Source organism: Apodemus sylvaticus, chromosome 20 (genome assembly GCF_947179515.1).
Source record: "Apodemus sylvaticus chromosome 20, mApoSyl1.1, whole genome shotgun sequence".
NCBI classification, from domain to species: domain Eukaryota; kingdom Metazoa; phylum Chordata; class Mammalia; order Rodentia; family Muridae; genus Apodemus; species Apodemus sylvaticus.
This window is the reverse complement of record NC_067491.1, coordinates 57,707,561-57,851,739: the sequence shown is the minus strand read 5'-3', so window position 1 is coordinate 57,851,739 and position 144,179 is coordinate 57,707,561. Positions and strand designations below refer to the sequence as shown.

At 38.7% G+C, this 144,179-nt stretch overlaps 2 protein-coding genes across 2 annotated transcripts; both read right to left on the bottom strand.

The window, feature by feature from the left end:
* Positions 1-25,661: 25,661 nt before the first annotated feature.
* Positions 25,662-67,641, bottom strand: LOC127671005 (vomeronasal type-2 receptor 116-like). The gene is made up of 6 exons (XM_052165647.1): positions 67,427-67,641; positions 53,145-53,436; positions 51,976-52,782; positions 49,903-50,130; positions 46,005-46,128; positions 25,662-26,590 (listed from the first exon to the last, which is right to left on the bottom strand). The coding sequence occupies exons 1-6, from the start codon at positions 67,639-67,641 to the stop codon at positions 25,662-25,664; spliced, it is 2,595 nt and encodes an 864-aa protein (XP_052021607.1).
* An 18,402-nt stretch (positions 67,642-86,043) lies between these two features.
* LOC127671022 (vomeronasal type-2 receptor 116-like) lies at positions 86,044-128,051 on the bottom strand. Its single transcript, XM_052165688.1, has 6 exons — positions 127,837-128,051; positions 113,539-113,830; positions 112,370-113,176; positions 110,297-110,524; positions 106,399-106,522; positions 86,044-86,972 (listed from the first exon to the last, which is right to left on the bottom strand). Exons 1-6 carry the CDS (start codon positions 128,049-128,051, stop codon positions 86,044-86,046), a joined length of 2,595 nt encoding a protein of 864 aa, XP_052021648.1.
* Between the last annotated feature and the right edge of the window lie 16,128 nt (positions 128,052-144,179).

Genomic DNA, 144,179 nt, shown 5'->3' with positions numbered 1-144,179 from the left:
AAAACCATCCAGGATCTAAAATCAGAAGTAGAAACAACTAAGAATACTCAAAGGGAGACAACTTTGGAGATAGAAAGCCTTGGGAAGAAATCAGGGGACAGAGATACAAATATCAACAACAGAATACAAGAAATAGAAGAAAGAATCTCAGATGCTGAAGATTCTATAGAAACCATGGACTCAACAGTTAAAGAAAATGCAAAATGCAAAAAGCTTGTAACCCAAAATATCCAGGAAATCCAGGACACAATGAGAATACCAAACCTAAGGATTATAGGTATAGATGAGAGTGAAGATTTACAACTTAAAGGGCCAGCAAATATCATCAATAAAATTATGGAAGAAAACTTCCCTAACCTAAAGAGAGAGATGCCCATGAATATACAAGAAGCCTACAGAACTCCAAACAGACTGGACCAGAACAGAAATACTTCCCGTCACATAATAATCAAAACACCAAATGTTCTAAACAAAGAAAGAATATTAAAGGCAGTAAGAGAAAAAGGCCAAGTAACATATAAAGGAAGACCTATCAGAATCACAGCAAACTTTTCACCTGAGACTATGAAGGCTAGAAGGTCCTGGGCAGATCTCATGCAGACTCTAAGAGAACACAAATGCCAACCGAAACTACTATATCCAGAAAAACTCTCAATCACCATAGATGGAGAAACTAAGATATTTCACGACAAAACCAAGTTTACCCAATATCTATCCACAAACCCAGCCCTAAAAAGGATAATAGGAGGAAAACACCAATACAAGGAGGGAAACTTCACCCTGGAAAAAGCAAGATAGTAACCTTTCATCAAACCCAAAAGAAGTTAAGCAATCAAATTTAAAAAATAACGTCAAAAATGATAGGAAGTAACAATCACTATTCCTTAATATCTCTTAACATCAATGGACTTAATGCCCCAATAAAAAGACACAGACTAACTGACTGGATACGTAAACAGGACCCTACATTTTGCTGCTTACAGGAAACACACCTCAGGGTCAAAGACAAAAACTACCTTAGAGTAAAAGGCTGGAAGACAATTTTACAAGCAAATGGTCTCAGGAAACAAGCTGGAGTAGCCATTTTAATATCAGATAAAATTGACTTTCAACCCAAAGTCATCAAAAGAGACTCTGAGGGACACTTCTTGCTGGTCAAAGGAAAAATACAATAAGAAGAACTCTCAATCCTGAACATCTATGTTCCAAATGCAAGGGCACCCTCTTTCATAAAAGAAACTTTATTAAAACTCAATGCACACATTGCACCTAACACAATAATTGTAGGTGACTTCAACACTGCACTTTCCTCAATGGACCGATCAGGAAAACAAAAACAAAACAAGGACACAATGAAACTAATTGAAGCTTTGGACCAATTAGATTTAACAGATATATATAGAACATTCTATCCTAAAACAAAAGAATATACCTTTTTTTCAGCACCTCATGGTACCTTCTCCAAAATCGACCACATAATAGGTCACAAGACAGACCTCAACAAATATAAGAAGATCGAACTAATCCCATGCCTCCTATCTGATCACTATGGAGTAAAAGTGGTCTTCAATAGCAACAGAAACAATAGAAAACCCACATACACATGGAAATTGAACAATACTCTACTCAACGATACCTTGGTCAAGGAAGAAATAAAGAAAGAAATTAAAGACTTTTTAGAACACAATGAAAATGAAAACACAACATACCCAAATCTATGGGACACAAAGAAAGCAGTGCTAAGAGGAAAACTCATAGCCCTGAGTGCCTCCAAAAAGAAAACGGAGAGAGCATACATTACCAGCTTAATCACATACCTGAAAGCCCTAGAACAAAAAGAAGCTATTTCACCCAGGAGGAGTAGAAGGCAGGAAATCATCAAACTCACGGCCGAAATCAATCAAGTAGAAACAAAGAGAACCATACAAAAAATCAACAAAACCAGGAGCTGGTTCTTTGAGAAAATCAACAAGATAGATAAACCCTTAGCCAGACTGACCAAAGGGCACAGAGAAAGTATCCAAATTAACAAACTTAGAAATGAAAAGGGAGATATAACAACGGAAACTGAGGAAATCCAAAAAATCATCAGATCCTACTACAAGAGCCTGTACTCAACACAACAGGAGAATCTGGAGGAAATGGACAATTTCCTTGACAGATACCAAATACCAAAATTAAATCAGGACCAACTAGACCATCTAAACAGTCCCATAAAGCCTAAAGAAATAGAAGGAGGCATAGAAAGTCTTCCAACCAAAAAAAGCACAGGACCAGATGGCTTCAGTGCAGAATTCTACCAGACCTTCAAGGAAGAGTTAACACCAATACTCCTCAAACTATTCCACAAAATAGAAACAGAAGGAACACTACCCAATTCCTTCTACGAAGCCACAATTACGCTGATACCAAAGCCACACAAAGATCCAACAAAGAAAGAGAACTTCAGACCAATTTCCCTTATAAACATCGATGCAAAATTAATCAATAAAATTCTTGCCAACCGAATCCAAGAACACATTAAAACGATCATCCACCATGATCAAGTAGGCTTTATCCCAGGAATGCAGGGTTGGTTTAATAAATGGAAATCCATCAATACAATCCACTACATAAACAAACTCTAAGAACAAAACCACATGGTCATTTCATTGGGTGCTGAAAAAGCATTTGACAAAATTCAGCATCCTTTCATGCTTAAAGTCTTGGAGAGAACAGGAATTCAAGGCCCATACCTAAACATAGTAAAAGCAATATACAGCAAACCGGTAGCCAGCATCAAACTAAATGGAGAGAAACTTGAAGCAATCCCACTGAAATCAGGGACCAGACAAGGCAGCCCCCTTTCTCCTTATCTTTTCAATATTGTAGTTGAGGTACTAGCTCGGGTAATTCGACAACATAAGGAGGTCAAAGGGATACAAATTGGAAAGGAGGAAGTCAAATTATCATTATTTGCAGACGACATGATAGTCTACTTAAGTGACCCAAAAAACTCCACTAGAGAGCTCCTACAGCTGATAAACAACTTCAGCAAAGTGGCAGGTTATAAAATCAACTCAAGCAAATCAGTGGCCTTCCTATACTCAAAGGATAAGCAGGCTGAGAAAGAAATTGGGGAAATGACCCCCTTAACAATAGCAACAAACAATATAAAGTATCTTGGGGTGACTCTTACCAAACATATGAAAGATCTGTATGACAAGAACTTCAAGACTCTGAAGAAGGAAATGGAAGAAGACCTCAAAAAATGGGAAAACCTCCCATGTTCATGGATCGGTAGAATCTGTATAGTTAAAATGGCCATTTTGCCAAAAGCAATATACAGATTCAATGCAATACCCATCAAAATCCCAACTCAATTCTTCACAGAGTTAGAAAGAGCAATTATCAAATTCATCTGGAACAACAAAAAACCCAGGATAGCTAAAACTATTCTCAGCAATAAAAGAAAATCTGGGGGAATCAGTATCCCTGACCTCAAGCAATACTACAGAGCAATAGTGTTAAAAACTGCATGGTATTGGTACAGTGACAGGCAGGAGGATCAATGGTACAGGATTGAAGATCCAGAAATGAACCCACACACCTATGGCCACTTGATCCTCGACAAAGAGGCTGAAACATCCAATGGAGAAAAGATAGCCTTTTTAACAAATGGTGCTGGTTCAACTGGAGGTCAGCATGCAGAAGAATGGGAATTGATCCATCCTTGTCTCCTTGTACTAAGCTCAACTCCAAATGGATCGAGGACCTCCACATAGAGCCAGACACTCTGAAGCTAATAGAAAAGAAACTGGGGAAGACACTTGAGGACATCGGTACAGGGAGAAAGTTTCTGAACAGAACACCAATATCGTATGCTCTAAGAGCAAGAATTGACAAATGGGACCTCATAAGGTTACAGAGTTTCTGTAAGGCAAAGGAAACCATCAAGAGGACAGATCGGCAACCAACAAATTGGGAAAAGATCTTCACCAATCCTACATCAGATAGAGGGCTAATATCCAATATATATAAAGAACTCAAGAAGTTAGACTCCAGAAAACCAAACAACCCTATTAAAAAATGGGGTACAGAGTTAAACAAAGAATTCTCACCTGAAGAACTTCGGATGGCGGAGAAGCATCTTAAAAAATGCTCAACTTCATTAGTCATTAGGGAAATGCAAATCAAAACAACACTAAGATTTCATCTTACTCCAGTCAGAATGGCTAAGATTAAAAATTCAGGAGACAGCAGGTGTTGGAGAGGGTGTGGAGAAAGAGGAACACTCCTCCACTGCTGGTGGGGTTGCAAATTGTTACAACCACTCTGGAAATCAGTCTGGCGTTTCCTCCAAAAACTGGGCACTTCACTTCCAGGAGATCCTGCTATACCACTCCTGGGCATATACCCAGAGGATTCCCCACCATGTAATAAGGATACATGCTCTACTATGTTCATAGCAGCCCTATTTATAATCGCCAGATGCTGGAAAGAACCCAGGTATCCCTCAACAGAAGAGTGGATGCAAAAAAATATGGTATATCTACACAATGGAATACTATTCAGCCATTAGAAACAACGAATTCATGAAATTCTTAGGCAAATCATGGAGCTAGAGAACATCATACTAAGTGAGGTAACCCAGACTCAAAAGGTGAATCATGGTATGCACTCACTAATAAGTGGTTATTAACCTAGAAAACTGGAATACCCAAAACATAATCCACACATCAAATGAGATACAAGAAGAAAGGAGGAGCAGTCCCTGGTTCTGGAAAGACTCAGTGAAACAGTATTCGGCAAAACCAGAACAGGGAACTGGGAAGGAGTGGGAGGGAGGACAGGGGAAGGGAAGGGGGCTTACGGGACTTTCGGGGAGTGGAGGGGGGGCTAGAAAAGGGGAAATCATTTAAATGTAAATAAATTATATCGAATAAAAAAATTAAAAAAAAAGAAATGTTCAACATCATTAGTCATTAGGGAAATGAAAATCAAAACAACCCTGAGATTTCACCTCACAACAGTCAGCATGGCTAAGGTTAAAAACTCAGGAGACAGGAGGTGTTGGAGAGGATGTTGAGAAAGAACAACACTCCTTCACTGCTGGTGGGCTTGTAAGATGGTACAACCACTATGAAAATCACTCTGCCGGTTCCTAAGAAAACTGGACATGACACTTCTGGAGGACCCTGCTATACCTCTCCTGGGCATATACCCAGAGAATTCCCCAGCATGCAATAAGGACACATGCTCCACTATGTTCATAGCAGCCTTATTTATAATAGCCAGAAGCTGGAAAGAACCCAGATATCCCTCAATGGAGGAATGGATACAGAAAATGTGGTATATATACACAGTGGAGTACTATTCAGCAATTAAAAACAATGAATTCAAGAAATTTTTTAGGCAAATGGATGGAACCGGTAAATATCATCCTAAGTGAGGTAACACAATCAGAAAAGAATATACATGGAATGCAATCATTGATAAGTGGATATTAATTAGCCCTGAAGCTCTGAATACTGAAGATAGAATTAGCATATCAAATGATTCCCATGAAGAAGGAAAAAGAGGGCCCTAATCCTGGAAAGGCTTGATCCAGCATTGAAGGGGAGTACCAGGACAGACAAAAGGGAGGGGGAAAGATAGGAGAATGGATGGAGAGAAAAGGACTTATGTGACATATGGGGAGGGGAGAACTGGGAAAGGGGAAAGTTTTTGGAATGTAAACAAAGAAGATAGAAAAAATATATATATATATAAAAGTCCAGCATTAACAAGGCTGTGATAAAATCTGATCACTGCCATGGTAAGCCATTAATGTGTCATTTTTATGTATGGCAGGCATTAAATAAATCTAAACTTTATATTCCGAACTCCTCACCAAATTTCTAAACTTTCCTGTAGGAGTATGCCAAAGTAAATTACTTAAAACAGTAAATGAGGAATCACTGTAGCTATCTGTATTAGTGCTTTCAAAAATAAACAATGTAATCATATATTTAAAAAATAGAAAAGTCAGGACTTCATATTTTATAAATATTTCTATGTACTATCATGAGCAGAATAATTTGATTTAATTCTAATCAGCAATTAAATAATTATTTCTAACTATATAATGATCCTGATCCTAAGAACCTTAATGACTGTTGTATAACATACCTGTACTAATTAGGCCTACATGTTTATATTATGAGCCTTGCATTATTCTTGTCTCAGAAGGCAGGTTATAGCAGAAAATATTGAATAGTGACCTAAGAACTCCTTTATAGAGTAGGTAGGAATTTAGTTTAAAATTAAATGAGTAACATGTAGCTTTTTGTAACATGTAGCTTTTGTCTTCAAAGGGTAAGTGTATATATATATATATATATATATATATATATATATATATATATATATATATATATATACTTACCCTTAAATACAATGGATTCTTGAGAAAAAAAATAAATTGAAGAAAAATGAAGAAAAAAAAAAAAAAGAATTGCCATACTGGGGAAGCAGAGGATGGAAAGGTCTCCCATTCTCATGGATTGATAGGTTTAATACAGTAAAAATGGGCATCTTACTAAAAGAAATCTACTGATTCAATGCAATCCCTATCGAAATAGCAACACAATAATTTACTGACATGGAAAGAGCAATTCTCAGTTTCACATGGAAAAACAAAAAACCAGGATGAATGAAACAATTTTGAACAAGTAAAGACTTCTGAAAGAATCACCATCCCTGACATCAAGCTGTACTACAGAGCAATAGGGATATAGATTGCATGATAGCGGACACGGACAGTCAGGTTAATCAACTGAATAGAATCAAAGACCCAGAATTAAACCCACACACCTGTGGACACATCTTTTGTTAAAGAAGCCAAAACCATACAACCAAAATTATAGCATCTTCAAATCAGACTGGCACTTAGCACCTTATTTTAAAACAGCGGTGCATTAAGTAAGGGATTGCTTGCTAGAACCCTTCCCCTAATGTCCAGATGCCTCTTGCTTGTTTGGCTACTGCGAGATTTGGAGCAATAAACTTCTATTGAACCAGAAGAAGAGAGTCAAATTTGCAGAAGAATCTTTTACATAAGTAAACATGGATAAACTCAAATAAAATTATGTATGGATTTGTGCTTACACATTCATATATCTCCATTAAAACCAGTTGGGCCAAACTGCATCCTTATCTCATAATTACTTACACACACACACACACACACACACACATCTATACTTACAAATGCATTTGGAGCAAAAGATCAAGCACCAGCACAGAATGAACTCATTCATTCTGGATGAAAAATGAGCTCCAATCTTTATTGCATAGAGAAAGAAAAGCTTCTTCAAGTTTGTGGCTAAATGAATTTAACCCAAGTCCATAGCAGAATGCTTTGTCCTCTTTAGTAAGACTAAGCTTGCCTTGCTATTAAGAAAATACCTCTGCCATCCGAAGTTCTTCAGGTGAGAATTCCTTGTTTAACTCTGTACCCCATTTTTTAATAGGGTTGTTTGATTTTCTGGAGTCTAACTTCTTGAGTTCTTTATATATATTGGATATTAGCCCTCTATCTGATGTAGGATTGGTGAAGATCTTTTCCCAATTTGTTGGTTGCCCATTTGTCCTTTTGATGGTGTCCTTTTCCGACTCCAGAAAACAAAGTTAAACAAAGAATTCTCACCTGAAGAACTTCGGATGGCAGAGAAGCATCTTAAAAAATGCTCAACTTCATTAGTCATTAGGGAAATGCAAATCAAAACAACCATGAGATTTCACCTTACACCAGTCAGAATGGCTAAGATTAAAAATTCAGGAGACAGCAGGTGTTGGAGAGGGTATGGAGAAAAAGGAACACTCCTCCACTGCTGGTGCGGTTGCAAATTGGTACAACCACTCTGGAAAGCAGTCTGGCGGTTCCTCAGAAAACTGGGCACCTCACTTCCAGAAGATCCTGGTATACCACTCCTGGGCATATACCCAGAGGATTCCCCACCATGTAATAAGGATACATGCACTACTATGTTCATAGCAGACCTATTTATAATCGCCAGATGTTGGAAAGAACCCAGGTATCCCTCAACAGAAGAGTGGATGCAAAAAATGTGGTATATCTACACAATGGAGTACTATTCAGCCATTAGAAACAATGAATTCATGAAATTCTTAGGCAAATGGATGGAGCTAGAAAACATCATACTAAGTGAGGTAACCCAGACTCAAAAGGTGAATCATGGTATGCACTCACTAATAAGTGGATATTAACCTAGAAAACTGGAATACCCAAAACATAATCCATACATCAAATGAGGTACAAGAAGAAAGGAGGAGTGACCCCTTGTTCTGGAAAGACTCAGTGAAACAGTACAGGGCAAAACCAGAATGGGGAAGTGGGAAGGGGTGGGTGGGAGGACAGCGGGAGAGAAGGGGGCTTATGGGACTTTCGGGGAGTGGGGGGCTAGAAAAGGGGAAATCATTTGAAAAGTAAATAAAAAATAAATCGAATAAAAAATATCAAAAAAAGGAGAGAAAAACATAAAAAAAAAGAAAGAAAATATCTGTTCTATCCTGTGGTAAGGAGGGTCCTATCTGCTCCTTCAACTCTCTCTGTAGTTTCTTCTTTTTGCCTCTTTCTCTCTGCATTGTGCATATTGCTCTTATTTTACAAAGTTGCCTTATATTTAAGATATTAAACTCTGCATTCTCCTTCTAATCTTGCTCCCTCCTCCTGCTTGGATGTAACAATGCTCTTACTTTCAATGTGTTTGTTACTTTTTATTTCACTCAGTTTTTATTAGATATTTCCTTTATTCACATTTCAAATGTTATCCCCTCTCCTCATTTCCCCTCCAAAATCCCGTATCCCATTCCTCCTCCACCTGCTTACTACCCCACCCACACCCGCTTCCCTATCCTGGCATTTCCCGTCACTGGGGCGTGGAGCCTTCATAGGACCCAGGGCCTCTCCTCTCACTGAGGTCTGACAGGGCCATTCCCTTCAACATATGTGGCTGGAGCCATGGGACCCTCCATGTGTACTCTTTGATTGGTGGTTTAGTCCCTGGGAGTTCTGGGGTGCTGGTTGGTTCATATTTTTGTTCCTCCTACCATGCTGCAAGATCCTTCAGCTCCCTGGGTCATTTTTCTAGCTCCTCCATTAGGGACCCTGTGCTTAGTTCATTAGTTGGCTGTGAGTATCCACTTCTGTATTTGTCAGGCACCTACAGAGCTTCTCAGGAGACAGCCATATCATCTTCCTTTCAGGAAGCACTTGCTGACATCCACAATAGTGACTGTATGAGGGATGGATCCCCAGGTGGGGCAGTCTCTGGATGGCCTTCCCTTCAGTCTCTGCTCCACATTTTGTCTCTGTATCTCCACCTGTGGGTATTTAGTTCCCCCTTCTAGGAAGTACTGAAGTCTTCCTTCTTCTTGAGCTTCATTTGGTCTATGAGTTCTGTCTTGGGTATTCCAAGCTTCTGGGTTAATATCCACTTTTTAGTGAGTGCATGCCATGTGTGTTCTTTTGTGACTGGGTTACCTCACTCAGGATGATATTTTCTAGTTCCATCCATTTGCCTAAGAATTCAATGAATTTGTTGTTTTTAATAACTGAGTAGTATTCCCTTAGGCAAATATCATCTACAAATAGTGATATTTTGATTTCTTCCATTCCAATTTGTTTGCCTTTTACCTTCATTTATTGTATAATTGCTTTTGCTAGGTCTTTGAGAACTATATTGAACAGGTAGGGAGAGAGTGGACAGCCTTGTCTAGTTCTTGATTTTAGATGGATTGCTTCAAGTTTCTCTCCATTTAGTTAGATGTTGGCTACTGCTTTGCTGTGTATTGCTTTTCTATTATCAGATATGGTCCTTGAATTTCTGATCTTTCCAAGACTTTTATCTTAAAGGGTATTGGATTTTGTCAAATACTTTCTCTGCATCTAATGAAAAGGTCATGTGATTTTTTTTCTTTGAGTATTTTTATATAGTGGATTATGTGTATCATGAAGGGGTGATGGATTTTGTCAAATACTTTCTCAGCATCTAATGAAGTGATAATGTGTTTTTTTCCTTTGAGTTCCTTCATATAGTGGATTACATTGATAGATTTCTGTATATTGAACCATCCCTGCATCCCTGTGATGAAGCCTACTTGATCATGGTGGATGATTGCTTTGATGTTTACTTGGATTCTAAAAGGAAAACTCCAAAACAAGGAAGGTACCTTCACCAATTAGAAAAAAAGATAAGAGTTATCTCAGAACAAAATAATCAAAAGGAGAGAATCACATGCATATAATGCTACCTACAACAACAAACATAACAGGAACTAAAATATTCCATCCTTAGTATTTCTCAATATCAACAGGCTCAATTCCCCAATAAACAGACATATGCTAACAGACTGGATATGCAAACAGGATCTAGCATTTTGCTGCATATAAGAAACACACCCCCAATGACAAAGGTAAACATTACCTCAAAGTTGAAGGCCTGAAGCAATTCTTCCAAGCAAACAGTCACAAAAACAAGCAGGAGTTATTATTCTAATAGCTAATAAAATAGACTTTCAACCAAAAATTTTCAAGGGAGATGGCAAACGACACTTCATATTAGTCAAAGGAAAATTCAACCAAGTCTCAGTTCTGAACATCTGTGCCACAAATGTTAAGGGTATCCACATTCATAAAAGCTGACTTTAATGAAGCTGAAAACACACCTTGAATCATACACAATAATAGAGGAAGACCTCAACACCCCGCTCTCACCAAAGGACAGATCATTGAAACAGAAACTAAACAGAGACACAGTGACACTAATAGAGGTTATGACTCAAATGCATCTAACAAATATATATAGAACATTTTACACTAAAACAAAAGAATATACTTTCTTCTCCATACCTTATATTACCTTTTCTAAAATTAGTCATATACTCAGTTACAAAACAAGCTTCAACAGGTACAAGAAGATTGAAATAATCCCGTGCATTTTATGAGATTACCACAGATTAAGGCAAGATTTCAAAAAGAACACAAAACCCCCCAGAAAACCCATGTACATCTGGAAATTGAACAACTCTCTATTCAATGATAACTTCGTCAGGGAAGAAGTAAAGAAAGAAATGAATAACATTTTAGATTTCAATGAAAATGAAGGCACAACAATTCAAACTTATGAGTCAGTGAAAGCAGGGCAAAGAGGAAAATTCATAGCACTTAAGGCCCTAGTAAAGAAACTGGGGAGATCCTACACTAACACACTAGCAGCATACTTGAAAGCCCTAGAACATAAAGAAACAAACACACCCAAGAGGAGCAGAGGGTAGGAAATTGTCAAGCTCCGAACCAAAATCAAAAAAATAGAAACAAAGAGAATAATACATATAAAGAAACCAAAAGCTGTTCCTTTATCAACATTATAGATAAACCCCCTAGCCAAACTAACTAAAGGGCCCAGAGACAGAATCTAAATGAACAAAATAAATTAAAAAGGGCACATAACAACAGAAGCCGAAAAATTAAAAAAAAATTCATATCTTTGTACAAAAGCCTATACTCAACAAAACTGGAAAATCTAAATGAAATGGATGATTTCCTAGACAGATACCATGTACCAAAATAAAATTGGGATCAGGCACACCATCAAATCACATATCATCTAAGGAAATTGAAAAATTAAACTTCCCGAGTCTGGAGGCCTCTGGCAGTAGCCCTCAGATCTCTCTGCTTCCGGATCCAGATCAGCCTGGGCGGCAACACCTCATCTCCAGGTCCTGTAAGAGGCAAAAGGGGCTTCCGGGCGGCCAGCGGGGAGAAGTCAGTGTGCTCCAGTGAATCCAGCAGGCCCCAGCTGGAGCCTTCAGGTGTCTGCTTCGGGATCTGAACAGCCTGGGCATCAGCACCCTGTCTCCAGGCAGTGCAGGAGGTAACCCGTTCACCAGAGGCAACCTGGGAAGGGGCAGCTTGCACTGGTGAGTCCAGCATTGACAATACCAACTAACACCAGTGAGAACTAGATGGCAAAAGGCAAACGCAGGAACGCCACTAACAGAAATCAAGGCAATATGGCAACATCTGAACCAAATTCTCCTTTACCAGCATGGCCTGGATACCCCATCACACCAGTAAAACAAGATTTGGATTTAAAATTACTGGTCATGATGCTGGTACAGGAACACATGAAGGACATACTTAAAGAAATTCAGGAGAAAATGGATCAAAAGTTAGAAGCCCTTGCAAGGGAAACAAAAAAATCATTGAAAGAAATCCAGGAGAATATAAAAGCCAACAATGAGGAAACACAAAAAACACTTAAAGAAATACAGGAGAACGTTGGTCATCAGGCTGAGGTCATGAAAGAGGAAACACAAAACTCTCTTAAAGAATTACAGGAAAGCACAAACAAGCAAGTGAAGGAGCTAAGCAAAACCATCCAGGATCTAAAATCAGAAGTAGAAACAATTAAGAAAACTCAAAGGGAGACAATATTGGTGATAGAAAGCCTTGGGAAGAAATCAGTGGACATAGATGCAAATATCAACAACAGAATACAAGAGATAGAGGAAAGAATCTCAGATGCTGAAGATACCATAGAAACCATGGACTCAACAGTTAAAGAAAATGCAAAATGCAAAAAGCTTGTAACCCAAAATATCCAGGAAATCCAGGACACAATGAGAAGACCAAACCTAAGGATTATAGACATAGATGAGAGTGAAGATTTACAACTTAAAGGGCCAGCAAATATCTTCAATAAAATTATGGAAGAAAACTTCCCTAACCTAAAGAGAGAGATGCCCATGAATATACAAGAAGCCTACAGAACTCCAAACAGACTGGACCATAACAGAAATACTTCCTGTCACAAAATAATCAAAACATCATATGTACTAAACAAAGAAAGATTATTAAAGGCAGGAAGAGAAAAAGGCCAAGTAACATATAAAGGAAGACCTATCAGAATCACAGCAGACTTTTCACCTGAGACTATGAAGGCTAGAAGATCCTGGGCAGATCTCATGCAGACCCTAAGAGAACACAAATGCCAGCCAAAACTACTATATCCAGCAAAATTCTCAATCACCGTAGATGGAAAACTAAGATATTCGATGACAAAACCAAGTTTACTCAATATCTATCCAAAAACCCAGCCCTTCAAAGGATAATAGGAGGAAAACACCAATACAAGGAGGGAAACTTCACCCTGGAAAAAGCAAGATAGTAACCTTTCATCAAACCCAAAAGATGTTAACCAATCAAATTTAAAAAATAACGTCAAAAATGATAGGAAGTAACAATCACTATTCCTTAATATCTCTTAACATCAGCGGACTCAATGCCCCAATAAAAAGACATAGACTAACTGACTGGATACGTAAACAGGACCCTACATTTTGCTGCTTACAGGAAACACACCTAAGGGTCAAAGACAAGCACTACCTTAGAGTAAAAGGCTGAAAGACAATTTTACAAGCAAATGATCTCAGGAAACAAGCTGGAGTAGCCATTTTAATATCAGATAAAATTGACTTTCAACCCAAAGTCTTCAAAAGAGACTCTGAGGGACTCTTCTTGCTGGTCAAAGGAAAAATACAACAAGAAGAACTCTCAATCCTGAACATCTATGCTCCAAATGCAAGGACACCCTCTTTCATAAAAGAAACTTTATTAAAGCTCAAAGCACACATTGCACCTAACACAGTAATTGTGGGCGACTTCAACACTGCACTTTCCTCAATGGACCGATCAGGAAAGCAGAAACTAAACAGGGACACAATGAAACTAATTGAAGCTTTGGACCAACTAGATTTAACAGATATATAGAGAACATTCTATCCTAAAGCAAAAGAATATACCTTTTTCTCAGCACCTCATGGTACCTTCTCCAAAATTGACCATATAATTGGTCACAAGACAGACCTCAACAAATATAAGAAGATAGAACTAATCCCATGCCTCCTATCAGATCACTATGGAGTAAAAGTGGTCTTCAATAGCAATAAAAACAACAGAAAACCCACATACACATGGAAACTGAACAATATTCTACTCAGTGATACCTTGGTCAAGGAAGAAATAAAGAAAGAAATTAAAGAATTTTTAGAACACAATGAAAATGAAAACACAACATACCCAAATCTATGGGACACAATGAAAGCAGTGCTAAGAGGAAAACTCATAGCCCTGAGTGCCTCCAAAAAGAAAATGGAGAGAGCATACATTACCAGCTTAATGACACACCTGAAAGCCCTGGAACAAAAAGAAGCTATTTCACCCAGGAGGAGTAGAAGGCAGGAAATCATCAAACTCAGGGCCGAAATCAATCAAGTAGAAACAAAGAGAACCATACAAAGAATCAACAAAACCAGGAGCTGGTTCTTTTAGAAAATCAACAAGATACTTAAACCCTTAGCCAGACTGACCAAAGGGCACAGAGAAAGTATCCAAATTAACAAACTAAGAAATGAAAAGGGAAATATAACAAAGGAAACTGAGGAAATCCAAAAAATCATCAGATCCTACTACAAGAGCCTGTACTCAACACAACTGGAGAATCTGGAGGAAATGGACAATTTCCTTGACAGATACCAAATACCAAAATTAAATCAGGACCAAATAGATCATCTAAACAGTCCCATAATGCCTAAAGAAATAGAAGGAGTCATAGAAAGTCTTCCAACCAAAAAAAGCACAGGACCAGATGGTTTCAATGCAGAAATCTATCAGACCTTCAAAGAAGACTTAACACCAATACTCTTCAAACTATTCCAAAAAATAGAAACAGAAGGAAAACTATCCATTTCCTTCTACGAAGCCACAATTACGCTGATACCAAAACCACACAAAGATCCAACAAAGAAAGAGAACTTCAGACCATTTTCCCTTATGAACATCGATGCAAAAAATACTCAATAAAATTCTTGCCAACCGAATCCAAGAACACATCAAAATGATCATCCACCATGATCAAGTAGGCTTTATCCCGGGAATACAGGGTTGGTTCAATATACGGAAATCCATCAATGCAATCCACTACATAAACAAACTCAAAGAAAAAAAGCACATGGTCATTTCATTGGATGCTGAAAAAGCATTTGACAAAATTCAGCATCCTTTCATGCTTAAAGTCTTGGAAAGAACAGGAATTCAAGGCCCATACTTAAACATAGTAAAAGCAATATACAGCAAACCGGTAGCCGGCATCAAACTAAATGGAGAGAAACTTGAAGCAATCCCACTAAAATCAGGGACTTGACAGGGCTGACACCTTTCTCCTTATCTTTTCAATATTGTACTTGAGGTTCTAGCTCGGGCAATTCGACAACATAAGGAGGTCAAAGGGATACAAATTGGAAAGGAAGAAGTCAAACTATCATTATTTGCAGATGACATGATAGTCTGCCTAAATGACTGAAAAAACTCCACTAGAGAACTCCTACAGCTGAAAAACAACTTCAGCAAAGTGGCAGGTTATAAAATCAACTCAAGAAAATCAGTGGTCTTCCTATACTCAAAGGATAAACAGGCTGAGAAAGAAATTAGGGAAATGACCCCCTTCACAATAGCCAAATAGTATAAAGTATCTTGGGGTGAATCTTACCAAACATATGAAAGATTTGTATGACAAGAACTTCAAGACTCTGAAGAAGGAAATGGAAGAAGACCTCAAAAATGGGAAAACCTCCCATGCTCATTGATCAGTAGGATCAATATAGTTAAAATGGCCATTTTGCCAAAAGCAATATACAGATTCAATGCAATACCCATCAAAATCCAAACACAATTCTTCACAGAGTTAGAAACAGCAATTATCAAATTCATCTGGAATAACAAAAAACCCAGGATAGCTAAAACTATTCTCAGCAACAAAAGAAAATCTGGGGGAATCAGTATCCCTGACCTCAAGCAATACTACAGAGCAATAGTGTTAAAAACTGCATGGTATTGGTACAGTGACAGGCAGGCGTATAAATGGAACAGGATTGAAGATCCAGAAATGAACCCACACACCTATGGCCACTTGATCCTCGACAAAGAGGCTGAAAACATCCAATGGAAAAAAGATAGCCTTTTCAACAAATAGTGCTGGTTCAACGGGAGGTCAGCATGCAGAAGAATGCGAATTGATCCATCCTTGTCTCCTTGTACTAAGCTCAAATCCAAATGGATCAAGGACCTCCACATAAAGCCAGACACTCTGAAGCTAATAGAAAAGAAACTGGGGAAGACCCTAGAGGACATCGGTACAGTGAGAAAGTTTCTGAACACAATACCAATAGCGTATGCTCTAAGAGCAAGAATTGACAATTGGGACCTCATAAAATTACAAAGTTTCTGTAAGGCAAAGAACACCATCAAGAGGACAAATCGGTAACCAACAAATTGGGAAAAGATCTTCACCAATCCTACATCAGATAGAGGGCTAATATCCAATATATATAAAGAACTCAAGAAGTTAGACTCCAGAAAACCAAACAACCCTATTAAAAAATGGGGTACAGAGTTAAACAAGGAATTCTCACCTGAAGAACTTCGGGTGGCGGAGAAGCATCTTAAAAAATGCTCAACTTCATTAGTCATTAGGGAAATGCAAATCAAAACAACCCTGAAATTCCACCTTACACCAGTCAGAATGGCAAAGGTTAAAAATTCAGGAGACAGCAGGTGTTGGAGAGGGTGTGGAGAAAGAGAAACACTCCTCCACTGCTGATGGGGTTGCAAATTGGTACAACCACTCTGGAAATCAGTCTGGCGGTTCCTCTGAAAATTGGCACCTCACTTCCAGAAGATACCACTCCTAGGCATATACCCAGAGGATTCCCCACCATGTAATAAGGATACATGCTCTATTATGTTCATAGCAGCCCTATTTATAATTGCCAGATGCTGGAAAGAACCCAGATATCCCTCAACAGAAGAGTGGATGCAAAAGATATGGTATATCTACACAATGGAGAACTATTCAGCCATTAGAAACAATGAATTCATGAAATTTTTAGGCAAATGGATGGCGCTAGAGAACATCATACTAAGTGAGGTAACCCAGACTCAAAAGGTGAATCATGGTATGCACTCACTAATAAGTGGATATTAACCTAGAAAACTGGAATACCCAAAACATAATCCACATATCAAATGAGGTACAAGAAGAAAGGAAGAGTGGCCCCCTGTTCTGGAAAGACTCAGTAAAGCAGTATTGGGCAAAACCAGAACAGGGAAGTGGGAAGGGATTGGTGGGAGGACAGGGGGAGAGAAGGGGGCTTGCAGGACTTTCGGGAGTGGGGGGCTAGAAAAGGGGAAATCACTTGAAATGTAAATAAATTATATCAAATAAAAAAATTTAAAAAAAGAAAAGGGGAAATCATTTGAAATGTAAATAAAAATATATCAAATAAAAAAAAAACTTAAAAAAAATTAAATTTCCCAACCAAAAACCGCTCAGGGCCCAGATGGCTTTAGTGTAGAATTCTACCACACTTTCAAAGAAGAGATAAAAATAATACTCCTGAAATTATTTCTTCAGGCAAACGCAGAAAAAAACACAACCTTGTTCATTTTATGATTCCATAATTACTCTGATACCAAACCACACAGAGACCCAACAAAGAAAGACAACTTCAGTCCAATTTCCCTTATGCATGTCAATGAAAAAATACTCAATATAATTCTAGTAAACTGAATACAAGAACACAGGGATGAAAGGTTGATTCAATATGTGAAAATACATTAACCTAATCAAGTATATAAACAATCTAAATGAAAAAAATCACATGATCATCTCATTAGATGCTGAAAAAGCATTTGACAAAATCAACACAACCTCATGTTAAAATAATGGAGAGAACCGGAATTCAAGGCACATACCTAAACAAAATAAATGTAACATATAGCAAACCAACAGCCAATATCAAATTAATGGAGAGAAATTTGAAGCAATTCCACCATAATCAGGAAAAGGACAATGATGCCAACTCTCCCCATATCTATTTAATATAGTAATTGAAGGTGTAGTCCGAGAACTACAACAACAAAAGGAAATCAAAGGGATACAAATTGGCACGAATTCAAGGTATCACTATTTGCAAATGATATGATAGTATATGTAAACATCCACAAAACTTCTACCTGAGAACTAGTACAACTTATAACCAACTTTAGCAAAGTGTCCAGATACAAAATTAACTCCAAAAAATCAGTATCCTTCCTTTAGACAAATGATCAATGGGATGAAAAAGAAATAATCAAAATAATGCCCTTCAAAATCGTCACAAATTATATAAAATATCTTCATGTAACTCTAACCAAACAAGTGAAAGATCTGTATGTCCAGAACTTCTAGTCTTTCATGAAGGAAATCTAAAAAGACCTCAGAAAATGGAGTCATCCCCCATGCTCATGGATTGATAGTTTAAACATAGTAAAAATGGCCATCCTACCAAAAGTATTGTAAAGGTTCATTTCAATCCACATCAAAATTCAAACAAAATTCATCAAAGACATGGAAATAGCAATTCTAAATTTCATATGGAAAAACAAACCTGCCAGGATAGCAAAAACAATTCTTAACAATAAAAGAATGTGTGGGGCAATCACTACCCATGATCTAAAACTATACTACAGATCAATAGTGATAAAAACTGCATGGTATTGGTACATCACAGACAGGTTGATCATTGAAACAGAATGGAAAACTAAGAAATATAACTGCACACTTATGCACACTTCATCTTTGACAAAGAAGTAAAAAATATACAATGGATAAAGGAAAGCATCTTTAATAAATTGAGCTGGTCTAACTGGAAGTTGGTATGTAGAAAGATGAACGTACATACATATTTGTCACATTACACAAAGCTCAACTACAAGTGGATCAAGGACCTCAACATAAAACTAGATACACAGAATCTAATAGAAGAGAAAGTGGAAAAGATCCTCAAACACATTGGCACAGAACAAAATTTCCTAAACAGAACTCCAATGGTTCAGGTTCTAAGATCAAGAATTGATAAATGGGACCTAATGAAAGTGAAAAACCTCTGCAAGTCAAAGTACATAGTCAATAGGAAAAATCAGAAACCTACAAATTGGGGGAAAAAATCTTCACTAACTCCAAATCTGATAGAGGGCTAATATCCAAAATATATAAAGAACTCAAGAAGCTAACTTCCAACAAAACCAAACAACTCAATAAAAAAATTCGGGTATAGAACTAAAGAGAATTTACAACAGAGGAATCTTGAATGACAGATAAGCACTTAAACAAAAGTTCAAATTCCTTAGTGATCAGGGAAATTCAAATCTTAATGGCCTTGCAATTCTACCTTACACCATTCACAAAGGCTAGGAAAAAACTCAGTGGACAGTACCTGTTGGTGAGGATTTGGAGAGAGAGGAACACTCCTGGTTGCTGGTGGGCTTGCAAACTGAAAGAACTACTCTGGAAATCAATCTGGAGGTTCCTCAGAAAATTGGAAATAGATGCACCTGAAGACACAGTTATCCTACTCCTGGGCATACACCCTAAAGGAACCTGACTATTCCACAGGGCACGGGCGTCACTGTGTTCATAGTGCCCTTATTTCTGATAGCCAGAAGCTTGAGCCAACACAGATATCCTACACCGACAGAATAGAAACAGAAAATACGGTTCATTTACACAATGGAATTCTCTTCAGCTATTAAGAATGAGGGCATCATCCCTTTCTCCTTATCTTTTGAATATTGTACTTGAGGTACTAGCTCGGGCAATTCGACAATATAAGGAGGTCAAAGGGATACAAATTGGAAAGGAGGAAGTCAAACTATCACTATTTGCAGACGACATGATAGTCTACCTAAGTGACCCAAAAAACTCCACTAGAGAGCTCCTACAGCTGATAAACAACTTCAGCAAAGTGGCAGGTTATAAAATCAACTCAAGCAAATCAGTGGCCTTCCTATATTCAAAGGATAAGCAGGCTGAGAAAGAAATTAGGGAAATGACCCCCTTCACAATAGCCACATACAATATAAAGTATCTTGGGGTGACTCTTACCAAATATGTGAAAGATCTGTATGACAAGAACTTCAAGACTCTGAAGAAGGAAATGGAAGAAGACCTCAAAAAATGGGAAAACCTCCCATGCTCATGGATCGGTAGAATCAATACAGTTAAAATGGCCATTTTGCCAAAAGCAATATACAAATTCAATGCAATACCCATCAAAATCCCAACTCAATTCTTCACAGAGTTAGAAAGAACAATTATCAAATTCATCTGGAACAACAAAAAACCCAGGATAGCTAAAACTATTCTCAGCAACAAAAGAAAATCTGGGGGAATCAGTATCCCTGACCTCAAGCAATACTACAAAGCAATAGTGTTAAAAACTGCATGGTATTGGTACAGTGACAGGCAGGAGGATCAATGGAACAGGATTGAAGATCCAGAAATGAACCCACACACCTATGGCCACTTGATCCTCGACAAAGAGGCTGAAAACATCCAATGGTAAAAAGATAGCCTTTTTAACAAATGGTGCTGGTTCAACTGGAGGTCAGCATGCAGAAGAATGGGAATTGATCCATCCTTGTCTCCTTGTACTAAGCTCAACTCCAAATGGATCAAGGACCTCCACATAAAGCCAGACACTCGGAAGCTAATAGAAAAGAAACTGGGGAAGACCCTTGAGGACATCGGTACAGGGAGAAAGTTTCTGAACAAAACACCAATACCGTATGCTCTAAGAGCAAGAATTGACAAATGGGACCTCATAAGGTTACAGAGTTTCTGTAAGGCAAAGGACACCATTAAGAGGACAGATCGGCAACCAACAAATTGGGAAAAGATCTTCACCAATCCTACATAAGATAGAAGGCTAATATCCAATATATATAAAGAACTCATGAAGTTAGACTCCAGAAAACCAAACAACCCTATTAAAAAATGGGGGTACTGAGTTAAACAAAGAATTCTCACCTGAAGAACTTCGGATGGCGGAGAAGCATCTTAAAAAATGCTCAACTTCATTAGCCATTAGGGAAATGCAAATCAAAACAACCCTAAGATTTCATCTTACACCAGTCAGAATGGCTAAGATTAAAAATTCAGGAGACAGCAGGTGTTGGAGAGGGTGTGGAGAAAGAGGAACACTCCTCCACTGCTGGTGGGCTTGCAAATTGGTACAACCACTCTGGAAATCAGTCTGGCGGTTTCTCCGAAAACTGGGCACCTCACTTCCAGAAGATCCTGCTATACCACTCCTGGGCATATACCCAGAGGATTCCCCACCATGTAATAAGGATACATGCTCTACTATGTTCATAGCAGCCCTATTTATAATTGCCAGATGCTGGAAAGAACCCAGGTATCCCTCAACAGAAGAGTGGATGCAAAAAATGTGGTATATCTACACAATGGAGTACTATTCAGCCATTAGAAACAATGAATTCATGAAATTCTTAGGCAAATGGATGGAGCTAGAGAACATCATACTAAGTGAGGTAACCCAGACTCAAAAGGTGAATCATGGTATGCACTCACTAATAAGTGGTTATTAACCTAGAAAACTGGAATACCCAAAACATAATCCACACATCAAATGAGATACAAGAAGAAAGGAGGAGCGGTCCCTGGTTCTGGAAAGACTCAGTGAAACAATATTCGGCAAAACCAGAACGGGGAACTGGGAAGGGGTGGGAGGGAGGACAGGGGAAGAGAAGGGGGCTTACGGGACTTTCGGGGAGTGTGGGGGGGGCTAGAAAAGGGGAAATCATTTGAAATGTAAATAAAGTATATCGAATAAAAAAAAAAGAATGAGGGCATCATGAGTTTTGCAAGCAAATGAATGGAACAGGGAAATATCATGTTGAGTGAGGTATCTCATACCCCAAAGGATATGAATGGCATGTACTCACTAATAAGCAGATATTAGCCAAAAATATACAGAATTCCCAGGATACAATCCAGAGAACTCAAGTTTAAGAAGCCAAAGGGCCCAAGTGAAGGTGCTTCATTTTCATTTTCTTTTTATTTATTTATTTATTTATTTATTTATTTATTTATTTATTTATTTATTTTTGAGACAGGGTTTCTCTGTGTAGCCCTGGCTGTCCTGGAACTCACTCTATAGACCAGGCTTGCCTCAAACTAAGAAATCTGCCTGCCTCTGCCTCTGCCTCTGCCTCCCAAGTGCTGGGATTACAGGCGTGCGCCACCACCGCCTGACTTAAGATGCTTCATTTTCACTCAGGAGGGAGAAGAAACAGAGGACAGAGGGACAAAGTAAACTGGGTGGAAGAGATGGGGGGTTGGTCAGGGAAAATGGAAACATGATCAGATATTGTGGGGGTGAGAGGAGTGGTAGTGAAGCCCAGAGGGCCAGCATAATAAATGGAAATATGCAATCTCAGGAGCTAGGAGGTTGGGAGACCCTCTAGAACATACCAGAGACGTGGTATGAGCGAATCTCAAGACACAAAGGAAAGGACCTTAGATGAAATGTCCAAAAGTGGGGAGAGGGAAGTTGTAGATTCTACCTCTGGGGGGCTGGAGAGATGGCTCAGTGGTTAAGAGCACTGACTGTTCGTCTGACAGTCCTGAGTTCAAATCCCAGCAACCACATGGTGGCTCACAACCATCCATAATGAGATCCAGCGTCCTCTTCTGGTGTGTCTGAAGACAGTTATAGTGTACTTACATATAATAAATAAGTAAATCTTTTAGAAAAAGACTCTACCTCTGGTAGAAATACAGGGATCAAGTGGAGGCATAGGGTTGCTGTCCCACAGTGAAAAATGCTGACCCAGGATTGTTCCTGTCTGAAAGAACTGCAGGCACAACAATGGAGAAGAGATTGAGAGAAAGAAGGTCCCGTGACAAGTCCAAATTGGACCCTATCTGAAGGGGAGGCTCCAAGCCTGACACTATTATTGATCCTAAGATGCAGCTGAATTAGGGAAAGGCTGGAATAATTGAAGAGGAGTGCGACCCATAGGAAGACCAGTCGTCTCAATAAACCCGGATCCTCCAGATCTCTCAGACAATGAACTGCCAAGCAGGCAGCATACACTAGCTGGCCCAAAGCCCCTCATACACACACAGACACATAGACACAGACAAACACACACACACACACACACACACACACACACACACACATGAGGACTCACTGAAATGGCCTCACTGAGAGTAGACGCACCTATCACTTGAGAGACTTGAGGTCCCAGGAAATGTGTAGGCCTGATGGTGTGTGGTAGGGGTGGGGGAGTTGGAGGTTGGGCCATTCCCTTGGAGACTGTGGTGGAGGAATGGGGTGAGGAAAGGTCAGAGGGCAGAGTGGGAAAGGGATAGAGACTGAACTGTAAAAATAAATTGGGGACTAGTAATAATACTGATAATAATAAATAAAAAATATGAAGTACCATTGGTAGCTTTACCACTAGAACAAATAATCACAAAGAGACTTGCTAAGTACAATTTCTAATTATATCATAAAACAGATATGAGACTGAGTCTCAACCTTTCTAGGACATCTGTTAAATATCATGAAACTCTACATTCCATAAAGACCCTTAACTGTAAATATCTGTGTTTACAATTAAAATAATTAATATAAAAAAGAATTGTTTTAGTCTCCTTTCCTTAGGTTGATTTGCCTTGTCCTAGTCCAATGAGATGGACTTTTTTTCTTAATATGATTTGCTACTATGTTTTGTATTTATCTTGTAGAATCCTATTCTTTTCTAATGAGAAAAAGAAATGGACTAGATCCAGAAGGGATGAGAATAGAGAGAAACCGGGAAGATTAGAGTGGGATAAAACTGTAATCAGGATATTTTGTTTAAGAAAAGAATCAATTTTTAACAAAAGGGATAAGTTGCCAATGGTTGGTGAATATGTGAGTTGGTAATAAATGTTTAAACTGAATTAAAGTACAGTAAATAAATGAGTCCATTATAGCTATTAATAGCAGTCTTTGGTTCAGAGAGAATAAAAAATATTCCCCTAAAAGATTTAGACTGCCAAAGCGCCTGATGGTTATCTAGACAAGTAGCTTTTAGTTGAAGACAGATAATTTTGGCTTCAAGGAAGATTTTATCAGTAGAAAAGGAAAAACATAGGAGAGGAAGCAGAGAGGAAGGAGTGAAGGAAGGAAAGAAGGAAGAAGGAGGGAAGAAAACGAGAGTATAATGGAGTTAGTTTATTTTCCTTTGAAAGTAAAGAAAGATGCCTTTGAAGTTCTGAAATTACTATAAATTCAGTGAGAGCAGTGATTCTCAACCTTTGAGTCATGTCCCCTCTGTGTTCACAGGACTCTTCACAAGAGTCACCAAATACCTTTGAATCAGGAGATAATTATCTAATGATTCATAATGGTAGCAGAATTATTGTGATGAATTATCCATGAAAATAATTTTATTATTGGAGTAACCAGAATATTTGGGAATATATTAAAGGTTCACAGAGTTATAGAGCTCGTGAACCACAAGTTTAAGATGGTCAAGCAAATTTTAATTCATGTTAGGAGCAAACCATTACATTTGTGAGTTTTGGGTAAGTGGTCTGCTAACTTAGTATGAAAAATGTGGGTTACATGCCCACATTTTGAATAGATTTTAAAAGTAAAGAATTCTATGTGCTAAAAAATTATGCATAATTTTTAGAGCACATTGTTTGTTTGCAAAGACTCAGCATTTAATCCACTGTTATCCTCATATGGTGTCAAGAAATAATTTTAGATTTTGAGATACACAAAATTTTCAAAATGTGGTGGGAAGAGTTTAAAGGACACTTTTCATAATTTTGGATAAGAAGGTAGAGAATAATGGTTAGAGTGATGTCACAATTAACTTATGGTTCTAGAGGAACAAGAATTTTATTGGTCAATATAATCATGTTACACATTGTACATAATGTAAAGCAGTGTCAGGTATTCGCCCACATGATGCTGACCTCAGACTCAGAGAACTAATTGGTTATTTAGCAGGACAGACATCAAGATGAGTCACATTTAGCTATGCCATGGTTTCTGCTGATTGCTGTTTCAGGACTTCAGTTGAAATAAGAACAGTACTGAAAGATTTGAAAATATGAAAATTTATGAGGAATGTTTTGGTATGAAGTTTTATGTGGCAGTCAAACAGTGTGAAATTCCTGACATGTGAAACTGTTAGAAATCAATGCCACCAGAAAGACATTGCATAGTCAGCACTGGGAGAAATGAAAAGGTCCTTAAAGGAAAAAACCCCACTGGTTGAAGTAATTAATATGATTTAGAAATAAGAACTTAAAGAAAAAGTCCCAGGACCATCACATGATTTGGTGAATAGAGTGTCCTTACTGCAAAATGTGAGAGATTTCAATAGGAAAAATTAATTATTTAAGTCAGTGGAAACAATAAGAGCTCATGCAATCATATCTCAATGTTATGATTGTTTTCAAAAGGGTTTTCTAAAGTTATATTACATATGTTTACTTATTTTGGGGACTGGAAATGCACTAGTCCAACTTCAGAAAATCAATTCCTTACTTCACCATGGGGTTCCAGGGAATTAAGCTCAGAATATAATATCTGGTGAGAAGAGGCCATACCCACAAAGCCATCACAGGAAAACATGTGACCTAATATGTGATGGTCAGAACGGTAGAGATCCAGTGAAATTCAGTTTAGATGAAGAATCATGTGAACTATGTTTTAAGTAAATATTTGCCCCTGTGGTGTCTTTCATCCCTGTTACGAGGAAGTGTGTTTAATTCTGGCCTAAACAAAACAATGTAGCACTTAGGGACAAAGATTACAATTAGAATGCTTGCACTGGAAGCCAGGATAGAGAACATTTCCATAGCTACCCTGACCTTCCCAGTGGTGCTGTGGTAGACAGGGAGGAACGTGACCCATACACTGCAGAACACAAGCATGCTGAAAGCCATGGACTTGGATTCATTAAATGTGTCAGGAAGGTTCCTGGACAAGAAAGCCATGAGATAACTACTCAAGTCCATGACTCCCAGGTAGGCCAGAGCACAGTGGAAGGCAACAGCTGAACCCTTGTTGCAAAGAATGATGATGTGTCCCTGTTCAGAGTGAGCATCCATGTCAATAAATGGAGGGGATGTTCCCAGCCATATGCCAGAGAGAAGTACTTGTATCAGAGTGCAAGCTGGAATGACACATTTAGAGACCTGTGATATCTGCAACCATCTGATCTTTCTTCCTGGAGCTGTAATCTTGAAGGCCATAACTACAGTGAGAGTTTTGGCCAACACAGTGGATAGAGTCACAGTGAACAGAAGTCCAAACACGTTCTGTTGCAGGATACATGTGGCTGTGTGTGGAAGACCAAGGAAGAGCAATGGACAGAGGAAACAGAGTGTCAGAGTGATGAGCAGGATGTAACTGAGAGATCTGTTATTGGCCTTGACTACTGGAGTGTCTCTGTAGTTTACAAAGACTCCAATAGTAAGAGCTGTGAGAGTAGAAAATCCAAAGGACATGAATGTGAGTCCCTTCCCCAAGGGATCATCATAGGCCAGAAAGGTGACAGTTTTCTCCAGGCAGTGTGTCTTCTCTGCATTTGTATAATGAGTTTCTGGACAGTGCACACACTGATCCATACCTGGTGGAAATGAAGTTGATCATGAATGCATGGTCAAGTTTCCCTTTACCCTACTACATTTTATGCTTCAAATTCATTGGATTGTTATTACAACCATGTTCCCTTGTCACTTTTGGTATAGAGATATGAGTATTCTAAAGTGAATAATCACACAAGGTAAGGTTTATACTCCTTTCGAAAAACCCCATGAAGAGTATCCTTTTCTGGAGAAAAGGGTATTTTTCACATTATACATTATAAATATATCACTGAGGAAAACATGCAGGAACTGAAGGTAGAATAAGGAGGTAAGAACTGAAGCTGAGTCCACTGGGGTGTGGGGCTGCCTGCCCTGCCTCTACTATTTTCCTTGACCTGATTTGTTATGTAGCTTATGATCACCTCCTCAGAGCTGCACCAACCCAGTGAGGCAGCGCAGCCCACAGCAACCACTAAACATGAGGATGTATAAAACTTTTTGCTACAGTCCAGCTCTTCAAAGGATTTTCAATTGTGGTTTTCTTTTATTACATAAATCTTGATTGTGTCAAATTGACAATGAAAACACCCATAAAATCTCATACCTAGAGCCGATTTATTTTAGTTGTATATTGAAGTATTCTTATTTTTTGCTTTTTACCTCTCTTTTATTTATATTTTATAATACAGTTGAAGCATATATTTTCAAACTAGAAAATACCAAATTACATGGCAATAACTAATTCAATGTTTATGCCAGTTCTCAAAAATATTTCTAAATTTCCAATAGAAGATGCGAATTCAATTTTGAAATAGACATTTTTCATTGAATTTCTTAGTAAAATGATTTTTTAGTCTGGGATATATGACACAAATTCATTTTTATTTATAAATTTTTTTCAGTTTGAAAATATTTTCTTCTCATGTGATCTTGGTTGGAAACTACTAAATATGTGTTCAAAGCATTCCTTATCTTTCCCCAGCCCCTTTCATTTTTGATGGAAGGAAGTTCTCACAGGTGTTATAGTGAATATATGGATGTTTGAGAAAAGTTAGTAGGCCTTTTCTCTTTTAACTTCTTCTGGATTCTGTGATGAAATTAAGGGTAGAGTAGGGGATGTAAGTTCCTTTTCATATTGAGATAATTTCGTGGCTCTTAGTTTACTGTTTTGAAAAACTTTTTGAAAGATTTTCAGGAAAACAACTACTTAAATAGTTAAATTTATGTTTTCTTTGTTTCTCCAGAATAGATTTTAAGAACTAAATCTTTGTGAATAAAACTCAGAGGCGAAAAACAAATGCTCCTAATATTATTTAATCACATATTTCTTGTCACAAATAACTTTCCGTATTTTTGTAAAAAGGCTTCATTTCAAAAACTATTTTAGTTTCACTTTTCCTTAAAAGATACAGAAACACTACATTTACTTCTTTTTACACTCAGCTCTACATTTGTGTATCTTTCTTATGCTTTCTTAAACTCTCCTGTCAAATAGTTAACATTTTCTCAATGTGACTATTCATGCTAATGTAACACTTTTAAAAATATCTGTTCTGCTCTGTTGTTAGATTATTTTTGTTGCTTTGTTATGCTAGCTTTTAATATTGTATCTTAGAAACAATATTCATTAATTTATGGCAACTGATCTATAAGACAAAATTTATTTTGTATAAAGCTTATTGTTTGTCTTGAAATATATGTTTATTATATTTCCCTGTATTCAAATTCCTTTGATCAGGAATTTCTTTAACTTTTGACTGTTCAACATATATGTAGCTGTATTTTTAATCAATACAATCTGATACTGTGATGTAGGTCAAAACCTTTATTCTATGCCATCCCTCCAAATGTACATATCTCTAAAGTGTCTGAACTTCAGTGTGTAATAAAGGAAGCATTTTGGGGAGACAGTTGAAGTGGTCCTTCCACAACCACATTAAATTCGTAAGTGAAATTTATATGTCTTCAATCTGCATACAGGAACTATAACCGAATTAACAGGCAATTAGGTAGTCTATATGTAGCAGAGAAATACCTTATATAAAATATTTTACTGTCAAATAATAGAAATTAATACATGAGGAAATATAATTATCCAGAAATCTGCACCAGACTTCTATTCTCCCACTACATCTCTGCCCAGGTTCATCAAGCCTGTTGATCCAGAACCAAAACATTTAGATTTCTTTCCTTCTCTAAACATCCCTGCCCAAAGAACTTTGTCAGGCATGGCTCTGAGGAGATCGTCCCTGCCAGATATAAAATTTTCTGCCAAGTCTCCTGCCATTTTTTAAGACCTGCTATTCCAGAACCATATAGCCCAAAAATATACACCAGGGGTCTGTCACACCAAGATCACAGTGGTTAGCCAAAATCTCAATATATATCATAACTGGAACATGCAGTGACTAAAGCATCTAGATGGCTGTAGGAGTTCTCTAGTAGAGTTTTTTGGGTCACTTAGGTAGACTATCATGTCATCTGCAAATAATGATAGTTTGACTTCTTCCTTTCCAATTTGTATCCCTTTGACCTCCTTATGTTGCCAAATGATTTATTGTTTTATTATTTAAAAAAAATCTAGATGGCTAAAGGCATGAAACTAACTCAAACAACAAAATTCAAGAATATTATGACACCAACAGGGCAAACTTACTCTACAACAGCAAGCCCTGCAAATCTTAACACAACTGAACCACGGTGCCCTTAAATCCAGTCTTATGAAGATGATAGATGCCATTAAAGAGGAAAGAATAAAATGCTTAAAAAAGAAAAGGAAAACACAATCAGACAAATATAGGGCTTTACAGAGGAAACAAATAAATCTCTTAAAGTAATAGCAGAAACTACAGTTAACCAGGGAAGTAAGTAAAGCTGTTCAGGAAATGAAAGTGGAAATAGAAGCCAGAATGAAAATACAAACTGAGGGTAAACTGCAGATGGAAAACCTAAAGAAGCTTACAGAACAACAAATGCAAGTATCACCAATAAGATAAAAGGATATAGGAGAGAATCTCAGGCATACAAAAATAGAAACTGGCACATCAGTAAAAGAAAATGTTAATGCTAAAATATCCCTGAAACAAAACAGCCAAGAAATCTGGAATACAAAGAAAACATGTAACCTTAGAATGATAGGAATATTAGAAGGTAAAGAATCCCAGATCCCAGGGTGAGAAAGTATTTTCAACAAAATTATATTAGAAAAAATCACAATGTAAAGAGAGAAATACCTATAAACATAAAAGATGCTTGTGAAACACAAAATAGAGTGGGCCAGAAAAGTCCTCTCTCAACAAAATAATGAAAATACAGAATGTAGAGAACTAAGAAAGAATAAGCACTGAGGGAAAAGACCAGGTATCATTCCATGGCAGACCTGTTAGAATTGTGCCTTTTCAATAGATTCTCTAAAAACTGAAGGGCCTGGACAGATATCTTAAAACCTATCTGCCTTCACTCAGGAACTGAGCACCTGGGCAGCTTTTGTCTGCCAGCCCTCTGGGCTCTGGAAGGTGTGGAAGGAGAGAAGCCCCGCAGCCATATTTGCTGTCTGCAGAGACACAAAAAGATCACTAGGTACTGTAACACCCTGAGCCTTAGAATTCTGGTGGTGCAAACCGCCAGGGGTCTGCCTGCACTCAGGAACTGAGCACCTAGGCGGCTTTTGTCTGCCAGCCCTCTGGGCTCAGGGCCTGTGTCCTGCCCAGGAAGCTGTAGAAGGAGAGAAGCCCCACGGCCAAACTCACGGTCTGCAGGGACACAAAAGGATCTCTAGGTACTGTAACACCCTGAGCTTTAGATTTCTGGTGGTGTAAACCGCCAGGGGTCTGCCTGCACTCAGGAACTGAGCACCTAGGCGGCTTTTGTCTGCCAGCCCGCCAGGCTCTGGAAGCTGTGGAAGGAGAGAAGCCCCGCAGCCATATTTGCTGTCTGCAGGGACACAGAGGGATCGCTAGGTACTGTGGCACTCTGAGTCTTAGATTTCTGGTGGTGCAAACTGCCAGGGGTCTGCCTGCACTCAGGAACTGAGCACCTTGGCGGCTTTTGTCTGCCAGCCCGCCGGGCTCGTGAAGCTGTGGAAGGAGAGAAGCCCCGCAGCCATATTTGCTGTCTGCAGGGACACAAAGGGATCACTAGGTGCCATAACACCCTGAGCCTTAGATCTCCGGTGGTACAAACCACCAGGGGTCTGCCTGCACTCAGGAACTGAGCACATATGCGGTTCATCTGCAAGCCTGTCAATTGTAGGACATGCGTCCTATGTGAGAATCAACAGAGGGAGTGACCCCCACCACGACTTCTTCCCTTCATAATAGAGCAGACAGAGAACACTTGGTTGACCTTGACAACCTAAGTATAGCATTGCTTGAGGCAAAATTGAGAAGGGCTCCAAAGGCACAAAAGAGGAAGCCAGCATATCAATAATCTGTGCCAGAAGAAACCCAGTCATCCAGTGTTGCAGAAATAACCTTAAAGATCCACAGTAGGTTGAAGCTCCAGCCAGTGACAATAAGATAATCTAACTCCTGGGAGAACCAGATGGCTAAAGGCAAACATAGGAACGTTACTAACAGAAACCAAGGCATTATGGCAACATCTGAACCCAATTCTCCAACATTAGCAAGTCCTGGATACCCCAACACACCAGAAAAACAAGATTTGGATTTAAAATCACTGGTCATGATGCTAGTACAGGAACACATGAAGGACATACTTAAAGAAATTCAGGAGAAAATAGATCAAAAATTAGAAGCCCTTACAAGGGAAACACAAAAATCATTGAAAGAAATTCAGGAGAATACAAAAGCCAATAAGGAGGAAACGCAAAAATCACTTAAAGAAATACAGGAGAACCTTGATCAACAGGCAGAAGTCATGAAAGAGGAAACACAAAAATCGCTTAAAGAATTAGAGGAACAAACAAACAAGCAAATAACAGAACTGAGCAAAAATTTTCAGGATCTAAAAACAGAAGTAGAAACAACTAAGAAAGCACAAAGGGAGACAACTTTGGAGATAGAAAACCTTGGGAAGAAATCAGGGACCATAGATGCAAATATCAACAACATAGTACAAGAGATAGAAGAAAGAATCTCAGATGCCGAAGATACCATAGAAACCATGGACTCAACAGTTAAAGAAAATGCAAAATGCAAAAAGCTTGTAACCCAAAATATCCAGGAAATCCAGGACACAATGAGAAAGCCAAATCTAAGGATCATAGGTATTGATGAGAGTGAAGATTTACAACTTAAAGGGCCAGCAAATATCTTCAACAAAATTATGGAAGAAAACTTCCCTAACCTAAAAAGAGAGATACCCATGAATATACAAGAAGCCTACAGAACTCCAAACAGACTGGACCAGAACAGAAGTACCTCCTGTCACATAATAATCAAAACCCCAAATGTACTAAACAAAGAAAGAATACTTAGGTCAGTAAGAGAAAAAGGGCAAATAACATATAAAGGAAGACCTATCAGAATTACACCAGATTTCTCACCAGAGACCATGAAAGCTAGAAGATCCTGGGCGGAGCTCATGCAGAATCTAAGAGAACACAAATGCCAGCCGAGACTACTATACCCAGCGAAACTCTCAATTACTATAGATGGAGAAACCAAGATATTCCACGACAAAACCAAATTTACACAATATCTTTCTACAAACCCAGCCCTACAAAGGTTAATAGGGGGAAAGCACCAGTACAATGAGGGAAACTATACCCTGGCAAGAGCAGGATATTAAGCTTCTTTCATCAAACCCAAAGAGGATAACCACACACATATAAAATTAAAATAAAAAATGTTAGGAAGCAATAACCACTACTCATTGATATCTCTTAACATCAATGGACTCAATTCCCCCAAAAAAGACATAGACTAACAGACTGGTTACATAAACAGGACCCTACATTTTGCTGCTTACAGGAAACACACCTCAATGTCAAAGACAAAAACTACCTTAGAGTAAAAGGCTGGAAGACAATTCTACAAGCAAACGGTCCCAGGAAACAATCCGGAGTTGCCATTCTAATTTCAGTTAAAATTGACTTTCAACCTAAAGTCATCAAAAGAGACATGGAAGGTCACTACTTGGTGGTCAAAGGAAAAATCCAACAAGAAGAACTCTCAATCCTGAACATCTATGCCCCAAATACAAGGGCGCCCTCATTCATAAAAGAAACTTTACTAAAGCTCAAAGTACACATTGCACCTAACACAATAATTGTGGGTGACTTCAACACTCCAATTTCACAAATGGACCGATCAGGAAAACAGAAACTAAACAGGGAGACAATGAAACTAATTGAAGCTTTGAACCAATTGGAGTTAACAGATATATATAGAACTTTTTATCCCAAAGCAAAAGAATATACCTTTTTCTCAGCACCTCATGGTACATTCTCCAAAATAGATCATATAGTTGGTCACAAGACAGACCTCAACAAATATAAGAAGATTGACATAATCCCATGCCTCCTATCAGATCACTATGGAGTAAAAGTGGTCTTTAGTAACAGTAAAAACAACAGAAAGCCCACATACACATGGAAACTGAATAATACTCTACTCAATGATACCTTGGTCAAGGAAGAAATAAAGAAAGAAATCAAAGATTTCTTAGAATTTAATGAAAATGAAGGCACAACATACACAAATCTATGGGACACATTGAAAGCAGTGCTAAGAGGAAAACTCATAGCTTTGAGTGCCTTCAAAAAGAAATTCGAGAGAGCTTACACTAGAAGATTAAAGGAACAACTGAAAACCCTGGAACAAGAAGAAGCTAATTCACCCAGGAGGAGGAGAAGACAGGAAATCATCAAACTCAGGGCTGAAATCAATCAAGTAGAAGCCAAAAGAACCATACAAAGAATCAACAAGACCAAAAGCTGGTTCTTTGAAAAAATCAACAAGATAGATAAACCCTTAGCCATACTAACCAAAGGGCACAGAGAAAGTATCTAAATTAACAAAATTAGGAATGAAAACGGAGATATCACAACAGAAACCGAGGAAATTCAAAAAATCATCAGATCCTACTACAAAAACCTGTACTCAACACAACTGGAGAATCTGGAGGAAATGGTCATTTTCTTAGACAGATACCAATTACCAAAATTAAACCAGGATCAAATAGACCATCTAAACAGACCCATAACCCCTAAAGAAATAGAAGGGGTCATAGATAGGCTTCCAACCAAAAAAAGCACAGGACCAGATGGTTTCAGTGCAGAATTCTATCAGACCTTCAAAGAAGACTTAACACCAATACTCTTCAAACTCTTCCACCAAATAGAAACAGAGGGAACACTAACCAACTCCTTCTTCGAAGCCACTATTACACTGATACCAAAACCACACAAAGACCCAACTAAGAAAGAGAATTTCAGGCCAATTTCCCTTATGAATATCGATGCAAAAATACTAAATAAAATTCTTGTCCACAGAATCCAAGAACACATCAAAACGATCATCCACCATGATCAAGTAGGCTTCATCCCAGGGATGCAGGGATGGTTCAATATATGGAAATCCATAAATGCTAACCACTACATAAACTCAAAGAAAAAAACCCACATGATCATTTCATTAGATGCTGAAAAAGCATTTGACAAAATTCAGCATCCTTTCATGCTAAAAGTCTTGGAAAGGACAGGAATTCAAGGCCCATATCTAAACATAGTAAAAGCAATATACAGCAAACCGGTAGCCAACATCAAACTAAATGGAGAGAAACTTGAAGCAATCCCACTAAAATCAGGGACTAGACAAGGCTGCCCCCTCTCTCCATATCTTTTCAATATAGTTCTTGAAGTCCTAGCTAGAGCAATTAGACAACAGAAGGAAGTCAAAGGGATACAAATTGGAAAGGAAGAAGTCAAATTATCACTATTTGCAGATGATATGATCGTATAGTTAAGCGACCCTAAAAACTCTACTAGAGAACTACTACAGCTGATAAACAACTTCAGCAAAGTGGCTGGCTACAAAATCAACGCAAGCAAATCAGTAGTCTTTATATATTCAAAGGATAAGCAGACTGAGAAAGAAATTAGGGAAATGACCCCCTTCACCATAGCTACAAACAGCATAAAGTATCTTGGGGTGACTCTAACCAAACAAGTGAAAGACCTATATGACAAGAACTTCAGATCTCTGAAGAAGGAAATCGAAGATCTCAGAAAATGGAAAAACCTTCCATGCTCGTGGATTGGCAGGATTAATATAGTTAAAATGGCCATCTTGCCAAAGGCAATCTACAGATTCAATGCTATTCCCATAAAAATCCCAACACAGTTCTTCATAGAGCTAGAAAGAGCAATTCTCAAATTCATCTGGAATAACAAAAAAACCAGGTTAGCTAAAACTATTCTCAAAAGTAAAAGAACTTCAGGGGGATTCAATATCCCAGACTTTAAACTCTACTACAGAGCAATAGTGATAAAAACTGTATGGTATTGGTACAATATCAGGCAAGCGGAACAATGGAATAGGATTGAAGACCCAGAAATGAACCAATACACCTATGGTCACTTGGTCTTCGACAAAGGGGCTGAAAGCATCCAGTGGAAAAAAGATAGTCTTTTCAACAAATGGTGCTGGTTCAATTGGAGGTCAGCATGCAGAAGAATGTGCATTGATCCATTCTTATCTCCTTGTACCAAGCTCAACACCAAATGGATCAAGGACCTCTACATAAAACCTGACACACTGAAACTAATTGGAAAAAAACTGGGGAAGACGCTGGAGGACATGGGAACAGGGGAAAAGTTCCTGAATAGAACACCAATAGCTTATGCTCTAAGATCAAGAATTGACAAATGGGACCTCATAAAACTACAAAGTTTCTGTAAGGCAAAGGACACCGTCAAAAGGACAAAAGGTCAACCAACAGACTGGGAAAGAATCTACACCAACCCTAAATCCAACAGAGGGCTAATATCTAATATATACAAAGAACTCAAGAAAGTAGAACCCAAAGATCCAAATAACCCCATTAAAAAGTGGGGTACGGAGCTAAACAAAGAATTTTCACATGAAGAACTTCGGAGAGCTGAGAAACACCTTAAGAAACGTTCAACATCATTAATCATTAGGGAAATGCAAATCAAAACAACCCTGAGATTTCACCTTACACCAGTCAGAATGGCTAAGGTCAAAAACTCAGGAGACAGCAGGTGTTGGCGAGGATGTGGAGAAAGAGGAACACTCCTCCACTGCTGGTGGGATTGCATGATGGTGCAACCACTTTGGAAATCAGTCTGGCGGTTCCTCAGAAAACTGGGCATGTCACTTCCTGAGGACCCTGTTATACCACTACTGGGCATATATCCAGAGGATTTTTCAGCATGCAATAAGGACACATGCTCCACTATGTTCATAGCAGCCCTATTTGTAGTAGCCAGAAGCTGGAAAGAACCTAGATGTCCTTCAACGGAGGAATGGATACAAAAAATGTGGTATATTTATACAATGGAGTACTATTCAGCCATTAGAAACAATGAATTCATGAAATTCTTAGACAAATGGATGGAGCTGGAGAACATCATACTAAGTGAGGTAACCAAGTGTCAAAAGATCAATCATGGTATGCACTCACTGATAAGTGGATATTAGCCTAGAAACTTTGAATACCCAGGACATAATCCACAAATTAAATGATGTCCAAAAAGAATGGAGGAATGGGCCCTGCTTCTGGAAAGACTCAGTGCAAGAGTATAGGGGAATTCCAGAACAGGGAAGTGGGAAGGGGTAGATGGAAGAATAGGGGGACGGAAGAGGGCTTATGGGACTTGCGGGGAGTGGGGACCCAGAAAAGGGGAAATCATTTGCAATGTAAATAAAAATAAATTAAAAAAAAACTATGAAAAATCACACATGCCAACCTAGAGTCCTATACCCAGAAAAACTGTCAATCAAAACACATGGAGTAAACAACCATAATTCAAGACAAGTCTGGATTTAAACAATATCTATCCAAAAATCCATTCCTACGACAAAATGCTAGAAGGAAAACTCCAACAGAAAGATGATAGCTAATTTTAAGGAAATACAAGAAATAAGTAATTCCATACAAGGAAAATCAATTTAAACACACACACAAACCCATATACACACAACACCAACATCAAATAATAGGGATAAACAAACACTGATCATTAATATTTCTCACCATCTATGGATTCAATTTCTCAATAAATGACACAGACTAACAGAACGAGTACAAAAACAGCAACTATCTGTACTGGCTGGTTTTGTGTGTCAACCTGACACAGGTTGGACTTACCACAGAGACAGTTGCTTCATTTGAGAAAATGGCTCCATGAGATCCAGCTGTGGGGCATTTTCTCAATTAGTGATTACAGGGAAGGGCCCCTTGTCAGTGTTGCCATCCCTGGTCTGGTAGTCTTGCTTTCCATAAGAAAGCAGGCCAAGAAAGCCAGGGATGCTAGCCCAAAAGTAACATCCCTCCATGGCCTCTGCATCAGCTCCTGCTTCCTGACCTGCTTGAGTTCCAGCCCTGACATCCTTTAGTGATGAACAGCAGTGTGGAAGTGTAAGCTGAATAAACCCTTTCCTCCCCAACTTTCTTCATGGTCATCATGTTTGTGCAGGAATAGAAACCCTGACTAAGATGCTTTCACTTTGCTGTATAAAACAAACATCTCAGCAATACCAATAGACATTACCTTAGAGTAAGTTCTGAAAAAAAATTCCAGGACAAAAAACCCTAGAAGTAAGCTGAAATAATCATTCTTATACTTATTAAAATAAACTTCCAACTAAAATTAATAAAAGGAGATGGGAATGGATAATTCATACTCAGCAAAGGAAAAATCTACTAAGATGATATTTCAATTCTCAACATGCATACCTCCAGTTCAAAGGCCTGAACATTTGTAAATGAAACATTGATAAAGCTTGAACCACATGTCAAACTCTGAACATTACTAGTGGTTAATTTCAAAACCCTGTTTTCACCAACTGACATGTTATTTAGTCAGAAACTAAACAGAGAAATAACAAAACTTACAAACATTATGAATCAAATGAACTTAAAAGGCATCTAGAGAATATTTCACACAAACACAAAAGAATATACTGTCTTCTCAGCACCTGATGGATTCTTCCCCCCAAAATTTACCAGATAATCAGTCACAAAGCATCCTTCATGGATACAAGAAAATTGAAACATCATTTTTTCTGTTATGAGAGAACCTTGGAGGAAATTTGGACTTCAACAACAGAAATACCATGAAACCTAAACACTCATGAAAACTGAAGAACTCATTACTCAATGATCTCTGGATTAGGGGAGAAATAAAGAAATTTTTAGATTTCAATAAAAACAAATCACAGCAAACCCAAATTCTTGGGAAACAGTAAAAATATTGCTAAGAGGAAGGATCATTGCACTGAGTGTCTTTATAAAGAATTTAATTTGAAAATTCTCAAAAGAGTAATTTAAACATATATGTGAGAGCTCTAGAAAAAGGAAATACCAGGAAGAGGAGGTAAGAAGAGGAAATAATCAAATCAGGGCTGAAATCAATCAGTTAGAGCAAAAGGAATAAAATTAATCAATGAAGACAAGAACTAGTTCATCGAGAAAATCAATAAGATAGACAAAACCTCACCATATTAACTACATAGCAATCATATCAAAATAAATAAAACCCACACTTGAGAATTCTTTGTTTAGCTCTGTACACCATTGTTAATAGGTTTCTTTTGTTCTCTGGAATCTAACTTCTTAAATTCTTTGTGTATATTGGATATTAGCCCTCTACCGGATATCCGGTTGGTAAAGATCTTTTCTCACTTTGTTGGTTGCCATTGTGTTTGTTCTATTGACAGTGTCCTTTGTCTTACAGAAACTTTGTAGTTTTGTGAGGTGCCATTTGTCAATTCTTTATCTTAGAGCATAAGTCACTGGTGCTCTGTTCAGTAAATTTTCCCCTGTGCCCATGTGCTCGAGGCTCTTCCCCACTTACTCTTCTATTAGTTTCAGTGTATCTGGTTTTATGTGGAGGTCCTTGATCCAATTGAACTTGAGCTTTGTACAAGGAGATAATAAATGATCAATTTGCATTCTTCTGCATGCTGACTACCAGTTAAACCATAACCATTTGATGAAACGGCTATCTTTTTCTCACTGGATGGTTTTAGCTACTTTGTCAAACATCAAGTGACCATAGGTGTGTTGTTTCATTTCTGGGTCTTCAATACCATTGCACTGATCTACCAGCATGTCACAGTACCAGATTACCATTCACTTTTTAAACACTATTGCTCTGTAGTACAGTTTGAGGTCCAGGATGCTGGATTCCCACAGAAGTTCTTTTATTTTTGAGAATAGTTTTTACTATCCTGGGTTTTTTTGTTATGCCAGATGAATTTGAGAATTGCTCTTTCTAACTCTGAAAAATTGAGTTGGAATTTGGATGGGGATGGCATTTAATCTGTATATTGCTTTTGGCAAGATGGTCATTTTTACTATGTTAATCCTGCCAATCCACAAGCATGGGAGATCTTTCCATCTTCTGAGGTCTTCTTCAATTTCTTTCCTCAGTGACTTGAAGTTCTTGTCATACAGATCTTTGACTTGCTTGGTTAGAGTCACACCAAGATACTTTATATTGTTGGTGACTACTGTGAAGGATGTTATTTTTGTAATTTCTTTCTCTTGCTGAGAAACACCTAAAGAAATGTTCAACATCCTTAGTCATCAGTGAAATGCACATCAAAATAACCCTGAATTTCCACCTCACCCCAGTCAGAATGGCTAAGATCAAAAACTCAAGTGACAGCAGGTGCTGGAAATGATGTGGAGAAAGAGAAACACCCCTCCCCTCCACTGCTGGTGGGACTGCACGCTGGTACAACCACTCTGAAGGCAGTTTGGTGTTTCCTCAGAAAACCATATGGACACAGTATTATTGTCTATATTGGACATAGTATTACCTGATGATCCAGCGCTACCACTGCTGGGCATATACCCAGATGATTCTCCAACATGTAATAAGGACACATGCTGCACTATGTTCATAGCAGCCAGAAGCTGGGTAGAACCTATATGTTCCTCAACATTGGAATGGATACAGAAAATATGGTACATTTACACAATGGAATACACTATTAAGGTATTAAAAGCAATAAATTTATTAATTTTGAAATTCTTAGGGAAATGAATGGAAGTAGAAGATATCATCCCAAGTGAGGTAACCCAATCACAAAAGAACCCATATTGTATATGCTCACTGGTAAGTGGATATTAGCCTAGAAGCTCAGAATACCTAAGATACAATTCCCAGACCAAACAAAGCTCAAGAAGAAGGAAGACCAAAGTATGGATACTTTGGTCCTTCTTAGAAGGGGTCACAAAATGCCCATGGGAGGACATAAAGAGACCAAGTGTGAGCAGAGCCTGAATAAAAGACCAACCAGAGACTGCCCCACAGAGAGATTAATCCCATATACAGTCACCAAACCCAATCACTATTGTGGATGCCAATAAGCACTTGCTGACAGTAGTCCGAAATAGCTGTCTCTTGAGAGGCTCTGCCAGTAGCAGACAAGTGCAGAGGTGGATGATCTTAGAAAACCACTGAACTGGTCATAAGGTCCCCAATGGAGGACCTAGATAAAGGACCCAATGAGCTGAAGGAACTTGTAGTCCCATAGGAGAAACAACAATATGAACCAACCAGAATCCCCAGAGCTCCCAGGGACTAAACCACCAACCAAAGAGAACACATGGAGGAACCCATGGTTCCCGCTTCGTATGTAGCAGAGGATGGCCTTGTTGGGCATCAAAGGGAGGAGAGTCCCTTGGTCCTGAGAAGATTCGATGCCTCAGTATAGGGGAATGCCAGGACAAGGAAGCATGAGTAGGTAGGTTGGTGAGCTGGGGGAGGGGTGATGGAATAGGGCGTTTTCAGAGGGGAAACGAGGAAAGGGGATAACATTTGAAATGTAAGTAAAGAAAATATCTAAGCAAACATAAATAAATATAAATGAATAAATAAAATCATAAATGAAAAAGGAGGCAAAAAATCAGACAAGAAAAAAAAGTGTTAACATACTGCAAAGCTTATACTCCACAAAACTGGAAAAGCTTAATGAACTGGCTAAATTTCTAAACAAATTCCACACTTACTAAAGTTAAATCAAGATCAGGTATCCTATATAAATATCTCTAAAACCCTAAAAAAAAAAAAAGAGAAGCAGTCATGAAATGTCTCTTGTCTATTAAAAATACCCTAGAAAATTGGAATACCCAAAACATAATCCACACAACAAATGATGTGCAAGAAGAATGTAGGAGTGGCCCCTAGTTCTGAAAACAGTCAGTGTAGCAGTATAGGGCAAAACCAGAACAGGGAAGTGGGAAGGGGTGGATGGGAGAACGGGGGGTCGGGGGCGGGGGGAAAGGGGAAATCATTTGAAATGTAAATAAAAAATATATCAAATAAAAAAAAATACCCAGGGCCAGGTGGTTTTATTTCAGAATTCTCCCAGACTTTTAAAGGAGAGCTAAAACCAATGCTTCACGGATCATTCCCCCAAATAGAAGCAGGAGCACCGCCAAACTCATTTTATGAATCCACCGTCAAACTGATACACAAATTTCACAGACTCAACAAAGAAAGATAATTTCAGACCTATTTCACTTTTGCATATTGATGCAGAAATACTAAAAAAGAATCTATAAAAATCAAAACTCACAAACCAATTGCAAGAACACATCAAAAACATCATACACCATAACTCCGTAGGATTCATCCCTGAGATCCAAAGATTGTTCAATGCATGAAAATCCTTCTGCCTGATTCACCATATAAAAAAACTGAAGAAAAAAAACATAATGATCATCTCATTAAATGCTGAAAGAAACATTATGAGAATGTGATACCAATTCATTCACGAAAAGGAACCTTCTAGCTTGACAGAGCACTGGAAATCCCAACAAGCAGGAGAAAGAGTCAGATGCAGATATTTGCACCCAACCAATAGACAGAAACAGCTGACCCCTTTTGTTGAACTAGTGAAGGTTGAAAGAAGCTGAGGAGAAGAGCGATCCTGTAGGAGGACCAGCAGTCTCAAGTAATCTGGACCTATGTGATCCTTCGATCACTGGACCACCAAACAGGCAGCATATACCAGCTCCCAATACACATACAGTAGAGGACTGATGGGTCAGTGTTATGAGATGATGCACCTAATCATCAAGAGACTGGAGACCTCAGAGAGTTTAGAGGTCAGGCAGGGTGCGGGTCTGGACCTCCATGTGGAGACAGAGGGCATGAAGGAAGTATGAGATGTTGAACAGTTGGTGAGTAGATGGTGGTGAATAAAATATGGAGTGTAAAAAATTAATTAAAATAAAGAAAATATGACATCAATTTATTTTTAAAGTATTTGAAAAATCAGGGATATATGTCAAATATCTAAATTTTACACACCAACATACAGAAAGCCTGTAGCTAATATCAAATTAAATGGACAGAAACTTAGCTAATTCCACTAAGATCAGGGACAAGACAATGTTGCCCACTCTCACTAATCTACTCAATACAGATGCTGAAGTTGTAGCTGGAACAGTCAGAGAACTAAAACAGATCAAGTGGATACAAATTGGAAAGAAAGAAGTCAAAGTATTGCTTTTGACAAATGATATGATAATAAACATAAATAATTCCAAAAATTCTACCAGAGAACACCTACAACTGATGAACACTCGGGGAGTAGGGGACCAGAAAAGGGGAAATCATTGAAATGTAAATAAAAAATATATCGAATAAAATAAAAAAATTAATAAATAAAGAAAAAAGAAAAAATAATAAAAGAAATATTAAAAATCACAAAAAAGTGACTGAATACAAAATTAAGATTAAAAATGCCACATTCCTTCTTTACACAAATGATAAATGAGTTGAGAAAGAAATTAGGGAAACAGATTACTGTATAATATTTACAAATAATATAAATATCTTCATGAAATTGTAGTCATGCAACTGAAAACCTATAAGAAATTATCTTGAAATCACTGAAGAAAACATTGAGAAAGATAACAGAATATCGAAAGATCTCTCATGCCCTTGAAATCAAAATTAACATAATGCAAATGATTACCATACCAAAAGTAATCTACGCATTCAATCCGATTCCCATCAAAATTACAATACAATTCTTTACAGACTTTGAAATAGTAATCTTAAATTTATATGGAAAAACAAAATCCCAGCATCACTAAGGGAATCTGAACTATAATAGAACTTTTGGAGGTAACCCCATCCTTGACTTTAAGTAATAGTAATAAAATCTGCATGATACTAGTCTAGGAACAAACAGATTGATCAATGGATTCAATCCTCAAAGCCACATGCGTACAGACACTTAAATTTCTGACAAAAAACCAAAATCATACAATGGGGAAAAAGGAAAGCATCTAAATAATAGTGGTGAGCTAATGGGATGTCTGGTGTAGAGGAATGAAAATAGATGTATATCTATCACCCTGAACAAAACTTCAAGTGAAGTGGATCAAAGACGTTAGCATAGACTCCAGAGAACCAGGTAATGCTATTAAAAATGGAATACAGAGCTAATAAAAGACTTTCCAAATAAGGAATCTCAAGTGGCTTAGAAGCTCCTAATGAGGAAATGCAAATCAAAACAACAATGAGATTTCATCTTATACCAGTCAGAATGGCTAAGATTAAAATTCAGGAGACAGCAGGTGTTGGAGAGGGTGTGGAGAAAGAGGAACACTCCTCCACTGCTGGTGGGCTTGCAAATTGGTATGACCACTCTGGAAATCAGTCCGGCAGTTCCTCTGAAAACTGGGCACCTCACTTCCAGAAGATCCTGCTATACCATTCCTGGGCATATACCCAGAGGACTCCCCACCATGTAATAAGGATACATGCTCTACTATGTTCATAGCAGCCCTATTTATAATTGCCAGATGCTGGAAAGAACCCAGGTATCCCTCAACAGAAGAGTGGATGCAAAAAATGTGGTATATCTACAGAATAGAGTACTATACAGCCATTAGAAACAATGAATTCATGAAATTCTTAGGCAAATGGATGGAGCTAGAGAACATCATACTAAGTGAGGTAACCCAGACTCAAAAGGTGAATCATGGTATGCACTCACTAATAAGTGGATATTAACCTAGAAAACTGGAATACCTCAAACATAATCCACACATCAAATGAGGTACAAGAAGAAAGGAGGAGTGGCCCCTTGTTCTGGAAAGACTCAGTGAAGCAGTATTCGGCAAAACCAGAACGGGGAAGTGGGAAGGGGTGGGTGCTAGGACAGGGGGAGAGAAGGGGGCTTACGGGACTTTCAGGGAGTGGGGGGCTAGAAAAGGGGAAATCATTTGAAATGTAAATAAAAAATTATATTGAATAAAAAAGAAAAAAAAGAAAAAAAAAAGCTCCTAATGAATTGTTCAACATTCTTAGTCATCAGGGAAATGTAAATCAAAATGACCCTCAGATTCCACCACACACCCTTTAGAATAACTAAAATCAAACTCTCAGGTGACAGCAAATGCTGGTAAGGATGTGGAGAAAGAGGCAAACTCTTCTATTGCTGGTGGGAATGGAATCTGGTACAACCACTCTTGAAATAAGTCTGATAGTTTCTCAGAAAATTGTAAATAGTACTACCTGAGGATCCAGTTACACCACTCCTGGGCATATATCCAAAAGATGCTCCAATATGATCATATCAGCCTTTTTTGTAATAGCCAGAACTTGAAACAACCCAGATGACCATCAATGAAAGAATGGATACAATACTTATCTTACAAATACACAATGGAGTGATATTTAGCTATTAGAAATGGCAACTTTGAGTTTTGCATTCAAATGGATGGAAATAGAAATTACCATCCTTACTGCGGATGTCGAGCAGCAAAAGAACACAGAAACATATGTGCTACTCTCTCATAGTGATCTGGCTATTAGGCAAAAGGCTTGTAATACCCATGATACAATGGACAAACTATGAAGATCAAGCTGAAAGAAGACCAAATTGTGGTTCCTTCAGTCCTACTTAGAGGGTGGAAGAAAATAATAATGGGAGCTAAAGGGAGAAAATTGGTTGACAGAGCGGAGGATGAGGGGAAAAGAGTGTCAGGATACAATTCACAGACTAAATGAAGCTCAAGAAGAAGGAAGAACAAAGTATGGATACTCTAGTCCTTCTTAGAAGGGGGAACTAAATACCCACAGGAGGAGATACAAAGTGTAGATCAGAGACTGCGGGAGAGATAATCCAGAGACTGCCCCACCTAGGGATCCATCTCATATACAGTTACAAAACCTGGAGACTATTGTGGATGCCAACAAGTGCTTGCTGACAGGAGCCTGATATAGCTGTCACCTGGGAGGCTCTGCCAGTGATTGACAAATATAGAGGTGGATGCTCTCAGCCAACCATTGAACTGAGCACAATGGACAAACTAGAGAAGAGACCCAAGGAGCTGAAGGGGTTGCAGCGCCATAGGAAGAACAACAATATGAACCACCCAGCTCCCCCAGAGCTCCCAGGGACTAAACCATCAACCATAGAGTACACAGGGATGGACCCATAGCTCCAGATACATATGAAGCAGAGGATGGCCTTGTTGGACATCAAAGGGAGGAGAGGCCCTTGGTTATGAGAAAGCTAGATGCCCCAGTATAGGGGAACCCCAAGACAGGGAAGTGAGAGTCCGTGGAATGGTGAGCAGGGGGAGGGGGATGAGTTAGGGGATTTTCGGGGTGAAACCAGGAAAGGGGATGACATTTGAAATGTAAATAAAGAATATAACTAATAAAAATAAAAGTGCTTGCTCAGAGGAGCCAGATACAGGTGTCTACTGACAGAGCCTGAGAAATACAGATGGGGATGCTCACAGCCAATCATTGGACTGAGCTCAAGAATCCCAATGGAGGAGTTAGACGAAGGCCTGCAGGAGCTGAAGGGGTTGCAACTCCATAGGAAGAACAGTATCAACCAACCAGAACACATGGAGGGACCCATGGGTACAGCTGCATATGCACCCGAAGATTACCTTATCTGGCATCAGTGGGAGGGGAGCCCTTTAGTCCTGTGGAGGGTGGATGACCCAGTGGTGGAGAATGCTAGGGCTCTGAAGTAGGAAGGTGTTGTGTGGGTGGGGGTGGCATCATCATAGAAGCAGGAGGGATAGGATTGGGTGTTTGCTGATGGCAAAACAGGAAGGGAGATAATATTTGAAATGTAAACAAATAAAACAAACAATAAAAAATTTTAAAGAAAGAGCATAGACTTAAAGATTTAGTTGCGAATCTGAAGTAATGTAATTTCCACGTAGTTCTCTTGTCTAATTTTTTTCCTTTACTTAGTTTTGTCAGTGCGCCTTAGAGAGGATGTAAAACCCTCTGAGAGACTTGTCCTTCACCTGTCTCATTGGAAATCTCATTGTCTGGGCAAGGACTGCAGTCAAAGCAACAGGTAGGCCTTCCCTCCAGGACAACTTTCCTGAATCCAGGGCTGCAGCTCTCACTGCAGACAGACCGAGGAATCTGAAAAATATTTAATAAAAGATACAAAATGCTTAGCTCTTAATCAATGCCCAAGTACATATTTTATAATAAAAGGTATATTAATTAAAATTTATATTTAAAAATGTACAAACTTGCTGTTTAACCCCACTTGGCTATTGAATGAAAAGTGGAAATGAAGTTTGGCCAACAACAGCCATCGCTTTCCTCCTCCTGAATGTGGACAGAATCTGCCCAGTTTCCTCAAATCACTGCTGTCCTGATTCCCTGCTTTGATGAACTTCACCCCCCAACTGTGATGTATTGAAGAGAATCCTACTTTCCTCGCATTGGTTTTGTTGCCATTTTTCCAAGATGAGACTTAAAAATTAAAGGACATCCTCTCAGTTTGTTGTGTGTCTGCAAAAGGCTTAAAAGCAAAGGCCCCCTGAAAACTGACTGTGACTGCCTTTCTAGTTGTCTTAGTTCCGGTTTCTATTGTGATCAAACAGCATACCAAAAGCAAACTGAGGACAGACATGTTTCTCATCAAAGGAAATAAGGACAGGAGTTAAAGCAGGAAACTGGAAAATTAATAGAAATGGAGAACGCGCAGTATTTCTGTTTACTATCCTGCTAATCATGGGTTTCTCACCCATGATTCTTAAACAACTAAGGACCACCTGACACCACTCCATTTTATGTGTCATTGTGAGGTTATTTTTTCACTAATTGTTTTATTAAGTTCACATACAGGATGCTGCCTCTCCTGGTCCACACCCTAACAGTCCTCCCCCTGCCCTGCTGTGCTGAGACGGTGTGGGTCCCCTGGATTTACTGCCACTCTGCCACATCATGTCTCTACAGGATTAGCTTCATACTCTCCCACTCTGGCCAAGGAAGGCAGCTAAGTTGTGGAGTGATTCCCACAGATAGCTTAAGGACAGCCCCCACTTCAGCTTTTTGGAACAAACATGGAGTTTGAGCTGCACATCTACTACATATTTTGAGGGTGTTGAGACTATGTCTATCTCATGTATGGCCTTTGATTGGTGGATTATTTTGTCAGAGCCCCCAAGGTTTGAGGTTACTAGACTCTTGGTCTTCCTGTGCAGTTCCTAAACTATCCTCAATCCTTCCATAAGAGACCATTAGCTCTGTCCAGTGTTAGGCTGTGGATCTCTTCATCTGTGTCTGTCTAATGTTGGGTGAAGCATCTTGGAGGACACTTGTGCTAGGTCTTTTTCTGCAAGCATAACAAAATATCATTAACTGTTTCAGGGATTGAGTATTGCCCCAGGATGGATCTCAAATTGGGCCAATTATTGGATGGCCATTTTATCAATCTCTCTTCCATCCTTGCATTTCTTTTAAATAGGAGAAATTTTGGGTCAAAATTTTTGTGTCTGTGTTGTTGTCCTTATCCCCCCAAGGCAGGACCAGCATGGCTATAGAAGTTGTTTGTCCTCTTCATGTTACACATCTCCACTGCTATTTTCTCAGCTATGGTCACATGAATTTTCTACTGGTACCCTTCCTGAAGCCATGTTTCTGACACTTCCATGTGATTCCCTCAAACCCTCCACTGATGGCAACTACAGATTGCCTTTCATTTTTCTAACTCTCCCAACACCTGATACTGAGACCACCATTCCCTACCACCTTCCCTCTCACACCCAGTTCCTCCATCACTCTACCCATTATGACTGATTCAAACCACTTCTAAATGAGATTCAAGTATCCTAGCTTCAGTATCCTGCTTTGTTTAGCTTCATTGGGTCTGTGGATTGAATCAGGGCTATCATGTACTTTATGACTAATGTCCTCTCAAGAGTGAGCAAATTCAGTGCATGCCTTTTGGGTCTGGGTTACCTCATTGAGGAGGATATTTTCTAGTTCCATCCATTTTCCTTGAAAATTTATAATGGCCGAGTGTTTTAATAGCTGAATAGTAGACCACTATGTGAATGAAAGACATTTTCTGAATCTATTTTTCCATTGAGGCCTAACTGGGTTGTTTCCAGTTTCTGGCTATTATGTAAGGATGCTATAAAGATAGGAGAGCAAGGCCTTTCTGATATGGTACAGCAGTTTTGGGTATATGCCCAGAAGCAGTATATATATATCTATCTTCATGTAGTACTACTTTCAGTTTTCTGAGAAAATGACAGTTTGTTTTCCTGTGTGATTGTACAAGTTTGCAATCCCACCAGAAACAGAGGAGTGCTGCCCTTTCTCTATATCCTTACTACCATATGCTATCTCTTGAGCATTTCTTTTTATCTTAGCCATTTTGATTGGTGTAAGATGATTTCTCAGGGTCATTTTCACTTGCATTTCCCTGATGACTATGGTTGTTGAACATTTCTTTAACTGCTTCTAAGACATTCAAGGCTCCTCTTTTGAGAATTCTCTATTTAGTTCTTTACCACATTTTAAAAATTTTGTTATTAGCTTTTCAAATTAAGGAATCTAATTTCTTGAGTTACTTATTATTTAGAATATTAGGCTTCTACTGAAAGTAAAGTTAATGAAGATCTTTTCACAGTCTATCACCTGCCATTTTTGTCCTATTGATAATGTTCTTTGCCTATGGAAGCGTTTCAGGTTCAGTTATCAATGGTTTCATGATCCGTCCAGGAAATTGTCTTCTCTGCCAATGGGTTCAAAGCTATTTCCCACTTTCTCTTCTATTAGACTCTGTGTATCTTGATAATATGTTAAGGCTTTTAATGCGCTTGGTCTTGGGTGTCTTCAGAGTGATAATATTGGTCTATTTGCATTCTTCTACAAGCATATATTCAGTAGGAGAGACATCATTTGTTGAAGATGCTTTCTTTTTTTCCATTGTAAGGTTCAGCTTCTGTCAAAATCAAGTGTCCATGATGTACTACAGGGAACTGATTTCATTCCACCGATCAACTACTTTCATTTTATAAGAAACCATAAAGGTTTTATACCATTGCTCAGTATTACATTTTGAGGGCAAGGATGGTGATTTCTCCAGAAGTTCTTTTTTTGTTCAGGTTCATTTAGCTATCCTTGGTTTTTGTTTTTCCATATGAAATTGAGAATTGCTCTTTGAAGGTCTGTAAATAATTGTGTGAGAATTTTCATAGGAATTACACTGTATCTGTAGATTCCTTTATTAAATTTGTAAAATTTAGGTAACACTCTAAATTTCCAATTTTCACTAGGTTAATCAAATTCATCCATGAGGATGAAAGAGGTTTCCATCATCTCACATCCTCTTCAATTTATTTCTTCAAGGACTTGAATTTGTTTTCATACATGTCTTTGATTTCCTTGGTTAGAGTTACACCAAAATAGTTTACATTATTTGTGGTTATTATTGGTAAGGGTGTTTTTTTCACTAATTTCTTTCTAATCCCATTTTTTAATAAATTAGGGAAATATCTCCTATATTAATGGTCCCTCATACTACCATGTTTTATGATAATACTTGACAGGTTTTCCTTGATGAAAGAAGTTCAGAAATACTATCTATACTAAGATTCCTCTTCTCAGAGAAGTTCAATTTATGTTATTTTGAAAAAACTTTACCTTGGACTCTAGAAGTTAATGTAAACAGCCTGATATCTCTTTTGTTACAATGATGTCAGAAAGTAGTAATTGATAACCTTTCTTTAAAGGCCAAAATGATTAGATAATTTAAAAATGTTTAAAACACTTCCACAAGAATGAGCGATCAGTAAAACTCTTAATAATAATAGTCATGAGTGTATTGATGGGGTAATTATTAACAACCAAGATTTACTACGTCAAGAAGCATATAAAATTTACTTAGAAACACACCTCTGTAAATCCTATGGGCCAGTTAATCATGTAGTCAGATATCATCAGCTGTTTCCCCTTGGAAGCACTAGGAACAAATGTTCCTACTTTCACCAATAGTGAAAGACCTGATGGAAAGTCCCAAATGTTGTTAATATCATACTCTGGATCAGCCTTCCTTTTCCAGTCCAGAACCACAGGGTCACCAACAGAGTTTTTGACTTGAATATTCTTCAGAAAAGGGTGAAGCTAAAAGATATGAGAAATCATATGATGAAGTTGAAGTTATGAATTTATAATTTAATTATGAATAAGGAGTTATTTCCTGACAATAGTGTATGATGTTAACACTATTTTAATTAATTTTCTATGGGATTGAACACAACAAAAGAAAGCTTAGGAGAAAATAAATATATTTTTTTTTCTTAAATGTCAGTTTGCATAGAATATGCCAGGCCAAGAAGAGCCAAATGATCAAAGATAATACAGCAAACAAGTCACAACTTTTTATCCCTTTTCAAAAGATTGAAACTACTTCATTTCTATCACTATTATCTAATAGAATACCATATAATTCCAAGAATCTATAAAATGCTACAAAAGACCCTATTACTTTGCCATGGTTTAAAGAAACTATCTTATTACTATTCCAAGTACTACCAAATGTTCAAGGACTATGGAGTGAACAGATGTCAACTTCTTTGAAAAACTAGGTATATCCTTATATTTCCTGACATTTTCACAGCCTCAATGTTTAAGATGAGGTTACTTGAGTTTGGTGGATAATCAGGAGTGGGCTGATTTAGAGCACATACTTATTCTAATGGCATACAGGAATTTTGTATATATTTTGTGTAAAATGAACTTGAAAACCTGGATTTTTTCTTTTTTCTTTTTTCTTTTTGTTCTGGTTTATTTGCAAGACTCAGAACATACATTTCAAACAATCAAATGTTTTATAAACTTAGCAACATAGAATGCAATGTCATTTTTCAAACTAGAAAGCATAGCCTAACATGAATTGATAGCCATGATTTACATGTATGTTGACTTCTATGAAACCCAGAAGTACACAGTTGTCCTGTATGCTTCACTGACTTAGAGAGTGCTTATTGTTCCTATAAATAAAAAGTCACACAAAATTTCCCTAGATTCAAAGACCGAACACCCCAAAGTCGCCTGACACAAGCCTCTCGAGAAAGCTTAACAGGGTAACTCCAGCATAACCACCAGCTTGACCCTTGGATTTGGATTGCAGACGCAGTCACATTGATAACTATGACTACCCATCACAACTAACTGTATGTCATGCTATGAAACAATAAATTATTCTTATTTATCTAAAGTGGGGTGTCCTCTAAACAACATTTTCATTGCCTTTACCCTCTAATCACCTTTTCTTGGCAATTCCCTTTCTACTTTCTAAATCTACTCTAGAATTTGGATCTATATTTCCTTTTTTATAGTTTTTGTATGCTTTACAATGTAATTATTCAGTTCCATCCTGATTGCAGTTCCTCTTTTTAGACTAATCCATCTCACCACCCAACCCCCATCAACTTCTCTGAGATGGTGTAGCATCCCCTGGGTATTCACAACTCTAAGACATGAAGATTCTTTAGGGATCGGCACATTAATGAAAATCTTGGTTTTTCTACTGAGAAATTAGCAAGACAAATATCTCTGCTATTTCTTTTTTTGTTTGCTTGAGAGGGGGGATTGGTACTTTTTTAAGACAGGGTTTCTCTGTGTAGTCCTGGCTGTCCTGGAACTCACTCTGTACACCAGCCTGGACTCGAACTCAGAAATCTGCCTACTTCTGCCTCCCAAGTGCTGGGATTACAGGCATGTGCCACCATGCCCAGCTATCTCTGCTATTTCTACAAAAAGAAGAATTAGTCTGTTGAACAGAATCTTCTACAGGCCACTCATCATATACATAGACATTGAACTATATTGATATCTAAGCACTGAAATATGCACTATGTCTTATAGGTTATTGAATGGAAAAATAATATAGCATTACCAGTTTGAGAGCTTTTCAGGCATCTGTGTCATGTTGGTGAATTTAAAATACAAAGAAAGGCACATTACCTGCCAGGGGGATAACAGAGTCCTATCAATATTTGCCTGTGGTTGAACTTGTATTTGATTGAGATTCTTCTCATGGAGACTGTGGGCCACTGCATACACAGCATTGTACACATTGTAACTCTCTTCAGTCATGACCATTTCAAAAAGACTCCTTGGCAACAATCCCAAAGAGGCATTGGGCAGACAGTTTTCAATGATTTTACGTTCAGAATGCAATCTTGAGCAATTGAAAAAAATCATCCACAAGCTATGAAGAAGAGTATCTTCTGGGTATTTAACAGGATTGGTTTCCTGCAGAAATTTTGTGAAACCAACAATCTCCCCATGATGGGGTGAAAAAGTGAGAGCCCCATGGGATAAATGTAACATTGTATATGGTTGAATCGTTGGGACAATCCATTTTTTATTCATAACCCAGATTTTATTCATCGTGTACTTTCTATAGATATTTATTATTACAGTTAATAGGAAATCAGTGGGTCCATAAATTACAATCACATCTGCTGATGACTCTAGAGTATGCATCTGATCATATGTTAGAGGATGAAATATTGATTCTCCCACATATGATGCTGTTTCCACAAAAGCTATGCAGGCTTTGTTCTTTTCCATCTCCATTCTAAAATCTGATGCAAACTTAGAACCTTTGTGGTCATCTGTGATGAGCAGTCCCACCCAGGTCCAGCTGAAATGAAGCATCAAAGAGGCAATACCACAGAACAGAGCTGTGTCTTTGGGGGCTACCTGGTACAGAGATGTAAACTGATTTGTGTCAATCTCTGCATGATCAAGACGCCCAACAGTAAGCTGAAAGGAAATCAGTATTTTAAAAATGAGAACAATAAATGCCATTTAAATAGTCTTAGTCTTAAAAACCCGATTTAAGTTATAAAGTTGATACTCTGCTCAATAGTTCTTAATGTCACATCTCATCTCCTGAGTGTTTCCAGAAAAATTATTGAAAACTATTAAAGTTTTAAATTGCCTTGTGTACTGTTCACCCTCCTTACTCTACATCAAAGTAAAAAAAAATAACAGACTGTGAACGTACTTGTCTTTCTATTTGCTCTTTAATGCCAATTAATCAAAATCTCTCCTTTTCATTTTGCAAACAGCTAATTCTGAGAAAAGAAAGCTGGCTTCCCACCACTCACATCATGTGCACTCACCTGAGGAAATTTGTAAAGACCCAACAATGTCCAAATGATTTCAGATGATTTCCATGATATTCCAGTAAGTGTAGCAGCCGATTTCCACTTTTTTCTACAATTGTAATTAGGGATAAATATGCTCAAACCTGTGAGCCAATAGAATACACTCTTCAGAATGTTCCTTTCAGTATCTGGGAGATCATATATCTCAAGTCCCAGAGACGTGTTTGGTAAAACATGAGGGTTCAAGTTGATTTCATTGATGGCAAATAACATGGCCAAAACAAGTTGGTAGTTTCGTAAATCCATCCTGCATAGAAGTATCACAGCATTCATATTAGGAACTCATAACTATTATACCTATAACTTTAGAGCAATGGCTTTTATATTCTGAAAGCTTGTGTTTGCTTAGAACACACAGTCCTTCAACAAATTCTTCATTTCAAATGATATGCTGAAGAGCAAAACTTATTAATTATATATCCAAGAGAGTTTGCTTTCTCTGACTTCCAGATGTGGAAATATAACATAATTCCGTCATAGAATGAAATATATTTCTTTACAAATTATCCACTCTTCTTATCTTCCAGTATGCCAAACTATGAAAAATAGTTTATTTTTCATGAAGCCACCAGATTCATGTGATATACTATTATGAAAGAGCTCACTTTGTGAATTCAGTCTATCTGTGGCAAGATTTGGCTTTTGAAAAACCTGTTCATTTTTGGTTTACCCTGGAAAATAGATGGATGCAACCTTCTCTGTGTGGGCCAGAGATTAAATAACTTTTGCAAGATGGAATGGCTAGAAAGGGAATCATATTGTGTAAACCCTCAGAGCCACTAGGTACCACATTTGCATGGAAAACTATGTTTTGTGGTATGTGATCACATGTCTTATGTCCTTATGTGGAAAATATGGCAAATATCCAATTCAGGAATGTAGTAGGGAGTTAGGAGATGCCTACAATCTCTGGTGGGTGCCTGGGTACCAGAGTGCCAGGGTCTCAGACATACTCAAGCTTACTAGGTTTCTGGCTTTTTCTTCTATCCCAGACTCATCTCCTTAAGAAAACTAGGAGCTGGGTGGCAGTGGCACACGCCTGTAATCCCAGCACTCTGGGAGGCAGAGGCAGGCAGATTTCTGAGTTCATGGCCAGCCTGGTCTACAGGGTGAGTTCCAGGACAGCCAAGGAACTCTGTCTCAGGGAACAGAGAAACCCGGTCTCAAAAAAAACCAAATCCAAAAAAAAAAAGAAAGAAAGAAAGAAAGAAAGAAAGAAAGAAAGAAAGAAAGAAAGAAAGAAAGATGGAAAGAAAAAAGAAAGAAAGAAAGAAAGAAAGAAAGAAAGAAAGAAAGAAAGAAAGAAAGAAAGAAAGAAAGAAAGAAAACTAGGAAAAGTATCAAGATTGGTGGCAAGTTTCTATGTTGGCGCACATTGTGTGATGTTTTGTCACTATTATTGGATTGCTGAATTCTAATCTTTCAGGGAGTAAAGCACTGGCTTAGTTGTCAGTTCTTGGTTTTGCTATTTCTACAGACCATGACTGGCTTGATATTTTGTGAACATACATCCTTCCTCACTTGCCTTTAGGACGTAACATATATCTGACTACCAATAGCTGGGAAGAAAGTGAATAGCAAAACTTCCAGGAGATATAGGGATACTTCAAAGCAGAAATCAAAGGTGGGAGTCTTGCTAGCAGGACACTGTGGTTTCTGGATGGACCAGAAGATGAGCAGAAAAGTAAAGTGGACCACATCCAGGACATAGTGGCAGGTATTACAGTGGAGAATTTCAAAATTTTCTGGTAATCTGCCCACCTAAAACTCCTATGCCTTAAAATATTGAAAAGCATCTGTCATTATCTATACCACTGGTGGGTGCATGAGTCTACTACATACAACCTTATCATTAAACATGCAGAAGCAGGCCTATCTGTAAATTACAAATGAGTCTGTCTATATCTTGCTTCCAGACAACCCTGGATATACATTAACCCTATCTCAAAGAAAATGAAAAAGTAGAAAAATTCCACTGTGAAGTCACAAATATTGTTAAAAGTACCTAAGTTATCGCTTCTTGACCTTTTGGCTAATTTAGATGCTCTCCACTAAATAATTCTAAAATACAGGAGAAAGAAAGGAGTCAACATAGTAGGACTTCACTGCTAAAGAGGACAGTCAGGTCTGGAGGTCAGAATAACATATGAACGCCTAGCCTCAAGTGATTCGGTGATTTCTGCTTTTCCTCACTGATGAGCACTCATAGAAGCCCACATAAGCTCTGAAGCTGCAACATTGACAGGATATATTCCCTGCACACAAACAACATCTACTTTCACTTCTGGTTTCAATCCCAGAGCTGAACCTGTGCACCAGCTCTCTATACCAAAATACTGCCAATAGAGAGTTAGTCTCCAAGTAGTGATGACAAACCTATGAGCAGTTATAAGACTACCAATCTGCTCTGAGGGACCTGACTAGAGTCCTCAGATCGCAGGAATCAAGGAGAAGTGTGAGATAGAATCGCTTGGGTTTCAGTCTCTGCCCAGAGTTAACCATGGGCCACAGAGAGAATTCCTCCCAGAGAGAACTGATATCAAAGGAGTGCTGACACGCAGACTTGCAGAAGGGACAAGCCACAATCAGGGACAAGAATACCAACTAACACCAGAGATAACTAGATGGCAAGAGCCAAGGGGAAGAACATAAACAACAGAAACCAAGGCTACTTGTCATCAGCATAACCCACATCTCCCACCACAGCAAGCCCTGGATACACCAACAAACCAGAAATCAAGGCTCTCATTTAAAATCAAATCTCATGATAATGATAGAGGACTGTAAGTACATAAATAACTCCCTTAAAGAAATACAGGAAAATGCAGGAAAACAGGTAGAAAGTGTTAAAGAGGAAACACAAAAATACCTTAAAGAATTATAGGAAAACACAACCAAATAGGTTAAGGAACTGAACAAAACCATCCATGATTAAAAATGGAAATAGAAACAACAAAGGAAACAAAAGGAGACAACACTGAAGATAGAAAAACTAGGAGAGAGATCAGGACTCATAGATGCAAGCACCTCCAACAGAATACAAAAGATAGAAGAGAGAATCTAAGGTGCAGAAGACACCATAGAAAATATTGACACAACAATCATAGAAACCACAAAATGAAAAAAGTTCCTAACTCAAAACATCCTGGGAATCCAAGACACAATGAAAAGACAAAACCTGAGGATAATAGGTATAGAATAGAACAAAGATTCCCGACAGAGAGGGCAAGTAAATATCTTCAATAAAATTATAGAAGAAAACTTCCATAACCTAAAGAAAGAGATGCCCATGAATATATAAGAAGCCTACAGAACTCCAAACAGACTGAACCAGAACAGAAATTCCTCCCATTACATAATAGTCAAAACACAAAATGCACAAAACAAATAAAGAATATTAAAAGCGGTAAGTTTAAAAGGTCAGGTAACATATAAAGGCAGACCTATCAGGATTACACCAGACTTCTAAACAGAAACTATGAGAGCTAGAAGATCCTCAGCAGATATCATACAAACCCTAAGAGAAGACAAATGCCAGCCCAGGCTACTATCTTTCTACAAATTCAGCCCTGCAAAGGGTAACAAATGGAAAATTCCAACAGGAGGAGGGAAACTACACCCTAGAAACAGAAGAAACTAATCTTCTTTCAAGGAACCCCAAAGAAGATACCCAAAAGAAAAGAACATAATTTCATCTCTAACAACAAAAATAACAGGAAACAACAATCACTATTTCCTAACATCTCTTAATATCAATAGACTCAATTCCCCAATAAAAAGATATAGACTAACAGACTGGATATGTGAACAGGGTACAGCATTTTGCTGCATACAGGAAGCATAGCTCACAGACAAAAACAGAAACTACCTCAGGGTAAAGGGCTGGAAAACAATTTTCAAAGCAAATGATCTCAGGAAGGAAGCTGGAGTTGCGATTTCAATAATGAATAAAATCTACTTACAACCAAAAGTTTTCAAAAAAGATAAGGAAGGACACTTCATACTCAACATATGAAAAATATTCCAAGGAGAGCTCTCAATTCTGAACATCTGTGCTACAATTGCAAGGGCACCCACATTCATAATAGAAATTTTATTAAAGTTCAAAGCACACAATGAACCTCACAATAACAGTGGGGCACTTTAATATTTCAATCTAACCAATGGTCAGATCATGGATACAGAAACTAAAGAGAGAGACACAGTGAAACTAACAGAATTTATGAAACAAATGGATTTAACTGCTAATTACAGATGATTTAACCCTAAAGCAAAATAATAAACCTTCTTCTCACCATGGTACCTTCTCAAATTATCTACCATATAATTTGGACACAAAATAAACATCAACAGATCCAAGAATTTTGAGTTAATCCCATGTATTCTATCAGACCACCACAGAATGAGGCTGATCTTCGATAACTACAAAAACAGGAAGCCCATGTACACATGGAAGTTGAACATCTATCTCCTCAATGTTAACTTGGTCAGGAAAGAAATAAAGAAGGAAATGAAAGACTTTTAGAATTCAATGAAGATGAAAGACACAACAAACCCAAACTTATGGGGCACAGTGAAAGCAGTGCTAAGAGGAAAGCTCATAGCTCTGAGTGCCTCCAAAAAGTAACTAGAGGGAGCATACACTAGCAGTTTAACAGCACACCTGAAATCTCTCTTACAGAAATAAGCAAATACACCAAAGAGGAGTAGACAGCTGGAAATAATCAAACTCGAGGATGAAATCAACCAAGTAGAAACAAAAAGAACTATATAAAGAATCAGCAAAAGCAGTTGCTGTTTCTTTATCAACAAGATAGTGGAAATACTTAGCCAAACTAACAAGACAACACAGAGACAGTATCCAAATTAACAATGTCATAAATGAAAAGGGAGACATAGCAACAGATATGGAGGAAATTTAAAGAAATTATCAGGTCCTAATACCATAGACTATACTCAACAAAACTGGAAGTCCCTTTCTCAGAGGAACCATAGCACCCTCACTTAAGTCCTCCTTCTTCGTGAGCTTCCTGTTCTGGGTGAATTGCAAATTGTTTATTTTGAGCTTTTGGACTAGCATCCGCTTATTAGTGAGTGCATACCATGTGCATTCATTTGTGACTAGGTTACCTCACTCAGGATGACACTTTCCAGTTCCATCCATTTGCCTAAGAATTTCATGAATTCATTGTTTTTAATAGCTGAATAGTATTCCATTGTGTATATATACCACAGTTTCTGTATCCATAATACTCACAGGAGCAATAAGGGAGGCAATGTGTGGAGCAGAGTCTGAAGTAAAGGCCACCCAGTGACTGCCCTACGTGGAGATTCATCCTATAAACAGTCAACAAACCCTGATACTACGACAAGAAGCATGTACCAAAAGGAGCATGCCATGGCTGTCTCCAGAGGGGCCCTGCAGAGCCTTACAAATACAGAGGCAGAAACTAGCAACCAATTATTAGACTGGGCTTGTGGTCCCCAACGGAGGATATGGAGGGTGGTCCGGAGGACTGAAGGAGTATATAGACCCCTTGGGAAGAACAATGACTTCAGACACCCAGACACCCCAAGACTCCCAGGGACTGAACTATCAACAAAGGGGTACACATGGTTCCAGCCAAAAATGTGTCAGAGGAAGGCCTTGTTAGGCATCAGTGAGAGGAGTGGTCTTTGGTCATATAAAGGCTCAATAGAGGCCCCCAACAAAGGGAAACGAACAGGGGGAATGTGGGGGGGGAAGGTGGGACTGTGTCGGGTAGAGGGCCATATATGTGGAGGCAGGGGGTGGGAGGAGGTGTAGGGAATCTTTGGGGAGGGGGGCTTTTGGGAGTTGGTAAATTGGGAAAGGTTTTACCATTGGCAATCTAAATGAAGAAGATACTCAATAAAAAAATAGTAAAAATAAATTAATAAATAAATGCACAGGGCCAGAAGATTTGAGGGTAGATTTCTATCAGAATCAAAGACGTCTTAATACCAATAAACCCAAACTCTTTCACAAAATAAAAACAGAAGGAACACTACCCAATACATTTTACAAAGTCTCATTTATGCTTTGTAAAGCCTCATTTATGCTAAACCACACAAAGACCCAACAAAGAAAGAGAATTTCAGAACAGTTAACAATTTCCCTTATGAATATTGCTGTAAAAATATTCAATAGAATTCTAGCAAAATGAATCCAAGAGCACATCAAAATGATTATTCACCATGATCAATTGTGTTTCATCTCAGGGTTGCAGAGATGGTTCAATATATGGAAATCCATCAACTTAATCCATTATATAAACAATGTCAAACAAACAAAAACCCACATGATCTTCTCATTGGATCCTGAAAAACTTTTGACAAAATAAAACACCCCCTCATGCTAAAAGTATAGGAGAGATCCGGAATTCAATTCCATACCTAAACATAATTAAAGAACTATAAAGCAAACCAGCAGAGTTAGAGAACAGGAGCAACCGGAGAGGGATAGAGGAGCAGGAGGGCAAAAAGGAGGGGCATGAACAGGTAATAGAAGAGACAGGGGAGAAGACAGAAAATAAAACAGAAACAAGTAGCAGTGGAGATGTCAAAATTGGGGCAACCAGAAGACAGTCCCAGACTCCAGAAAAGTGAGAGGCTCCCAGGATGCAATGGGGATGGCTTTAGTAGTAATATCCAAGAAAGAGATACAAAACCTCTACACACAACCTCCAGTAGATCGTCATGACCCCCAGTTGAATCATGATGCCACCCATGTAATTCAAAACTTTAAACCCAGAAATATTCCTGTCCAAAGGAAAGAGAGAGACAAAAATGGAAGAGAGACTGAAGTAAAAGCCATCTAGAGGCCACCACGTGAGCTGTGGAAGCAAACACCCACAATATTGTTGATGTCAAGGGCTTGCTGGAAGGAGCCTGGTATGACTATTCTCTAAGAGGTTATGCCAGCAACTGATTATTACTAATGGAGAAACTAACAGGCAACTACTGGACTGAACGCAGGGACCCCAATAGAAGAGAAGGGGAAGAACTGTAGGAGCTGAAGGGGATTGCAACCCCATATGAAGAGCAGCATCAAGTAACTGGACCATCCAGGCCTCCCAGGGACTAAACAAGCAACCAAAGATTGTACATGAACCAAGACATGATTCCAGATACATATGGAGAAGAGGATGGCCTTCTCTGACATCAAGGGAGGGTAAGGAGGCATGATTCTCTGTGTAAAGGGATGCTAGACTGGTGAGGCAGTACGGGGTGAGTGGGTGGAGGAGCACACTCATAGAGGTAAAGAGTAGGGGGGTGAGGGGCAATGTGATTGGGAGCTTTGTGGAAGTGGAACTGGGAAGGGAATTCTCATTATAAATATAAACAAAAAATGATAAATAATGTATTTGTATAAGAAAAAAGAAGACAGCGTAGATAAAATAGATATATCATTCAAATAAAATGTTAAATTTTAAAAAATTCCAGACCCAAAACATCCAGAAAAATTTTGGACAATATAAAAAACAAAGTTTACACACATAGAAATAGGAGAAGTAGAGAATCCCCATGTCAGAAATCCAGGATATTTTAACAAAGCCTTAGAATAAAAATGTCATATCCTATAGAAAGAGTTGCCTATAATATGCAAGAAGCTTACAAATTACCAAAAAGACAAGCTAAGTAAACATTCCTGCTACATAATAATCAAAACACTAAGTACACAAAAGAAAAGAAAAGAAGAAATACAAAAAAGGATTAAAACTAAAAGAGAAAATGGAAAGTAATATATAAAGGCATACCAAATAGAATTACATCAGAATTCTTAAGAGACACTCTAAAAGCCATGTGGGCCCAGGAAGATTTCATATAGACTCCAAGAGACCACAGATATCCATGGATAGTATTTTACCCAGTGAAAACTTCACTAACAATAGATGAAGAAAACGAGATAGACCATGAGAAAGACAAAGTACAGAATGTACTTGTAGGAAAATTCAAACTAAAGGATGTCAAATGTAGCCCTGAAAATTCAGGCAATAAATAATCTCATACCAGCATAACAAAAGCAGCAAAGCAAACATACACTCCACCCTACCACCAACATCAATACCTAAAATAAAATAACAAGAGTTAATAATCATTAATCATTGTCTCTCATTACCAATGGACATAATTCCCTGAAAAACAACACAACCAAATAAAATGACTACAAAATCAAGATGTTACTGTGCTGCATAATACAAACACTACTCAACATCAAAGATAAAAAAAATTATCTCAGAATTAAGGCCTGGCAGGGGTTTCCAAACCAATATCCAAGAAGATCAGTAAGGTCACGTGTAACAAGATAGACTTCCAGCTAAAATTGCCAAAAGGAGATGGGGAAGTGGACTTCATACTTACCAAGGAAACATCTACCAATAGTATACTTCAATTCTCAACAACTATGCCTCAAATTCAAGGGCACCAATATTTGAAAAGAAACATTACTAAAGTTCAAATCCCATCATCCTTCACACCCTTGTAGTGCAAGATTTCAATATTCCACGCTCACCAATAGTCTGGACATACCAGACAAAAACTAAACATAGAAATTGTAGATGTAATAGACAATATGAATCAAATGGACATAGCAGATAACTAAAAAGTATTTCGCCCAAACACAAAAGAAAATACCTTCTTCTGAGCACCTCCTCTAACACTCTTAGAAAATTACCACATAATTATTCACAAAGTATATTTAAACTCATAAAAACATTGAAATAAACCTTTATATTTGATCAGGAAAATAATAATTAACAAGCTATCAACAATGACATCACTTGTAATCTATCATCAATGACAGAACAACAAATAGCATAGTAACTCATGGACACTGAAGCTATCTCTTCAGAATAACTACTGGATCAAGGTATAAATAAAGGAAGAAATTAAAAACTTCATTGCTATTCAATGAAAATGAATACAGATCATAATCAAAGTTGTGGACTCAATGACATTGTGCTAATAGGAAATGTTAAAGCAGTATGTACTTTCATAAAGAAATTGGAGAGATCTTCTACATTCAACTTAACAGCACACCAGAATATTCTACAATAAAAAGAAGCAAACACAGGCAAGATAATTGCATGGTAGGAAACAATCAAACACATGGCTGAAATTATTAAAACTGAAACAGAAAGAACAAAACAATCAGTTAAACAAGAGTTGATTCTCTAAAACAAACAGGATGAAAAAATGTTTATCCGAACTGCCTAAAAGACACGAAAGCTGTACCCAAATTACCAAATTCAGAAAGAAAAAGAAGCAAACAACCAAAGATAAAAAAGAAATTCAAATAATCATTAGTTCCTCCTTTAAAGACCCTTCTTCCACATAATTGGTGAAAGAAAGGGACAGTTTTCTTCATAAATACTACTTACCACAGTTAAATGAAAATCAGATAAGCAGTGCAAATTGTCCTGTAGCCCCAAAGGATATAGAAGAAGTCATTAAAATCATTCAGTTAAAGCAAAGCAACAACAACAACAAAAAAAAAACTGAAGGTCAGATGGTTTTAGAGGAGAATTCAACAAGACTCTCAAAGAAAGACTAATGCTAATCTTCCTAGAAATATATTCAAAAGGAACATTGCCCAATTCATTTTATGATGCCACTGACACTCTAATGACCAAACACCACAGAGTATAAGAAAGCCTGTTGTAGAAAAATTTCTACTGAAAGTAGGTGAAACTACTCAATAAAAGACTTGCAAAGAACTGAAAGGGCATTGACAACATCATCTACTATGATCAACCGGGTCTCATCTCTGAGATGAAGAAATGGTTAAATATATACAAATCTTTCAATGTAATCCACAGTATGAAAAACCTGAAAAAAGTGCATAATCATGTCATTAAATGCTGAAACAGCATTTGAAAACATGGAGAAACCTTTAAAGATAAATAGTTTTCTACTGATCTGTGGTATAAGGGACATACACTTAAGAAAGCCAGTTTACACCAAGCCTAAATCCAAGAAAGCAATTCTTCAAACATCAGGAAGAAGACAAAGCTGTCCACTATCTCCAGAACTATTTAATATAGTACTTGAAGTTGTAGATTGAACAATAAAACAGAAGAGGAGTTTATGGGAATTCAAATTGAAAAGGAAGCTATCAAAATATCACTATTCACAGATGATATGATAATATAAATAAGTGAGTCCAAAGTCACATATACTAAACTAACCAAATATTATCAATAACCATCATATATGGAATCAATAAGGAGACCAAGGAAGAAATTGCTAGTGAACCACTCTATACAACAGCCGCAAATTATATAAAAATATTGTGGTAACAAACACCAAGCAAGTTAAAAACATGTATAATAAAAATGTTCAGTCATTGAAAATAAATTGAAGATGTCAGAAGACAGAAAGATCTCAAGAGCTGATGCAATAGTAGGATCAACATAATGAGAATGGCCTTCTAATCAAAAGAAATCTCCTGTTTCAACTTAATCATTATCAAAATTACAACAGAATACTTTTCAAAACTTAAAAGAATATGTAACTTCATATGTAGAAATAAAATCCCACTGTAGATAAAACAATTATGTACAATAAAGAAAATCCCAAGGTATTACTTTCCCTGATTTCAAACTGTACTACACAGCAATAGTAATAAAACCATCATTATTTTAGCTTAAAACAAACAGGTTTATTAATAGAATTAAACGAAAAAACCCTTATTGGAATCCATACACCTATGGACAATTGATCTCAGATAAAAATCCAAAAATTATACAACTGTAAATAAGAAAATATTTTCCATGAATTGTTGTGGTCTCACTAGATGTCAATGATTATAGAATGCAATTAGTTGCACATCCAGGTTTTGCACAAACCTAAATTCCAAATAGATCAAAGATATTAACATTAGACCAGAAATACTGAATCTAATCCTAGAGAAATTAGGGCAAACCGTTGCACGCATTGAAGAGGAAAGATTTTCTGAACAGAACACCAATCATGCAGTTGCTGTACATTATCACAGCTAATAAAATGATAACAAAAAAGGTTTGGTAAGGCCAAGGAAAGACCAGTTGTTCAAAACAGCAGTCTTCAGAATGCAGAAAGATTTTCACCAATTCCACTTCTTGCAGATAGCTATTATCCAAAATATTTAGAGTACTCAAGAGACTAGAAAACAACAAATCAAATATTTCAATTAAAATGCAGTACAGATCTAAACAGAATTTTCAACAGAAAAATCTTAAGTGTCTGGGAAACATTTAAATAAATGTTCAAAATTCAACAGAAAAATGTAAATCAAAATGATTCCGTGATTTCATCTTACACATGTCTGCTTGGCTAAGATCAGAAACAAAAGTGACAGTTGACACTGGTGAGGACCTCAAGGAAAGGGTGTGCTTGCTCCTCCATTCATGGCAAACTTCTACAGTGACCTTGTCCATCAGCAACTCAATAGCCAGCCATACCTCTTCTGAGCATACATCAAAATATTCTACAGTTGTGCCCAAGGACATTTGCTCAACCATGTTCTTTGCAACTTACTGCATAACAGCCAGAAACCAGAAGCAATCTAGATATCCCTCAGTCAAAGAATAGACAAAATGTGTTAAGTTTACATACTGCCATAGTACACAACTCTTTAATAGAGCATCATGGAATTTGGAAGTAGAATTATTTATCCAGAGCAAGCTTATCCAGACCCAGGAAGATGAACATGGCATGTTCTCACTGACAAGTGGATTAGTTCTGAGGTACAGATTTGGAGAGAGCAAGTAAGAAATAGGGATTAAGGGACAATGCAAGAATATTCACAATGTAACAAATATTAGTGTCGTGTGTGTATAAAGAACTTGTTCTTTGCCAGGCGGTGGTTACACACACATGTAATCCCAGCACTCTGGGAGACAAGAGGCAGGCAGATTTCTGAGTTCGACGCCAGCCTGGTCTACTGAGTGAGTTCCAGGACAGCCAGGGCTATACAGAGAAGCCCTGTCTCCAAAAAACAAAAACAACAAACAAAAAATAAAAACAAAACAAAAAAAACCAAAAGAACTTGTTCTTTTGTTTATTACTCTGTACTTTCACTTCCACAGTACTATTGTCATGTTATTTTGTTAATTTAAATCACCTTACACCAAAAATACTACGGTTTAATGATTAGGATATTTTGGGTAATTTGAAATCCACCAAATATCCTTGTAACTGAAGGCATCACTAGCAATATTTTTGCTGAAAAAAGTTATAGTTTTATAAACACCAGTATATAAAATGGGTCAAACATGCAGACTGCATTTTATTGGGAAACACTTCAGCTTGGGGTTTTCATGCTTGCCTGCTGTTTTTGATTCCAAAATATTTTTTGATTAAAAAAATACCTTCCACTAAACTATTGCAAAATGGATTAATAATAAAAAAATCAGAAAATGGGTTCAATTACACACACGTAAATTGAAACTCCAGTGTTAAGGCTCATAATTCTAGCCACTCTAAAGCACATGATCATTGTGTTCATTGTGACCATGACGCTTGCACTTGTGCACATAGAAACAGAAAAAGGAAGAATGTCAGAAAGATCCTTTTTCAAAATGACTGTGCACCACATCACTCTATTATAAAAGATTTAATCAGAAGCATGAATGAAATTTAATAGATCTTACTCTATATTTACTTTATATGAATACTTTATATTCAGATACCCTTTCTTGTAGAAAACTAGATAATTTTAAATTACATTAAATAAGGCGAATATAAATATATTTAATATATTTATACTTTATACATATATTTATCATACATGAAAAAAGAAATCACTTCCCAAATTCTGTTGTCTTATTTCATATCCTGTTAAATCATCTGACAAGTCATTTTCCACTTGCTAGTATTTGATGAGCTGTTCTACTGCAAATGTGCTTTTGCAGTGAGACTGCTCCCACTACACTGTCTGGACAGACATGGGGCATAGTGCAAAGTGGTTCCTGACGTGGTGCAACTGCACAACAGTGTAAAAGATTTATCAAATGCATCCATGGTTCTTGCAAAGTTAAAAAAAGATATATACCTGGGGCATTTAGAGAGCCACATGAAATATTTCAGCTAGTTGTGAATTTTTGGATCATTCTGATCATCTTTAATATTAAAATTTATTTCAAACTATGAAAAGATGTCTTCTTCACCTAATGATGTTTTATTTCTGAATCATTTCCCTTCTACACTGCCTTGACCTAACAATTTATCACCATACCAATTTGCTAGCAAAGTGTTAGCAATGTTTCTACTTAGACTAAATCCACTTAGACATTCAGCAATTTTCCAGCAACTAACCAGAAGCAGGACATTCATTGCACAGTTTTCCTTCCCCAGGTTGAATTCAGAGTTGAGTGTGTACTTTGTTTCTCTATTTCAGTTCTTTAGTTTATATATACCCTGATAGAAATTTCAGCATGCTACAATATACACTTTATTTCCTTGAAAAATTATTGTACATTGCTATTTATGTCTGAGATTACCAAGGAAGTTGAAGCAAACTTTATCTAGATCTGCTGTTCCTGCAGATATTAGACTGTCTAGGAAAGAGCCTTCAGTGACATAATCTCAGAATATTCCTGTATGAATAAATTCATGAAATCAAGTATTGCATAGTGGAAATTTTAAATTAAATAGGTTGTAATGGATAAAAATCTGAAATCATATAAATTAAAAAACATTAGCTTTCAATACTCTGCAAAATGTTAAGGATAGAAAATAAAAGTGAAGAGAGATAAATTTCTAATTCTGCCATCACTGCATTCAAATCTGTGTCAGCTGACACAAACAACACTGATCACTCTAGAACCTGAGGAGGTATTACAATGTCACAGATTTCAAAGGTATTACCTGCTCTAATACAATCACAAATGAAACTCCCTGATTCTCTGAAGTGTTGTGTTAGGCTACTGACAACATCCCTTGTAGTACAGGACTGGCATGAAATGTGCTCACAGTCTGAGGAATTACAGACAGCATGGTGAAAGGTGATCAAACTGCAATGACCAAATATGAAACACAAAACTCTGTAATGACATATTTCTCTTCTCACTTGAGAGGACATAAGGAGTCATCAAGAAAAGAAAATTAAACAGAGGATCTTGGAATGGAATATATGAAGGAAACCTCATGAGGAGAAATTTTTGGAATAAGGTTCAAATCCACACTTAAAGTAGGACAAACGAATATTTAAAAATGAGTTGATACAAATCACTTACCATAAATCATTAGATGTGCCCAAAGGTAATGTTTTCCAATCAATTTTTAAACTTGAAGCAGAGTCACCTATGAGAGGAAAAAATGCACCAATGACCACAGACCCATCATGTTGCAGTACATGTTCTGATTCTGTTAGTCCAAAAGGGGCTGCAATGATCCAGATGGGTGTTCGCATCTGTAAAAACCAGAAGATAAAAAGCCAAGAGAAGAGCATATGAAGAGATGTTTCTGCCAAGATCTAAGTCGTGGGATGGTACAACCTATGGTGTGCTACATATATATATTCAGTGCTCATATGTGTTTGCATGTGCGTGCCTGTGAGTGTGTGAGTGTGTTTGCACTGTTGTTGTTGACATGATGACAGAATATTACACTCTAATCAGCCAGAGATATGTGCAAGGATCCTTCCATTCACCCTTTGAGAGTTCTATGGCACTTTATCCTTCAGGCTATCCATATGAGTCACCTCACTCAGTGACAAACAGGTTACAGCATCAAAGGACATGCTTTCATTTCCACTAGGAATCACAATAATTACTCCAAGACTGAAACACCCCAGTGTTGCTTTCTGCCTCTGTGTTTATGGCCTAAAATGTTTACCAAGAAAGAATTTATTCGAGAGCCTTTCAAGATAATGCCCACATATCACATCAAAGGAAATCATTGTTGGAAAAATATAAATACACATTAAAGACCCATACCAAGAACTGATGAACTTAATTAAAGGTGCACCATGCTCCAAAAAACTTAATAGTATTGGTCTTAAGTTCACTTTTTACTCTCGTATGGTTCTTAGGGTTCTGAGACAATTCTATCTTTCATACATGCATGTCTATATACCAATACTTGGCCAGTTTACTCCTGCATACCCTTTGTGTCACATTTGTGTCACATTGTTGTGTAACCTACTACCAAGGTGAAGTTATTACTTCAGATGCATAACTTAATTTCAAGGTAGAAATCAGGTTAATAATTTGTTCTTTATCCATCCTGGAACAATGAATATATATATATATATATATATATATATATATATATATATATATATATATATATATATAATTCATTGCCCTCTTAACAACTCATTCCTTTTTTTCTTTTTCTGACATGAGGGTATTAGAGAAATTCCCCCCATTTCTCCAAAGAACATATCATATGCTGAGGGGGTCTCTATGTTTCTTTCATGGAGTCACTCAACAAATGTATCATAAGCAGGGACTATTTTCAATCAATAAAACAATTTAAGGCACAATAAATACATTGTTCTGTAGTGTAGACGTGCTTGCATTTTCCTGTTAGTTTGATTGCCATGAAGGTTGTACAACATAATAACTAAAAGAATGTATAGGCACGTGTAGGTGAATGATACAGGTAAGCAAAAACTTCTGTAAATTAAAAAAAAAACCCTATCCCACCCTACCTCCCCCTGCATCTATGAGGATTCTCCCCCACTCACCACTCATTCCTGCCTCTATGCCCTACCATTCTCCTATACTGGGGCATCAAACCTTCATAGGACCAAGTTCCTCCCTTCCCACTGTTGCCAGATAATCCCATCCTCTGCTACCAATACAGCTGGAGCCATGGTCCCTCCATGTGTATTCTTTGGTTGGTGGTTTAATTCCTCAGAGCTCTGGGGGGGTCTGGTTTGTGGATATTGTTGTACTTCCAATGGGGTTACAAACCTCATCATCTTATTCATCCTTCCCCTAACTCCTCCACTGGGGTCCCCATGTTCAGTCTGATGGTTGGCTGCAAGCATCCTTGCCTGTATCAGTAAGGGTCTGGCAGAGCCTCTCAGGAGAGAGCCTTATCAGGCTCTCATCAGCAAGTACTTGTTGGCATCAACAATAGAGAATGAGTTTGGTGGCTGCATATGGGATGGATTCCCTGGTGGGGCAGTCTATGGATGGCCTCTCCTTCAGTCTCTGTACCATTCTTTGTCCCTGTATTTCCTTTAGACAGGAGTAATTGTACATTAAAATTTTAAGAAGGGTGAGTGACCCCATCCCTCAACCAGGGGCTGTGCCTAACCTCTGGATATGGTCTCTATAGTTTCTCTCTCCATATTTTGTTAGATATTTCCGCTAAAGTCATCCCCATTGGGTCCTGGGAGCCTCTTGCTTTCCTTGCTCTGGGACTTCCTGTTGACTACCCCCAGTTCCCATCTGCCATTGGTACAGACCTCCGTTCAATTTCCTGACCCTCTTTACACACCCCCAGTCTCCTCCCACACCTGATCCTGCTCCATCTTTTTTTCTCTCCCTCCTCTCTTCCTTCAAAGTCCCTCCCACCCTCTACCTCTTGTGATTATTTTGTTCTCTTTTCTAAATAGAAGTGAAGCATCCAGAGATTGATATTCCTTCTTCATGACCTTCCTGTTATCTGTAAGGCAAAGGACACTGTCAATAGGACAAAGCAACAACCTTCAGAATGGGAAAAGATCTTTACCAACCCTACATCTGATAAAAGGATAATAAGTGCCACGGCTGCCTGTCATTTCTACTGGGGCAGACTCTTTCCAGGTCTGCTATAGTGAAAACACCATTTTCGATACATTCTAGAGAATCAGCTGCACTCAGAGCATTTGAGAACCAGAACCACTCAGGGACTTTGGGTCTGCTATAGTGAAGACAACGTCTCCTGATACATCATAAAGAGCCCACTGCACTGAGGACATTTGGTCCCTCTGCAGGAGTGTGGAGAGGCCTGGGAGCATGGTGATGATCCTGGACCACAGAGCTACATCCACAAACACCACCACAGGAGAGCTGGTCTCCCAGGAGTGCCTACATACCAGTGTGCACAGAGAGAACAGGAATCCCAGGAGTACAGATACACAGGCTTGCAGGACAGAGAAGCCACAGTCAGAGACAGCAAGACCAGCTAACACCAGAGATAACCAGATGGCAAAAGGCAAACAGGAGAACATTACCAACAGAAACCAAGGCAACATGGCACCATCCAAATCTAGATCTCCCATAACAGCCAATCCTGGATACACCTAACACAACACAAAGGCAAGATCTAGATTGAAAATCACATCTCATGATGCTGACAGAGGACTTCAAGAAGGACATAAATAATTCCCTTAAAGAAATACAGGAGAACATGAGTCAACAAGAAGTCCTTTAAAAAGGAAACACAAAAATCCCTTAAAGAAATAAAAGCAAACATGGGTCAACAGGTAGAAGCCCTTAAAGAGGAATCACAAAAACTCCTTAAAGAATTATAGGAAAACACAAACAAGCAAAGGAACTGAACAAAACCCTCCAGAGTCTAAATATGGAAGTAGAAACAACAAAGAAATCACAAAGGGAGACAACTCTGGAGATAGAAAACATTGTAAAGAAATCAGGAGTCATAGATGCAAACATCAGCAACAGAATACAGGAGAAAGAAGAATCTCAGGGGCTGAAGATACCAGAGAAAGCATGGACTCAACAATCACAGAAAATGCAAAATACAAAAAGTTTGTAACTCAAATCATGCAGGAAATCCAGGACAGAATGAGAAGATTATATACCTAAGGGTTATAGGTATACAAGAGAGAAAAGATTTACAATTTAAAGAGCCAGTAAATATCTTCAACAAAATTATAGAAGAAAACTTCCCTAACCTAAAGAGAGAAATGCCCATGAACATACAAGAAGCCTACAGAACTCCAAATAGACTGGACCAAAACAGAAACCCCTCCCATCACATAATTTAAACACCAAATGCACTAAACAAAGAAAAAATATTAAAAGCAGTAAGGGAAAAAGGTCAAGAAACATATAAAAGCAGTCCTATCAGAATTACACCAGACTTCTCACCAGAAACTATGAAAGCTAGAAGATCCTGGACAGATGTCATACAAATCCTAAGAGAACATAAATGTCAGTCCATGCTACTATACCCAACAAAACTCTCAATTACCATAGACAAAGAAAACAAGACATTCCATGACAAAACCGAATTTACACAATATCTTTCCATAAACCCAGCCCTACAAAGGATAATGAGTAGAAAATACCAACACAAGGAGGGAAACTACACCGTAGAAAAAGCAAGAAAGTAATCTTCTTTCAACAAACCCAAAAGAAGATAGCCACACAATCAGTATTCCACTTTTAACAATGTAAATAACAGAAAGTAGCAATCGCTTTTCCTTAATATCTCTTAACATCAATGGTCTCAATTCCCCAATAAAAAGCCATAGACTAACAGACTGGATATGTTAACAGGACCCAACAATTTTCTTCACACGAGAAACCTACCTCAGTAACAAAGACAGTCACTACCTCACAGTCGAAAGTTGGAAAACAATTTTCCAAGCAAATGGTCCCAAGAAACAAGCTGGAGTCGCCATTCTTATATCAAATAAAATCAACTTTCAACAAAAAGTTGTCAAAAAAAGATAAGGAAGGACACTTCATAGTGGTCAAAGGAAAAATCTACCAAGATGAACTCTCAGTTGTGAACATCTATGCTCCAAATGCAGGGATACCCACATTAATAAAAGAAACTTTATTAAAGCTCAAAGCATACATTGGACCCCACACAATAACAGTGGGAGACTTCAACACCCCACACTCAGCAATGGACAAATCATGGAAACACAAGCTAAACAGAGAAACAGTAAAACTAACTGAAGTTATGGACTAAATGGATCTAACAGATATTAATAGAACATTCCACCCTAAACAAAAAGAATATACTTTCTTCTCAGCACCTCATGGTACCTTCTCCAAAATTGACCATATAATTAATTGGTCACAAAAGAGGTCTCAACAGATACAGGAATATTGAAATAATTCCATGCACCCTATCAGATCACTACGGCCTAAGGCTGGACTTTAGTTCAAACAAAAACAGCAAAAAATATACATAATCAGGGACGCTGAACAATGTTCTACTCGATGATAGCTTGCTCAAGCGAGAAATAAAGAAAGAAATTAAAGACTTTATAGAAATTAATGAACAGGAGGACACATCATCATGCCAAAACTTATGGGACACAATGAAAGCAGTGCTAAGAGGAAAACTCAGAGCTCTAAGTGTCTCCAAAAAAAATGGAGCTTATGCTAGCAGCTTGACAACACACCTAAAAGTTAAAGAACAAAAGAAAGCAAATACACCCAAGAGGAGTAAACTTCAGGAAATAACCAAACTCAGGACTGAAATCAACCAAATAGAAACAAAAAGAACTATACAAAGAATCAACGAAACCAGGAGATGGTTCTTTGAGAAAATCAACCAGAGAGATAAACCCTTAGCCAGACTAACCAGAGGGCACAGAGGCTCTCCCCAAATTAATAAAATCAGAAATGAAAAGGGAGATATAACAATAGAAACTAGCCAGGCGGTAGTGTCACATGCCTTTAATTCCCAGCACTTGGGAGGCAGAGGCAGGCAGATTCCAGAGTTCAAAGCCAGCCTAGTCTACAGAGTGAGTTCCAGGACAGCCAGGGATATACAGAGAAACCCTGTCTCATGGAAAAAAAAATAGAAACTGTGGAAATTAAGAAATCACCAGATACTACTACAAGAGCTAATACTCAACAAAATTGGAAAATCTGAACAAAATGGACAATTTTCTAGACACATACCAGGTGACAGCGTTAAAACGGGATCAGATAAACCATCTAAATAACATCTAAATAGTTACATTAATCCTGTTGAAATAGAAGCAGTTGTTAAGAGTCTCCCAAGGGGGAAAAAAAGCCCAGGACCAGATGGGTTTAGTGGGGAATTCTATCAGATCGTCAAAGAAGAGTTAATACCAATACTCTTCAAACTATTCCACAAAATAGAAACACAAGGAACACCAGCCAATTCATTCTATGAAGCCACAATAATACTTATACCTAAACCAAACAAAGACCAAACAAGGAAAGAAAAGTTAAGACCAATTTCCTTTATGAACATTGATGCAAAAATACTCAACAAAACTCTGGCCAGCCGAATCAAAGAATGCATCAAAACAATAATTCACCATCATCAAGTAGGCTTCATCCCAGGGATGCAGAGATGGTACAATATATGCAAATCCATCAATGTAATCCACTACATAAACAAAATAAAAAAAAAAACCGGCATGGTCATTTTATTAGATGCTGAAATCGCTTTTGACAAAATTCAGCATCCCTTCATGATAAAATCTTGGAGAGATCAGGAGTTCAAGGCCCATACCCAAACACAGTGAAAGCAATTTACTGTAAAGCGGTAGCCACTACCTTATTAGGACTACACACTATAAATCCACCTGTGACAAGAGATCTCTTCCCCCAAAGGGTAGTAGGCAAATTTGGCATAAGGCTGAATTTGTCCTGAATTGCCTTCTTCATCTTTGCAGGTTAGAAGTTTAGCACTTTGCTTTGGGTTATTGGCATAACCAATCCCTCAGAGGTGAGTGAGCATGTCTGACAAGGGACAAGTTGAAGGCCAGTCTTGTCCTCTAATAATTGTCACATCAGCTCCAGCATCTACTAATCCTTCAAAGGTTTTTCCCTCAATTGTTAATTTAAGGTTAGATCTCTTACTAGTAATAGATTGAACCCAGTACACAACAGAGGAACCAAAGCCACTCTGTCCTCTCTTACTGGAATCTGGAAGGTAGTTAGTTGATACAAGGGAACTAAGTTGAGCAATTCTTTGGTTAGCAGGTATAGCTATAATACCATGAAGGGAAGCAGCCATAATTTTAATTTCTCCCTCATAATCATTGTCTATGAACCTGGATAACCCTCCAGTTCTTTTACAATAGTACTGCTTTGTCCTAGAAGCAATCCACAAGTTTCTGCAGGCAAAGATCCGAAAACTCCTGTAGGCAGGGTCTGAACTCCCATTTCTGGGGTTAATACAACATGGGAGGTGGAATAAATGTCCAATCCTGAGCTGCCTGGTGTTGCCCTGAAAATTCAAAAACAGATGTCCCTGGCCTGGCAGCGGCCTCATGGCCCCACAAAATGCTTGCTGTGGGCATCTGGGGGGAGGCTGGCCCCTCTGCCTGAGGCTGGCCCTCTGCCTGAGGTTGGCCCCTCTCCCTGAGGCTGGCCCCTCTGCCTGGTTCCCGACACAGAACAGCCCTGAATATATTTTAGATTTACAGTGCCTGGCCCAGTGATTACCTTTCCTGCATCTAGGACAAACTCCTGGGGATAACTTGATTGCCCACTTACAGCGCCTCTGTTCCTAGGGCAATCACTTCTAAAATGACCCAAACCTCCACATTTAAAACACATTTTATTCTCTCCTCTCTGTGAGAGTATCACTTGCATGGTGGTTCCTTGCAAAGCTGTAGCCATAGCTAGACTTTGATTGTATGAAGGCCCAATCTCTGCACAAAGGCAAATAAATATACCCAGCTAAGTCTATCCGTCCCTTGTAAGGTGTAATGGTGGTATGACAAGCTGCATTAGCATTCTCATAAGACAATTGTGAGACAAAGATTCTGCTTGAGAAGTTCCAAAAATTCTGTTAGCTGATTTCAGTAGCCTATCCACAAAATCCTGAAAAAGTTCATCAAGTGCCTGTCTAATGCTTGCTAAACTTCCACTGAGATCCCCTTTAGTTGGTAATTGATTCCACGAGTGGTGGGAAGCCATTGCAACCTGTGCATACACTCCAACAGGGAACCCAATCTGATTAGCATTGCCTCCATATTGACCTTCTCCTAGTTGCATGTTAGTGTCCCAATCTGGATTACCTGATTCATCCCGGTAGTTCTCTTACTAGCTTCACGCCATTCAGAATTCCAAAGCAAGATATCTCCTCCTGACAAAGTAGGCTTACATAAAATCTTCCAATCTTGTGGGGTTAAGCTTGACTGCATCACAGTATTCAATAAAGCTTGTGGAAAAGGAGCTATGGCTATGATGTGCCACAGCTGTCTTTAATTCCTTTATCACTTTGAACTCCAAGGTCTGATATTGTCTAACTATATTCTGCTGGCCTATGATCTCAACGACAAAGTTAGATGTGTCCTGCCTTTCCCTGTGAGCCTGACTTACAGCTCTTTCTAGTGGTGATTGGTGTGTCTCAGGATCACTGCTCCTTCCTGCACTTGATTCCCTTTCTGCAATTTAATTTCAAACTCCAATTTATGTAATTGCATCTCCATCTTAGTATCATCTCGTACAGTAGAGGCCACAGGCAGAGCAGAAGGTGCACTAGGAGGCCAATCCTCACCATAATATTAGGCAGCTCCTTCATCTGAATGAGCTTCCTCCTCTAATGTTAGCTCATCAGTAGTGTCTCTATATCATTCTAAGTTAGGGTTGAGAAGACTCTTTTCTGAGGAAGTCCTCTCTGGCAGGCTTCCTTCTTGAGATTCCTCAAGTGTGGTATCTGGTGCCTGTGAGATCTCTTCATCAGTAGCATCTTTTATAAGCATCCGGAGGCAGAGGGTAGTATTATCTGCCTTGGTGGCTCTTAGTGCTTTTCCAATTTTTTCCCAGGTTCTCTTATATAAAGTTCTTTTTTTCACGGAACCATGGGCAACAAGAATCTATCTGATCTAAAAAAACCTTCTAACCATTGTTTTTCAAACCCTACTCCTTTCTCCTGAAGCAGCTCTTGAAGGCTGCGAACAAACACCTGGTTTGAAATTCCTATCCCATTTCCCACTGTCACCTCCTAAGCAAGCTCAGTGTTGGGTCTACGCTGTCCCACTTAGCCCCTATCCTTCTGCACTGACAACAACAGCTTCAAAAAGATGAAATTTTAGACTAGTGTTAGTATTTAGCTCCTGTATTTGCTCCCCATGCAGGATACTGTCTTTTTCTATTTTCTGCAAAGGTTCGCCGAGACAGGGTCGCCTCAAGACACCTTCCTGTGTCTGGATATTGGTCAGGTGCCAATCTGTAATTGCCAGCAGTTATGTCGAACAGGTTCCCTGGAAGGGAAGCTGGGGATGTATGGGAAGGTGGGGAAAAGAGAAGGAGACCAAGACAACAGCACCTGCTCAAAGCCTCAAGGTTTAATGGAGGACTCAGAATTTTAAGGTTTCAGGTAAGACTCTTCCCCCAAATTCCAGGGTGTGTTCTGGGAACTGGTCTGGCTGTTCCCTTGGCATTGGCTCCACTGCTCAGGCAGCTGGGTGGGTCACCTGCTTAATTCAGGAATTTGTAAATCTGGAGGAACAAAGAACTTCACCTTGGTCTGAGTGCTCTACCCTAGGTGGAGAGGATTATGGCTAACAGAGGAATTTCCACTCAGAGGCTGGGAGAAGAACTTCATCTTGGTCAATGTCAAGTTCCTGCCAGGTGGCATGGCACCCCAATAAGGCTCTCTACACTGGATGTTTTCAGTCAGGAGCTTTTTGCATTTTGTGTTTCTTTGACTGCTGTGTCAATGTTTTCTATCTTCTGCACCCGAGATTCTCTCTTCTTTCTCTTGTATTCTGTTGGTGATGCTTGCATCTATTACTCCTGATTTCTTTCCTAGGTTTTCTATCTCCAGTGTTGTCTCTCTTTGTGATTTCTTAAATTTTCAACTTCCATTTTTAGATCCTGGATGGTTTTGTTCAGTTCCTTCACCTGTTTGAGTGCGGTTTTTCTGTAATTCTTTAAGGGCTTCTATCTGTTTACCTGTGTTCTCCTGTATTTCTTTAAGGAAGTTACTAATGTTATTCTTAAAGTCCTCTATTAGCATCATGAGATGTGATTTTAAATCCAGCTCTTGCTTTTCTGGTGTGTTGGGGTATCCAGGATTGCTATGGCGGGAGAACTGGTTTCTGATGTTGCCAAGTAGCGTTGGTTTCTGGTGCTTATGTTCTTGCGCTTGCCTTTGCCATCTGGTTATCTCTGGTGTTCATTGTTCTTCCTTTCTTTGGCTGGAGCTTGTCCCTCCTGTGGGCCTGTAAGCCTGTGTCAGCACTCTTAGGAGACCAACACTCTTCTGACAGGATCTGTGTGCAGATGGCTGTGGAGCCTCTTGGCTCCAGGGTGCAGATGGTGACTGGACTGCTCCTGTCCCAGCTGCTCCACTGGATGCCGTGTGCATTCCTAACCTTTCCCCTCCAGACAGTTATTGGAGACAAAGTGTGGATCTCACCTCCAGAAGTGAAGGCTCTGCTGGGAGATCCCACTCTCCTGGTGGGCAGTGCACAGAGAGAAGTGGAGCTGCCGGGCTCCCTGGTACAAATGGTGAGAGGAGGGCTCCTGTCCCAGCTGCTCCACTGATCATATGATGGTGAACATTTCTTTAGGTGCTTCTCGGCCATTTGATATTCCTCAGTTGAGATTTATTTGTTTACCTCTGTACACTGCTTTTACTAGGGCTACAGGTTTCTCTGGAGTCTAACCTTTTGAGTTGTTTGTATTTATTGGGTATTAGCCCTCTGTTGTATGGAGGGTTGGTAAAGATCTTTTCCCAATCTGTTGACGGCAGTTTCGCCCTCTTGACAGTGTCCTTTGCCTTACAGAAGCTTTGCAATTATATGAGGTCCCATTTGTCAATTATTGATTTTAGAGCACAAGTCATTGGTGTTCTGTTCAGGAAATTTTCCACTGTGCCCATGTGCTCAAGGCTCTTCCCCAATTTCTCTTCTATTGGTTTCAGTGTATCTGGTTTTATGTGGAGGTCCTTGATCCACTTGGACTAGAGCTTTGTATGAGAAGATAAGAGTGGATCCATTGGCATTCTTCTACATGCTGACCTCCAGTTGAACCAGCACCACTTGTTGAAAATGTTCTTTTCCACTGGGTGGTTTAAGCTCCTCTGTCACAGATCAAGTGACCATAGGTGTGTGGGTTCATTTCTGTGTCTTCAGTTCTATTCCACTGATCTACCTGCCTGTCTTTGTTCCACTACCATGTAGTTTTTATGACTATTGCTCTGTAACACAGCCTGGGGTCAGGGATGGAGATGATTCCCAGAGAAGTTCTTTTATTGCTGAGAACAGTTTTTGCTATCCTGAAGCTTTGGTTATTCTAAATAAATTTGTGTATTGCCCTTTCGAACTCTATGAAGAACTGAGTTGCAGTTTTGATGGGGATTGCATTTAATCTGCAGATTGCTTTTGGCAAGATGGCCATTTTTACTATATCAATCCTCCCAATCAGTGAGGATGGGAGATCTTTCCATCTTCTGAAATCATCTTCAATTTCTTTCTTCAGGAACTTGAAGTTCTTGTTATACAGATCTTTCACTTGCTTGGTTAGAGTCATAAGGTTTTTATATTATTTGTTACTATTGTGAAGCATGCTGTTTCCCTAATTTTTTCTCAGCCTGTTTATCCTTTGAGTAGAGAAAGGCTACTGATTTGTTTGACTTAATTTTATATTCAGCCACTTGCTGAAGTTGTATTTCAACTGTAGGAGGTCTCTGTTGGAACTTTTGGTGTCACTTAAATATACTGTCATATCATCTGCAAATAGCGATATTTTGACTTCTTCCTTTCCAATTTGTATCTCTTTGACCTCCTTTTGTTGTCTAATTGCTCTGCCTAGGATTTCGAGTACTATATTGAATAGGTAAGGAGAGAGTAGACAAACTTGTCTAGTCCCTGATTTTAGTGGGATTGCTTCAAGTTTCTCTTTTTTTTTCATTTATTTTTTTATTGATATATTTTTATATACATTTCAAATGATTTCCCCTTTTCTGGGTGCCCACTCCCTGCAAGTCCCATAAGCCCTCTTCCAAGGCCCTGTTCTTCCATCCACCCCTTCCCATTTCCCTGTTCTGGAATTCCCCTATACTCTTGCACTGAGTCTTTCCAGAACCAGGGGCCACTCCTCCATTCTTTTTGGACATCATTTAATTTGTGGATTATATCCTGGGTATTCAAAGTTTCTAGGCTAATATCTACTTATCAGTGAGTGCATACCATGATTGATCTTTTGAGACTGGGTTACCTCACTTAGTAAGATGTTCTCCAGCTCCATCCATTTGTCTAAGAATTTCATGAATTCATTGTTTCTAGTGGGTGAATAGTACTCTATTGTGTAAATATACCACATTTTTTGTATCCATTCCTCCGTTGAAGGACACCTAGGCTCTTTCCAGCTTCTGGCTACTACAAATAGGGCTGCTATGAACATAGTGGAGCATGTGCCCTTATTGCATGTGGAATACTTTGAAGAATATTGGTATAAAACTATCTGGTCTTGTGCTTTTTCTTGTTGGGAGACTTTAAATGGATGCTTCTATTTCTTTTGGGCTTATGAGAATATTTAAATAGTTTGTCTGATCATGATTTAATTTCGGTAACTGGTATCTGTCTAGAAAATTGTCCATTTCATCCAGATTTTCTAGTTTTGTTGAGTATAGGGTTCTGTAGTAAGATCTAATAATATTTTTGCATTTCCTCAGTTTCTGTCCTTATGCCTCCCTTTGATTTTCTTAAAGAACCAACCCCTGGTTTTGTTGGTTTCCATGTAGTTCTTTTTGTTTCTACTTGGTTATTTTCAGTTCTAAGTTTGATTATTCCCTGCTGGGTACTCCACTTGGGTGTATTTTCTTCTTTTTGTTCTAGAGCTTTCAGGTGTGCTGTTAAGCTGATAGTGTATGCTCTCTCCATCTTTTTCTTTCGTTGGGGAACAGGGAAATGACTCATAGCTATGGGTTTTCCTCTATGCGCTGTTTTCAATGTGGATATTAGCCATAAAATACAGGATACCGATGCTACACTCCACAGACCCAAGGAAGGTAAGCAAGAAGGAAGGTTCAAGTGAGGATGCTTGAATCTCACTTAGAAGAGTGAATAAAACAGTCATAGGAGATAGACGGAGGGAGGGAACTGGGTGAGAGAGGGGATAGGGAGGTGAATGAGGTGATACAGTTTTCAGGAGCAGGTGGGGAGACAGAAGGGCCCAGAAGGCCAGGAGAATAAATTGAAATCTGCAACTCGCAGGGTTGGGGGCTGGAGGCATCACAAGGACATAAAACCTGGGATGGGGTAGACACCCAGAAATCAGTGGGGACGACCTTAGCTGACACTCACAGCAGTGGAGATATGAAGCCTGAAAAGGCCACCTCCAGTAGCCAGACAGGAACCCCAGTGAAGTGATAGGGACACCAACCCACCCACAAAACTTCTGACCCAAAATTTATCCTGTCTACAAGAAATGGAGGGGTAAAGATGGAGCAGAGACTAAGGGATTGGCCAACCAATAACCAGCCCAACTTGAGACACAACCCACGGACAAGCACCAGTCCATGACACTACGATGATACTCTGTTATGATTCCAAACAGGAGCCGAGCATAACTGTCCTCTGAAAGGGTCCACTCAGAAGCTGACTGAACCATCCAAACATGGGATGGAACTGGAGGACTTGTATTAGTCAGGATTCTCTAGAGTCACAGAACTTATGGACTGTCTCTCTATATTGAGGGAATTTATTGTGATGACTTACAGTCTGTAATCCAACTAACGCAACAATGGTCTGCTGTGGATGGGAAGTCCAAGGATCTAGTAGTTGCTCAGTCCCCAAGAGGCTGGTTGTTTCAGCTGATCTTCTGTAGAAGTAGGTTCCAACAGATGTGCTGGCAAGTAAGTGCAAGTGGGTGAAGAAGAGTGAATCTTCCTCCTTCAATGTCCCTATGTAGGTCTCCAGCAGAAGGTGTGGCCCAGATTAAAGGAGTATGCCACCACACCTGGATCTGGAACATGCTTTGTCCTAGGCTGACCTGGAACTCGGAGATCTCCTTGCCTCAGTCCCCTGGGATTAAAGGCGTGTACCACCTTGCCTGTGCCTAAGCTTTTCATGGCCACTATGCCTCAAGATCTCCATGCTAAGATCCAAATCAGAAACTTGTATCTTCCAGCCTCAAGACCTGGATCACAAGTATGCCCCTCAATTCTGAATTGTAGTTCTTTCCACATGCAGTCAAGCTGACAACCAGGAACAGCCATTACAAGAATCTTATGGAAGAGTTGGGGGAAGGATTGAGGGCCTGGAAGGGGATAGGAACTCACAGGAAAACCAACAGGGTCAACTAACCTGGACCCCTGTGGGCTCTCAGAGACTGAATCACCAACCAAAGATGTTTGAATGGGCTGGACCTAGGCCTCCCCATGCAATGTAGCAAATGTATAATTAGGTCTTCATGTTGGTCTTCCAACAGGTGGAGTGGCGTGTATCCCTAAAGCTGTGAAATATGTTTCCCTAACTTGGTTACCTTGTCTGGTCTCAGTGAAAGAGGATATGCGTAATCCTGCAAAGACTTGATGCACAAGGGTGGGGGATACCCGAGGGAGGTCCTCTAAGAGGAGAAGGAGATGGGTGACAGGGGGGAAGACCTGTCTTCTTGAGTGAGGGGAAGACCAAGAGAGAGGGCATAAACCAGGTGAATGAATGAATAAATAAGAGTGAATAAATAAATAAATATGTTTTTCTATTATTTTAAGTGTATGGGATTTGGGAGGGGGTGTATGGGCACACGTGTACAGTACCCAGTGCCCAGTGGTCAGAAGAAGGTATCAGATACCTCTGATGATGAAGCTAAGAGGCAGTCATGAGTTACCATGCACACTAGCCACTGGGCCATCTCTCCAACCATAAAATTATTCCATTGCTACAGCATGACTGTAATTTTGATACCATTATGAATCATCATGTAAATATCTGATTTGCAGGATGTCTGGTACGTTACCCCTGTGGGGGTTGTGACCCCCCCCCCCATGTTGAGAACCACTGTTTTAGGGACTTGGTTAGGTTCCAGGCCAATGAGAGACCTTGTTTTATTGAAGAAGAAGAAGAAGAAGAAGAAGAAGAAGAAGAAGAAGAAGAAGAAGAAGAAGAAGAAGAAGAAGAAGGAGAAGGAGAAGGAGAAGGAGAAGGAGAAGGAGAAGGAGAAGGAGAAGGAGAAGGAGAAGGAGAAGGAGAAGGAGAAGGAGAAGGAGAAGGAGAAGGAGAAGGAGAAGGAGAAGGAGAAGGAGAAGGAGAAGGAGAAGGAGAAGGAGAAGGAGAAGGAGAAGGAGAAGGAGAAGGAGAAGGAGAAGGAGAAGGAGAAGGAGAAGGAGAAGGAGAAGGAGAAGGAGAAGGAGAAGGAGAAGGAGAAGGAGAAGGAGAAGGAGAAGGAGAAGGAGAAGGAGAAGGAGAAGGAGAAGGAGAAGGAGAAGGAGAAGGAGAAGGAGAAGGAGAAGGAGAAGGAGAAGGAGAAGGAGAAGGAGAAGAAGAAGAAGAAGAAGAAGAAGAAGAAGAAGAAGAAGAAGAAGAAGAAGAAGAAGAAGAAGAAGAAGAAGAAGAAGAAGAAGAAGAAGAAGAAGAAAGAAAGAAAGAAAGAAAGAAAGAAAGAAAGAAAGAAAGAAAGAAAGAAAGAAAGAAAGAAACAAAGAAACAAAGAAAGAAAGAAACAAAGAAAGCATCTAAGAATGGACACTTGAGGTTGCCCTCTGACCTCCACATGCAAACACACACACACACACACACACACACACACACACACACACACACACACACACACATGAACATGCGCAGGCACACAGGAGAATCACTGTCACCCAAGCTGGTCTCACACTCCCCATTCTACTACCTCAGCCGCCAAGTGCCAGTGTCACAGGCACGTGTCCCACACCCACAGTCTCTGGGCCTGCTGAACATTGCCAGCACTGGGCAGTGAGGCAGAGAGGCAGGCATGGGTGCCTGGGAGAGGCTCAGCTCAGCTGCAGTCAGGCCAAACAGAGGATCTGTACAAGCAGAGCCCTGCTGTGCTCAGGATGTGAGCCTGCCTTTTCACTGGGAACTTCTGCCTCTAACAGAACATCTGGGACCTGTGGGACCCTACAGTGCAGAGCATTGGCTGGAGGATGCTGGCACGCAGTCACTTAACAGGGAGGATCCCCGTGAAAATGCAGGCTGTCAAAAGCTGAACACCAGCTACCAAGGGCAGAGGCATCCGGCATGCTCGCTGAGTTGAGCTGAATTCCTCCTGACACTATTATTGATCCTAAGATACAGCTGAATTAGGGAAAGGCTGGAATAATTGAAGAGGAGTGCGACCCATAGGAAGACCAGTCGTCTCAATAAACCCGGATCCTCCAGATCTCTCAGACAATGAACTGCCAAGCAGGCAGCATACACTAGCTGGCCCAAAGCCCCTCATACACACACAGACACATAGACACAGACAAACACACACACACACACACACACACATGAGGACTCACTGAAATGGCCTCACTGAGAGTAGACGCACCTATCACTTGAGAGACTTGAGGTCCCAGGAAATGTGTAGGCCTGATGGTGTGTGGTAGGGGTGGGGGAGTTGGAGGTTGGGCCATTCCCTTGGAGACTGTGGTGGAGGAATGGGGTGAGGAAAGGTCAGAGGGCAGAGTGGGAAAGGGATAGAGACTGAACTGTAAAAATAAATTGGGGACTAGTAATAATACTGATAATAATAAATAAAAAATATGAAGTACCATTGGTAGCTTTACCACTAGAACAAATAATCACAAAGAGACTTGCTAAGTACAATTTCTAATTATATCATAAAACAGATATGAGACTGAGTCTCAACCTTTCTAGGACATCTGTTAAATATCATGAAACTCTACATTCCATAAAGACCCTTAACTGTAAATATCTGTGTTTACAATTAAAATAATTAATATAAAAAAGAATTGTTTTAGTCTCCTTTCCTTAGGTTGATTTGCCTTGTCCTAGTCCAATGAGATGGACTTTTTTTCTTAATATGATTTGCTACTATGTTTTGTATTTATCTTGTAGAATCCTATTCTTTTCTAATGAGAAAAAGAAATGGACTAGATCCAGAAGGGATGAGAATAGAGAGAAACCGGGAAGATTAGAGTGGGATAAAACTGTAATCAGGATATTTTGTTTAAGAAAAGAATCAATTTTTAACAAAAGGGATAAGTTGCCAATGGTTGGTGAATATGTGAGTTGGTAATAAATGTTTAAACTGAATTAAAGTACAATAAATAAATGAGTCCATTATAGCTATTAATAGCAGTCTTTGGTTCAGAGAGAATAAAAAATATTCCCCTAAAAGATTTAGACTGCCAAAGCGCCTGATGGTTATCTAGACAAGTAGCTTTTAGTTGAAGATAGATAATTTTGGCTTCAAGGAAGATTTTATCAGTAGAAAAGGAAAAACATAGGAGAGGAAGCAGAGAGGAAGGAGTGAAGGAAGGAAAGAAGGAAGAAGGAGGGAAGAAAACGAGAGTATAATGGAGTTAGTTTATTTTCCTTTGAAAGTAAAGAAAGATGCCTTTGAAGTTCTGAAATTACTATAAATTCAGTGAGAGCAGTGATTCTCAACCTTTGAGTCATGTCCCCTCTGTGTTCACAGGACTCTTCACAAGAGTCACCAAATACCTTTGAATCAGGAGATAATTATTTAATGATTCATAATGGTAGCAGAATTATTGTGATGAATTATCCATGAAAATAATTTTATTATTGGAGTAACCAGAATATTTGGGAATATATTAAAGGTTCACAGAGTTATAGAGCTCGTGAACCACAAGTTTAAGATGGTCAAGCAAATTTTAATTCATGTTAGGAGCAAACCATTACATTTGTGAGTTTTGGGTAAGTGGTCTGCTAACTTAGTATGAAAAATGTGGGTTACATGCCCACATTTTGAATAGATTTTAAAAGTAAAGAATTCTATGTGCTAAAAAATTATGCATAATTTTTAGAGCACATTGTTTGTTTGCAAAGACTCAGCATTTAATCCACTGTTATCCTCATATGGTGTCAAGAAATAATTTTAGATTTTGAGATACACAAAATTTTCAAAATGTGGTGGGAAGAGTTTAAAGGACACTTTTCATAATTTTGGATAAGAAGGTAGAGAATAATGGTTAGAGTGATGTCACAATTAACTTATGGTTCTAGAGGAACAAGAATTTTATTGGTCAATATAATCATGTTACACATTGTACATAATGTAAAGCAGTGTCAGGTATTCGCCCACATGATGCTGACCTCAGACTCAGAGAACTAATTGCTTATTTAGCAGGACAGCCATCAAGATGAGTCACATTTAGCTATGCCATGGTTTCTGCTGATTGCTGTTTCAGGACTTCAGTTGAAATAAGAACAGTACTGAAAGATTTGAAAATATGAAAATTTATGAGGAATGTTTTGGTATGAAGTTTTATGTGGCAGTCAAACAGTGTGAAATTCCTGACATGTGAAACTGTTAGAAATCAATGCCACCAGAAAGACATTGCATAGTCAGCACTGGGAGAAATGAAAAGGTCCTTAAAGGAAAAAACACCACTGGTTGAAGTAATTAATATGATTTAGAAATAAGAACTTAAAGAAAAAGCCCCAGGACCATCACATGATTTGGTGAATAGAGTGTCCTTACTGCAAAATGTGAGAGATTTCAATAGGAAAAATTAATTATTTAAGTCAGTGGAAACAATAAGAGCTCATGCAATCATATCTCAATGTTATGATTGTTTTCAAAAGGGTTTTCTAAAGTTATATTACATATGTTTACTTATTTTGGGGACTGGAAATGCACTAGTCCAACTTCAGAAAATCAATTCCTTACTTCACCATGGGGTTCCAGGGAATTAAGCTCAGAATATAATATCTGGTGAGAAGAGGCCATACCCACAAAGCCATCACAGGAAAACATGTGACCTAATATGTGATGGTCAGAACGGTAGAGATCCAGTGAAATTCAGTTTAGATGAAGAATCATGTGAACTATGTTTTAAGTAAATATTTGCCCCTGTGGTGTCTTTCATCCCTGTTACGAGGAAGTGTGTTTAATTCTGGCCTAAACAAAACAATGTAGCACTTAGGGACAAAGATTACAATTAGAATGCTTGCACTGGAAGCCAGGATAGAGAACATTTCCATAGCTACCCTGACCTTCCCAGTGGTGCTGTGGTAGACAGGGAGGAACGTGACCCATACACTGCAGAACACAAGCATGCTGAAAGCCATGGACTTGGATTCATTAAATGTGTCAGGAAGGTTCCTGGACAAGAAAGCCATGAGATAACTACTCAAGGCCATGACTCCCAGGTAGGCCAGAGCACAGTGGAAGGCAACAGCTGAACCCTTGTTGCAAAGAATGATGATGTGTCCCTGTTCAGAGTGAGCATCCATGTCAATAAAGGGAGGGGATGTTCCCAGCCATATGCCAGAGAGAAGTACTTGTATCAGAGTGCAAGCTGGAATGACACATTTAGAGACCTGTGATATCTGCAACCATCTGATCTTTCTTCCTGGAGCTGTAATCTTGAAGGCCATAACTACAGTGATGGTTTTGGCCAACACAGTGGATAGAGTCACGGTGAACAGAAGTCCAAACACGTTCTGTTGCAGGATACATGTGGCTGTGTGTGGAAGACCAAGGAAGAGCAATGGACAGAGGAAACAGAGGGTCAGAGTGATGAGCAGGATATAACTGAGAGATCTGTGATTGGCCTTGACTATTGGAGTGTCTCTGTAGTTTACAAAGACTCCAATAGTAAGAGCTGTGAGAGTAGAAAATCCAAAGGACATGAATGTGAGTCCCTTCCCCAAGGGATCATCATAGGCCAGAAAGGTGACAGTTTTCTCCAGGCAGTGTGTCTTCTCTGCATTTGTATAATGAGTTTCTGGACAGTGCACACACTGATCCATACCTGGTGGAAATGAAGTTGATCATGAATGCATGGTCAAGTTTCCCTTTACCCTACTACATTTTATGCTTCAAATTCATTGGATTGTTATTACAACCATGTTCCCTTTTCACTTGTGGTATGGAGATATGAGTATTCTAAAGTGAATAATCACACAAGTTAAGGTTTATACTCGTTTCGAAAAACCCCATGAAGAGTATCCTTTTCTGGAGAAAAGGGTATTTTTCACATTATACATTATAAATATATCACTGAGGAAAACATGCAGGAACTGAAGGTAGAATAAGGAGGTAAGAACTGAAGCTGAGTCCACTGGGGTGTGGGGCTGCCTGCCCTGCCTCTACTATTTTCCTTGACCTGATTTGTTATGTAGCTTATGATCACCTCCTCAGAGCTGCACCAACCCAGTGAGGCAGCGCAGCCCACAGCAACCACTAAACATGAGGATGTATAAAACTTTTTGCTACAGTCCAGCTCTTCAAAGGATTTTCAATTGTGGTTTTCTTTTATTACATAAATCTTGATTGTGTCAGATTGACAATGAAAACACCCATAAAATCTCATACCTAGAGCCGATTTATTTTAGTTGTATATTGAAGTATTCTTATTTTTTGCTTTTTACCTCTCTTTTATTTATATTTTATAATACAGTTGAAGCATATATTTTCAAACTAGAAAATACCAAATTACATGGCAATAACTAATTCAATGTTTATGCCAGTTCTCAAAAATATTTCTAAATTTCCAATAGAAGATGCGAATTCAATTTTGAAATAGACATTTTTCATTGAATTTCTTAGTAAAATGATTTTTTAGTCTGGGATATATGACACAAATTCATTTTTATTTATAAATTTTTTTCAGTTTGAAAATATTTTCTTCTCATGTGATCTTGGTTGGAAACTACTAAATATGTGTTCAAAGCATTCCTTATCTTTCCCCAGCCCCTTTCATTTTTGATGGAAGGAAGTTCTCACAGGTGTTATAGTGAATATATGGATGTTTGAGAAAAGTTAGTAGGCCTTTTCTCTTTTAACTTCTTCTGGATTCTGTGATGAAATTAAGGGTAGAGTAGGGGATGTAAGTTCCTTTTCATATTGAGATAATTTCGTGGCTCTTAGTTTACTGTTTTGAAAAACTTTTTGAAAGATTTTCAGGAAAACAACTACTTAAATAGTTAAATTTATGTTTTCTTTGTTTCTCCAGAATAGATTTTAAGAACTAAATCTTTGTGAATAAAACTCAGAGGCGAAAAACAAATGCTCCTAATATTATTTAATCACATATTTCTTGTCACAAATAACTTTCCGTATTTTTGTAAAAAGGCTTCATTTCAAAAACTATTTTAGTTTCACTTTTCCTTAAAAGATACAGAAACACTACATTTACTTCTTTTTACACTCAGCTCTACATTTGTGTATCTTTCTTATGCTTTCTTAAACTCTCCTGTCAAATAGTTAACATTTTCTCAATGTGACTATTCATGCTAATGTAACACTTTTAAAAATATCTGTTCTGCTCTGTTGTTAGATTATTTTTGTTGCTTTGTTATGCTAGCTTTTAATATTGTATCTTAGAAACAATATTCATTAATTTATGGCAACTGATCTATAAGACAAAATTTATTTTGTATAAAGCTTATTGTTTGTCTTGAAATATATGTTTATTATATTTCCCTGTATTCAAATTCCTTTGATCAGGAATTTCTTTAACTTTTGACTGTTCAACATATATGTAGCTGTATTTTTAATCAATACAATCTGATACTGTGATGTAGGTCAAAACCTTTATTCTATTCCATCCCTCCAAATGTACATATCTCTAAAGTGTCTGAACTTCAGTGTGTAATAAAGGAAGCATTTTGGGGAGACAGTTGAAGTGGTCCTTCCACAACCACATTAAATTCGTAAGTGAAATTTATATGTCTTCAATCTGCATACAGGAAATATAACCGAATTAACAGGCAATTAGGTAGTCTATATGTAGCAGAGAAATACCTTATATAAAATATTTTACTGTCAAATAATAGAAATTAATACATGAGGAAATATAATTATCCAGAAATCTGCACCAGAGTTCTATTCTCCCACTACATCTCTGCCCAGGTTCATCAAGCCTGTTGATCCAGAACCAAAACATTTAGATTTCTTTCCTTCTCTAAACATCCCTGCCCAAAGAACTTTGTCAGGCATGGCTCTGAGGAGATCGTCCCTGCCAGATATAAAATTTTCTGCCAAGTCTCCTGCCATTTTTTAAGACCTGCTATTCCAGAACCATATAGCCCAAAAATATACACCAGGGGTCTGTCACACCAAGATCACAGTGGTTAGCCAAAATCTCAATATATATCATAACTGGAACATGCAGTGACTAAAGCATCTAGATGGCTGTAGGAGTTCTCTAGTAGAGTTTTTTGGGTCACTTAGGTAGACTATCATGTCATCTGCAAATAATGATAGTTTGACTTCTTCCTTTCCAATTTGTATCCCTTTGACCTCCTTATGTTGCCAAATGATTTATTGTTTTATTATTTAAAAAAAAATCTAGATGGCTAAAGGCATGAAACTAACTCAAACAACAAAATTCAAGAATATTATGACACCAACAGGGCAAACTTACTCTACAACAGCAAGCCCTGCAAATCTTAACACAACTGAACCACGGTGCCCTTAAATCCAGTCTTATGAAGATGATAGATGCCATTAAAGAGGAAAGAATAAAATGCTTAAAAAAGAAAAGGAAAACACAATCAGACAAATATAGGACTTTACAGCGGAAACAAATAAATCTCTTAAAGTAATAGCAGAAACTACAGTTAACCAGGGAAGTAAGTAAAGCTGTTCAGGAAATGAAAGTGGAAATAGAAGCCAGAATGAAAATACAAACTGAGGGTAAACTGCAGATGGAAAACCTAAAGAAGCTTACAGAACAACAAATGCAAGTATCACCAATAAGATAAAAGGATGTAGGAGAGAATCTCAGGCATACAAAAATAGAAACTGGCACATCAGTAAAAGAAAATGTTAATGCTAAAATATCCCTGAAACAAAACAGCCAAGAAATCTGGAATACAAAGAAAACATGTAACCTTAGAATGATAGGAATATTAGAAGGTAAAGAATCCCAGATCCCAGGGTGAGAAAGTATTTTCAACAAAATTATATTAGAAACAATCACAATGTAAAGAGAGAAATACCTATAAACATAAAAGATGCTTGTGAAACACAAAATAGAGTGGGTCAGAAAAGTCCTCTCTCAACAAAATAATGAAAATACAGAATGTAGAGAACTAAGAAAGAATAAGCACTGAGGGAAAAGACCAGGTATCATTCCATGGCAGACCTGTTAGAATTGTGCCTTTTCAATAGATTCTCTAAAAACTGAAGGGCCTGGACAGATATCTTAAAACCTATCTGCCTGCACTCAGGAACTAAGCACCTGGGCAGCTTTTGTCTGCCAGCCCTCTGGGCTCTGGAAGGTGTGGAAGGAGAGAAGCCCCGCAGCCATATTTGCTGTCTGCAGAGACACAAAAAGATCACTAGGTACTGTAACACCCTGAGCCTTAGAATTCTGGTGGTGCAAACCGCCAGGGGTCTGCCTGCACTCAGGAACTGAGCACCTAGGCGGCTTTTGTCTGCCAGCCCTCTGGGCTCAGGGCCTGTGTCCTGCCCAGGAAGCTGTAGAAGGAGAGAAGCCCCACGGCCAAACTCACGGTCTGCAGGGACACAAAAGGATCTCTAGGTACTGTAACACCCTGAGCTTTAGATTTCTGGTGGTGTAAACCGCCAGGGGTCTGCCTGCACTCAGGAACTGAGCACCTAGGCGGCTTTTGTCTGCCAGCCCGCCAGGCTCTGGAAGCTGTGGAAGGAGAGAAGCCCCGCAGCCATATTTGCTGTCTGCAGGGACACAGAGGGATCGCTAGGTACTGTGGCACTCTGAGTCTTAGATTTCTGGTGGTGCAAACTGCCAGGGGTCTGCCTGCACTCAGGAACTGAGCACCTTGGCAGCTTTTGTCTGCCAGCCCGCCGGGCTCGTGAAGCTGTGGAAGGAGAGAAGCCCCGCAGCCATATTTGCTGTCTGCAGGGACACAAAGGGATCACTAGGTGCCATAACACCCTGAGCCTTAGATCTCCGGTGGTACAAACCACCAGGGGTCTGCCTGCACTCAGGAACTGAGCACATATGCGGTTCATCTGCAAGCCAGTCAATTGTAGGACATGCGTCCTATGTGAGAATCAACAGAGGGAGTGACCCCCACCACGACTTCTTCCCTTCATAATAGAGCAGACAGAGAACACTTGGTTGACCTTGACAACCTAAGTATAGCATTGCTTGAGGCAAAATTGAGAAGGGCTCCAAAGGCACAAAAGAGGAAGCCAGCATATCAATAATCTGTGCCAGAAGAAACCCAGTCATCCAGTGTTGCAGAAATAACCTTAAAGATCCACAGTAGGTTGAAGCTCCAGCCAGTGACAATAAGATAATCTAACTCCTGGGAGAACCAGATGGCTAAAGGCAAACATAGGAACGTTACTAACAGAAACCAAGGCATTATGGCAACATCTGAACCCAATTCTCCAACATTAGCAAGTCCTGGATACCCCAACACACCAGAAAAACAAGATTTGGATTTAAAATCACTGGTCATGATGCTAGTACAGGAACACATGAAGGACATACTTAAAGAAATTCAGGAGAAAATAGATCAAAAATTAGAAGCCCTTACAAGGGAAACACAAAAATCATTGAAAGAAATTCAGGAGAATACAAAAGCCAATAAGGAGGAAACGCAAAAATCACTTAAAGAAATACAGGAGAACCTTGATCAACAGGCAGAAGTCATGAAAGAGGAAACACAAAAATCGCTTAAAGAATTAGAGGAACAAACAAACAAGCAAATAACAGAACTGAGCAAAAATTTTCAGGATCTAAAAACAGAAGTAGAAACAACTAAGAAAGCACAAAGGGAGACAACTTTGGAGATAGAAAACCTTGGGAAGAAATCAGGGACCATAGATGCAAATATCAACAACATAGTACAAGAGATAGAAGAAAGAATCTCAGATGCCGAAGATACCATAGAAACCATGGACTCAACAGTTAAAGAAAATGCAAAATGCAAAAAGCTTGTAACCCAAAATATCCAGGAAATCCAGGACACAATGAGAAAGCCAAATCTAAGGATCATAGGTATTGATGAGAGTGAAGATTTACAACTTAAAGGGCCAGCAAATATCTTCAACAAAATTATGGAAGAAAACTTCCCTAACCTAAAGAGAGAGATACCCATGAATATACAAGAAGCCTACAGAACTCCAAACAGACTGGACCAGAACAGAAGTACCTCCTGTCACATAATAATCAAAACCCCAAATGTACTAAACAAAGAAAGAATACTTAGGTCAGTAAGAGAAAAAGGGCAAATAACATATAAAGGAAGACCTATCAGAATTACACCAGATTTCTCACCAGAGACCATGAAAGCTAGAAGATCCTGGGCGGAGCTCATGCAGAATCTAAGAGAACACAAATGCCAGCCGAGACTACTATACCCAGCGAAACTCTCAATTACTATAGATGGAGAAACCAAGATATTCCACGACAAAACCAAATTTACACAATATCTTTCTACAAACCCAGCCCTACAAAGGTTAATAGGGGGAAAGCACCAGTACAATGAGGGAAACTATACCCTGGCAAGAGCAGGATATTAAGCTTCTTTCATCAAACCCAAAGAGGATAACCACACACATATAAAATTAAAATAAAAAATGTTAGGAAGCAATAACCACTACTCATTGATATCTCTTAACATCAATGGACTCAATTCCCCCAAAAAAGACATAGACTAACAGACTGGTTACGTAAACAGGACCCTACATTTTGCTGCTTACAGGAAACACACCTCAATGTCAAAGACAAAAACTACCTTAGAGTAAAAGGCTAGAAGACAATTCTACAAGCAAACGGTCCCAGGAAACAATCCGGAGTTGCCATTCTAATTTCAGTTAAAATTGACTTTCAACCTAAAGTCATCAAAAGAGACATGGAAGGTCACTACTTGGTGGTCAAAGGAAAAATCCAACAAGAAGAACTCTCAATCCTGAACATCTATGCCCCAAATACAAGGGCGCCCTCATTCATAAAAGAAACTTTACTAAAGCTCAAAGTACACATTGCACCTAACACAATAATTGTGGGTGACTTCAACACTCCAATTTCACAAATGGACCGATCAGGAAAACAGAAACTAAACAGGGAGACAATGAAACTAATTGAAGCTTTGAACCAATTGGAGTTAACAGATATATATAGAACTTTTTATCCCAAAGCAAAAGAATATACCTTTTTCTCAGCACCTCATGGTACATTCTCCAAAATAGATCATATAGTTGGTCACAAGACAGACCTCAACAAATATAAGAAGATTGACATAATCCCATGCCTCCTATCAGATCACTATGGAGTAAAAGTGGTCTTTAGTAACAGTAAAAACAACAGAAAGCCCACATACACATGGAAACTGAATATTACTCTACTCAATGATACCTTGGTCAAGGAAGAAATAAAGAAAGAAATCAAAGATTTCTTAGAATTTAATGAAAATGAAGGCACAACATACACAAATCTATGGGACACATTGAAAGCAGTGCTAAGAGGAAAACTCATAGCTTTGAGTGCCTTCAAAAAGAAATTCGAGAGAGCTTACACTAGAAGATTAAAGGAACAACTGAAAACCCTGGAACAAGAAGAAGCTAATTCACCCAGGAGGAGGAGAAGACAGGAAATCATCAAACTCAGGGCTGAAATCAATCAGGTAGAAACCAAGAGAACCATACAAAGAATCAACAAGACCAAAAGCTGGTTCTTTGAAAAAATCAACAAGATAGATAAACCCTTAGCCATACTAACCAAAGGGCACAGAGAAAGTATCTAAATTAACAAAATTAGGAATGAAAACGGAGATATCACAACAGAAACCGAGGAAATTCAAAAAATCATCAGATCCTACTACAAAAACCTGTACTCAACACAACTGGAGAATCTGGAGGAAATGGTCATTTTCTTAGACAGATACCAATTACCAAAATTAAACCAGGATCAAATAGACCATCTAAACAGACCCATAACCCCTAAAGAAATAGAAGGGGTCATAGATAGGCTTCCAACCAAAAAAAGCACAGGACCAGATGGTTTCAGTGCAGAATTCTATCAGACCTTCAAAGAAGACTTAACACCAATACTCTTCAAACTCTTCCACCAAATAGAAACAGAGGGAACACTAACCAACTCCTTCTTCGAAGCCACTATTACACTGATACCAAAACCACACAAAGACCCAACTAAGAAAGAGAATTTCAGGCCAATTTCCCTTATGAATATCGATGCAAAAATACTAAATAAAATTCTTGTCCACAGAATCCAAGAACACATCAAAACGATCATCCACCATGATCAAGTAGGCTTCATCCCAGGGATGCAGGGATGGTTCAATATATGGAAATCCATAAATGCTAACCACTACATAAACTCAAAGAAAAAAACCCACATGATCATTTCATTAGATGCTGAAAAAGCATTTGACAAAATTCAGCATCCTTTCATGCTAAAAGTCTTGGAAAGGACAGGAATTCAAGGCCCATATCTAAACATAGTAAAAGCAATATACAGCAAACCGGTAGCCAACATCAAACTAAATGGAGAGAAACTTGAAGCAATCCCACTAAAATCAGGGACTAGACAAGGCTGCCCCCTCTCTCCATATCTTTTCAATATAGTTCTTGAAGTCCTAGCTAGAGCAATTAGACAACAGAAGGAAGTCAAAGGGATACAAATTGGAAAGGAAGAAGTCAAATTATCACTATTTGCAGATGATATGATCGTATAGTTAAGTGACCCTAAAAACTCTACTAGAGAACTACTACAGCTGATAAACAACTTCAGCAAAGTGGCTGGCTACAAAATCAACGCAAGCAAATCAGTAGCCTTTATATATTCAAAGGATAAGCAGACTGAGAAAGAAATTAGGGAAATGACCCCCTTCACCATAGCTACAAACAGCATAAAGTATCTTGGGGTGACTCTAACCAAACAAGTGAAAGACCTATATGACAAGAACTTCAGATCTCTGAAGAAGGAAATCGAAGATCTCAGAAAATGGAAAAACCTTCCATGCTCGTGGATTGGCAGGATTAATATAGTTAAAATGGCCATCTTGCCAAAGGCAATCTACAGATTCAATGCTATTCCCATAAAAATCCCAACACAGTTCTTCATAGAGCTAGAAAGAGCAATTCTCAAATTCATCTGGAATAACAAAAAAACCAGGTTAGCTAAAACTATTCTCAAAAGTAAAAGAACTTCAGGGGGATTCAATATCCCAGACTTTAAACTCTACTACAGAGCAATAGTGATAAAAACTGTATGGTATTGGTACAATATCAGGCAAGCGGAACAATGGAATAGGATTGAAGACCCAGAAATGAACCAATACACCTATGGTCACTTGGTCTTCGACAAAGGGGCTGAAAGCATCCAGTGGAAAAAAGATAGTCTTTTCAACAAATGGTGCTGGTTCAATTGGAGGTCAGCATGCAGAAGAATGCGCATTGATCCATTCTTATCTCCTTGTACCAAGCTAAACACCAAATGGATCAAGGACCTCTACATAAAACCTGACACACTGAAACTAATTGGAAAAAAACTGGGGAAGACCCTGGAGGACATGGGAACAGGGGAAAAGTTCCTGAATAGAACACCAATAGCTTATGCTCTAAGATCAAGAATTGACAAATGGGACCTCATAAAACTACAAAGTTTCTGTAAGGCAAAGGACACCGTCAAAAGGACAAAAGGTCAACCAACAGACTGGGAAAGAATCTACACCAACCCTAAATCCAACAGAGGGCTAATATCTAATATATACAAAGAACTCAAGAAAGTAGAACCCAAAGATCCAAATAACCCCATTAAAAAGTGGGGTACGGAGCTAAACAAAGAATTTTCACATGAAGAACTTCGGAGAGCTGAGAAACACCTTAAGAAACGTTCAACATCATTAATCATTAGGGAAATGCAAATCAAAACAACCCTGAGATTTCACCTTACACCAGTCAGAATGGCTAAGGTCAAAAACTCAGGAGACAGCAGGTGTTGGCGAGGATGTGGAGAAAGAGGAACACTCCTCCACTGCTGGTGGGATTGCATGATGGTGCAACCACTTTGGAAATCAGTCTGGCGGTTCCTCAGAAAACTGGGCATGTCACTTCCTGAGGACCCTGTTATACCACTACTGGGCATATATCCAGAGGATTTTTCAGCATGCAATAAGGACACATGCTCCACTATGTTCATAGCAGCCCTATTTGTAGTAGTCAGAAGCTGGAAAGAACCTAGATGTCCTTCAACGGAGGAATGGATACAAAAAATGTGGTATATTTATACAATGGAGTACTATTCAGCCATTAGAAACAATGAATTCATGAAATTCTTAGACAAATGGATGGAGCTGGAGAACATCATACTAAGTGAGGTAACCAAGTCTCAAAAGATCAATCATGGTATGCACTCACTGATAAGTGGATATTAGCCTAGAAACTTTGAATACCCAGGACATAATCCACAAATTAAATGATGTCCAAAAAGAATGGAGGAATGGGCCCTGGTTCTGGAAAGACTCAGTGCAAGAGTATAGGGGAATTCCAGAACAGGGAAGTGGGAAGGGGTAGATGGAAGAATAGGGGGACGGAAGAGGGCTTATGGGACTTGCGGGGAGTGGGGACCCAGAAAAGGGGAAATCATTTGCAATGTAAATAAAAATAAATTAAAAAAAAACTATGAAAAATCACACATGCCAACCTAGAGTCCTATACCCAGAAAAACTGTCAATCAAAACACATGGAGTAAACAACCATAATTCAAGACAAGTCTGGATTTAAACAATATCTATCCAAAAATCCATTCCTACGACAAAATGCTAGAAGGAAAACTCCAACAGAAAGATGATAGCTAATTTTAAGGAAATACAAGAAATAAGTAATTCCATACAAGGAAAATCAATTTAAACACACACACAAACCCATATACACACAACACCAACATCAAATAATAGGGATAAACAAACACTGATCATTAATATTTCTCACCATCTATGGATTCAATTTCTCAATAAATGACACAGACTAACAGAACGAGTACAAAAACAGCAACTATCTGTACTGGCTGGTTTTGTGTGTCAACCTGACACAGGTTGGACTTACCACAGAGACAGTTGCTTCATTTGAGAAAATGGCTCCATGAGATCCAGCTGTGGGGCATTTTCTCAATTAGTGATTACAGGGAAGGGCCCCTTGTCAGTGTTGCCATCCCTGGTCTGGTAGTCTTGCTTTCCATAAGAAAGCAGGCCAAGAAAGCCAGGGATGCTAGCCCAAAAGTAACATCCCTCCATGGCCTCTGCATCAGCTCCTGCTTCCTGACCTGCTTGAGTTCCAGCCCTGACATCCTTTAGTGATGAACAGCAGTGTGGAAGTGTAAGCTGAATAAACCCTTTCCTCCCCAACTTTCTTCATGGTCATCATGTTTGTGCAGGAATAGAAACCCTGACTAAGATGCTTTCACTTTGCTGTATAAAACAAACATCTCAGCAATACCAATAGACATTACCTTAGAGTAAGTTCTGAAAAAAAATTCCAGGACAAAAAACCCTAGAAGTAAGCTGAAATAATCATTCTTATACTTATTAAAATAAACTTCCAACTAAAATTAATAAAAGGAGATGGGAATGGATAATTCATACTCAGCAAAGGAAAAATCTACTAAGATGATATTTCAATTCTCAACATGCATACCTCCAGTTCAAAGGCCTGAACATTTGTAAATGAAACATTGATAAAGCTTGAACCACATGTCAAACTCTGAACATTACTAGTGGTTAATTTCAAAACCCTGTTTTCACCAACTGACATGTTATTTAGTCAGAAACTAAACAGAGAAATAACAAAACTTACAAACATTATGAATCAAATGAACTTAAAAGGCATCTAGAGAATATTTCACACAAACACAAAAGAATATACTGTCTTCTCAGCACCTGATGGATTCTTCCCCCCAAAATTTACCAGATAATCAGTCACAAAGCATCCTTCATGGATACAAGAAAATTGAAACATCATTTTTTCTGTTATGAGAGAACCTTGGAGGAAATTTGGACTTCAACAACAGAAATACCATGAAACCTAAACACTCATGAAAACTGAAGAACTCATTACTCAATGATCTCTGGATTAGGGGAGAAATAAAGAAATTTTTAGATTTCAATAAAAACAAATCACAGCAAACCCAAATTCTTGGGAAACAGTAAAAATATTGCTAAGAGGAAGGATCATTGCACTGAGTGTCTTTATAAAGAATTTAATTTGAAAATTCTCAAAAGAGTAATTTAAACATATATGTGAGAGCTCTAGAAAAAGGAAATACCAGGAAGAGGAGGTAAGAAGAGGAAATAATCAAATCAGGGCTGAAATCAATCAGTTAGAGCAAAAGGAATAAAATTAATCAATGAAGACAAGAACTAGTTCATCGAGAAAATCAATAAGATAGACAAAACCTCACCATATTAACTACATAGCAATCATATCAAAATAAATAAAACCCACACTTGAGAATTCTTTGTTTAGCTCTGTACACCATTGTTAATAGGTTTCTTTTGTTCTCTGGAATCTAACTTCTTAAATTCTTTGTGTATATTGGATATTAGCCCTCTACCGGATATCCGGTTGGTAAAGATCTTTTCTCACTTTGTTGGTTGCCATTGTGTTTGTTCTATTGACAGTGTCCTTTGTCTTACAGAAACTTTGTAGTTTTGTGAGGTGCCATTTGTCAATTCTTTATCTTAGAGCATAAGTCACTGGTGCTCTGTTCAGTAAATTTTCCCCTGTGCCCATGTGCTCGAGGCTCTTCCCCACTTACTCTTCTATTAGTTTCAGTGTATCTGGTTTTATGTGGAGGTCCTTGATCCAATTGAACTTGAGCTTTGTACAAGGAGAAAATAAATGATCAATTTGCATTCTTCTGCATGCTGACTACCAGTTAAACCATAACCATTTGATGAAATGGCTATCTTTTTCTCACTGGATGGTTTTAGCTACTTTGTCAAACATCAAGTGACCATAGGTGTGTTGTTTCATTTCTGGGTCTTCAGTACCATTGCACTGATCTACCAGCATGTCACAGTACCAGTTTACCATTCACTTTTTAAACACTATTGCTCTGTAGTACAGTTTGAGGTCCAGGATGCTGGATTCCCACACAAGTTCTTTTATTTTTGAGAATAGTTTTTACTATCCTGGGTTTTTTTGTTATGCCAGATGAATTTGAGAATTGCTCTTTCTAACTCTGAAAAATTGAGTTGGAATTTGGATGGGGATGGCATTTAATCTGTATATTGCTTTTGGCAAGATGGTCATTTTTACTATGTTAATCCTGCCAATCCACAAGCATGGGAGATCTTTCCATCTTCTGAGGTCTTCTTCAATTTCTTTCCTCAGTGACTTGAAGTTCTTGTCATACAGATCTTTGACTTGCTTGGTTAGAGTCACACCAAGATACTTTATATTGTTGGTGACTACTGTGAAGGATGTTATTTTTGTAATTTCTTTCTCTTGCTGAGAAACACCTAAAGAAATGTTCAACATCCTTAGTCATCAGTGAAATGCACATCAAAATAACCTTGAATTTCCACCTCACCCCAGTCAGAATGGCTAAGATCAAAAACTCAAGTGACAGCAGGTGCTGGAAATGATGTGGAGAAAGAGAAACACCCCTCCCCTCCACTGCTGGTGGGACTGCACGCTGGTACAACCACTCTGAAGGCAGTTTGGTGTTTCCTCAGAAAACCATATGGACACAGTATTATTGTCTATATTGGACATAGTATTACCTGATGATCCAGCGCTACCACTGCTGGGCATATACCCAGATGATTCTCCAACATGTAATAAGGACACATGCTGCACTATGTTCATAGCAGCCAGAAGCTGGGTAGAACCTATATGTTCCTCAACATTGGAATGGATACAGAAAATATGGTACATTTACACAATGGAATACACTATTAATGTATTAAAAGCAATAAATTTATTAATTTTGAAATTCTTAGGGAAATGAATGGAAGTAGAAGATATCATCCCAAGTGAGGTAACCCAATCACAAAAGAACCCATATTGTATATGCTCACTGGTAAGTGGATATTAGCCTAGAAGCTCAGAATACCTAAGATACAATTCCCAGACCAAACAAAGCTCAAGAAGAAGGAAGACCAAAGTATGGATACTTTGGTCCTTCTTAGAAGGGGTCACAAAATGCCCATGGGAGGACATAAAGAGACCAAGTGTGAGCAGAGCCTGAATAAAAGACCAACCAGAGACTGCCCCACAGAGAGATTAATCCCATATACAGTCACCAAACCCAATCACTATTGTGGATGCCAATAAGCACTTGCTGACAGTAGTCCGAAATAGCTGTCTCTTGAGAGGCTCTGCCAGTAGCAGACAAGTGCAGAGGTGGATGATCTTAGAAAACCACTGAACTGGTCATAAGGTCCCCAATGGAGGACCTAGATAAAGGACCCAATGAGCTGAAGGAACTTGTAGTCCCATAGGAGAAACAACAATATGAACCAACCAGAATCCCCAGAGCTCCCAGGGACTAAACCACCAACCAAAGAGTACACATGGAGGAACCCATGGTTCCCGCTTCGTATGTAGCAGAGGATGGCCTTGTTGGGCATCAAAGGGAGGAGAGTCCCTTGGTCCTGAGAAGATTCGATGCCTCAGTATAGGGGAATGCCAGGACAAGGAAGCATGAGTAGGTAGGTTGGTGAGCTGGGGGAGGGGTGATGGAATAGGGCGTTTTCAGAGGGGAAACGAGGAAAGGGGATAACATTTGAAATGTAAGTAAAGAAAATATCTAAGCAAACATAAATAAATATAAATGAATAAATAAAATCATAAATGAAAAAGGAGGCAAAAAATCAGACAAGAAAAAAAAGGGTTAACTTACTGCAAAGCTTATACTCCACAAAACTGGAAAAGCTTAATGAACTGGCTGAATTTCTAAACAAATTCCACACTTACTAAAGTTAAATCAAGATCAGGTATCCTATATAAATATCTCTAAAACCCTAAAAAAAAAAAAAAAAAAAAAGAGAGAAGCAGTCATGAAATGTCTCTTGTCTATTAAAAATACCCTAGAAAATTGGAATACCCAAAACATAATCCACACAACAAATGATGTGCAAGAAGAATGTAGGAGTGGCCCCTAGTTCTGAAAACAGTCAGTGTAGCAGTATAGGGCAAAACCAGAACAGGGAAGTGGGAAGGGGTGGATGGGAGAACGGGGGGTCGGGGGCGGGGGGAAAGGGGAAATCATTTGAAATGTAAATAAAAAATATATCAAATAAAAAAAAATACCCAGGGCCAGGTGGTTTTATTTCAGAATTCTCCCAGACTTTTAAAGGAGAGCTAAAACCAATGCTTCACGGATCATTCCCCCAAATAGAAGCAGGAGCACCGCCAAACTCATTTTATGAATCCACCGTCAAACTGATACACAAATTTTACAGACTCAACAAAGAAAGATAATTTCAGACCTATTTCACTTTTGCATATTGATGCAGAAATACTAAAAAAGAATCTATAAAAATCAAAACTCACAAACCAATTGCAAGAACACATCAAAAACATCATACACCATAACTCCGTAGGATTCATCCCTGAGATCCAAAGATTGTTCAATGCATGAAAATCCTTCTGCCTGATTCACCATATAAAAAAACTGAAGAAAAAAAACATAATGATCATCTCATTAAATGCTGAAAGAAACATTATGAGAATGTGATACCAATTCATTCACGAAAAGGAACCTTCTAGCTTGACAGAGCACTGGAAATCCCAACAAGCAGGAGAAAGAGTCAGATGCAGATATTTGCACCCAACCAATAGACAGAAACAGCTGACCCCTTTTGTTGAACTAGTGAAGGTTGAAAGAAGCTGAGGAGAAGAGCGATCCTGTAGGAGGACCAGCAGTCTCAAGTAATCTGGACCTATGTGATCCTTCGATCACTGGACCACCAAACAGGCAGCATATACCAGCTCCCAATACACATACAGTAGAGGACTGATGGGTCAGTGTTATGAGATGATGCACCTAATCATCAAGAGACTGGAGACCTCAGAGAGTTTAGAGGTCAGGCAGGGTGCGGGTCTGGACCTCCATGTGGAGACAGAGGGCATGAAGGAAGTATGAGATGTTGAACAGTTGGTGAGTAGATGGTGGTGAATAAAATATGGAGTGTAAAAAATTAATTAAAATAAAGAAAATATGACATCAATTTATTTTTAAAGTATTTGAAAAATCAGGGATATATGTCAAATATCTAAATTTTACACACCAACATACTGAAAGCCAGTAGCTAATATCAAATTAAATGGACAGAAACTTAGCTAATTCCACTAAGATCAGGGACAAGACAATGTTGCCCACTCTCACTAATCTATTCAATACAGATGTTGAAGTTGTAGCTGGAACAGTCAGAGAACTAAAACAGATCAAGTGGATACAAATTGGAAAGAAAGAAGTCAAAGTATTGCTTTTGACAAATGATATGATAATAAACATAAATAATTCCAAAAATTCTACCAGAGAACACCTACAACTGATGAACACTCGGGGAGTAGGGGACCAGAAAAGGGGAAATCATTGAAATGTAAATAAAAAATATATCGAATAAAATAAAAAAATTAATAAATAAAGAAAAAAGAAAAAATAATAAAAGAAATATTAAAAATCACAAAAAAGTGACTGAATACAAAATTAAGATTAAAAATGCCACATTCCTTCTTTACACAAATGATAAATGAGTTGAGAAAGAAATTAGGGAAACAGATTACTGTATAATATTTACAAATAATATAAATATCTTCATGAAATTCTAGTCATGCAACTGAAAACTTATAAGAAATTATCTTGAAATCACTGAAGAAAACATTGAGAAAGATAACAGAATATCGAAAGATCTCTCATGCCCTTGAAATCAAAATTAACATAATGCAAATGATTACCATACCAAAAGTAATCTACGCATTCAATCCGATTCCCATCAAAATTACAATACAATTCTTTACAGACTTTGAAATAGTAATCTTAAATTTATATGGAAAAACAAAATCCCAGCATCACTAAGGGAATCTGAACTATAATAGAACTTTTGGAGGTAACCCCATCCTTGACTTTAAGTAATAGTAATAAAATCTGCATGATACTAGTCTAGGAACAAACAGATTGATCAATGGATTCAATCCTCAAAGCCACATGCGTACAGACACTTAAATTTCTGACAAAAACCCAAAATCATACAATGAGGAAAAAGGAAAGCATCTAAATAATAGTGGTGAGCTAATGGGATGTCTGATGTAGAGGAAAGAAAATAGATGTATATCTATCACCCTGCACAAAACTTCAAGTGAAGTGGATCAAAGACGTTAGCATAAAGACTCCAGAGAACCAGGTAATGCTATTAAAAATGGAATACAGAGCTAATAAAAGACTTTCCAAATAAGGAATCTCAAGTGGCTTAGAAGCTCCTAATGAGGAAATGCAAATCAAAACAACCCTGAGATTTCATCTTATACCAGTCAGAATGGCTAAGATTAAAATTCAGGAGACAGCAGGTGTTGGAGAGGGTGTGGAGAAAGAGTAACACTCCTCTACTGCTGGTGGAGTTGCAAATTGGTACAACCACTCTGGAAAGCAGTCTGGCGGTTCCTCTGAAAACTGGGCACCTCACTTCCAGAAGATCCTGCTATACCATTCCTGGGCATATACCCAGAGGATTCCCCACCATGTAATAAGGATACATGCTCTACTATGTTCATAGCAGCCCTATTTATAATTGCCAGATGCTGGAAAGAACCCAGGTATCCCTCAACAGAAGAGTGGATGCAAAAAATGTGGTATATCTACAGAATAGAGTACTATACAGCCATTAGAAACAATGAATTCATGAAATTCTTAGGCAAATGGATGGAGCTAGAGAACATCATACTAAGTGAGGTAACCCAGACTCAAAAGGTGAATCATGGTATGCACTCACTAATAAGTGGATATTAACCTAGAAAACTGGAATACCTCAAACATAATCCACACATCAAATGAGGTACAAGAAGAAAGGAGGAGTGGCCCCTTGTTCTGGAAAGACTCAGTGAAGCAGTATTCGGCAAAACCAGAACGGGGAAGTGGGAAGGGGTGGGTGCTAGGACAGGGGGAGAGAAGGGGGCTTACGGGACTTTCAGGGAGTGGGGGGCTAGAAAAGGGGAAATCATTTGAAATGTAAATAAAAAATTATATTGAATAAAAAAGAAAAAAAAGAAAAAAAAAGCTCCTAATGAATTGTTCAACATTCTTAGTCATCAGGGAAATGTAAATCAAAATGACCCTCAGATTCCACCACACACCCTTTAGAATAACTAAAATCAAACTCTCAGGTGACAGCAAATGCTGGTAAGGATGTGGAGAAAGAGGCAAACTCTTCTATTGCTGGTGGGAATGGAATCTGGTACAACCACTCTTGAAATAAGTCTGATAGTTTCTCAGAAAATTGTAAATAGTACTACCTGAGGATCCAGTTACACCACTCCTGGGCATATATCCAAAAGATGCTCCAATATGATCATATCAGCCTTTTTTGTAATAGCCAGAACTTGAAACAACCCAGATGACCATCAATGAAAGAATGGATACAATACTTATCTTACAAATACACAATGGAGTGATATTTAGCTATTAGAAATGGCAACTTTGAGTTTTGCATTCAAATGGATGGAAATAGAAATTACCATCCTTACTGCAGATGTCGAGCAGCAAAAGAACACAGAAACATATGTGCTACTCTCTCATAGTGATCTGGCTATTAGGCAAAAGGCTTGTAATACCCATGATACAATGGACAAACTATGAAGATCAAGCTGAAAGAAGACCAAATTGTGGTTCCTTCAGTCCTACTTAGAGGGTGGAAGAAAATAATAATGGGAGCTAAAGGGAGAAAATTGGTTGACAGAGCGGAGGATGAGGGGAAAAGAGTGTCAGGATACAATTCACAGACTAAATGAAGCTCAAGAAGAAGGAAGAACAAAGTATGGATACTCTAGTCCTTCTTAGAAGGGGGAACTAAATACCCACAGGAGGAGATACAAAGTGTAGATCAGAGACTGCGGGAGAGATAATCCAGAGACTGCCCCACCTAGGGATCCATCTCATATACAGTTACAAAACCTGGAGACTATTGTGGATGCCAACAAGTGCTTGCTGACAGGAGCCTGATATAGCTGTCACCTGGGAGGCTCTGCCAGTGATTGACAAATATAGAGGTGGATGCTCTCAGCCAACCATTGAACTGAGCACAATGGACAAACTAGAGAAGAGACCCAAGGAGCTGAAGGGGTTGCAGCGCCATAGGAAGAACAACAGTATGAACCACCCAGCTCCCCCAGAGCTCCCAGGGACTAAACCATCAACCATAGAGTACACAGGGATGGACCCATAGCTCCAGATACATATGAAGCAGAGGATGGCCTTGTTGGACATCAAAGGGAGGAGAGGCCCTTGGTTATGAGAAAGCTAGATGCCCCAGTATAGGGGAACCCCAAGACAGGGAAGTGAGAGTCCGTGGAATGGTGAGCAGGGGGAGGGGGATGAGTTAGGGGATTTTCGGGGTGAAACCAGGAAAGGGGACGACATTTGAAATGTAAATAAAGAATATAACTAATAAAAATAAAAGTGCTTGCTCAGAGGAGCCAGATACAGGTGTCTACTGACAGAGCCTGAGAAATACAGATGGGGATGCTCACAGCCAATCATTGGACTGAGCTCAAGAATCCCAATGGAGGAGTTAGACGAAGGCCTGCAGGAGCTGAAGGGGTTGCAACTCCATAGGAAGAACAGTATCAACCAACCAGAACACATGGAGGGACCCATGGGTACAGCTGCATATGCACCCGAAGATTACCTTATCTGGCATCAGTGGGAGGGGAGCCCTTTAGTCCTGTGGAGGGTGGATGACCCAGTGGTGGAGAATGCTAGGGCTCTGAAGTAGGAAGGTGTTGTGTGGGTGGGGGTGGCATCATCATAGAAGCAGGAGGGATAGGATTGGGTGTTTGCTGATGGCAAAACAGGAAGGGAGATAATATTTGAAATGTAAACAAATAAAACAAACAATAAAAAATTTTAAAGAAAGAGCATAGACTTAAAGATTTAGTTGCGAATCTGAAGTAATGTAATTTCCACGTAGTTCTCTTGTCTAATTTTTTTCCTTTACTTAGTTTTGTCAGTGCGCCTTAGAGAGGATGTAAAACCCTCTGAGAGACTTGTCCTTCACCTGTCTCATTGGAAATCTCATTGTCTGGGCAAGGACTGCAGTCAAAGCAACAGGTAGGCCTTCCCTCCAGGACAACTTTCCTGAATCCAGGGCTGCAGCTCTCACTGCAGACAGACCGAGGAATCTGAAAAATATTTAATAAAAGATACAAAATGCTTAGCTCTTAATCAATGCCCAAGTACATATTTTATAATAAAAGGTATATTAATTAAAATTTATATTTAAAAATGTACAAACTTGCTGTTTAACCCCACTTGGCTATTGAATGAAAAGTGGAAATGAAGTTTGGCCAACAACAGCCATCGCTTTCCTCCTCCTGAATGTGGACAGAATCTGCCCAGTTTCCTCAAATCACTGCTGTCCTGATTCCCTGCTTTGATGAACTTCACCCCCCAACTGTGATGTATTGAAGAGAATCCTACTTTCCTCGCATTGGTTTTGTTGCCATTTTTCCAAGATGAGACTTAAAAATTAAAGGACATCCTCTCAGTTTGTTGTGTGTCTGCAAAAGGCTTAAAAGCAAAGGCCCCCTGAAAACTGACTGTGACTGCCTTTCTAGTTGTCTTAGTTCCGGTTTCTATTGTGATCAAACAGCATACCAAAAGCAAACTGAGGACAGACATGTTTCTCATCAAAGGAAATAAGGACAGGAGTTAAAGCAGGAAACTGGAAAATTAATAGAAATGGAGAACGCGCAGTATTTCTGTTTACTATCCTGCTAATCATGGGTTTCTCACCCATGATTCTTAAACAACTAAGGACCACCTGACACCACTCCATTTTATGTGTCATTGTGAGGTTATTTTTTCACTAATTGTTTTATTAAGTTCACATACAGGATGCTGCCTCTCCTGGTCCACACCCTAACACTCCTCCCCCTGGCCTGCTGTGCTGAGAGGGTGTGGGCCCCCTGGATTTACTGCCACTCTGCCACATGATGTCTCTACAGGATTAGCTTCATACTCTCCCACTCTGGCCAAGGAAGGCAGCTAAGTTGTGGAGTGAGTCCCACAGATAGCTTAAGGACAGCCCCCACTTCAGCTTTTTGGAACAAACATGGAGTTTGAGCTGCACATCTACTACATATTTTGAGGGTGTTGAGACTATGTCTATCTCATGTATGGCCTTTGATTGGTGGATTATTTTGTCAGAGCCCCCAAGGGTTGAGGTTACTAGACTCTTGGTCTTCCTGTGCAGTTCCTAAACTATCCTCAATCCTTCCATAAGAGACCCTTAGCTCTGTCCAGTGTTAGGCTGTGGATCTCTTCATCTGTGTCTGTCTAATGTTGGGTGAAGCATCTTGGAGGACACTTGTGCTAGGTCTTTTTCTGCAAGCATAACAAAATATCATTAACTGTTTCAGGGATTGAGTATTGCCCCAGGATGGATCTCAAATTGGGCCAATTATTGGATGGCCATTTTATCAATCTCTCTTCCATCCTTGCATTTCTTTTAAATAGGAGAAATTTTGGGTCAAAATTTTTGTGTCTGTGTTGTTGTCCTTATCCCCCCAAGGCAGGACCAGCATGGCTATAGAAGTTGTTTGTCCTCTTCATGTTACACATCTCCACTGCTATTTTCTCAGCTATGGTCACATGAATTTTCTACTGGTACCCTTCCTGAAGCCATGTTTCTGACACTTCCATGTGATTCCCTCAAACCCTCCACTGATGGCAACTACAGATTGCCTTTCATTTTTCTAACTCTCCCAACACCTGATACTGAGACCACCATTCCCTACCACCTTCCCTCTCACACCCAGTTCCTCCATCACTCTACCCATTATGACTGATTCAAACCACTTCTAAATGAGATTCAAGTATCCTAGCTTCAGTATCCTGCTTTGTTTAGCTTCATTGGGTCTGTGGATTGAATCAGGGCTATCATGTACTTTATGACTAATGTCCTCTCAAGAGTGAGCAAATTCAGTGCATGCCTTTTGGGTCTGGGTTACCTCATTGAGGAGGATATTTTCTAGTTCCATCCATTTTCCTTGAAAATTTATAATGGCCGAGTGTTTTAATAGCTGAATAGTAGACCACTATGTGAATGAAAGACATTTTCTGAATCTATTTTTCCATTGAGGCCTAACTGGGTTGTTTCCAGTTTCTGGCTATTATGTAAGGATGCTATAAAGATAGGAGAGCAAGGCCTTTCTGATATGGTACAGCAGTTTTGGGTATATGCCCAGAAGCAGTATATATATATCTATCTTCATGTAGTACTACTTTCAGTTTTCTGAGAAAATGACAGTTTGTTTTCCTGTGTGATTGTACAAGTTTGCAATCCCACCAGAAACAGAGGAGTGCTGCCCTTTCTCTATATCCTTACTACCATATGCTATCTCTTGAGCATTTCTTTTTATCTTAGCCATTTTGATTGGTGTAAGATGATTTCTCAGGGTCATTTTCACTTGCATTTCCCTGATGACTATGGTTGTTGAACATTTCTTTAACTGCTTCTAAGACATTCAAGGCTCCTCTTTTGAGAATTCTCTATTTAGTTCTTTACCACATTTTAAAAATTTTGTTATTAGCTTTTCAAATTAAGGAATCTAATTTCTTGAGTTACTTATTATTTAGAATATTAGGCTTCTACTGAAAGTAAAGTTAATGAAGATCTTTTCACAGTCTATCACCTGCCATTTTTGTCCTATTGATAATGTTCTTTGCCTATGGAAGCGTTTCAGGTTCAGTTATCAATGGTTTCATGATCCGTCCAGGAAATTGTCTTCTCTGCCAATGGGTTCAAAGCTATTTCCCACTTTCTCTTCTATTAGACTCTGTGTATCTTGATAATATGTTAAGGCTTTTAATGCGCTTGGTCTTGGGTGTCTTCAGAGTGATAATATTGGTCTATTTGCATTCTTCTACAAGCATATATTCAGTAGGAGAGACATCATTTGTTGAAGATGCTTTCTTTTTTTCCATTGTAAGGTTCAGCTTCTGTCAAAATCAAGTGTCCATGATGTACTACAGGGAACTGATTTCATTCCACCGATCAACTACTTTCATTTTATAAGAAACCATAAAGGTTTTATACCATTGCTCAGTATTACATTTTGAGGGCAAGGATGGTGATTTCTCCAGAAGTTCTTTTTTTGTTCAGGTTCATTTAGCTATCCTTGGTTTTTGTTTTTCCATATGAAATTGAGAATTGCTCTTTGAAGGTCTGTAAATAATTGTGTGAGAATTTTCATAGGAATTACACTGTATCTGTAGATTCCTTTATTAAATTTGTAAAATTTAGGTAACACTCTAAATTTCCAATTTTCACTAGGTTAATCAAATTCATCCATGAGGATGAAAGAGGTTTCCATCATCTCACATCCTCTTCAATTTATTTCTTCAAGGACTTGAATTTGTTTTCATACATGTCTTTGATTTCCTTGGTTAGAGTTACACCAAAATAGTTTACATTATTTGTGGTTATTATTGGTAAGGGTGTTTTTTTCACTAATTTCTTTCTAATCCCATTTTTTAATAAATTAGGGAAATATCTCCTATATTAATGGTCCCTCATACTACCATGTTTTATGATAATACTTGACAGGTTTTCCTTGATGAAAGAAGTTCAGAAATACTATCTATACTAAGATTCCTCTTCTCAGAGAAGTTCAATTTATGTTATTTTGAAAAAACTTTACCTTGGACTCTAGAAGTTAATGTAAACAGCCTGATATCTCTTTTGTTACAATGATGTCAGAAAGTAGTAATTGATAACCTTTCTTTAAAGGCCAAAATGATTAGATAATTTAAAAATGTTTAAAACACTTCCACAAGAATGAGCGATCAGTAAAACTCTTAATAATAATAGTCATGAGTGTATTGATGGGGTAATTATTAACAACCAAGATTTACTACGTCAAGAAGCATATAAAATTTACTTAGAAACACACCTCTGTAAATCCTATGGGCCAGTTAATCATGTAGTCAGATATCATCAGCTGTTTCCCCTTGGAAGCACTAGGAACAAATATTCCTACTTTCACCAATAGTGAAAGACCTGATGGAAAGTCCCAAATGTTGTTAATATCATACTCTGGATCAGCCTTCCTTTTCCAGTCCAGAACCACAGGGTCACCAACAGAGTTTTTGACTTGAATATTCTTCAGAAAAGGGTGAAGCTAAAAGATATGAGAAATCATATGATGAAGTTGAAGTTATGAATTTATAATTTAATTATGAATAAGGAGTTATTTCCTGACAATAGTGTATGATGTTAACACTATTTTAATTAATTTTCTATGGGATTGAACACAACAAAAGAAAGCTTAGGAGAAAATAAATATATTTTTTTTTCTTAAATGTCAGTTTGCATAGAATATGCCAGGCCAAGAAGAGCCAAATGATCAAAGATAATACAGCAAACAAGTCACAACTTTTTATCCCTTTTCAAAAGATTGAAACTACTTCATTTCTATCACTATTATCTAATAGAATACCATATAATTCCAAGAATCTATAAAATGCTACAAAAGACCCTATTACTTTGCCATGGTTTAAAGAAACTATCTTATTACTATTCCAAGTACTACCAAATGTTCAAGGACTATGGAGTGAACAGATCTCAACTTCTTTGAAAAACTAGGTATATCCTTATATTTCCTGACATTTTCACAGCCTCAATGTTTAAGATGAGGTTACTTGAGTTTGGTGGATAATCAGGAGTGGGCTGATTTAGAGCACATACTTATTCTAATGGCATACAGGAATTTTGTATATATTTTGTGTAAAATGAACTTGAAAACCTGGATTTTTTCTTTTTTCTTTTTTCTTTTTGTTCTGGTTTATTTGCAAGACTCAGAACATACATTTCAAACAATCAAATGTTTTATAAACTTAGCAACATAGAATGCAATGTCATTTTTCAAACTAGAAAGCATAGCCTAACATGAATTGATAGCCATGATTTACATGTATGTTGACTTCTATGAAACCCAGAGGTACACAGTTGTCCTGTACGCTTCACTGACTTAGAGAGTGCTTATTGTTCCTATAAATAAAAAGTCACACAAAATTTCCCTAGATTCAAAGACCGAACGCCCCAAAGTCGCCTGACACAAGCCTCTCGAGAAAGCTTAACAGGGTAACTCCAGCATAACCACCAGCTTGGCCCTTGGATTTGGATTGCAGACGCAGTCACATTGATAACTATGACTACCCATCACAACTAACTGTATGTCATGCTATGAAACAATAAATTATTCTTATTTATCTAAAGTGGGGTGTCCTCTAAACAACATTTTCATTGCCTTTACCCTCTAATCACCTTTTCTTGGCAATTCCCTTTCTACTTTCTAAATCTACTCTAGAATTTGGATCTATATTTCCTTTTTTATAGTTTTTGTATGCTTTACAATGTAATTATTCAGTTCCATCCTGATTGCAGTTCCTCTTTTTAGACTAATCCATCTCACCACCCAACCCCCATCAACTTCTCTGAGATGGTGTAGCATCCCCTGGGTATTCACAACTCTAAGACATGAAGATTCTTTAGGGATCGGCACATTAATGAAAATCTTGGTTTTTCTACTGAGAAATTAGCAAGACAAATATCTCTGCTATTTCTTTTTTTGTTTGCTTGAGAGGGGGGATTGGTACTTTTTTAAGACAGGGTTTCTCTGTGTAGTCCTGGCTGTCCTGGAACTCACTCTGTACACCAGCCTGGACTCGAACTCAGAAATCTGCCTACTTCTGCCTCCCAAGTGCTGGGATTACAGGCATGTGCCACCATGCCCAGCTATCTCTGCTATTTCTACAAAAAGAAGAATTAGTCTGTTGAACAGAATCTTCTACAGGCCACTCATCATATACATAGACATTGAACTATATTGATATCTAAGCACTGAAATATGCACTATGTCTTATGGGTTATTGAATGGAAAAATAATATAGTATTACTAGTTTGAGAGCTTTTAAAGCATCTGTGTCATGTTGGTGAATTTACAATACAAAGAAAGGCACATTACCTGCCAGGGGAATGACAGAGTCCTATCAATATTTGCCTGTGGTTGAAATTGTATTTGATTGAGATTCTTCTCATGGAGACTGTGGGCCACTGCATACACAGCATTGTACACATTGTAACTCTCTTCAGTCATGACCATTTCAAAAAGACTCCTTGGCAACAATCCCAAAGAGGCATTGGGCAGACAGTTTTCAATGATTTTACGTGCAGAATGCAATCTTGAGCAATTGAAAAAAATCATCCACAAGATAAGAAGAAAAGTATCTTCTGGGTACTTAACAGGATTGGTTTCCTGCAGAAATTTTGTGAAACCAACAATCTCCCCATGATGGGGTGAAAAAGTGAGAGCCCCATGGGATAAATGTAACATTGTATATGGTTGAATCGTTGGGACAATCCATTTTTTATTCATAACCCAGATTTTATTCATCGTGTACTTTCTATAGATATTTATTATTACAGTTAATAGGAAATCAGTGGGTCCATAAATTACAATCACATCTGCTGATGACTCTAGAGTATGCATCTGATCATATGTTAGAGGATGAAATATTGATTCTCCCACATATGATGCTGTTTCCACAAAAGCTATGCAGGCTTTGTTCTTTTCCATCTCCATTCTAAAATCTGATGCAAACTTAGAACCTTTGTGGTCATCTGTGATGAGCAGTCCCACCCAGGTCCAGCTGAAATGAAGCATCAAAGAGGCAATACCACAGAACAGAGCTGTGTCTTTGGGGGCTACCTGGTACACAGATGTAAACTGATTTGTGTCAATCTCTGCATGATCAAGACGCCCAACAGTAAGCTGAAAGGAAATCAGTATTTTAAAAATGAGAACAATAAATGCCATTTAAATAGTCTTAGTCTTAAAAACCCGATTTAAGTTATAAAGTTGATACTCTGCTCAATAGTTCTTAATGTCACATCTCATCTCCTGAGTGTTTCCAGAAAAATTATTGAAAACTATTAAAGTTTTAAATTGCCTTGTGTACTGTTCACCCTCCTTACTCTACATCAAAGTAAAAAAAAATAACAGACTGTGAACGTACTTGTCTTTCTATTTGCTCTTTAATGCCAATTAATCAAAATCTCTCCTTTTCATTTTGCAAACAGCTAATTCTGAGAAAAGAAAGCTGGCTTCCCACCACTCACATCATGTGCACTCACCTGAGGAAATTTGTAAAGACCCAACAATGTCCAAATGATTTCAGATGATTTCCATGATATTCCAGTAAGTGTAGCAGCCGATTTCCACTTTTTTCTACAATTGTAATTAGGGATAAATATGCTCAAACCTGTGAGCCAATAGAATACACTCTTCAGAATGTTCCTTTCAGTATCTGGGAGATCATATATCTCAAGTCCCAGAGACGTGTTTGGTAAAACATGAGGGTTCAAGTTGATTTCATTGATGGCAAATAACATGGCCAAAACAAGTTGGTAGTTTCGTAAATCCATCCTGCATAGAAGTATCACAGCATTCATATTAGGAACTCATAACTATTATACCTATAACTTTAGAGCAATGGCTTTTATATTCTGAAAGCTTGTGTTTGCTTAGAACACACAGTCCTTCAACAAATTCTTCATTTCAAATGATATGCTGAAGAGCAAAACTTATTAATTATATATCCAAGAGAGTTTGCTTTCTCTGACTTCCAGATGTGGAAATATAACATAATTCCGTCATAGAATGAAATATATTTCTTTACAAATTATCCACTCTTCTTATCTTCCAGTATGCCAAACTATGAAAAATAGTTTATTTTTCATGAAGCCACCAGATTCATGTGATATACTATTATGAAAGAGCTCACTTTGTGAATTCAGTCTATCTGTGGCAAGATTTGGCTTTTGAAAAACCTGTTCATTTTTGGTTTACCCTGGAAAATAGATGGATGCAACCTTCTCTGTGTGGGCCAGAGATTAAATAACTTTTGCAAGATGGAATGGCTAGAAAGGGAATCATATTGTGTAAACCCTCAGAGCCACTAGGTACCACATTTGCATGGAAAACTATGTTTTGTGGTATGTGATCACATGTCTTATGTCCTTATGTGGAAAATATGGCAAATATCCAATTCAGGAATGTAGTAGGGAGTTAGGAGATGCCTACAATCTCTGGTGGGTGCCTGGGTACCAGAGTGCCAGGGTCTCAGACATACTCAAGCTTACTAGGTTTCTGGCTTTTTCTTCTATCCCAGACTCATCTCCTTAAGAAAACTAGGAGCTGGGTGGCAGTGGCACACGCCTGTAATCCCAGCACTCTGGGAGGCAGAGGCAGGCAGATTTCTGAGTTCATGGCCAGCCTGGTCTACAGGGTGAGTTCCAGGACAGCCAAGGAACTCTGTCTCAGGGAACAGAGAAACCCGGTCTCAAAAAAAACCAAATCCAAAAAAAAAGAAAGAAAGAAAGAAAGAAAGAAAGAAAGAAAGAAAGAAAGAAAGAAAGAAAGAAAGATGGAAAGAAAAAAAGAAAGAAAGAAAGAAAGAAAGAAAGAAAGAAAGAAAGAAAGAAAGAAAGAAAGAAAGAAAGAAAGAAAGAAAGAAAGAAAGAAAACTAGGAAAAGTATCAAGATTGGTGGCAAGTTTCTATGTTGGCGCACATTGTGTGATGTTTTGTCACTATTATTGGATTGCTGAATTCTAATCTTTCAGGGAGTAAAGCACTGGCTTAGTTGTCAGTTCTTGGTTTTGCTATTTCTACAGACCATGACTGGCTTGATATTTTGTGAACATACATCCTTCCTCACTTGCCTTTAGGACGTAACATATATCTGACTACCAATAGCTGGGAAGAAAGTGAATAGCAAAACTTCCAGGAGATATAGGGATACTTCAAAGCAGAAATCAAAGGTGGGAGTCTTGCTAGCAGGACACTGTGGTTTCTGGATGGACCAGAAGATGAGCAGAAAAGTAAAGTGGACCACATCCAGGACATAGTGGCAGGTATTACAGTGGAGAATTTCAAAATTTTCTGGTAATCTGCCCACCTAAAACTCCTATGCCTTAAAATATTGAAAAGCATCTGTCATTATCTATACCACTGGTGGGTGCATGAGTCTACTACATACAACCTTATCATTAAACATGCAGAAGCAGGCCTATCTGTAAATTACAAATGAGTCTGTCTATATCTTGCTTCCAGACAACCCTGGATATACATTAACCCTATCTCAAAGAAAATGAAAAAGTAGAAAAATTCCACTGTGAAGTCACAAATATTGTTAAAAGTACCTAAGTTATCGCTTCTTGACCTTTTGGCTAATTTAGATGCTCTCCACTAAATAATTCTAAAATACAGGAGAAAGAAAGGAGTCAACATAGTAGGACTTCACTGCTAAAGAGGACAGTCAGGTCTGGAGGTCAGAATAACATATGAACGCCTAGCCTCAAGTGATTCGGTGATTTCTGCTTTTCCTCACTGATGAGCACTCATAGAAGCCCACATAAGCTCTGAAGCTGCAACATTGACAGGATATATTCCCTGCACACAAACAACATCTACTTTCACTTCTGGTTTCAATCCCAGAGCTGAACCTGTGCACCAGCTCTCTATACCAAAATACTGCCAATAGAGAGTTAGTCTCCAAGTAGTGATGACAAACCTATGAGCAGTTATAAGACTACCAATCTGCTCTGAGGGACCTGACTAGAGTCCTCAGATCGCAGGAATCAAGGAGAAGTGTGAGATAGAATCGCTTGGGTTTCAGTCTCTGCCCAGAGTTAACCATGGGCCACAGAGAGAATTCCTCCCAGAGAGAACTGATATCAAAGGAGTGCTGACACGCAGACTTGCAGAAGGGACAAGCCACAATCAGGGACAAGAATACCAACTAACACCAGAGATAACTAGATGGCAAGAGCCAAGGGGAAGAACATAAACAACAGAAACCAAGGCTACTTGTCATCAGCATAACCCACATCTCCCACCACAGCAAGCCCTGGATACACCAACAAACCAGAAATCAAGGCTCTCATTTAAAATCAAATCTCATGATAATGATAGAGGACTGTAAGTACATAAATAACTCCCTTAAAGAAATACAGGAAAATGCAGGAAAACAGGTAGAAAGTGTTAAAGAGGAAACACAAAAATACCTTAAAGAATTATAGGAAAACACAACCAAATAGGTTAAGGAACTGAACAAAACCATCCATGATTAAAAATGGAAATAGAAACAACAAAGGAAACAAAAGGAGACAACACTGAAGATAGAAAAACTAGGAGAGAGATCAGGACTCATAGATGCAAGCACCTCCAACAGAATACAAAAGATAGAAGAGAGAATCTAAGGTGCAGAAGACACCATAGAAAATATTGACACAACAATCATAGAAACCACAAAATGAAAAAAGTTCCTAACTCAAAACATCCTGGGAATCCAAGACACAATGAAAAGACAAAACCTGAGGATAATAGGTATAGAATAGAACAAAGATTCCCGACAGAGAGGGCAAGTAAATATCTTCAATAAAATTATAGAAGAAAACTTCCATAACCTAAAGAAAGAGATGCCCATGAATATATAAGAAGCCTACAGAACTCCAAACAGACTGAACCAGAACAGAAATTCCTCCCATTACATAATAGTCAAAACACAAAATGCACAAAACAAATAAAGAATATTAAAAGCGGTAAGTTTAAAAGGTCAGGTAACATATAAAGGCAGACCTATCAGGATTACACCAGACTTCTAAACAGAAACTATGAGAGCTAGAAGATCCTCAGCAGATATCATACAAACCCTAAGAGAAGACAAATGCCAGCCCAGGCTACTATCTTTCTACAAATTCAGCCCTGCAAAGGGTAACAAATGGAAAATTCCAACAGGAGGAGGGAAACTACACCCTAGAAACAGAAGAAACTAATCTTCTTTCAAGGAACCCCAAAGAAGATACCCAAAAGAAAAGAACATAATTTCATCTCTAACAACAAAAATAACAGGAAACAACAATCACTATTTCCTAACATCTCTTAATATCAATAGACTCAATTTCCCAATAAAAAGATATAGACTAACAGACTGGATATGTGAACAGGGTACAGCATTTTGCTGCATACAGGAAGCATAGCTCACAGACAAAAACAGAAACTACCTCAGGGTAAAGGGCTGGAAAACAATTTTCAAAGCAAATGATCTCAGGAAGGAAGCTGGAGTTGCGATTTCAATATTGAATAAAATCTACTTACAACCAAAAGTTTTCAAAAAAGATAAGGAAGGACACTTCATACTCAACATATGAAAAATATTCCAAGGAGAGCTCTCAATTCTGAACATCTGTGCTACAATTGCAAGGGCACCCACATTCATAATAGAAATTTTATTAAAGTTCAAAGCACACAATGAACCTCACAATAACAGTGGGGCACTTTAATATTTCAATCTAACCAATGGTCAGATCATGGATACAGAAACTAAAGAGAGAGACACAGTGAAACTAACAGAATTTATGAAACAAATGGATTTAACTGCTAATTACAGATGATTTAACCCTAAAGCAAAATAATAAACCTTCTTCTCACCATGGTACCTTCTCAAATTATCTACCATATAATTTGGACACAAAATAAACATCAACAGATCCAAGAATTTTGAGTTAATCCCATGTATTCTATCAGACCACCACAGAATGAGGCTGATCTTCGATAACTACAAAAACAGGAAGCCCATGTACACATGGAAGTTGAACATCTATCTCCTCAATGTTAACTTGGTCAGGAAAGAAATAAAGAAGGAAATGAAAGACTTTTAGAATTCAATGAAGATGAAAGACACAACATACCCAAACTTATGGGGCACAGTGAAAGCAGTGCTAAGAGGAAAGCTCATAGCTCTGAGTGCCTCCAAAAAGTAACTAGAGGGAGCATACACTAGCAGTTTAACAGCACACCTGAAAGCTCTCTTACAGAAATAAGCAAATACACCAAAGAGGAGTAGACAGCTGGAAATAATCAAACTCGAGGATGAAATCAACCAAGTAGAAACAAAAAGAACTATATAAAGAATCAGCAAAAGCAGTTGCTGTTTCTTTATCAACAAGATAGTGGAAATACTTAGCCAAACTAACAAGACAACACAGAGACAGTATCCAAATTAACAATGTCATAAATGAAAAGGGAGACATAGCAACAGATATGGAGGAAATTTAAAGAAATTATCAGGTCCTAATACCATAGACTATACTCAACAAAACTGGAAGTCCCTTTCTCAGAGGAACCATAGCACCCTCACTTAAGTCCTCCTTCTTCTTGAGCTTCCTGTTCTGGGTGAATTGTAAATTGTTTATTTTGAGCTTTTGGACTAGCATCCGCTTATTAGTGAGTGCATACCATGTGCATTCATTTGTGACTAGGTTACCTCACTCAGGATGACACTTTCCAGTTCCATCCATTTGCCTAAGAATTTCATGAATTCATTGTTTTTAATAGCTGAATAGTATTCCATTGTGTATATATACCACAGTTTCTGTATCCATAATACTCACAGGAGCAATAAGGGAGGCAATGTGTGGAGCAGAGTCTGAAGTAAAGGCCACCCAGTGACTGCCCTACGTGGAGATTCATCCTATAAACAGTCAACAAACCCTGATACTACGACAAGAAGCATGTACCAAAAGGAGCATGCCATGGCTGTCTCCAGAGGGGCCCTGCAGAGCCTTACAAATACAGAGGAGGAAACTAGCAACCAATTATTAGACTGGGCTTGTGGTCCCCAACGGAGGATATGGAGGGTGGTCCGGAGGACTGAAGGAGTATATAGACCCCTTGGGAAGAACAATGACTTCAGACACCCAGACACCCCAAGACTCCCAGGGACTGAACTATCAACAAAGGGGTACACATGGTTCCAGCCAAAAATGTGTCAGAGGAAGGCCTTGTTAGGCATCAGTGAGAGGAGTGGTCTTTGGTCATATAAAGGCTCAATAGAGGCCCCCAACAAAGGGAAACGAACAGGGGAAATGTGGGGGGGGAAGGTGGGACTGTGTCGGGTAGAGGGGCATATATGTGGAGGCAGGGGGTGGGAGGAGGTGTAGGGAATCTTTGGGGAGGGGGGCTTTTGGGAGTTGGTAAATTGGGAAAGGTTTTACCATTGGCAATCTAAATGAAGAAGATACTCAATAAAAAAATAGTAAAAATAAATTAATAAATAAATGCACAGGGCCAGAAGATTTGAGGGTAGATTTCTATCAGAATCAAAGACGTCTTAATACCAATAAACCCAAACTCTTTCACAAAATAAAAACAGAAGGAACACTACCCAATACATTTTACAAAGTCTCATTTATGCTTTGTAAAGCCTCATTTATGCTAAACCACACAAAGACCCAACAAAGAAAGAGAATTTCAGAACAGTTAACAATTTCCCTTATGAATATTGCTGTAAAAATATTCAATAGAATTCTAGCAAAATGAATCCAAGAGCACATCAAAATGATTATTCACCATGATCAATTGTGTTTCATCTCAGGGTTGCAGAGATGGTTCAATATATGGAAATCCATCAACTTAATCCATTATATAAACAATGTCAAACAAACAAAAACCCACATGATCTTCTCATTGGATCCTGAAAAACTTTTGACAAAATAAAACACCCCCTCATGCTAAAAGTATAGGAGAGATCCGGAATTCAATTCCATACCTAAACATAATTAAAGAACTATAAAGCAAACCAGCAGAGTTAGAGAACAGGAGCAACCGGAGAGGGATAGAGGAGCAGGAGGGCAAAAAGGAGGGGCATGAACAGGTAATAGAAGAGACAGGGGAGAAGACAGAAAATAAAACAGAAACAAGTAGCAGTGGAGATGTCAAAATTGGGGCAACCAGAAGACAGTCCCAGACTCCAGAAAAGTGAGAGGCTCCCAGGATGCAATGGGGATGGCTTTAGTAGTAATATCCAAGAAAGAGATACAAAACCTCTACACACAACCTCCAGTAGATCGTCATGACCCCCAGTTGAATCATGATGCCACCCATGTAATTCAAAATTTTAAACCCAGAAATATTCCTGTCCAAAGGAAAGAGAGAGACAAAAATGGAAGAGAGACTGAAGTAAAAGCCATCTAGAGGCCACCACGTGAGCTGTGGAAGCAAACACCCACAATATTGTTGATGTCAAGGGCTTGCTGGAAGGAGCCTGGTATGACTATTCTCTGAGAGGTTATGCCAGCAACTGATTATTACTAATGGAGAAACTAACAGGCAACTACTGGACTGAACGCAGGGACCCCAATAGAAGAGAAGGGGAAGAACTGTAGGAGCTGAAGGGGATTGCAACCCCATATGAAGAGCAGCATCAAGTAACTGGACCATCCAGGCCTCCCAGGGACTAAACAAGCAACCAAAGATTGTACATGAACCAAGACATGATTCCAGATACATATGGAGAAGAGGATGGCCTTCTCTGACATCAAGGGAGGGTAAGGAGGCATGATTCTCTGTGTAAAGGGATGCTAGACTGGTGAGGCAGTACGGGGTGAGTGGGTGGAGGAGCACACTCATAGAGGTAAAGAGTAGGGGGGTGAGGGGCAATGTGATTGGGAGCTTTGTGGAAGTGGAACTGGGAAGGGAATTCTCATTATAAATATAAACAAAAAATGATAAATAATGTATTTGTATAAGAAAAAAGAAGACAGCGTAGATAAAATAGATATATCATTCAAATAAAATGTTAAATTTTAAAAAATTCCAGACCCAAAACATCCAGAAAAATTTTGGACAATATAAAAAACAAAGTTTACACACATAGAAATAGGAGAAGTAGAGAATCCCCATGTCAGAAATCCAGGATATTTTAACAAAGCCTTAGAATAAAAATGTCATATCCTATAGAAAGAGTTGCCTATAATATGCAAGAAGCTTACAAATTACCAAAAAGACAAGCTAAGTAAACATTCCTGCTACATAATAATCAAAACACTAAGTACACAAAAGAAAAGAAAAGAAGAAATACAAAAAAGGATTAAAACTAAAAGAGAAAATGGAAAGTAATATATAAAGGCATACCAAATAGAATTACATCAGAATTCTTAAGAGACACTCTAAAAGCCATGTGGGCCCAGGAAGATTTCATATAGACTCCAAGAGACCACAGATATCCATGGATAGTATTTTACCCAGTGAAAACTTCACTAACAATAGATGAAGAAAACGAGATAGACCATGAGAAAGACAAAGTACAGAATGTACTTGTAGGAAAATTCAAACTAAAGGATGTCAAATGTAGCCCTGAAAATTCAGGCAATAAATAATCTCATACCAGCATAACAAAAGCAGCAAAGCAAACATACACTCCACCCTACCACCAACATCAATACCTAAAATAAAATAACAAGAGTTAATAATCATTAATCATTGTCTCTCATTACCAATGGACATAATTCCCTGAAAAACAACACAACCAAATAAAATGACTACAAAATCAAGATGTTACTTTGCTGCATAATACAAACACTACTCAACATCAAAGATAAAAAAAATTATCTCAGAATTAAGGCCTGGCAGGGGTTTCCAAACCAATATCCAAGAAGATCAGTAAGGTCACGTGTAACAAGATAGACTTCCAGCTAAAATTGCCAAAAGGAGATGGGGAAGTGGACTTCATACTTACCAAGGAAACATCTACCAATAGTATACTTCAATTCTCAACAACTATGCCTCAAATTCAAGGGCACCAATATTTGAAAAGAAACATTACTAAAGTTCAAATCCCATCATCCTTCACACCCTTGTAGTGCAAGATTTCAATATTCCACGCTCACCAATAGTCTGGACATACCAGACAAAAACTAAACATAGAAATTGTAGATGTAATAGACAATATGAATCAAATGGACATAGCAGATAACTAAAAAGTATTTCGCCCAAACACAAAAGAAAATACCTTCTTCTGAGCACCTCCTCTAACACTCTTAGAAAATTACCACATAATTATTCACAAAGTATATTTAAACTCATAAAAACATTGAAATAAACCTTTATATTTGATCAGGAAAATAATAATTAACAAGCTATCAACAATGACATCACTTGTAATCTATCATCAATGACAGAACAACAAATAGCATAGTAACTCATGGACACTGAAGCTATCTCTTCAGAATAACTACTGGATCAAGGTATAAATAAAGGAAGAAATTAAAAACTTCGTTGCTATTCAATGAAAATGAATACAGATCATAATCAAAGTTGTGGACTCAATGACATTGTGCTAATAGGAAATGTTAAAGCAGTATGTACTTTCATAAAGAAATTGGAGAGATCTTCTACATTCAACTTAACAGCACACCAGAATATTCTACAATAAAAAGAAGCAAACACAGGCAAGATAATTGCATGGTAGGAAACAATCAAACACATGGCTGAAATTATTAAAACTGAAACAGAAAGAACAAAACAATCAGTTAAACAAGAGTTGATTCTCTAAAACAAACAGGATGAAAAAATGTTTATCCGAACTGCCTAAAAGACACGAAAGCTGTACCCAAATTACCAAATTCAGAAAGAAAAAGAGGCAAACAACCAAAGATAAAAAAGAAATTCAAATAATCATTAGTTCCTCCTTTAAAGACCCTTCTTCCACATAATTGGTGAAAGAAAGGGACAGTTTTCTTCATAAATACTACTTACCACAGTTAAATGAAAATCAGATAAGCAGTGCAAATTGTCCTGTAGCCCCAAAGGATATAGAAGTCATTAAAATCATTCAGTTAAAGCAAAGCAACAACAACAAAAAAAAAAAAAACTGAAGGTCAGATGGTTTTAGAGGAGAATTCAAGAAGACTCTCAAAGAAAGACTAATGCTAATCTTCCTAGAAATATATTCAAAAGGAACATTGCCCAATTCATTTTATGATGCCACTGACACTCTAATGACCAAACACCACAGAGTATAAGAAAGCCTGTTGTAGAAAAATTTCTACTGAAAGTAGGTGAAACTACTCAATAAAAGACTTGCAAAGAACTGAAAGGGCATTGACAACATCATCTACTATGATCAACCGGGTCTCATCTCTGAGATGAAGAAATGGTTAAATATATACAAATCTTTCAATGTAATCCACAGTATGAAAAACCTGAAAAAAGTGCATAATCATGTCATTAAATGCTGAAACAGCATTTGAAAACATGGAGAAACCTTTAAAGATAAATAGTTTTCTACTGATCTGTGGTATAAGGGACATACACTTAAGAAAGCCAGTTTACACCAAGCCTAAATCCAAGAAAGCAATTCTTCAAACATCAGGAAGAAGACAAAGCTGTCCACTATCTCCAGAACTATTTAATATAGTACTTGAAGTTGTAGATTGAACAATAAAACAGAAGAGGAGTTTATGGGAATTCAAATTGAAAAGGAAGCTATCAAAATATCACTATTCACAGATGATATGATAATATAAATAAGTGAGTCCAAAGTCACATATACTAAACTAACCAAATATTATCAATAACCATCATATATGGAATCAATAAGGAGACCAAGGATGAAATTGCTAGTGAACCACTCTATACAACAGCCGCAAATTATATAAAAATCTTGTGGTAACAAACACCAAGCAAGTTAAAAACATGTATAATAAAAATGTTCAGTCATTGAAAATAAATTGAAGATGTCAGAAGACAGAAAGATCTCAAGAGCTGATGCAATAGTAGGATCAACATAATGAAAATGGCCTTCTAATCAAAAGAAATCTCCTGTTTCAACTTAATCCTTATCAAAATTACAACAGAATACTTTTCAAAACTTAAAAGAATATGTAACTTCATACGTAGAAATAAAATCCCACAGTAGATAAAACAATTATGTACAATAAAGAAAATCCCAAGGTATTACTTTCCCTGATTTCAAACTGTACTACACAGCAATAGTAATAAAACCATCATTATTTTAGCTTAAAACAAACAGGTTTATTAATAGAATTAAACGAAAAAACCCTTATTGGAATCCATACACCTATGGACAATTGATCTCAGATAAAAATCCAAAAATTATACAACTGTAAATAAGAAAATATTTTCCATGAATTGTTGTGGTCTCACTAGATGTCAATGATTATAGAATGCAATTAGTTGCACATCCAGGTTTTGCACAAACCTAAATTCCAAATAGATCAAAGATATTAACATTAGACCAGAAATACTGAATCTAATCCTAGAGAAATTAGGGCAAACCGTTGCACGCATTGAAGAGGAAAGACTTTCGGAACAGAACACCAATCATGCAGTTGCTGTACATTATCACAGCTAATAAAATGATAATAAAAAAGGTTTGGTAAGGCCAAGGAAAGACCAGTTGTTCAAAACAGCAGTCTTCAGAATGCAGAAAGATTTTCACCAATTCCACTTCTTGCAGATAGCTATTATCCAAAATATTTAGAGTACTCAAGAGACTAGAAAACAACAAATCAAATATTTCAATTAAAATGCAGTACAGATCTAAACAGAATTTTCAACAGAAACATCTTAAGTGTCTGGGAAACATTTAAATAAATGTTCAAAATTCAACAGAAAAATGTAAATCAAAATGATTCCGTGATTTCATCTTACACATGTCTGCTTGGCAAAGATCAGAAACAAAAGTGACAGTTGACGCTGGTGAGGACCTCAAGGAAAGGGTCTGCTTGCTCCTCCATTCATGGCAAACTTCTACAGTGACCTTGTCCATCAGCAACTCAATAGCCAGCCATACCTCTTCTGAGCATACATCAAAATATTCTACAGTTGTGCCCAAGGACATTTGCTCAACCATGTTCTTTGCAACTTACTGCATAACAGCCAGAAACCAGAAGCAATCTAGATATCCCTCAGTCAAAGAATAGACAAAAATGTGTTAAGTTTACATACTGCCATAGTACACAACTCTTTAATAGAGCATCATGGAATTTGGAAGTAGAATTATTTATCCAGAGCAAGCTTATCCAGACCCAGGAAGATGAACATGGCATGTTCTCACTGACAAGTGGATTAGCTCTGAGGTACAGATTTGGAGACAGTGAGTTAGAAATAGGGATTAAGGGACAATGCAAGAATATTCACAATGTAACAAATATTAGTGTCGTGTGTGTATAAAGAACTTGTTCTTTGCCAGGCGGTGGTTACACACACATGTAATCCCAGCACTCTGGGAGACAAGAGGCAGGCAGATTTCTGAGTTCGACGCCAGCCTGGTCTACTGAGTGAGTTCCAGGACAGCCAGGGCTATACAGAGAAGCCCTGTCTCCAAAAAACAAAAACAACAAACAAAAAATAAAAACAAAACAAAAAAAACCAAAAGAACTTGTTCTTTTGTTTATTACTATGTACTTTCACTTCCACAGTACTATTGTCATGTTATTTTGTTAATTTAAATCACCTTACACCAAAAATACTACGGTTTAATGATTAGGATATTTTGGGTAATTTGAAATCCACCAAATATCCTTGTAACTGAAGGCATCACTAGCAATATTTTTGCTGAAAAAAGTTATAGTTTTATAAACACCAGTATATAAAATGGGTCAAACATGCAGACTTCATTTTATTGGGAAACACTTCAGCTTGGGGTTTTCATGCTTGCCTGCTGTTTTTGATTCCAAAATATTTTTTGATTAAAAAAATACCTTCCACTAAACTATTGCAAAATGGATTAATAATAAAAAATCAGAAAATGAGTTCAATTACACACGCGTAAATTGAAACTCCAGTGTTAAGGCTCATAATTCTAGCCACTCTAAAGCACATGATCATTGTGTTCATTGTGACCCTGACGCTTGCACTTGTGCACATAGAAAAGGAAAAGGAAGAATATCAGAAAGATCCTTTTTCAAATGACTGTGCACTGCATCACTCTATTATAAAAGATTTAATCAGAAGCATGAATGAAATTTAATAGATCTTACTCTATATTTACTTTATATGAATACTTTATATTCAGATACCCTTTCTTGTAGAAAACTAGATAATTTTAAATTACATTAAATAAGGCGAATATAAATATATTTAATATATTTATACTTTATACATATATTTATCATACATGAAAAAAGAAATCACTTCCCAAATTCTGTTGTCTTATTTCATATCCTGTTAAATCATCTGACAAGTCATTTTCCACTTGCTAGTATTTGATGAGCTGTTCTACTGCAAATGTGCTTTTGCAGTGAGACTGCTCCCACTACACTGTCTGGACAGACATGGGGCATAGTGCAAAGTGGTTCCTGACGTGGTGCAACTGCACAACAGTGTAAAAGATTTATCAAATGCATCCATGGTTCTTGCAAAGTTAAAAAAAGATATATACCTGGGGCATTTAGAGAGCCACATGAAATATTTCAGCTAGTTGTGAATTTTTGGATCATTCTGATCATCTTTAATATTAAAATTTATTTCAAACTATGAAAAGATGTCTTCTTCACCTAATGATGTTTTATTTCTGAATCATTTCCCTTCTACACTGCCTTGACCTAACAATTTATCACCATACCAATTTGCTAGCAAAGTGTTAGCAATGTTTCTACTTAGACTAAATCCACTTAGACATTCAGCAATTTTTCAGCAACTAACCAGAAGCAGGACATTCATTGCACAGTTTTCCTTCCCCAGGTTGAATTCAGAGTTGAGTGTGTACTTTGTTTCTCTATTTCAGTTCTTTAGTTTATATATACCCTGATAGAAATTTCAGCATGCTACAATATACACTTTATTTCCTTGAAAAATTATTGTACATTGCTATTTATGTCTGAGATTACCAAGGAAGTTGAAGCAAACTTTATCTAGATCTGCTGTTCCTGCAGATATTAGACTGTCTAGGAAAGAGCCTTCAGTGACATAATCTCAGAATATTCCTGTATGAATAAATTCATGAAATCAAGTATTGCATAGTGGAAATTTATAAATTAAATAGGTTGTAATGGATAAAAATCTGAAATCATATAAATTAAAAAACATTAGCTTTCAATACTCTGCAAAATGTTAAGGATAGAAAATAAAAGTGAAGAGAGATAAATTTCTAATTCTGCCATCACTGCATTCAAATCTGTGTCAGCTGACACAAACAACACTGATCACTCTAGAACCTGAGGAGGTATTACAATGTCACAGATTTCAAAGGTATTACCTGCTCTAATACAATCACAAATAAAACTCCGCGATTCTCTGAAGTGTTGTGTCAGGCTACTGCCAACATCCCTTGTAGTACAGGACTGGCATGAAATGTGCTCACAGTCTGAGGAATTACAGACAGCATGGTGAAAGGTGATCAAACTGCAATGACCAAATATGAAACACAAAACTCTGTAATGACATATTTCTCTTCTCACTTGAGAGGACATAAGGAGTCATCAAGAAAAGAAAATTAAACAGAGGATCTTGGAATGGAATATATGAAGGAAACCTCATGAGGAGAAATTTTTGGAATAAGGTTCAAATCCACACTTAAAGTAGGACAAACGAATATTTAAAAATGAGTTGATACAAATCACTTACCATAAATCATTAGATGTGCCCAAAGGTAATGTTTTCCAATCTATTTCTAAACTTGAAGCAGAGTCACTTACGAGAGGAAAAAATGCACCAATGACCACAGACCCATCACGTTGCAGTACATGTTCTGATTCTGTTAGGCCGGAAGGGGCTGCAATGATCCAGATGGGTGTTCGCATCTGTAAAAACCAGAAGATAAAAAGCCAAGAGAAGAGCATATGAAGAGATGTTTCTGCCAAGATCTAAGTCGTGGGATGGTACAACCTATGGTGTGTTACATATATATATTCAGTGCTCATATGTGTTTGCATGTGCGTGCCTGTGAGTGTGTGAGTGTGTTTGCACTGTTGTTGTTGACATGATGACCGAATATTACACTCTAATCAACCAGAGATATGTGCAAGGATCCTTCCATTCACCCTGTGAGCATTCTATGGCACTTTATCCTTCAGGCTATCCATATGAGTCACCTCACTCAGTGACAAACAGGTTACAGCATCAAAGGACATACTTTCATTTCCACTAGGAATCACAATAATTACTCCAAGACTGAAACACCCCAGTGTTGCTTTCTGCCTCTGTGTTTATGGCCTAAAATGTTTACCAAGAAAGAATTTATTTGAGAGCCCTTCAAGATAATGCCCACATATCACATCAAAGGAAATCATTGTTGGAAAAATATAAATACACATTAAAGACCCATACCAAGAACTGATGATCTTAATTAAAGGTGCACCATGCTCCAAAAAACTTAATAGTATTGGTCTTAAGTTCACTTTTTACTCTCGTATGGTTCTTAGGGTTCTGAGACAATTCTATCTTTCATACATGCATGTCTATATACCAATACTTGGCCAGTTTACTCCTGCATACCCTTTGTGTCACATTTGTGTCACATTGTTGTGTAACCTACTACCAAGGTGAAGTTATTACTTCAGATGCATAACTTAATTTCAAGGTAGAAATCAGGTTAATAATTTGTTCTTTATCCATCCTGGAACAATGAATATATACATATATATATATATATATATATATATATATATATATATATATATATATATATATATATATATAATTCATTGCCCTCTTAACAACTCATTCCTTTTTTTCTTTTTCTGACATGAGGGTATTAGAGAAATTCCCCCCATTTCTCCAAAGAACATATCATATGCTGAGGGGGTCTCTATGTTTCTTTCATGGAGTCACTCAGCAAATGTATCATAAGCAGGGACTATTTTCAATCAATAAAACAATTTAAGGCACAATAAATACATTGTTCTGTAGTGTAGACGTGCTTGCATTTTCCTGTTAGTTTGATTGCCATGAAGGTTGTACAACATAATAACTAAAAGAATGTATAGGCACGTGTAGGTGAATGATACAGGTAAGCAAAAACTTCTGTAAATTAAAAAAAAACCCTATCCCACCCTCCCTCCCCCTGCATCTATGAGGATTCTCCCCCACTCACCACTCATTCCTGCCTCTATGCCCTACCATTCTCCTATACTGGGGCATCAAACCTTCATAGGACCAAGTTCCTCCCTTCCCACTGTTGCCAGATAATCCCATCCTCTGCTACCAATACAGCTGGAGCCATGGTCCCTCCATGTGTATTCTTTGGTTGGTGGTTTAATTCCTCAGAGCTCTGGGGGGGTCTGGTTTGTGGATATTGTTGTACTTCCAATGGGGTTACAAACCTCATCATCTTATTCATCCTTCCCCTAACTCCTCCACTGGGGTCCCCATGTTCAGTCTGATGGTTGGCTGCAAGCATCCTTGCCTGTATCAGTAAGGGTCTGGCAGAGCCTCTCAGGAGAGAGCCTTATCAGGCTCTCATCAGCAAGTACTTGTTGGCATCAACAATAGAGAATGAGTTTGGTGGCTGCATATGGGATGGATTCCCTGGTGGGGCAGTCTATGGATGGCCTCTCCTTCAGTCTCTGTACCATTCTTTGTCCCTGTATTTCCTTTAGACAGGAGTAATTGTACATTAAAATTTTAAGAAGGGTGAGTGACCCCATCCCTCAACCAGGGGCTGTGCCTAACCTCTGGATATGGTCTCTATAGTTTCTCTCTCCATATTTTGTTAGATATTTCCGCTAAAGTCATCCCCATTGGGTCCTGGGAGCCTCTTGCTTTCCTTGCTCTGGGACTTCCTGTTGACTACCCCCAGTTCCCATCTGCCATTGGTACAGACCTCCGTTCAATTTCCTGACCCTCTTTACACACCCCCAGTCTCCTCCCACACCTGATCCTGCTCCATCTTTTTTTCTCTCCCTCCTCTCTTCCTTCAAAGTCCCTCCCACCCTCTACCTCTTGTGATTATTTTGTTCTCTTTTCTAAATAGAAGTGAAGCATCCAGAGATTGATATTCCTTCTTCATGACCTTCCTGTTATCTGTAAGGCAAAGGACACTGTCAATAGGACAAAGCAACAACCTTCAGAATGGGAAAAGATCTTTACCAACCCTACATCTGATAAAAGGATAATAAGTGCCACGGCTGCCTGTCACTTCTACTGGGGCAGACTCTTTCCAGGTCTGCTATAGTGAAAACACCATTTTCGATACATTCTAGAGAATCAGCTGCACTCAGAGCATTTGAGAACCAGAACCACTCAGGGACTTTGGGTCTGCTATAGTGAAGACAACGTCTCCTGATACATCATAAAGAGCCCACTGCACTCAGGACATTTGGTCCCTCTGCAGGAGTGTGGAGAGGCCTGGGAGCATGGTGATGATCCTGGACCACAGAGCTACATCCACAAACACCACCACAGGAGAGCTGGTCTCCCAGGAGTGCCTACATACCAGTGTGCACAGAGAGAACAGGAATCCCAGGAGTACAGATACACAGGCTTGCAGGACAGAGAAGCCACAGTCAGAGACAGCAAGACCAGCTAACACCAGAGATAACCAGATGGCAAAACGCAAACACGAGAACATTACCAACAGAAACCAAGGCAACATGGCACCATCCAAATCTAGATCTCCCATAACAGCCAATCCTGGATACACCTAACACAACACAAAGGCAAGATCTAGATTGAAAATCACATCTCATGATGCTGACAGAGGACTTCAAGAAGGACATAAATAATTCCCTTAAAGAAATACAGGAGAACATGAGTCAACAAGAAGTCCTTTAAAAAGGAAACACAAAAATCCCTTAAAGAAATAAAAGCAAACATGGGTCAACAGGTAGAAGCCCTTAAAGAGGAATCACAAAAACTCCTTAAAGAATTATAGGAAAACACAAACAAGCGAAGGAACTGAACAAAACCATCCAGAGTCTAAATATGGAAGTAGAAACAACAAAGAAATCACAAAGGGAGACAACTCTGGAGATAGAAAACATTGTAAAGAAATCAGGAGTCATAGATGCAAACATCAGCAACAGAATACAGGAGAAAGAAGAATCTCAGGGGCTGAAGATACCAGAGAAAGCATGGACTCAACAATCACGGAAAATGCAAAATACAAAAAGTTTGTAACTCAAATCATGCAGGAAATCCAGGACAGAATGAGAAGATTATATACCTAAGGATTATAGGTATACAAGAGAGAAAAGATTTACAATTTAAAGAGCCAGTAAATATCTTCAACAAAATTATAGAAGAAAACTTCCCTAACCTAAAGAGAGAAATGCCCATGAACATACAAGAAGCCTACAGAACTCCAAATAGACTGGACCAAAACAGAAACCCCTCCCATCACATAATTTAAACACCAAATGCACTAAACAAAGAAAAAATATTAAAAGCAGTAAGGGAAAAAGGTCAAGAAACATATAAAAGCAGTCCTATCAGAATTACACCAGACTTCTCACCAGAAACTATGAAAGCTAGAAGATCCTGGACAGATGTCATACAAATCCTAAGAGAACATAAATATCAGTCCATGCTACTATACCCAACAAAACTCTCAATTACCATAGACAAAGAAAACAAGACATTCCATGACAAAACCGAATTTACACAATATCTTTCCATAAACCCAGCCCTACAAAGGATAATGAGTAGAAAATACCAACACAAGGAGGGAAACTACACCGTAGAAAAAGCAAGAAAGTAATCTTCTTTCAACAAACCCAAAAGAAGATAGCCACACAATCAGTATTCCACTTTTAACAATGTAAATAACAGAAAGTAGCAATCGCTTTTCCTTAATATCTCTTAACATCAATGGTCTCAATTCCCCAATAAAAAGCCATAGACTAACAGACTGGATATGTTAACAGGACCCAACAATTTTCTTCACACGAGAAACCTACCTCAGTAACAAAGACAGTCACTATCTCACAGTCGAAAGTTGGAAAACAATTTTCCAAGCAAATGGTCCCAAGAAACAAGCTGGAGTAGCCATTCTTATATCAAATAAAATCAACTTTCAACAAAAAGTTGTCAAAAAAAGATAAGGAAGGACACTTCATAGTGGTCAAAGGAAAAATCTACCAAGATGAACTCTCAGTTGTGAACATCTATGCTCCAAATGCAGGGATACCCACATTAATAAAAGAAACTTTATTAAAGCTCAAAGCATACATTGGACCCCACACAATAACAGTGGGAGACTTCAACACCCCACACTCAGCAATGGACAAATCATGGAAACACAAGCTAAACAGAGAAACAGTAAAACTAACTGAAGTTATGGACTAAATGGATCTAACAGATATTAATAGAACATTCCACCCTAAACAAAAAGAATATACTTTCTTCTCAGCACCTCATGGTACCTTCTCCAAAATTGACCATATAATTAATTGGTCACAAAAGAGGTCTCAACAGATACAGGAATATTGAAATAATTCCATGCACCCTATCAGATCACTACGGCCTAAGGCTGGACTTTAGTTCAAACAAAAACAGCAAAAAATATACATAATCAGGGACGCTGAACAATGTTCTACTTGATGATAGCTTGCTCAAGGGAGAAATAAAGAAAGAAATTAAAGACTTTATAGAAATTAATGAACATGAGGACACATCATCATGCCAAAACTTATGGGACACAATGAAAGCAGTGCTAAGAGGAAAACTCAGAGCTCTAAGTGTCTCCAAAAAAAATGGAGCTTATGCTAGCAGCTTGACAACACACCTAAAAGTTAAAGAACAAAAGAAAGCAAATACACCCAAGAGGAGTAAACTTCAGGAAATAACCAAACTCAGGACTGAAATCAACCAAATAGAAACAAAAAGAACTATACAAAGAATCAACGAAACCAGGAGGTGGTTCTTTGAGAAAATCAACCAGAGAGATAAACCCTTAGCCAGACTAACCAGAGGGCACAGAGGCTCTCCCCAAATTAATAAAATCAGAAATGAAAAGGGAGATATAACAATAGAAACTAGCCAGGCGGTAGTGTCACATGCCTTTAATTCCCAGCACTTGGGAGGCAGAGGCAGGCAGATTCCAGAGTTCAAAGCCAGCCTAGTCTACAGAGTGAGTTCCAGGACAGCCAGGGATATACAGAGAAACCCTGTCTCATGGAAAAAAAATAGAAACTGTGGAAATTAAGAAATCACCAGATACTACTACAAGAGCTAATACTCAACAAAATTGGAAAATCTGAACAAAATGGACAATTTTCTAGACACATACCAGGTGACAGCGTTAAAACGGGATCAGATAAACCATCTAAATAGCATCTAAATAGTTACATTAATCCTGTTGAAATAGAAGCAGTTGTTAAGAGTCTCCCAAGGGGGAAAAAAAGCCCAGGACCAGATGGGTTTAGTGGGGAATTCTATCAGATCGTCAAAGAAGAGTTAATACCAATACTCTTCAAACTATTCCACAAAATAGAAACACAAGGAACACCAGCCAATTCATTCTATGAAGCCACAATAATACTTATACCTAAACCAAACAAAGACCAAACAAGGAAAGAAAAGTTAAGACCAATTTCCTTTATGAACATTGATGCAAAAATACTCAACAAAACTCTGGCCAGCCGAATCAAAGAATGCATCAAAACAATAATTCACCATCATCAAGTAGGCTTCATCCCAGGGATGCAGAGATGGTACAATATATGCAAATCCATCAATGTAATCCACTACATAAACAAAATAAAAAAAAACCGGCATGGTCATTTTATTAGATGCTGAAATCGCTTTTGACAAAATTCAGCATCCTTTCATGATAAAATCTTGGAGAGATCAGGAGTTCAAGGCCCATACCCAAACATAGTGAAAGCAATTTACTGTAAAGCGGTAGCCACTACCTTATTAGGACTACACACTATAAATCCACCTGTGACAAGAGATCTCTTTCCCCCAAAGGGTAGTAGGCAAATTTGGCATGAGGCTGAATTTGTCCTGAATTGCCTTCTTCATCTTTCCAGGTTAGAAGTTTAGCGCTTTGCTTTGGGTTATTGGCATAACCAATCCCTCAGAGGTGAGTGAGCATATCTGACAAGGGACAAGTTGAAGGCCAGTCTTGTCCTCTAATAATTGTCACATCAGCTCTAGCATCTATTAATCCTTCAAAGTTTTTTCCCTCAATTGTTAATTTAAGGTTAGATCTCTTACTAGTAATAGATTGAACCCAGTACACAACAGAGGAACCAAAGCCACTCTGTCCTCTCTTACTGGAATCTGGAAGGTAGTTAGTTGATACAAGGGAACTAAGTTGAGCAATTCTTTGGTTAGCAGGTATAGCTATAATACCATGAAGGGAAGCAGCCATAATTTTAATTTCTCCCTCATAATCATTGTCTATGAACCTGGATAACCCTGCAGTTCTTTTACAATAGTACTGCTTTGTCCTAGAAGCAATCCACAAGTTTCTGCAGGCAAAGATCCGAAAACTCCTGTAGGCAGGGTCTGAACTCCCATTTCTGGGGTTAATACAACATGGGAGGTGGAATAGATGTCCAATCCTGAGCTGCCTGGTGTTGCCCTGAAAATTCAAAAACAGATATCCCTGGCCTGGCAGCGGCTTCATGGCCGCACAAAATGCTTGCTGTGGGCATCTGGGGGGAGGCTGGCCCCTCTGCCTGAGGCTGGCCCTCTGCCTGAGGTTGGCCCCTCTCCCTGAGGCTGGCCCCTCTGCCTGGTTCCCGACACAGAACAGCCCTGAATATATCTTAGATTTACAGTCCCTGGCCCAGTGATTACCTTTCCTGCATCTAGGACAAACTCCTGGGATAATTTGATTGCCCACTTACAGCGCCTCTGTTCCTAGGGCAATCACTTCTAAAATGACCCAAACCTCCACATTTAAAACACATTTTATTCTCTCCTCTCTGTGAGAGTATCACTTGCATGGTGGTTCCTTGCAAAGCTGTAGCCATAGCTAGACTTTGATTGTACAAAGGCCCAATCTCTGCACAAAGGCGAATATACCCAGCTAAGCCTATCTGTCCCTTGTAAGGTGTAATGGTGGTATGACAAGCTGCTTTAGCATTCTCATAAGACAATTGTGAGACAAAGATTCTGCTTGAGAAGTTCCAAAAATTCTGTTAGCTGATTTCAGTAGCCTATCCACAAAATCCTGAAAAAGTTCATCAAGTGCCTGTCTAATGCTTGCTAAACTTCCACTGAGATCCCCTTTAGTTGGTAATTGATTCCACGAGTGGTGGGCAGCCATTGCAACCTGTGCATACACTCCAACAGGGAACCCAATCTGATTAGCATTGCCTCCATATTGACCTTCTCCTAGTTGCATGTTAGTGTCCCAATCTGGATTACCTGATTCATCCAGGTAGTTCTCTTACTAGCTTCACGCCATTCAGAATTCCAAAGCAAGATATCTCCTCCTGACAAAGTAGGCTTACATAAAATCTTCCAATCTTGTGGGGTTAAGCTTGACTGCATCACAGTATTCAATAAAGCTTGTGGAAAAGGACCGAGGGCTATGATGTGCCACAGCTGTCTTTAATTCCTTTATCACTTTGAACTCCAAGGTCTGATATTGTCTAACTATATTCTGCTGGCCTATGATCTCAACGGCAAAGTTAGATGTGTCCTGTCTTTCCCTGTGAGCCTGACTTACAGCTCTTTCTAGTGGCGATTGGTGTGTCTCAGGATCACTGCTCCTTCCTGCACTTGATACCCTTTCTGCAACTTAATTTCAAACTCCAATTCATGTAATTGTATCTCCATCTTGGTATCATCTCGTACAGTAGACGCCACAGGCAGAGCAGAAGATGCACTAGGAGGCCAATCCTCACCATAATATTAGGCAGCTCCTTCATCTGAATGAGCTTCCTCCTCTAATGTTAGCTCATCAGTAGTGTCTCTATATCTTTCTAAGTTAGGGTTGAGAAGACTCTTTTCTGAGGAAGTCCTCTCTGGCAGGCTTCCTTCTTGAGATTCCTCAAGTGTGATATCTGGTGCCTGTGAGATCTCTTCATCAGTAGCATCTTTTATAAGCATCCGGAGGCAGAGGGTAGTATTATCTGCCTTGGTGGCTCTTAGTGCTTTTCCAATTTTTTCCCAGGTTCTCTTATATAAAGTTCTTTTTTTCACGGAACCATGGGCAACAAGAATCTATCTGATCTAAAAAACCTTCTAACCATTGTTTTTCAAACCCTACTCCTTTCTCCTGAAGCAGCTCTTGAAGGCTGCGAACAAACGCCTGGTTTGAAATTCCTATCCCATTTCCCACTGTCACCTCCTAAGCAAGCTCAGTGTTGGGTCTACGCTGTCCCACTTAGCCCCTATCCTTCTGCACTGACAACAACAGCTTCAAAAAGATGAAATTTTAGACTAGTGTTAGTATTTAGCTCCTGTATGTGCTCCCCATGCAGGATACTGTCTTTTTCAATTTTTTGCAAAGGTTCGCCGAGACAGGGTCGCCTCAAGACACCTTCCTGTGGCTGGATATTGGTCAGGTGCCAATCTGTAATTGCCAGCAGTTATGTCGAACAGGTTCCCTGGAAGGGAAGCTGGGGATGTATGGGAAGGTGGGGAAAAGAGAAGGAGACCAAGACAACAGCACCTGCTCAAAGCCTCAAGGTTTAATGGAGGACTCAGAATTTTAAGGTTTCAGGTAAGACTCTTCCCCCAAATTCCAGGGTGTGTTCTGGGAACTGGTCTGGCTGTTCCCTTGGCATTGGCTCCACTGCTCAGGCAGCTGGGTGGGTCACCTGCTTAATTCAGGAATTTGTAAATCTGGAGGAACAAAGAACTTCACCTTGGTCTGAGTGCTCCACCCTAGGTGGAGAGGATTATGGCTAACAGAGGAATCTCCACTCAGAGGCTGGGAGAAGAACTTCATCTTGGTCAATGTCAAGTTCCTGCCAGGTGGCATGGCACCCCAATAAGGCTCTCTACACTGGATGTTTTCAGTCAGGAGCTTTTTGCATTTTGTGTTTCTTTGACTGCTGTGTCAATGTTTTCTATCTTCTGCACCCGAGATTCTCTCTTCTTTCTCTTGTATTCTGTTGGTGATGCTTGCATCTATTACTCCTGATTTCTTTCCTAGGTTTTCTATCTCCAGTGTTGTCTCTCTTTGTGATTTCTTAAATTTTCAACTTCCATTTTTAGATCCTGGATGGTTTTGTTCAGTTCCTTCACCTGTTTGAGTGCGGTTTTTCTGTAATTCTTTAAGGGCTTCTATCTGTTTACCTGTGTTCTCCTGTATTTCTTTAAGGAAGTTACTAATGTTATTCTTAAAGTCCTCTATTAGCATCATGAGATGTGATTTTAAATCCAGCTCTTGCTTTTCTGGTGTGTTGGGGTATCCAGGATTGCTATGGCGGGAGAACTGGTTTCTGATGTTGCCAAGTAGCGTTGGTTTCTGGTGCTTATGTTCTTGCGCTTGCCTTTGCCATCTGGTTATCTCTGGTGTTCATTGTTCTTCCTTTCTTTGGCTGGAGCTTGTCCCTCCTGTGGGCCTGTAAGCCTGTGTCAGCACACATAGGAGACCAACACTCTTCTGACAGGATCTGTGTGCAGATGGCTGTGGAGCCTCTCGGCTCCAGGGTGCAGATGGTAACTGGACTGCTCCTGTCCCAGCTGCTCCACTGGATGCCGTGTGCATTCCTAACCTTTCCCCTCCAGACAGTTATTGGAGACAAAGTGTGGATCTCACCTCCAGAAGTGAAGGCTCTGCTGGGAGATCCCACTCTCCTGGTGGGCAGTGCACAGAGAGAAGTGGAGCTGCCGGGCTCCCTGGTACAAATGGTGAGAGGAGGGCTCCTGTCCCAGCTGCTCCACTGATCATATGATGGTGAACATTTCTTTAGGTGCTTCTCGGCCATTTGATATTCCTCAGTTGAGATTTATTTGTTTACCTCTGTACACAGCTTTTACTAGGGCTACGTGTTTTCCTGGAGTCTAACTTTTTGAGTTGTTTGTATTTATTGGGTATTAGCCCTCTGTTGTATGGAGGGTTGGTAAAGATCTTTTCCAAATCTGTTGATGGCAGTTTTGCCCTCTTGACAGTGTCCTTTGCCTTACAGAAGCTTTGCAATTATATGAGGTCCCATTTGTCAATTATTGATTTTAGAGCACAAGTCATTGGTGTTCTGTTCAGGAAATTTTCTACTGTGCCCATGTGCTCGAGGCTCTTCCCCACTTTCTCTTCTATTGGTTTCAGTGTGTCTGGTTTTATGTGGAGGTCCTTGATCCACTTGAGCTTTCTATGAGAAGATAAGACTGGATCCATTTGCATTTTTCTACATGCTGACCTTCAGTTAAACCAGCACCACTTGTTGAAAATGCTCTTTTCCACTGGGTGGTTTAAGCTCCTCTGTCACAGATCAAGTGACCATAGGTGTGTGGGTTCATTTCTGTGTCTTAAGTTCTATTCCACTGATCTACCTGCCTGTCTTTGTTCCACTACCATGTGGTTTTTATGACTATTGCTCTGGGGTCAGGGATGGTGATGATTCCCACAGAAGTTCTTTTATTGTTTAGAAGAGTTTTTGCTATCCTGAAGCTTTGGTTATTCTAAATAAATTTGTGTATTGCCCTTTCGAACTCTATGAAGAACTGAGTTGCAATTTTGATGGGGGTTGCATTTAATCTGTAGATTGCTTTTGGCAAGATGTCCATTTTTATTATATCAATCCTGCCAATCAGTGAGGGTTGGAGATCTTTCCATCTTCTGAAATCATCTTTAATTTCTTTCTTCAGGAACTTGAAGTTCTTGTCATACAGATCTTTCACTTGCTTGGTTAAAGTCACAAGGTTTTTATATTATTTGTGACCATTGTGAAGCATGTTATTTCCCTAATTTTTTCTCAGCCTGTTTATCTTTTGTGTAGAGAAAGGCTACTGATTTGTTTGATTTAATTTTATATTCAGCCACTTGCTGAAGTTGTATTTCAACTGTAGGAGCTCTCTGTTGGAACTTTTGGTGTCACTTAAATATACTGTCATATCATCTGCAAATAGTGATATTTTGACTTCTTCCTTTCCAATTTGTATCTCTTTGACCTCCTTTTGTTGTCTAATTGCTCTGCCTAGGATTTCGAGTACTATATTGAATGGGTAAGGAGAGAGTAGACAACCTTGTCTAGTCCCTGATTTTAGTGGGATTGCTTCAAGTTTCTCTTTTTTTTCATTTTTTTTTATTGATACATTTTTATATACATTTCAAATGATTTCCTCTTTTCTGGGTGCCCACTCCCCGAAAGTCCCATAAGCCCTCTTCCGAGGCCCTGTTCTTCCATCCACCCCTTCCCATTTCCCTGTTCTGGAATTCCCCTATACTCTTGCACTGAGTCTTTCCAGAACCAGGGGCCACTCCTCCATTTTTTTTTGGACATCATTTAATTTGTGGATTATATCCTGGGTATTCAAAGTTTCTAGGCTAATATCCACTTATCAGTGAGTGCATACCATGATTGATCTTTTGAGACTGGGTTACCTCATTTAGTATGATGTTCTCCAGCTCCACCCATTTGTCTAAGAATTTCATGAATTCATTGTTTCTAGTGGGTGAATAGTACTCTATTGTGTAAATATACCACATTTTTTGTATCCATTTCTCCGTTGAAGGACACCTAGGTTCTTTCCAGCTTCTGGCTACTACAAATGGGGCTGCTATGAACATAGTGGAGCATGTGCCCTTATTGCATGTGGAATACTTTGAACAATATTGGTATAAAACTATCTGGTCTTGTGCTTTTTCTTGTTGGGAGATTTAAATGGATGCTTCTATTTCTTTTGGGCTTATGAGAATATTTAAATAGTTTGTCTGATCGTGATTTAATTTTGGTACCTAGTATCTGTCTAGAAAATTGTCCATTTCATCCAGATTTTCTAGTTTTGTTGAGTATAGGGTTCTGTAGTAAGATCTAATAATATTTTTGCATTTCCTCAGTTTCTGTCCTTATGTCTCCCTTTGATTTTCTCAAAGAACCAACCCCTGGTCTTGTTGGTTTTCATGTAGTTCTTTTTGTTTCTACTTGGTTAATTTCAGTTCTAAGTTTGATAATTTCCTGCTGGGTACTCCTCTTGGGTGTATTTTCTTCTTTTTGGTCTAGAGCTTTCAGGTGTGCTGTTAAGCTGATAGTGTATGCTCTCTCCATTTTTTTCTTTCTTTGGGAGACAGGGAAATGACTCATAGCTATGAGTTTTCCTATAAGCGCTGTTTTCAATGTGGATATTAGCCATAAAATACAGGATACCGATGCTACACTCCACAGACCCAAGGAAGGTAAGCAAGAAGGAAGGGTCAACTGAGGATGCTTGAATCTCACTTAGAAGAGGGAATAAAACAGTCATAGGAGATAGACGGAGGGAGGGAACTGGGTGAGAGAGGGGATAGGGAGGTGAATGAGGTGATACGGTTTTCAGGAGCAGGTGGGGAGACAGAAGGGCCCAGAAGGCCAGGAGAATAAATTGAAATCTGCAACTCGCAGGGTTGGGGGCTGGAGGCATCACAAGGACATAAAACCTGGGATGGGGTAGACACCCAGAAATCAGTGGGGACGACCTTAGCTGACACTCACAGCAGTGGAGATATGAAGCCTGAAAAGGCCACCTCCAGTAGCCAGACAGGAACCCCAGTGAAGTGATAGGGACACCAACCCACCCACAAAACTTCTGACCCAAAATTTATCCTGTCTACAAGAAATGGAGGGGTAAAGATGGAGCAGAGACTAAGGGATTGGCCAACCAATAACCAGCCCAACTTGAGACACAACCCACGGGCAAGCACCAGTCCATGACACTACGATGATACTCTGTTATGATTCCAAACAGGAGCCGAGCATAACTGTCCTCTGAAAGGGTCCACTCAGAAGCTGACTGAACCATCCAAACATGGGATGGAACTGGAGGACTTGTATTAGTCAGGATTCTCTAGAGTCACAGAACTTATGGACTGTCTCTCTATATTGAGGGAATTTATTGTGATGACTTACAGTCTGTAATCCAACTAACGCAACAATGGTCAGCTGTGGATGGGAAGTCCAAGGATCTAGTAGTTGCTCAGTCCCCAAGAGGCTGGTTGTTTCAGCTGATCTTCTGTAGAAGTAGGTTCCAACAGATGTGCTGGCAAGTAAGTGCAAGTAGGCGAAGAAGAGTGAATCTTCCTCCTTCAATGTCCCTATGTAGGTCTCCAGCAGAAGGTGTGGCCCAGATTAAAGGAGTATGCCACCACACCTGGATCTGGAACAAGCTTTGTCCTAGGCTGACCTGGAACTCGGAGATCTCCTTGCCTCAGTCCCCTGGCATTAAAGGCGTGTACCACCTTGCCTGTGCCTAAGCTTTTCATGGCCACTATGCCTCAAGATCTCCATGCCAAGATCCAAATCAAAAACTTGTATCTTCCAGCCTCAAGATCTGGATCACAAGTATGCCCCTCAATTCTGAATTGTAGTTCTTTCCACATGTAGTCAAGCTGACAACCAGGAACAGCCATTACAAGAATCTTATGGAGGAGTTGGGGGAAGGATTGAGGGTCTGGAAGGGGATAGGAACTCACAGGAAAACCAACAGGGTCAACTAACCTGGACCCCTGTGGGCTCTCAGAGACTGAATCACCAACCAAAGATGTTTGAATGTATTGGACCTAGGCCTCCCCACACATATGTAGCAAATGTGTAATTAGGTCTTCATGTGGGTCTTCCAACAGGTGGAGTGGCGTGTATCCCTAAAGCTGTGAAATATGTTTCCCTAACTTGGTTACCTTGTCTGGTCTCAGTGAAAAGAGGATATGCGTAATCCTGCAAAGACTTGATGCACAAGGGTGGGGGATACCCGAGGGAGGTCCTCTAAGAGGAGAAGGAGATGGGTGACAGGGGGGAAGACCTGTCTTCTTGAGTGAGGGGAAGACCAAGAGGGAGGGCATAAACCAGGTGAATGAATGAATAAATAAGAGTGAATAAATAAATAAATATGTTTTTCTATTATTTTAAGTGTATGGGATTTGGGAGGGGGTGTATGGGCACATGTGTACAGTACCCAGTGCCCAGTGGTCAGAAGAAGGTATCAGATACCTCTGATGATGAAGCTAAGAGGCAGTCATGAGTTACCATGCACACTAGCCACTGGGCCATCTCTCCAACCATAAAATTATTCCATTGCTACAGCATGACTGTAATTTTGATACCATTATGAATCATCATGTAAATATCTGATTTGCAGGATGTCTGGTATGTTACCCCTGTGGGGGTTGTGACCCCCCCCCCATGTTGAGAACCACTGTTTTAGGGACTTGGTTAGGTTCCAGGCCAATGAGAGACCTTGTTTTATTGAAGAAGAAGAAGAAGAAGAAGAAGAAGAAGAAGAAGAAGAAGAAGAAGAAGAAGAAGAAGAAAGAAAGAAAGAAAGAAAGAAAGAAAGAAAGAAAGAAAGAAAGAAAGAAAGAAAGAAAGAAAGAAAGAAAGAAAGAAAGAAAGAAAGAAAGAAAGAAAGAAAGAAAGCATCTAAGAATGGACACTTGAGGTTGCCCTCTGACCTCCACATGCAAACACACACACACACACACACACACACACACACACAAACATGCGCAGGCACACAGGAGAATCACTGTCACCCAAGCTGGTCTCACACTCCCCATTCTACTACCTCAGCCGCCAAGTGCCAGTGTCACAGGCACGTGTCCCACACCCACAGTCTCTGGGCCTGCTGAACATTGCCAGCACTGGGCAGTGAGGCAGAGAGGCAGGCATGGGTGCCTGGGGAGGGGCTCAGCTCAGCTGCAGTCAGGCCAAACAGAGGATCTGTACAAGCAGAGCCCTGCTGTGCTCAGGATGTGAGCCCGCCTTTTCACTGGGAACTTCTGCCTCTAACAGAACATCTAGGACCTGTAGGACCCTACAGTGCAGAGCATTGGCTGCAGGATGCTGGCATGCAGTCACTTAACAGGGAGGATCCCCATGAAAATGCAGGCTGTCAAAGGCTGAACACCAGCTACCAAGGGCAGAGGCATCCGGCATGCTCTCTGAGTTGAGCTGAATTCCTTGGGTCTCCTGGATTTCAGTATCTGCCAGTGGCATACAGAGGATCCTGACCCAGCCTCTAAGGAGAAGAAGGAAATGGAGGGGGAGTCGGTACTTTTGACTGTCCCCCCCCCAAGCTCCCAGATCCAAAGACCTGAAGGACATAAGGAGCCCGCCCATTCCCAGAGAAACACACACCTTGTCCTGGGATACAGCAAGACCTGCACCCCTCCTGCTGCCCCTGGCAGACCTGCCAGGCACCCTGGGAGCACGATCAGGCACCTCACCAGCACTAACCATGAAGGGTCTGTGTTTTCTAAGCTGGACCTAGGATAAGTATCCACCACGCACAGAGGAAGGCCACAGTGGCTATGAGGCCTCTGTCTTGGCCAATATACAAGATACCCAGGACAGGTCTCTGTTCCCCAAGTCTCTCCTAAGACTGGCAGGTCCTGCACAATGATGCACTGAGATGTTAGGTAGGTGCAGGAGGACCTTCTACCTCACCTGGAGAGCTTGAAAAGCAACATGCACAGCAGAGACATTTGGTACAAAGTTTATAACACACCCTCCCATGAGACAGTAACTTAAAGTGTTTTGAAACAATCAGGAAGGGCAGATCCAGGAGGACCTACTTCCAAAGCCTGGAATACACATTTGGTCCACATGGTCAGAGTGGGGACAGGACAGGGCATCAAGTCTGAGGGAGGGGCTTGGAGGCCCCGAGAAGTAATCTTCCACAGGCGTGAGGAAAGGATTCAGACCAAAAGCAATGTGTGACCTTCCAGGCAGTCCAAGGGTTGGCAGCCTTCTTCCCAAGGCCACCTGCCCACGCAGGCAAACAAAGTGTTCATCACCTTCAGGGCTGTCAGGGAGGGTGCTGACTTCGTGAACAGTCTCGGGCCAACCATTCCCGGGGCCATGCTGGGATGGCCCTCCTCGAAAACCTATTGGTGACCAGAGAAGCCCTCCGAGCAGGACCGCATCTTTTGA

Excerpts from the sequence above, each read along its gene's own strand:
- LOC127671005 (XM_052165647.1), bottom strand. The coding sequence starts at position 67,641 with ATGCTCTTCTCTTGGCTTTTTATCTTCTGGTTTTTACAGATGCGAACA. Across the intron at positions 52,783-53,144 it reads GTCTTTACAAATTTCCTCAG|CTTACTGTTGGGCGTCTTGA; the intron begins GTGAGTGCACAT and ends ATTTCCTTTCAG. Across the intron at positions 50,131-51,975 it reads CTCTGTTATCCCCCTGGCAG|CTTCACCCTTTTCTGAAGAA; the intron begins GTAATGTGCCTT and ends CATATCTTTTAG.
- LOC127671022 (XM_052165688.1), bottom strand. The coding sequence starts at position 128,051 with ATGCTCTTCTCTTGGCTTTTTATCTTCTGGTTTTTACAGATGCGAACA. Across the intron at positions 113,177-113,538 it reads GTCTTTACAAATTTCCTCAG|CTTACTGTTGGGCGTCTTGA; the intron begins GTGAGTGCACAT and ends ATTTCCTTTCAG. Across the intron at positions 106,523-110,296 it reads GGCCCATAGGATTTACAGAG|ATTCCTCGGTCTGTCTGCAG; the intron begins GTGTGTTTCTAA and ends AATATTTTTCAG.